Genomic DNA, 106,233 nt, shown 5'->3' on the forward strand with positions numbered 1-106,233 from the left:
AATAATTAGGTACCTATAAGTAATCCAGGAATTTTTTTCGGAGGGATCCATAACATCTTTATAGTAATTTTATTGAATTTAGGTCCATCAATAACAAATAATCTATGGTTAGGCGCTATAATAATATTTTTATATATTATGATACAATAAAATAGTGATAATGTGAAAATAGTCAATAGTTAATTTAATTGGTGTTTAAATTATTAATCACTAAAAATTGAAAATATTTATGTTAGTACTAAAAATAGTTATTTTAAATATTTGTATTATAACGAAGTAATTTCAGGGGAGTAAGTCCGGACCCTTGGACCTAAATATTTAAAGATTAAATAATATTACTGTCCGAGTACTTAATTGTGGTATTATAGCATAATAAACATATTACATAGATACATCAATACCTCCAATACCTAAACGTAAACGTAATACGAAGTACATATTATATTATGTATTTGTGTATAAAATATAAAACTATATCAGTAGACAGTAATACACTACGTTTCTGTTGAAAAACACAAAATTTTACACTTCATTAAAATGATTTAATATACGATATAAGAAATTAAATAGGTAATATAGTATAGAAGTATAAAATATGTGAGTTTTTAAAAGTAATTATTATTGATGAAATTTTGTTTCATTTTGAATTTAAAACATAATGTACATACAAGGGTCTTATTAGAAATAAATGTTTACCGAAATATCCAACAAATACTGATATCACTAAAATTGAACCCATGTTAAATATCAATAATGTATTATAATTTATAAGTTATAACAATTTACAAACAATGAAAAGTATCTAAGTGTGTGTATTGTGTATAATATTATTATGTATGTTTGAAAAATTAATCATTTTGTAAGTAATATATCTAAACACAATCATACGTACATATTATATTAACATACATTTAAATATTTAATATCTAACGCGGGTATGTAGTAACATTTAATTAATTAAAAAATAATATTTATCTTTTTGAAATTATTTTATTTACAAAGTTGTTACCGCAGACATAAAAATAACATATATTTTATTTTTATTTTATTTGAAAATATTATATTTTTATTACTTTTTATTCTTATCATTTTTTCAGTTTTGTTCTTTTTTGAATGATAATATGTATTTATATTATATATATTTGTAATTTATTATTACAAAACAGGAATTTTTCGAAATATTTTTGATTTATAAAACTTGAACTTTTGACAGTACTGTACTACTGTATTAGTTTTAACTGTTATGAGTATTTCAACTTTCAAGTTTTGAAGAACGGAGTAGTATGGATTAACATTTTGCGAATTTTTTTGGTTTTCCTGAGCCACTCAAAAGTTTTAAGTCTTTACAATATTGATATTGTTTAAACTACACCAAAATAATTAAAACCATTATTTTTACATTTTAAATATTTAATTTCATAAAAACTATATGTACCTATACATATACTTCAATTATCTATGAAAAAATTGTGCAGATAAACTATTGATATATTTTAGAATGCTTTAAATCCAACTTATCTTGTATTACGTTTTCAAGTTCTAACTATTAAAAATAAAAATTGCTGAAAATTGTAACTCAAAATAATTTTCAAATTTTAGTGAATTTTAATTACAAAGGCGCAAACAAATGTGATTACTGATTATCTATGTATTTTCAATATTTTTAAATTTTTTTAAGTAAAACTTATAAAAATATTTGTACCCAATTTTCATACTATTTAACCCACAACCAACATTTTATTAAACATAAATTGAAAAAACTAAACTCAATTTTTAAATCTTTAAAAATAGCTCAAAAAGACCAAAATATTTAACATTGTAAAATGGCTGCAGATAATTATATAATGTGTATTAATATTTAGGGAAATGTATTATTTATTGAATTCAACTATTGAAAATTTTTTTGAGATATTAATAATCTTACAATTTTTTTACAGAGAGTTTATAATAATACATCACTGGTTTATTTATAATAAAAAAAATACTAAAATATTAGGTATATAAAATATAGATACATTGAAGAATAGAGATGGTTTTAAGTCATGTGTCTCAATTTTGAAGGTTTATCTTTGTCCAAGTTATGTTGTATAAATAGAATAATGTGATTCATATAGGCATCCTTGACCTTCGTCTAACTTGACCATCATCGTAAAACAAAAAAATATACTTAAAATGTATCGATATATTATGGACTATTGAAATATTGAATATTTTGGTTTTGCTTTTTGTGAGTATCTTATATACAATATTTTTCTTTTTGTGAGTATTGTACTCACTATTTTTCTTTATTATTTCGTTTTAAATTTTTAGAAGATATATATTTTATAAGTAAGGTTCTGGACTTCTTGCATTTGCACTTAATTTTTGTACTATTGTTAATAGATTATTCTATATAGTTAAGAGTTAAGACAAAAATGTTTTACGTGAAATGGTGAAATTAAATACAAAGTTTGATTGCATATTTTTGCAATTATCGTCATATTTTATGCAAAGTGAATATTTGAAATTTTTTTAGCATATTAGTGCATTTTAATGTAATATTTTGAAAACCAATTCCGTGTTTGCGTGTTTGCCTATCTGGAAAAATAATAACTAAAAAAAATATCTTTACTTAAGAAGTTTTTTGTTGACTAATAAACGACATTACTATCAACAAACGTACAATATTTGAAACTTAATGGTTATGTATTGATTCAAGATTCTATATTTTACGAAAAACCCAACATCAGTATGTAGTCGGTGTTTGTGTACTCGTATTACGACGATCGTTAATTTGTATCCTTATTAAATGCTCGGAATCGTGTAACTATAGGAACAACGAATTACCTATTTATCTACCATTTTCTCTGATTTTTTTGTTGATTTTTTCTAATTATAAAAATAAGAACTTGGAATTTTAAAGTCATTTTTAAGGTAAGTCTAACTTGATAGCCAAACCTACCCTTATTTTTAATGAATTTCTGATTTTTATTTTCACGAATACCTCGCCACGTCACCTCTTATACATTCATTAATTATTAATCATTATTCATTAACGTATAACTATTCTGTATTTTATATTGACTTTTTGTATAATAATTAATAATAATAAACTAAATAAGTATCAAGTACGTACTACGTATTCTTAAATAGTTTCTCTGTTTGTTTTTCGTAACTGCACGAAAACTTTATAATTACTTTTACATTATCATACGATTTGTGATTAATTAACAGAAATTAACAATGTATATTTTTAAATATACCTAATATAATTATATAACAACATAATCATCAACAATATTATAATAACTGATTACTAAAAGTATAATAAATGCAATGTTTTCCGAAAAAATTAAATCAACCTAACGTACCTAATACTAAAAGGAAAATAATTGATTTTAATATATTATGTACATCAAAAACAATGTTGTTAAATATTATATTTAGTAATATAGCCAATATAGGCTGATGCCTGATAGACGTCTCCACTCAGAACCTTTTTCGTATAGAATATATTTGTTAATACATCATATAATTCAAATTTTACGCATCCATTATAATGGTTCACCCATTGACACTTATGTACAGCGCAACTTTGTTAATCAATTTATTATTTTTATTCCTGTAACAGAATACAATACTTTTATAACTAGTGAGCTAGTCCAAAACTTGAAGATTTTAAACAAGATTTCACGCAAATCATTTTTATAGATAAACATATAGACCACAATTTATTTTTATAAGCATTTGAAGTTTAAATTTTGATAATATCAGGTTATACATTTGAATTTTGAAAGTGGTTTTTCATTTGAAAATTTATAAAATGTTCAATATTATAGTTAAGACTTGAAAACTGAATACAAATTACTGTATAATGTGGTTATATTAAAATCATTAACCAAAAACATAATATATATATATAATAGCACAATTTTTTTAGTGGATATTTAAATTTTAAATTAGGATGAAATTACATAATATTTAAACTATGAATAAAAGGATGTATTCATTATTTAGTTATAATGCAAAAACATTATTATTCACGAGGACTTAATACTTTTACGTACATAATGAATCTTTCTATTTACAATAAATTTATTTTTTAAAAATGTATAGATTGTTTTATAGATAATTAGGTAATACCTATTTATAGTATTTATATTATAACGGTATGAACTTATTCATACACCTACTGTTTTATTATAACTTGATAAAGTGATATTAATTCTAGAGTTAATAATAATAAAATAATACGATCATTGTTTTCAAATTTAATACATCTATGATCCACTAGATATCTACCAATATTGTACGTCTGTAGTTCTGTATATGCGAGAGCGATATTATACCCTCTTACCCGAGCGACTTTTTTCTTTATTGATTATGAATTTTCTATAAGGTTCGGAGATTATATCATTATTTTGATTATTATTTATTTGCCATATCAACGATGTTTTCATGATATATAAATGTATTTTTCATTCAATGAGATTTTATAATTTTGACTATAAATTATTATTAGGTATACTTACTATACAGGTACCTAATATCTGATTAGGTATCTGAATAATTCTTTAAATTTGTTTTTATAAAAACCTTATTTTATATTAAAATTAACTGATAAATACCTATTGGGTATTTAATAGTATTGATAAAAAAAAATATATATTATCATTAAAAAATCTTATTTGTTGCAATAAAACCCCAAAATCTGTACCCATTTTAATAAAAATATATTTTAAAAATATGCAACAATATAATATACTTTATATTATATTTTTATTTAATATAGGTATTTCAGATATAAACTGTTTTTTTCAGATATATCAACAAATTTTCTTTAATCTATCACTTTGACCGCTAACGGTCATCCGTAAATTGTAATTCTCAAATTTTATACAAATGCACGTGACCGCCGGAGACCATAAATGAATTTGATTTATTTACATTTTTAACTTTTCCATGGTGCTACAATAATGCACTAAAATAAGGACCATGGCGTAATGGGAATCATTACAATTTCTTTGATATAAATACATAATACATATTTTTCAATTTTTTTTTTCAAATACATATAACTTGCAAGTGTCCTTATACGTACTTAGTGGCGTATTTGAGAATTCTACCCGAGTGGGGGAAGGGGTCTTCTTAATCTATCCGAAACATTTTTTTAGACATTTTAAATAACAAATCATACTTTATTTACAAAACCAGTTTGTTTTTTTAATACTTGTGAATCTATTAATTACATCATCACAATTTGTTTAAATTGTTCTGTGAATGTTTAAGCAATGCCAAGCCTATAAGTCGATCCTGGCCTATTTTTGATCTCAGCTAAATTGTTAACGTATTGACAAAATAATAAAAGTAGAAAATATGATTAATGTAAGGATATAGCTGATATAGGTAAATAATAAGAAACAAGGAAAAGCCAAAAAGTGGATATGAAGAGTTGAGAAGAGTAATAAACGAAAAGAATAAAGATTAAAATATTTATAAACACTTATAAGTTCAAGAAACATAAAATATGATTTTCAAACATATCTCGGGAGGGGGGGGGGGTGATCACCCCTATCAACTCAAATGCACCACTGCAGGTACGTAACATAATAATATAATATAATTATTGATTTCTATGTAATATGTATAATATTTTATTAAACGTTATGTGGTTAAATATACTCATAGCTGGGATGTTCAGTAGATATATTATTCTATTCTAATATTACACTATTAGACTATCCTGATAGTAAATGGTAGGTAATTATAAATTATTATGACTCATTGACAATAGAAGTCACAATAGTCGAATATCTAATTTCTCGTTATGTCACACAATCGAGTCATCGGTATGACTCAAGTACAGTCGATAAAACTACGGTTATTCAATGACGTAGGTAGTCGAAGTCGAACATTATATTCCTATTAATATTGGTAGATATAATACTATAGACTATAGAGTATGGGCATAGACTTCAAAGACCGCATACAAGTATAAAGACGACCTATTACGCATATATTTCTACAGGTTTTATTATATTTTATATTACCCACGTATAGACGGAATTTAAAACTACAATATTTTAAAATCAATTGATTTGAGATTTTTCCGAGTCGGAAACCGCGAGTCCAGAATTATGTTGGTAATCTATCGATAAAAATCGTTTCCCAGGTACGGGTTTTCACGGTACAGGACGTATACAGAATTTTAGATTCCAAGCCGTTTAGCGAGCAGATAGTTTACGATAGTTTTTTTAGTTTTTTTACGGTAAGACGGTATTGTTGATTGTGCATAATATATATATATGTATTATATAACATAACATTATTATCGTGTGCACCAGTATCTACAATCAAAAACGTATTTGAACCGGCCGGTTCGTGTGAAAATCTCTATTGTCTTTGGCGTACGCGTAAAATCCCCGGAACCGGTCACACTGGCCCACCGTAAAAATCACGTTTCTCTTTTTTTCTCATAATACTTGTTCGTTGACGAAATATTCTTTCTTTTCGACCCGGTGTCTGCCAGCGTTCTTTTCACGTTTTTTAAAATTAAATTTTTTTTACATTTTCTCGTTTGTTTTTTACAAATAGCCAACCAAATACAGGTATTTATGCTCGTTTATCGTTTTTTCGTCACCTTTGAACGGTACGATGGCTGTGACGGCAACTATTGAGTTCTTTGTAAACGTTTATCTCCTACCGCAAATGGCCGAGATGCAAGAGGCATGTCACAATAGCCGGTGTTGTTCCACATGGATTTCCATTACATTATTATTTTCTATTTTTCCGTCACGGTTGTTAGTCCGTCCGATATTGTGACTCTTTAAACGCTATCCCATATCACATATGTTAAAAATTTTAGTTGGGTTTTTTTTTTTTTGATGTCTCAGTAGTACCTATTCATTAAAAAAAAAACAAGTCATTTAAGTGTTGTTTTTGTTTCATTAGTCATGAGTGCTGGAGTTATGTGCTATCGGTGCAACCGATCTGGTCATTTTGCCAGGGATTGCCGTGACAGTGGTTCTGTTAGCAGTGCTACTTTCAGCAGAGGCGGCAGAGGAGGCGGTGGCGGTGGAATTGGTGGCGGAAGTAGTGATCGTGAAACAAATTGTTACAAGTGCAATCGCAGTGGTCATATTGCCCGTGACTGCAAGGACAAAGACAGATGTTACAGGTAATATAATTTTACATTTTTTATAGTTATGAGTTTATGACAAAGCTCAATCTATATTTTACCCATTTTTTGCCTCTTTCCATAATTTACATGCTGTTGTGTAATGTAATGTCAGCTACTAAATCTCAGTAACTGAATCATCATATTGTGATGCTTCTTTGCCATTGTAGAAAAGTTAATTAATATGGTTTTTTTTTTTTTAGTTTTTATCTTTGTTGAATTTTTACTAGATATGTATTGTTAGTCTATTAAATTTTATCCATTTATCTTTATTGAATTTTGTTTTGCTTACAGATTTCCTTAAATCTATTGAACCCATCTTAAAGTAGCATTTTAATGTATATAGGTACATAACAGAAATACATTTCTAAAAGTTTCTATTTGTTTTCATATTCACTATACCTAATATTATATTTCATAATTGAGGTTATGTGGTCATATTTTATTTAATGGGTGTGTAATCAGTCAGGTGTTTAAGGTTTAACATTATTTCTATTGTTGTAGGTTGGTTATATAACTTCATTTTACATTGTATTGGTTTTTCTCTAATAATTTTAAATTGTACTTTGTGTTTGGTACTTCTTTATACAATTTTATTTGTATAAATTCCTATCTGAGTAATAAGTGGTATAAAAATAAATTATTTACATTCAATCTTAATATTTTAAAAACCTGTCAACAATGTCTTACATTAATATCAATATTACAATTAATGTATATTTAATATTTGTAATTAATGTAACTATTGATCATAAATTTATGTCAGAATAATATTTATTTTAATGTAGCAAACAATTCTATTGTAATTACTTTTATGCTGCAGTATTATCTTTAATAATAAATTATTTTGAACAATTTTTAATTAAACCAAGTATCATGGTGAACTTCAGTGAATTTTAACCTATTACTTTAATAAATTAAGTATTATTTACTTAAAATAGTAATGGTAATGGTGTATCTACTTACTATGATTTGTTTAGGTATTTACAAATTTTTTTTCTTATATTTGACATTTTTGTGAAATAAGTAATCTATATAGTAGGTATGTTCCTACTTGTTTTATAATATTATATTTCTCAAACAAAATGTATTGTTTCAAGAAATTTAAAAATTATATAACGTTTTTGTTGAGTTCATTATTCTTGAACTTGTCATTGTATGGTCACAAGTATTTTCAATCGTTTTTTAAATTATTATCTTTTAATACTTGTAATGATAATTTTTAAGTTATAAACTATCTAGTGATTTACCTCACAAATTTTTGTTCCCTGACAAATTGGCATCTATATTCTATATGCCTCTTTGTAAATTTTTTTGACTAAACACATATTGTTTATTTTCAAACATAGTTCAAAATACACTCAAGTTTCATAATATCTTTTTTTTTTTTTATTATAAATATATTTACAATCTGTATCATGTGTACAATAAGCAAATTTGATAAAATATAATAGATACTAAAAATTACATGACATTACTTTCATGAGGAGGGAGACTACTATCCATTGACAGAACCCTTCAGAGCAAATAACTTATTTATTTAGGAGATCTCTACACCAATGTATTTTGAGACGTTTAAAGCTTCATTCAAATGTATATTTTAATAATATTAAAATATTATTAATATTATATCATACATATATATAAAATATGTATGCATTAATGCATTATAGTAAAAATTATAAATTACTGCTTATCTGCTAAAGTAAACAAACATATCTTAATAAATATGTACTTAGTAATTTAATAAAATTAATATTATCAATATAAGTTATCCTTTGTATTCAGTCATTAAAAATAAACTAACATTTTATTTTTATATTTTTAAATAAAAGTATTAATTTTTGAGTGTTTTAATTAAAACCTGACTTTTAGTTGAACATATTTAGGTATAGGTACCATGTATTTTAATTAAATAAAAATGTTTAAATTTATTTTTACAATTTTAGATGTGATGGTGTTGGTCATATAGCTCGTGACTGTTCTCAATCTGCTAGTGAACCATCATGTTACAATTGTCGTAAAACGGGACATTTAGCTCGCGAATGCCCAGATGAACGTGCAGACCGTGGTATGGGTGGTGGAATGGGTGGTGGCAGTAGCAGTTCTACTTGTTACAACTGTAACAAGATAGGTCATTTTTCCAGAGACTGCATGGAAAGCAGGTAATTATCATATTCTATCACATTAATTAATAATTAAATGTGTGCTATTGAATAAATATTAAATAAAAGTACTACCTGTATAATTATGTAAGAAAAAAAAAATTGAAAAGCAATTGATACTGTTTTTAAGAATGAATAATGTAAAATTTATCCCTGAAGAATATTTGGCAACAATTTATTGCTGAATATTCCTATTAAATATCTTATTTTATAAAACAAGTTAAACATGATAGTTATTTAATTATTATTGTATTAATTATCATATTTAACTCTAATTATGTATTTTATATTCATATGTTTTGTAATTCTCTGTATTAACATTTATTGATTTTAATAATAATTTTGTTCTAGAAATGGTGGTTCAGGAAACTATTCGGCCCTTTGTCGTAACTGCAATGTTTCTGGACATATGGCTCGTGATTGCCCAGAGGGTAACAAACAAAGCTGTTATAACTGTGGTGAACAAGGACATTTGAGTCGTGAATGCCGCAAGCGTAACTAGTTCCAGAGTTTTTACACCTAATCTAATTATCACAATTTTCAAATTCGAAGCCAGGAAAAAAACGAGGATAAATATATATCAAGAAAAATTATGATAAAATCTTGTTTAACATTCTTCTATCAATAGTGGTAGCATTTTTTTAAAACAATCATATTGTTCACAATATATTTGTGGAAATTATAAGTTTCTAAATATGATTTTTAATTGAACAAAAAATGTATATTAATAACAAACATAATATCGGAAAATTGTGAAAAACAGTACATCTCAATGTTTATGTTTGTTCTTTGTCAGTGGGCCTGTTTTCTATATATATAAATCAAACATTTATTGTATGTAAGGGATTTGTTATTGTATTGGTCTTGTTTTTTTATTCAATAAAAACCCTGGCTACACCGAGTTTATATTTTAGTATTATTTCTAAGTTACATTTTTATGTAACCTAACAAACATTACAATTTGTTAAAAGTCTTATGCATATTATAGCATTGGCTTTTACTCTTGATTAACTGTCATATTCTTTACACCAATATGACGGTAGGATATTGATTAAATCATTGGAAAATAAATAAAAAAGAAATTAAATATAAAACTAATTTAATAAAATGATCTAACTTTTTATATAATTTGAAGCAAACTTACAAACTGCATTTAAAGTTAACTTGTTAAATCTTGATAAAATTTAGTATTCAACTAACTTGTAGTTCTGTTTTACTTATTTGAAATTATGTTACTTTTGATATATTTTTGTATGTTTCCCTGCAGCGTCCAGACACACTACGATATTCACCAATCCGCTGCATTAAATGAAAATAGAGAAACGGTTACTTATAAAATGCATGTATCTGACGTTGCATCTGGATGCTGCATGGAAAAATAAACCTTTCCTATAATACTTATGCACAATTATATTTAATGATAGTTTGTAATAACTATTAGTTTAAAATTTTATGTTATATAAATGATAAAAAATTTAAATAATTTATCTAAGGGTAGAAGGTTAGAATTATATTATGATATAAAAAAATTGCTATACAAATTTATTTTTATTTATTGATAATATTAATTTTAAATGAAAACATTGGTGATTGCTATTATTTTAAGTTGCAGATGGTAACAGGTTGTTTGTAAGAAATAACAAATTATTTAAATGCTAATTATTAACTTCACATTTTTAAAATCTAATCTTTGTATTATTTAGTTTTTCATATTCTTCAAATATGTTTAATTTTATACCAAATTGAAAAAAAATCTATTTGAAAAATAATTTTTAGTTTTTATTTTAACTTTAAATTTGTTATCTTGATTAAAAATGTAGATTTGTGATAATGATATTAAAACTCAAAATCAGTGTGTATTCACTATTCAGAAAACCTAGGAATCTAAAATTTTTAATTAAATAGAATCTAGGTTATATTTTTCCATTTTCCTTTATTTCAATATACATTTATTTTTTTAACTCATATATTTATTATTTTTTTAGTTAAAACTAAAAACACCATAATAGTTTTTATAATCTGAATATATTACTATATTATTATTTTAATATTATACGAGTAGTCCTCACCAAAAAGTCTTCAAATTGAATATAAATAGTTACTATAGTACTACCATTACGTAGTTAAAATAATATGTAGATTAATTTTAAGATATTACCTAGTTATACCACAAACCTTTTCATATTGTTTTACGGTAGTGGTAAAATGGTATTGACCCATAAGCAGAGTTCGGGTTTTAAAGCATACCTGTGCTTCTTTTTTATATGTAAGATAGAAATCTAATTTTTATATAACATAAATTCGTTTAAATAAACAAAATAATTTCAAATAAACCGATTTATTTTTGCTTTTTTTTCAATTTTTCATATGTTAAACCTATGCTATTGTAATAAAAAATAGTTATTTATAAGAAATGTAAAAACCCAAAATGCGTATATTGGATTAATATTGTTTTTGTTATCGGCTTGTTAATTAAATGTATTAAAAGTATAGATTATCAATCTATATATTATACCAAGCAGTACCTATACAGTACTGGTGAGTGGTGACTGGTCGGTTAGTATGCCTGTAACATTGATATCAACTATTCAAAAAATTTTAGATTTAGTGATGCAAATTGAAACCTCTTGTATGAAAAGTATGCACCGATCACTTCAGTGGATGTAGAGAGTTCGTTTTCTGTGTATAAAAATATTCTGCCGGACAATAGACAGTTTCACTACTAAAAATCTAAGGAAATACATGGTAGTTAATTATTTTTTTAATTTAAATTAATATTTCAATAATGTTTTATTCATTTTTATAACTACTTCGTGTTAATTTTTGGTCATGCTTTTTGTTTTTGCTTATTTTTAAAAATAAATATGCTTCTTTTTTGCTTTTTTAAAACAATCGTATGCTTTTTTAGCTGCTTATTATGCTTAAAATCTGAGACCTATTTATAAGTTAAATAACTATAGGTAATATAAATGCAATGTTTTCGGCATAAATTAAATCAATTTACAATTTACTAATAGTGTGATAAATTACTTCAATCTAGACTCAGCACTTTTTTGCTCCAATACTATTCAATGACACATCGTTGAATTCAAATTTAACACATCTATTACAGTGACTTACTTTTTATACAGATACTAACCTACTGTAACTACAGCTGAGCGGTACCCTCGTGGTCACCTTTTTATAATTTAAACGTTTATAATAAAACATATTTATAGTAAATAATAGAGCCATAAAGGTAATGTAATCTATCTATAATATATTTTAAAAATGTATAAACAATAGTGGTAGGTGTATTAGTATTAGTAGTTCTTTTAGTCAAATAATAATATGATATAATTTTTGAAAATTTGAAAATTCTAATATCTATTTCAATTTTTTATTGCTTCGTTTTGCAGCGCAATTATTGTAGATCATGTTTTTATATTTGATGTACCTACCTCATATTATTGTACCTACCTACTTTCTAATTTTATTGTACGAATTTCATAGACTTACCTAAGTAATTAAGTCTTGATTACCCAGTAAATCTGTCTTGACTGTTATGTTAGTATTTTTTTTTTATTATATTATTAAATTAAGTTTGCTAAATTTTCGTTTATGCGATTTTATTAATTAGGTTTCTGCCATACTACCATTATAATTTGTAAGGTTCCTATAGGTAGACTATATTTGATAAGAAACTTACATTGGGACAGTGGTGGCATGAATTTTTTGAGTCTAAAGTATATTATTGTACTTATATTTTAAATATTTTTGTACAATATATATAATTATTAATTATATGACATTGTGACGCGGTGACGACGGTAGTGTGCTTGTAGGCGACCGCGGTTCACCGGTCTCGATTGAGTATAGGGGGGGACACCACACACACACACGGAAATAAATAACGCACTGGTTTGCTACACGGATGTGTGGGGGTGTGTTTTTATTGTTTTGCACAACGAAGAACAAAAAAAAACAAAAGAAAATAAAAAATGAAAAAAAACCAGAAGTAAGCCGATAGTGTGGCTATACCGTTAGGTGGGTTGTCGAACTTTTTGGTCTACGCTGTTCGACGGTTAACGCAAGAGAGTTCGACCGCCGGCGGCCGGTACTCGTTCAGCACGACCTGTCTTCCCGTCCTGCCTAGCCTTTGGGGCGTTGGTGGGAGAGTCGACAGAACCGTCTTGTCGTAGTCCGTGATGGCGGTTGATAAAGGTGCAGACCGGTCGCTGCGATGCCTGTACTTTGTACTGGCAGCCGTTGCGTACCGTGTCATACTCCCCCCCCAAACCGCCAAACGGGTGTACTTGTACCGGGGTCGGTGTCGTTTTGGGGGTGTGGTGCGGCTTGCGCTACCTCTCGCCTTAGCTTGAGGTAGGCTCGCCTTACCTGAGCAGCACTTAGGACTGGTTTGGTGACCCAATCGGAGTGCAGAACGGTTTGTCGTCCTCCATCTCCGGCAGCCCGTCCAGCAACAGACCTGACGCAGCTAGCCAATCGTCCTCGGAGGGTGCCTCCGGTCGGGTGACTTGGCTTGGTTGCGCCTGGCTGGTGGTTGCCACCGGCTCCTCGGGCGTCTCGCCCTCGGTCGCCGGTATGTCCACCTCCATTGCTGTCGACGTTGACGGTTCGGGTGGAGGTTGGCTGGGGGCCTCGGGATCAGATTCTGGCCTCGGGTGCTTGGCTAGCCGGTGTTGCTGGCTTGCCACGACTCCCCGGGCCTTCATCTTCTCCTTTAGCTTTCGGAACTTTTTACGGTTCCGCTCCAGTTGTGCCTCCGTCCGCTCCTTCACCGTCGATATGACGGGTGCCCCTGACGGTCCTGGTACCGGTGCTGGTTCCTGGATCGTCACGGGGTTGGGGACCCGTACGGCTGCCACCTCGGCCGCCGTTGGTGCTGCCGGCCTCGGCTGTCTTGGCCTCGGCGCTGACAGTCGTGGCGGCCTTGGTGCTGGCGGCCGTGACGACCATCGTCCTGCCGTTTGTGGCGTCCTCGCTGGTGCGGTCGGCGGCCTCGCTGAAATGGTCGGCGGCCTCGCCGATGTGGTCGGCGGCAACCGTGTGGACCTTGGCTGGTATTGCAGGGTCCGCTGGATGTCTGCCGTCCGATCATCCCAACCCCGGCGATAGATGGCCGCTCGCACTGGGTCCTGCAGCAGCTGCTGCGTGGTCATTCTGTTGACCTGGGCGGCTGTCGTCGGCTGGTCCGCTCCCATCAACCCCAGTTGCGCAATGAGGTCGGCCACCTGCTGCCACTTTTCCACGTTTTGGCCGCTCATGTTGTCCGTAACTCCTGTTAGGCGGGGTAAGAGGGGCGCAGCGAACAGAACAAACAACAACAAAAAAAAAAAAAATCTTTGATTTGCATGACGGTGGTGATATAAATTACATTTAAGAAAGAATATAATTCATTTTAATTTTGTCCCGTGGATGCGCGTTTTAGGCAAGACACATGTATTTTCCGCGGTGGCTGCTGGTCGGTCAGGAACACTCCTTTTCCGACTTGCTTCGCCAGCCCTACCGGTCCCCACCACTTTGGTGCGAAACCGGCATGGAAATTACAATGTGCTTTCGATAGGTGGTGTGCTTTGTAGTATACTACATCGCCCTTGCGGAACTTCGCCGGTGTCCCGGTGTTCGCGCTCGGTTGTACCCCTACCTTTTTACTTAAAACTTGTTGTTCCCGCACTACCCTCTCTTCCTGTGTTCCCCCGATACTGTCAGGTGTTGAATTTGACAGTGCCCAATCTCCGGGTCTCTTGCATTCCCTGCCGAGAACGAGGACCGCGGGTGGGTAGCATGTCTGTTCATTACACCTGTTCCGTATCGCGAATAGAATTGAGGGTAGTTTTGTATCCCAAGATTTGTGGTTGCCGTCGATAAGTTGTGCGCGCAAACCTTTTTTCAAATCCTGATTTCGGCGCTCGACTGGGTTGGCCCTCGGATGGTAAATCGGAGTAGTCCAACCCTGTGTTCCCCAACGTTCTAACGCGTTTAGCATCTCGTTTGACACGAATTGGGGGCCGTTATCACTGAGACACACGCGCGGGTAACCGAAACGTGAAAAGAACTCGCGTTCTAGTGTTTCGATTATTGTTTTAGAGGTTGCTGTTCCTAGGGGGTAAGCCTCGGTCCACCTACTAAAACAGTCGGTTGCTACCAGTATGTATGATTTTCCCATACCGGAACGTGGGTATGGTCCCATCAAATCGACACTGATCACTTCCCACGGTTGTCGGGGGGTTCTAGGTTTTATCGGATCGTTCGGACGCGAGTTTAGTGGTTTCGTGCACGCGCACACGTGACACGCCCCGACATACAACCTCACGTCGTTTTTTTGACCTTTCCAATAGTACCGTTGTTGAACCGCCCTGTACGTCTCTTTCCAACCCGGATGGCTAGATAGGACGTGGTCGTGACACCTCCATATCACATGTTGTGCTTTGGACTTGGGTATCACGACGGGTGTGTTAGGGCCGGTGTTCGCACGTAAGAGGCCTTCCGAAAAGACGTATGAGTCGATTTTCGTTTTGGCGTTCCGTGTGCTACGCGATGGATCGACTAACGTGAGACCGGCAACCATATCGCAGATCGTAGCGTCCTCGGACTGCCACTTTCTGAGCGTGGTTGCGGTGAGTGGTGTGTTGTCGCTAACGTGGTTGTCGTGTACAGAGAAAACGTGGTCCCTTCCGAAGTCAGAATTGGTCGTCGGCGTTACCGGTGGGCCTATCAATTTTTCCTCCAGCAGGTCTTCGTCTATGGGGGTGCTGGGTACCGGATCCCGGGATAGCATGTCCGGTGCTTCGTTTTGTTTTCCCGGGACGTGTACCGTACTAAAATCTAAATTAGCTAGTTGTAGTGACCAACGTGTTAATTTCGAGTTTTTGTCTTTAGCCCTATACAACCACGTTAGTGCTGCGTTATCGGTAAGGAGTTCGAAACGACGGATTTCTAGGTATGGACGAAATTTTTCGGTCGCCCAGATTATAGCTAGGCACTCACGTTCAACCGCGGCGTACCGTTTTTGTGTCTCACTGAACTTTTTGCTCGCGTAGGATACTATGCGTCTTTCCTCCGGTCTGTCACCCCGTTGGAATAGGACTGCACCAGCTCCAATTTCGCTTGCATCAGTTTGTAGACAAAATGGTTTACTATAATCAGGTGGCGATAACTTCGGTGATGTGACTAACGCATTTTTAACTGATGTAAACGCGCGTTGTTCTACATCGGTCCATTTCCACCTTACTCCGTGTTTTAACAAATTTGTTAGGGGTGCTATGGTGTCCGCGTAATTATCTACGAACTGGTTGTACCAGTTGCACACTCCCAAAAATTTTCTTACATCCTTAACCTTTTTTGGAACCGGAAAATTGTCAATGCAGACCAATTTTTCCGGTTGTTTTTGTATCCCTTCCGAGTCTACAATGTGCCCCAAAAATGAAATTTCGCGAAGACCGATTTTACATTTTTTTGTGTTGCACGTTAGCCCGAATCTCTTGAGACGCTCGAGAACTTTGTCTAAGTGGGCCTGGTGTTCGTACTCGTCCCTTGAAAATACTACAATATCGTCTAGGTAGACTTGTACAAAATCATCCTGGTAACCCCTCATGACCTCGTTCATGAGTCTCACGAAAGTCATTGGACTATTTTTCAGACCGAAAGGGAGGACTCTGAACTGGAATAGACCTCTACGTGTTCGGAAAGCCGTGTATTTTCGCGCATTTTCATGTAGTGGTACTTGCCAGTACCCCGACCTTAGGTCGAAAATGCTGAAAATTTTCGCGCCCCGCATTTGCCTAATCATTTTGTTGAGATCTGGCATCGGGTATGCGTCGGATTCTGTCACGTCGTTAAGCCGCCTGTAGTCGACACAGAGACGAAAAGTTCCGTCTTTTTTCTTTGCCAGTACTACCGGTGCGGCCCACGGTGAGGTACTCGGTTCTACGAGCCCCTGGGTCTCCATGTCGCGCACCATTTCGTCGATCGCCACTTGTTTTTGTTGTGGGTACGGATATGGCTTTAGCGCGATGGGTGATGGGTCTTTAAGTACAATTTCGTGTTCAATTAATTTGGTACGTCCTACTTTTTCACTGAATACTACCGCATATTTATTTAATATTTCGGTGAATTTCGCGCGAGTTTCGGTATCGTTACCAAATTCTAATTGTGATAGGTCGGGACTAGTGGTGGGCGGTTGTGCCTTCCCTTTCCAGCATGTCGACGTACGAATGTGCCTACCCAAATGTATTGTACCCGCGGCGTAATCCCAAGAGACTTCATTGTCAATAAGGAAGTCGTGTCCTAGTAACGCGTCGCAATACAAATTATCTAGAATAGTTGCTTCAAATCGTATATCGAGTGCTCCTATTCTAGCTTCGAATGAGGTGGTGCCACTGGTTGTCGCAGTGTGACCGTCCGCCATTCGGACTGAATTTGGTGGTCCGTGGGGGGGTGATTTGCCGTATTTACTGGCTATTATCGGGTTTACATACGATTTTTGCGCCTGCGAGTCTAATAGGGCTGTTACGAAGCCTGACCGAAATTCGAGTTCAACCGCAGGGGTCGGAATTTTGTCCAAGCGTGTTCGTGTACCATTACTAGTCGTGTTACCATAGGCCGAGCGGGACAGTTGGTTCTGAACCGCGACAGAGACTGTTTGATCATCGGCGTTGATCGCCATGATCTCACTGTCCCTATCGACTGCCTCTGTGCCCGCCTGTGGCATTACGTGCGCAGACTGACCTAATGCGGGGGCATGCATGGTGTGCGTGTTCGCGTCCCCGTCACCTGTGAAGGTGAACACCCGTGTCTCTGTTGCCTTTGTCCCTACACCTGTGTTTACCGCATGAGCCGGTTGGTGCTGAACACACGTGTCACCGGTGAGGTGAGTGTGAACGGCGCAATGGTGTAGGTTGGGGGTCTGTGAACGGGTGTCGATAGGTGTTGTGACGGAAAAAATTGTTGTAGTAGGTTGTTCTGTGTGCTGAACTTCCGCACTACGCGCTTTTCGATTACGCCTATTTTTTCCGTGTGTACTACCGATAATGTGTGTCGGTGGGTGGGGGGGAGGTGGTGAGTCGATGGGATGGACTAGTCCCCGTCGACTCCCCCGCCGTTTCCCGGCCTGGTCGGTCGGTGTGGGCACCTACTGTTCCAATGGAGTTCCCCGCAGAACTTACACGGCCCCGGTGGCTGGTCATCAGATGATTTGCCAAAAAATTTTTTTTTTGACCGGGGGGGGTGTTTGCGGGGTGTCCGGCCCCTTTTTGGGCTTTGGCGTCCAGCGTTGTGTGGGCGGGTTGGTGCTGTCCGTTGCCGGATCCAAAACGCCTGCGATGCGTCTCAGCTCGCTGAACGTTTGTGGTCGGTGCAAACGGAGGTGCGTACGAAACGTGTCGTGTGCTAGGCCAGCGATAATACCTACCAATTCCGATTCGGATAGGCCGGTGGTTACGCGGCGTGCTAGCTGATTTTTAGTTAACACGAATTCCGTTAGCGATTGTTTGGGCGTTTGTCGTGTTGACACGATGTCGGCGCGCAATCGAGACTGAATTTCGGCGTTATTGAAATTTTCCAAAAATTCGTCCCGAAATTCTGCCCAGGATAGGTCGAGTGGCCTGATAGAGCTATACCACGTACTCGCCGTTCCTTTTAATTGCGGTTCGACCGCCCTGCACCAACCCGAGTGGTGTATACGAGCTTGCCCCAAAATCGCCTCGGTATTATCTATATATCGTACGGGGTCCTCGGCCCTTGTTCCAGTGAACTCAGGTAACGAGGCTCTTGCTGTGCGCAAGTCCTCGTACGGTATTAACACCGAACGTTCCTGTGTGCGTGCTTCGTATGGCGTGTATGCGGACATATTACCCGTCCGTCCCGTCACGTCGCCGTGCGTATTCTGCGCGGCTACGTGTTGATAGTCTGTCCGGACGGCGTAGCTGGCTCCGGGTAGAGCGTTGCCTGCACCGTCCGCGTTTGACTTACCCGACTGGTCGTACTCACGTGCGTTTGCTACGACCTGTACGGGTGGCGGGGTGACGGGTGACCGCGCAGCTACCTGCTGCGGCGGCTGTTGTGCGAATGCACTGCGCATTTCAGTCATGAAACTTGCCATGCTCGCCTCGAGCGCCGACAAACGCGCCTCGAACGCGTTGATGTTGCGGTTCTGTGGCGGCGTCTGTTGTAGCATCTGTAGCTGTGCCGCTGCGGTCTTAAATACATCGACGCTGGGCACGTTAGTGCCCGAGGTGGGTTGGGCCTTGCCGTGTCCCGAGCCGCCGCCCGAGGTTAACTGCCATGCACTAGGGCATGCAGTGTTCGCCGTAGGCGGTTGTCCGGCGACCCAGCTCGCGTCCGTGCCTACCATTGTCGATGTCGCGTACGGCTGTTCTCCTGTGCCGTCCGTTTGCGTATTCGACGCAGACTGCACTGGATGAAACCGTACTTTGGCGGGGTCCTGTCCACTTTCCCTAATGAACTCCTCTAGCCTAATTATAACGTCTGACTTTGAGCCAGATATGCTTAACCCACGGGACGTACACTCGCCACGTAGCTCCGCTGTCGACAACTGTTGTAACGATTTACCTGACATACTGTTTTTTTTGTTTTTAAATAACAAAAATACAGATGTAGACGTTAAACTATCGCGTTGACGGTAGCCTGTGCTTGTTGTACGGATACCCCGAGATTATTCGGTCGAGGGTGTGAGCGAGAAAGGGAAAGCGAAATAGAAATTATACTAACAACAAAACAAACGGAATACGCGCGATGTTTACAATCAATATTTTGATTACACCCGCGCAGATGATAACCAGCTGTGCAGCTGATTGTGGCGTCGCCAGTACGGTCCAAAAATAACGTAAGTAGGTCAACGTACTAGGCGGCGGCGGTGAAACCTGTTTGTCTCGGCGGCGCGCGGCGGCTGTTCACGTTCGACGGCGGCGCGCGATTTTATTTTCGTGCGACGAAATTACTAACGGCGGCAGCGATACTGGATCGGGGGTTCCTCACCTGTGCGCTGCGCTGCTATCTGTATTATCGTCGCGGTACGAAAGGCAAGTGTTCGGCGGGGTGGTGTTACGTTGCGTAATCACTTCCCAAGCCGTTTCACGGTTATTCTCGGTTGCGCGGAATTCCCTGTACGCGTAAAAAAAATATAAAATATGGAAAAAAATATGTACTAAAATATTTTAGTTGAAAAATATTTAGTTAATTTGACTAAATTATAGTAAGAAATACTAACTTTAGATGGTAAGCCTAACTATAAAATTATAGTTGAATATTTTTAGTTTTTTTACCTATATTTTGGTAATTTCAACTAAAAGATTTTAGTATTTTATTATTGCTTAAATTGTTATAGTAATTATCGCAATATTACACCTGACAACGGGTGCCGGTCACACTGGACAATGGCTCGTGGTTACACTGTTACTTTTATTTTTACCTATTTCGGGTTTTTTACCTCTATGGCAGTAACTGAGTGATCGAAAATCGGCTTTTCCTTTTACTGTTTTTTTTTTCGTGTCCGTCATCGTCATTGCGTCATTTGAAATTTAAATTTTCTTAAGTGTTAAATTTTAATTTGTCAATTGTCACTTATGAATTTGTCAACTGTCATCAATACGTTTTTGCTGTCATTTGTATACATGTAAGTATAAATATACCTACCTATATATAATTTTTGTTTAATTACTATAGTATAAATTTTTAAAGATGGTCGTAAAGTTGACATTTGTTGTCGCAAAATTACATCATTTACCATTGTAAAAAATAAAATTCAAATTAATTTTCTAAGGTTAAAAGCTTGACTACCCACTATGGATTTATTCACAGAAAATATGATGAAATAGCTTTACTTGATCTTACTGAAACTATGGTTGAACAGTTATTCCCAAAAATGGGTCAGCGCTCTAAGTTTTTAAAACATTTGAAAAAATTAAAACAGAAAGAGTAAGAATTTGTATGATTTTGTATTTAAGTAGTTATAATCCATAATTTTTTTTATAATATAGAATTTACCAGAGGAAAATTCATCAGTTATGACTCAACATTCAGTAATTGATTGGGATAACTTAGATGTTGTATTATCAGATGAATTAGAACATAATAAGTATAAAGTATATCATTTGTATTACCTAATTGTAATTAAATAACAATAAAATATATTCTTACATTTATCTCTGACTTTATTTATTTTATTTATTGAAATATAATTGTATACATTTTCAATTATTTAACTAATATAGTACAATCTACTATAAAATGTTTAGTATTTAGTACTAAGGTCTTTAAATAATTAAGTATTCCTAACTAAATTGTATAATAGAAGCTACTATAAAATGTAAGTTTAACTAACTACAATGTTTAGTATTCAGTACTAAAGGTTTTAAAGATTAAGTATTGATAACTAAATTGTATAATAGAAGCTACTAAAAAATTTATGTTAATTAACTAAAACGTTTAGTATTCAGAACTAAGGGTTTTAAAGATTAAGTATTGCTAACTAAATTGTATAGTAGAAGCTACTATACAATTTATGTTGACTAACTACAACATTTAGTATTCAGTACTAAAAAATTACTATAATGTTTTAGTTGACATTACTATATTATAGTTACCATAGCTATAATAGGATAACTATAATAATGTAGTATTATTAACTAATATAATAGCTGTCCTATATATAACTATAAAATATAGTTAAAATTATTACAATTCTAGTAACATCAACTACATATTTTTTTCCGTGCGTACTATAATACTTTTTACGTAATCGTTAACTCGGGATTCCTAGCTAACCGGAAAACACACCTCTGGCTAAAATATCTTAATACTAATATAATATAAGCAATTTACCCGAGGTACGTGTCAGCGTGAAAGAAAACTCTTACCTTTACGTTGACTTCTTTTTGAGGTGATTCCTCAGCGGGGAGCCAATTTGACGCGGTGACGACGGTAGTGTGCTTGTAGGCGACCGCGGTTCACCGGTCTCGATTGAGTATAGGGGGGGACACCACACACACACACGGAAATAAATAACGCACTGGTTTGCTACACGGATGTGTGGGGGTGTGTTTTTATTGTTTTGCACAACGAAGAACAAAAAAAAAACAAAAGAAAATAAAAAATGAAAAAAAACCAGAAGTAAGCCGATAGTGTGGCTATACCGTTAGGTGGGTTGTCGAACTTTTTGGTCTACGCTGTTCGACGGTTAACGCAAGAGAGTTCGACCGCCGGCGGCCGGTACTCGTTCAGCACGACCTGTCTTCCCGTCCTGCCTAGCCTTTGGGGCGTTGGTGGGAGAGTCGACAGAACCGTCTTGTCGTAGTCCGTGATGGCGGTTGATAAAGGTGCAGACCGGTCGCTGCGATGCCTGTACTTTGTACTGGCAGCCGTTGCGTACCGTGTCAATTGGTAAAGCGTATGATCTACCTGGTCCGCCATTATCTACTATTAATAGCTAAGTATAATAAAAAATGCCAATGCCCTATCTTTCAATAATATTATGGTATACATAAGTCCCTTTTTCTTCGTATTGTTGAGTTTATGGACCATTAATTAATTGTCATAGCATTTACGACTGATAAAATCGTTAATATTTTTATTTAACAGAAGTCTCATTTACACCAATAAAAATGGGTACCTAACTCAAAGTGTGTCCAATTTTTAGAACCAACTTTAAAATCTAGTTGGTCAAGAGAGCTTGGAAAGCAAAAAAAAAGGTCGGTACCTAATTTTTATTTACAGCTTGTTTAAACTTCTTTTAATGTGAGATTTGATGATGTGCAACTGCAGATGATAATACAAGAGTATCAAATTATATTTTTGTCCTTAGGTTTAGGTAGTTGAAACAATACATAATATACCTATCTATCAAAACAAAAATAAAAATGTAATTCAATTAAAAAAATAAGTATAATATTTAATACATTAATAGCATATCACGGCGTACTCGGTATAGATCACACGCTTTACCAATGCCAATTATATTTTCATAGGGACATGTGTACCTATTTCATGTGTATATTAAAGTAAAATATCTTTGTGTTGAAGTCTTACGAGATTAGACGCCCTCCCACCCATTCAGACATGAAGCAATTACTTCAAATAATCCTATATCCCGCTAATCGTTTTATGGTAGGCATCACGTATTTTTTATTTTTTTCGATGTGTATGGTAATTATATTATTGGCTTTATTGATATTTTCAGACACTCTTATATCATGAGCGTCATCCATATACCAGTATACCACTGGAACCGGACAAAGCTTCCCACTTTAACCCGCAATATATTTGACACTGAATAACCCAAGTCTTGGTGGTTATAGTACTAATAGGCAATAGCACTTATATCATTTTAAAGCTTTTGTTTTGCCATACAGGGTAAAATACCCTTGCACTAGTTGCACACTTGCACCATAATAGTATATTTTAATTAGAAACTACTAGGATACCTCCATTACCTAGTATAATTTTATAAATAAATATTAATTGTTATATAGGATAGGTAAAAAAACTGAAAAACAGAATGTTGTAAAGTAGTTTTTATTAATATTTTTTTTTAATTGTAGGTAATCAAAGAAAAAAAAATCACAATGATTCAATAATGATCGTTAGTAATGGTAATAATATAACTTATTTAAGTACAGATAAACGCGTCTTACGACAAATCACGTAGTGATATCAAACATATATAAATTGGTCAAAACAAAGTTAAAATAATATAATGCGTTAAAAAAGAAATTGCATCATTTACAGCACTGTTCGGATTTTCCTAACAATCCGTTACATCTACGCCAAGTTTTGATCCTCCAGCCGGGTCCAAGTATGTTGCACCAGTCGCCAGCTGAATGTGCGTGACAGTCAAGCCAGCGGCACTCAGCATCGATCATTGTGGTTGCGACCAGCAAAACTATAAGTTGAAATACATTAAATCAGTAAACACAACTTTTACTCTTATATTGTAAGGAAAGTGTTATTAAATTTTAAGTCTGATAAAATAGTTTCTCTTAATACACTTATAAAGTTATAAATTATAACACATTAGGTAGGCTATACATGGCTATAATATTACCATCGGCGTAACTATGATGAGCTAGAGGACTAGGTACTGAATTACACATTATTTATTAATTGTTAATCAAAATGTATTTACTTAAAAAAGTTAACTCAAGTTAAATGTTGGTAAAGTTTTAGAATATGATTTAAATTTAGGCTGATGTGATGCTATAAGAATTTTTAACCAACTTATTAACAAGTTGTAGTACCTATTGTACACTCACAGGTATATTGTTTTCAAAAGTTGTTTTTTATATTTTTAAATATATAATCTTCAATTTTTTTTTTTAATAATCAATAAGTATATAGTTACTTAAACTTAATAATTTCAAAAATTAAGTTTCTAATCAAAGATGCCCATTCTAAAGTAGTGGCTACTGATTCCACTACCGAAATTTCAAAAAACTGCTTTGCATATCCATCATGGATGTAGTAGGTAAACCATAGCAGATATAAAATTACGTTTAATATACGGAGAATTCAAATATAACTTTTTATTTTGCTAATTTTTGCATATTTTAAAGGTGTTTGTATATTTTTAATTATTTTGCTATATTGACAGATATATTCAGCGATTTTTGAGTTTATATGATATATGAATAATGTTGAACAATTAATTATAATACATGTTTTGAGCATAATAATACTATTTGTGTGGCTATCTGTCATCAAATTGATGTATTTAATGTGATTTATAAATACTTAACAAAATCAATTTGAAACGATCAAAAACAAAATAGCTATATCTGAGTTGGTTTATTTAAAGTATTATAGTATATTATGCTCTCTGGCTCTCATAACATCTATTGACGTGAAAGTTCATTTTCGGTATATTAGTCTATTCTAGCCGAGGATAGGAGTTTACACGTTTGAAAATGTTCGAAAACATCTAAAAGTTCAATGCAATTACAAAGATAGAAATTTGATTAACAACAACAAATTTTTAATAAATAAATATTTCCCGATATAATATATTTTTTTTCAAAACATACAAAAACCAATTTTTAAGAAATTTGATTTATATATTTATAACAATTTGTCATAATATTAAAATGTCCAGTAATAATGACAATTTTTTTCATATCTAATAAATTCTTTTTAGTGCATATTTTTGAGTTTATTGGGCGCATTTTTTAGTATTTTTTAGTGCTATAAATCCTTTGGGAGTGAGTTATCATTTAAATGGATATATATTATATAAGTACTTATAGAGCTAAATAATTAACAAATTAATTTATAAATTTTGTTTGTAGTTTGTACTTACCCAATGCGGCGACCAAAAGAAACATAGACAAGTTGCGATTCATGTTGATAGTTGATATTGGAGTTGAGTTTCAAGTGTTACTTTTGTGTAGTAAGTTTAAAGAGTTCTATCGACAGTTGGAAGGTGGATTGTTTTTTGAAGTGCTAGTCTTGGATCTTTTATAGGACAAGTACCTACCTACTACCTATTGATGATTCATCTTAGATCGTTGGTGGTAGGTAGTACCATACTACTACAATATGTTAATAAACGATAATAATCATAATAATTTATTATTTCTCGCGTGTAGTTAAACGTCCAGGAAAATCCCAATAGATAATAATTAATGATTGCAGGTAATCAAATTAAAAGTAATTATAAATCGACTGAGATACGTATCAAGAAAATACGTAACAAATTCCAAAGATTACAATATTAAAGTAAATATTTAAATTATTATACAGTTTTATGGTTCATCAAACATCACGCATTCACGTGTCTAATGTCTATATCAATAATATTATTATAGGTAAAACCCGTAAATAATGACTGCGAGCTAATGTTATTTGAAAGTTATTATATAGGTATCTTTTTTTTTTTGTTTATAATCTAATATTTTTTTGAGTTATATTTTTTTCTTCATTTTTATATGACTGCTGTTTTTACTTATTTTTTTTAGTTTATTACAATTTTGAATTTTGAACAATTTCGATCCATAATGTTGACCCGGGTGAGTTTACTATTTTAAAAAATCGGGAGAGTTTACCACCGCCCAGACTTGGAACATTTTGCCATTACAAGTACATATTATTTTCTACGCATATTGCAAATTTAAAATATTTCATTTTGATTTATCGTTGCGGATGTTTAGAGGTATGTGATTAATTAGAATACTGAACACCCTAGTTCCATTACTAAGTGTTAAAAATAGTAGGAATATAACATTTTTTTAAAAATCTAAAATAGGTTCAATTAAAATAAGTTTTTTTTGTAAAAACATTAATTTATTTTTTATTTGACAAAAAAAAAAATTATAATAAACTGTATAGTTTGTTATATTTTATAATCTATCGACATAGAAATATTTTACATAATATTTACATTGATATTAATATACTCTATATATTATAATTGACCACCACAAAAATGTACACTTCATATATTTTGACTATTATGTGCGAATTATTATTTATTATTAAAATGACATTCGGCACTTGGCAGTCAGTTCCACATAATGTAACATAAACGCTAGCGAACTCAAATATACAATTATTAACAGCCATGGCCATTTTTATACAGCAAAGTATTATTTTAAATATATTAATAATTATCTTAGGACTTAGATATATAAATTAAATGGGTCGTTTTTATTGATTAAAAACCTCTTGCAAAAGTACTTAGATCTTCATGCAGCTAGGGAAAACTTATCCATAAGGAATAGAAATCCTTTTCTACATAACTAATATCGTAATACAGTTAACCACAACGTTACGGTATCTATAAATAATATAAGTTCTATTTTCTATAATATCTTATTTTTATATAATAAGTATATTGTTCTATTTATTTGGTCAAATAAGTAAAATTATATTAAGATTTAAAGATATCTTTACTGCGATAACCAACATTACGCTGTCATGTGATTAGTAAATAAATATATTTTAAATTTTAAACACAGCGAAAGTGTGTTTATTGACAATATTATTAAACGTCATTAATTCCAAATTTGCATCATGATAATATTTATATGCAGTTTTACTGTAATACATCATAATCGTCAAATGTAGAAGTTGTAAGTTTATAAGGTATAAATATACACCATACATAATTACGTATACAAAAAATTAATACTATTTTACATTTATTCATGTATTAATACTTTAACAGACAGTAGTTAAAATATGAATAACTAATAAGGAAATAGACGGTCAAGGATATATAATACCAATAATATAAGTGTAAAAAACAAAATGTAAATTAAGCAAGCAAGTGCGTAGCATATATTTTTATTATTAAAATATATATATAAAAAAAATAAAGATTTATGTTGTTATTTGCAGTAGTTGGTTTTCCCAAATTGACGTAGGTATCCAATGAACAAGTTACTTCATAGATAAGTAATTAATTATTCACTAGTCATGTAGTCAGTCGGAGCAGTGGACTCCATGTCACTTACGGTAATTACAGTCAGGTAAATTGCAAATTGCTAAGGTGTTTAGAATTCTCATTTTTTAGGTAATCTTTAGGACTAATAATTTAATATTTTAAGGTTTGTAAATTTGTAATATTATAAATTATAATATTAAATGAACAATGTAATTATATTTATGTATTATATTTCTTATAGGATTTTTTTTTTTAACAATAGAGTTACATCAAAAAAACTAATTCAATTTTGTCAAAATTTGGATTTCAAAGATTCGTATTTTACAATTACAGGTCACTTTACAACTGATTGTTGGCATTTTTTTAGAATTTTTTAATATTTGTACTCAAGAAATTATACGTAGTCATATGTCAGAGAATTTATTAGATACAATTAAAAGTGTTATAACCGAATGGAATAGTTTATATTATATACTATTAAAGCTTTTCTAATCATATTAAATTTTTTTATTGGCATAAACAGTCATTTAGCTTGTAATATTCCAGTTATCAATCATTGTAGTTTAAAAATTAGTTTTTAACAAAATTAATTTTGTTTTTTCATTTTAATTAAAACATTAATAGCTGTAGTGTTATGAAATTTTCCCCAAGTATTTATAAAAAGATTTAATAAGTCATTATTCAACTTTTTTGTGCTATAATTGTAAGTATTCGTAATTTTCGACTCTTTCAGTTTATTTTTGATTTATGTGTGATTAATTGTTAGTGATTAAAAAAGCTTAAAAAGTAATATCATAGATATATCATAAGCTGTTTATACAATAATATTATAAGTACAATACTATTTAAGCAACAAAAAATTGCCGTTATCCGTGGATCACTGTTATTACCTAAATCCCATTTTTACATTTATAAATGTATTGTTTGTTTTTTTTTTCAGGACGAATTCCTACTGACTATATAGGTACAATAAGCCATCCAAAAGTAGATTTATAACTTTTACATTTTAAATGTTTAAGTACAGTAAACTTGTTGGATGCAGTTGCCGTTGAATGAAATTATTGATGATGGAACATAATATTATTGTATTCTTAATAATAATATAGGTAATAGCGAGTATAATAAGCAAAGTAACAATAGAAATAATAGAATATAAATAATAAATATAAAATAGTATATATCTAAGTAGATAACGTATTTTACAGATTAATGACCGTTGAATGCCAACCCGTGTTAACGGTATATGCTTATAGTGAATAAAATAATTAATAATTATATATCTCAGTAGGTAATGAATTTCGGCGAAATATAAAATAATCATATTCGTTCTGTATCAACTGAAATTAGTTACGGAACAAATTTTAAAACAAAATAACTAAAAATCGAATTTAACAATGCGTGTGATTTGTGAACATGACCGTTAAATTACAATTTGCTCCGTTATCACACAATATATAGGTACGAATATCATATGATTATAGATATAGCCCCAATGCCCTATATAGAGGATTACAATTTACAAATTAATTAGATAGTAAGTATACATTATTAAATTTAAATTTACTAAATCATAATGTAGGTTTCACTTATTTGCTGAACGAAATATTGCATTAAAGTATATGAACTTTAAAATAACAGATATTATTGAAAAAATTATTAATATATGTACAATTACTACCAGGTATATAGGTGTATCATATAAACGTGTAGCATTAATAGTTCGATATTTTACAAGATTTTATATATATTTTTAAGATCTTAATTAATTGTAATAATTTATCTTAAGAAATATTTGTATTTATATTCATCCAATAAGCACTCAATAAGGACCATTATGAGTTATTACTTATTTATCATACATAAAACCAAACAATATTATAATATTAAAATTTATTATGTACCTAATTGTTTTTCTATTATAATTGGCCTAAATTATAATTACTTATATACATAAATATATAATATATACATATATACCCGTTACGTAACTTATTAAATTTAAATGTAACTATTCTGATTTATATGCTGTTTATTTTTTATTAAATTAACTTTTTGTATTTTATTTGAAAATTGACAATAAATTCATACAATCATAATAATTAGGCAGATGATGTATAACTATTGTCGTAGGTATTGACTACTGGCCATTGGGAATCATTATAAAATAACTTTAAACGTTTTTCTTATTAAAAAATACTAAAATATAAAAAATTTTTAATTATAAATGACGACTTTGGTGTGTTTGACAAAGTATAAAAATATAAAATATATATCCGGCGATCCGGTGATCTTTTAAACTCATCATTTAAGTATAGTCATTAAAAAATAAAAAAATTAAAATATACATTTTTTTTATAAAAATTTTATTTTTAAGTTTTTAACGACTTAAAATTTGGTAAAATTAATATGTTAAACTTAAATAGTTTTTGAAAAATGAGTATCTCACGAGTTACATAGAATGGATTACCCTATGCAAATTAGTATACATAATACGTATAAAAATATAATACCTGAAATCCCATATACCTATTAACAAAATCTTATTTATTGATAATGCACTGTATCTAGTAAATTATTGTTCAATAATAATTCAAACCAATTATTTTCGAATTGATCAGAATTTACAGTGAGATCAAAATAATAATGGTGAGGAGAATTTATCTATTAGTTAATTACCCTTTCTCCAAGTACAATTCGATTCACACTGACCTACCGGCTACCGGAATAATGTTTCGTACACAACCGTTTTTAGATTGTAAGTAACAAGACCGTACAACCATAGGTACGGTACACCAGTTAAATAATGATAGTTTATATATAATGCGTTATGATGTCAAAGTACAAACTACGGACGACTTGCAACATCGCGTTGTAGACGGCTTTTGTGTTGGTACCCATCACATGTGGTTCTGTCGGATATGTTATCTTATTATTATTTATTATTACAATAATTTAATGTGGACCGTGTGCGTCTGTACACGATTATTATTATTATTATTAATTGAGTTTAATCGAAATGGATATAATATTATTATTGTGCAACTATTCCGTTACCAGACGTGTGATGCGCTCGTCACGAGATGATGGACTTAATATAATGACTAATATTATGTATACGTGATTATAGTCTACTTTTAAAGTGAAATCAACGAGGGTAAAAAGCTATCATTTACAAAATTTTGTGTAAATCAAAAGTTCAATTTTGTTCAGGATGTCGTTTACGGCATGCTTATCATACTTAGCAATAGCTTTGGCAGCTTTGCACTTGGCTAATGGAGGATACGTGTATAAAACTGAATACTTTACAGTTCCGGTAAGTGTATATTACACAATTATTATTTTATAATTACTAATTAATGATTGATACAAGAAGTTAAAATTGTTTTCGGTCAATACTTTGTCAAATATATTGAATCGAAAACACAATAATACGATTAGGTTAGGCTGGAGTACCTATAATTGCGTTTCGTTTAGATATAACATTAAAATATATATAGCTGTGTATCTGGTATTGTAAAGTAATAATATAATATTCCTGAAAAAGGATGAAGAAGTTTGCTTGCTAGTCCTGTTTTAGTTTTTGCATTTAATTTATACAGAAGTTACTATTTGTGGAAAGTAATTTCTAAACATTCACTAAAAAAATTATAAAATAGGTACTATAATTGTTATAATTTTTTCAAAACTATTTTAATGATAACTATTAATCTGTCATATACATTATATGTTTGTTACTTTTATTTCCAATTTTAGAACATGGAGACAATTAAAAAATATAAGAGTATAAATACAGGTATATCTACATTTATAATGTATATTATGCGAACAGCCCGGAACAGGGACAAGTGGACACGATCATTTTATATGGACAAAATTGTATAAATTCAATTCTTTACGTTCACATATATTTATAACAATAATATAACAAAATATATGTTTATTTATATATATTACTATATAACATAATAACTTTATCACGATAATAGGGATTATCCAACGTTATCGAAATCGTTTGGGCACGAAGTCGTTTAGACGCACGAGGACAAAATTATATCAATTTAATTCTTTTACTTTTACATATACCAATATGACAATAATACAACAATATAAATACATTATTGTTAGGAAATAGTTTTCTCAAAAAATTTAAAAAAACATGTATTATTGATGTTGATAAGAGGATTTTAAAAATAATTAAAAATTATGAACAAGTGGAATTTTAATATTTTCGAAAAGAATACCTCAGAATATTTGTGTACAGTAACTATTGAATTTTTATTTATGATATTTTGAGAGATGTTTTGAATTAATTCATATTTAAATAAAACGTAATATGCTTATAAACTATAGTGTTATATAGTTATTCTAATATATATATTGTTAGATTATTGTCATAGGTATATATTGAGAAAGTAAAAGAATTGACTTTGTATAATTATGTCCTCGTGTCCAAACGGCCGCGTCTAAATGACTTCATGTCCAAATAGCTGTGTCTTAACACTCTAAACAACTGCGTCAATTTGTCCTAGGTCGTATATTATTGTGTTAGTGAAAAACAAAGTAGTAATAGGAACATGTGTAATGTGTATAAATTAAAATGTACCTATATAGGTATATAATACAACCTAAAACTTGTGGTATGATTTGTAAAATATTAAAATTTATACCAAATAAAAATATCTGTCAAAATACATAACAAGAAAAGTATTTGAAAAATTATTTAATATTTTTAACACTGAATATACGGTTTATAAGTATAACGGTCATTTTATTTTAGGTAGGTATATAAATTACCTTATAGTTTTTCCACAATAAGTCGATAACATCTCACCATATCTTGGCGAAGAGTTATTCAATTTTAACCATATAATTCTTTGTTCATCTAAATTTTAATGTCTTTCAATTATGATCTAATATTCAAAATATATAGCTTTTTTTTCCTTTTAACTGATAAATATTTTATAAACCTAACCTGAGGCTAAAATTCATAAAAAAAAAAAAACTAGAAAAGTAATTGGGGAAAATGGATAGCATCTTTTTTTTAAAAGGAAGTCCGAAGTAGTATTGTGCGTACATGAAACTTAAGAATAAGTACCTAATAAATTAAATAAAACCATTACAAAAATATATTATGTGTTATTTGTAAAATAAATCATTTCCAAAACTAATCGATTCTACTTGTTTCCATTTATCATAAACATTAAACAGCACAACTCCGCTAGGTATTTTAAAGTCAAAGACGATGATCTGACATCAGAGTTCCAGTTTTTGAGAATAAGATAGTCTTAAAAAAATTATTGTAATAAATAGTGTTTATGTAATATAGTGTCATTGTGTATTTCAGGGTTAAATTATTGTCATAAATTAATATTTAAATATTTCATATTTGATGAATAACTTTTTAAATATTTAGATTTCTCATCATTATCTTGAATAAAGAATTGTCAAAACATTCTATTCTTTCTATTTTATCAACAGTCCTAAAATGTAATTAATATTTTTCTTTTGCGTAAACAAATACCTACTGTAGGTCGTACAATAACATTTATACCGTTTGAACAGTTTTTATGATAGTTATATTCATTTATAAGTTTTAAATTTGCTTTGGATTGTCAAACATTTATTTCAGCGTGGACTTTGAATTTATAATTAATGATGTATTTAATTATTGGAATGAATTTTATTTACTGTACTAGGTACTGTAAGATATTGATGTCATGTATAAATAAACAGTTAGATGTGATATACATTAGATTTTGGAATAAATATTTCATACAAACATATAATAATATGAATTTTCGCTGTGAATTAATATTACAATTTTAATAGATTTGACATATTTTTCTTTTTTTTAACAGGTCGATCATTTTAGTTTTACAAATAATGAAACTTTCCGTATGAAATACCTCATCAACGACACGTACTGGGAACGAGAAAACGGTCCAATATTTTTTTATGCTGGCAACGAAGGAGCTATTGAAATGTTTTGTGAAAATACGGTAAACCACGACAGGCTTGATAATATGTGTTTCGATAAAAAACAAAATAATATACAAGTCAACAGGTCATTATAGTTATTGAAATTTCCAAACCCAAATAGCCCAAATAGTTTCAAACTTTAATCAAATCCAAAACGTTATTTTTTTCGTTTTAAAGAACGTACAGCTGGTGTATTACGTTTGCATTTTAGTATGATATAATTATACGCTCATCAGTCGTCGATATACGGTTTCACAGGGTTTCATGTGGGAGATAGCCGAAGAGTTCCAGGCCCTGATCGTTTTCGCCGAGCACCGTTACTACGGCGCTTCGATGCCGTACGGCAATAAATCGTACGACGACAACAGCCGGCTTGGATATCTGACCTCGCAACAGGCGCTCGCCGACTACGTGGACCTGATCACTTACTTGCGGCACAACGGGTCGTTTTCGAGTCGGAGCCTGAACGAAACTGTCGATATTTATGACCTCGGTGTCAATGACACGATTGGCCCGTCACCGTCCAGCACCAACCCCGTGATCGCTTTCGGCGGATCGTACGGCGGCATGTTGGCCGCCTGGTTCCGTATGAAGTATCCTGCCATCATCGAAGGGTTAGTGGTTATATATATAATGGTTATGTTTACTGCCAGTGGTCGTGTTACGTTCAGATCTTCGAGTAGGAATGACCGGAACTTGTCTAAAATATAAGAACTTACCTTTATGTATTTAGGCTCTGAAACTTCACTTTGTTGTTAAACTTTTTAGAACTCATATATTTTTGAGATGAATATTTTCCTTGAGTTAGGAAAGGTTTGGTGCTTAGCTCTCACCGGCCTATTGTAGGTTTTAATAATTTCTATTTTCTATATAGAAAATACAATTTGATGTTGTTTCTCGTCATTGGTGTGATTTTAGAAAAAATATTTATTTTTTTTCGATAATATCATTATTGATAGAAATTTTTCATAAAGTCTTGTAATCTCTTGTAATTATTTTTACTTACTTTACTACCTACTTAATAAATAATATCATAGTGAAATTAGAATTTAATTTTAAATGCCTTTTAATTTAATTTAAAGTTTTGATAAGTGATAGTGTAGGAAATGAATAATAATCAAAATACGATTAGATTATGTATTATAATACATTAAGCTTGAAATTTCGTAGTCGTTTCTTGTAACTTAGTTTTATTGTGTGCTTTTATACAGTGCTATAGCGTCGTCTGCTCCGATATGGCAATTCACTGGTATGACACCATGCAATGCATTCTACAGGGTCACGTCATCGGTATATACAGATACAAGTACCGAATGCGGTTTGACGATATTAGCGTCTTGGAAAGCTATTAATAATGTTACAAAAACGGGTAAAACATATTTTAATGTTATAATAGGTATTAAAGATAGAATTCATCATAAATTATTTAAATATTTTATGTTTTTTTTTTTTATTATTATTAAGCGTAACACGTTAATGTATAAAACTCCTGTAATACATTTTAATTTCGTTGAACGCATTTCTACTTCCAGTTGAAGGAAAGACGTGGTTGTCTCAGAAATGGAAACTATGTTCACCTTTGACAAACGACAATGACGTCTTGACTTTGAAACAGTGGGCGTCTGAACTTTATGTGAACTTGGCCATGATAAATTACCCTTATTCTGCAAATTTTTTAACACCATTACCCGGATATCCAGTTAAGGTAAGCGCTATATTTTTTAAATTAATAATTTATTTTGAATTACTACAATACTATTAAACCACTGTGGCTACGGGTGTGAGAAATAAAAACTTTTGTGGATTAAAATAGTACATGAAGTACACTGTTAATGTATGTTATTAGGAATTATTTATGTATTCTAATGTATGTCATAGGAAGTTTGTAAGCCAATGAAAAACCATACAGAAGACGACTTAACACTTTTGGAATCAGTCTTCAAAGGGTTGAATGTATACTTTAACTATACCGGTACATCTAAGTGTTTGGATATTTTTTCCTCTTCTGCTCCTACACTTGGTGAAAATGGATGGAACTATCAAGTAATATTTTAATACCTATTATATGAAAATACAATTAACTTAAATAATCTATGATTTAGAGCTGCACCGAAATGGTTATGCCAATGTGCTCTAATGGAGTTAATGATATATTCGAAAGACAACCCTGGGATCTTAAAGCATATGCTAAATACTGTTTTGAAACTTTTAAGGTCCAGCCTAGTGCTTATACAATCGAGAAAACATATGGTGGTAAAAATTTGAACGCTGCTTCTAATATAATTTTCAGGTGATTATAAGTTATAACATTTAATAGAATTTTATTGTACAAGGTATAATGGATGTAAAATTGAAACAGAAAGTTTTATTTTAGATCAAAATATTATTGAAAGCTTTAAACAGTTTTATGATAATAATTATGTTGGTTAAAGAAAATTGAAAAGATCAATGAAATTAAATATCAGTGCTTATAAGTCATAATTAGTCATGAGTAGACACTGATCTTAAAATCTTGCTCTCCCTCAAATTTAAGTCTTTAAATATTTTATGAGCTTCGAGTACAAAAGCATATCATCATAGAAATAATTTATAATTATAATATAATTACAGCAACGGTTTATTGGATCCGTGGTCGAGCGGTGGAGTGTTGCAAGACATATCAAAAACAGTGCTAGCTGTGGTAATACCAGAATCTGCACATCACTTGGACCTGAGGGCATCCAACCCCAAAGACCCAGAAAGTGTGATTAAAGCCAGAAAATTCTATAAAAATTGGATTAAAAAATGGATATTTCACTATCAAAAACGTCTAACACGAAATTCAAACAACTCATTCGTCAAACAACAAATAGTTCTTACTATTTAATGACGTTATAATTAAAATGACAATATTGATGATTCACAATTATGTTGTGTTATTTTTATTAATGATCAACAAATTAAATACCTTACATCGAAGTTTATACCTAAATGTTTGTCTCGCGTAATTAATAAAGTATCAATTGTTTTAAGGTAATATTTTACACAATTTTTTGGGGAGTTTAATGTGTATGATTGTGTACTAAGTATTATTATACATGCACTGTATAGTATAGTGCAGTTAAGTTATTATATATTCAATTTATTATGTCGAATTTGTTTTTATTTTGGTTCAAAGACCGATATTGTTTCATTAAGTCAAGAATGAATGTCTGATTTGATCACTGCACAATTATGTAAAAGATTTATTTTAATGTTCTATTATTAGTATCTATGTATTATAGTTGTTAGAATGGGCCATCGAGTTAGAATTAACATATTGACACAAAAAGTATTTTTAATATACATATATATCTGTAGGCACCCAACAGTGTAGGCCAATTGAAGGACCACTCGCTGACGTCCGATAGCGAGTTGAATAATAATAATAGTTTGTACGGGCGTGGGTAGGTAACTAAAATTGCTGACGCCTTGTAATAATTAAGGTACGCAATTCGATATTCACCTGTGACAACGACGACGAGGAAAGGAAATGGAGAACACGGGAATGAGGGTGCAACAGTTTAGTTATGGAGAGGGATTCTCTGTGGTCGAATCGATCTGATGCAATGACCACAGAGCTCACATAAATTGGCCACCCTTAATACCTAAACTTGAGTCTACTGAAGTCTGTAGCAGTAACTTGAAGTGGACAATGTCGATGATCTGGACGACCTGAGCGGTCTCCCACGCACCACAGCGAGTGCTGGCGGTCTTACGCGAGCGTGAGTTGGTCCACGAAGATTCGACGACGAGTCCTGAGGTAATGTGAGTGATGACAAGAACACCCAAAAAAACTCACTTAATGTCCGGGATGCCGTGTGGAATAATTAAAGTTCGGATGACTTGGCGTGGCTATAGTCGCACACGACTAACCGGAGGATTAATAAAATAGTAAAAAACACCAATGACTGTATGTCTTAATGGCTAAAAAGTATAATAAATGCGTGCCGCATTGGCAACGAAGAAAAATACAATATAATAATATTATAATAATGCAATGTTTTCTGTTCTATATATATATATATATATTATATTCCGCTCAATGCGACTTACAATAACAAATATAAAAAAGTGACAGAAACAAACGAAAACAACGCTACATTAGAGGAAGAAGAACACAGATGAATATTTGCGTACGTACGGCATAGAAGTAATATCAATAATATAAGAAAAGGGCGTTGACCGCAAAATAATAACAACAACAATAATAAAATGATATAAGATAATTGATAATGAACATAATGTGGCAAAAGGCCGACCAATAGTTGTTCAATACAAAATAATATAAAACAAAGAGAATATATAACAATAAGATTATAATAATTTCACAATTAACAGAATGGACTGAGTGGTGTGCGGGGGAGACGGGAGAGATTAGGACGGTCGCCGTTGTGCAGGATAGCATTCCTATAACGATATTCGTTCGGCGCGAACAAAATCATACCAAATTTTCAAGTGTTTCTATCTTGTTATATACATAACTTCAAGTGCTAATACTAATCTTATCAGTTCTGTTATTTTTAACTAATTTAAAATATTAAACATTTCATCTAAATTTATATTGTAACTATTTCACGCATCACGAGTGAGAACAAGCAGCTAGGTCGCTAGGACATAGTTATATTATATACTCTTATAGTCATATCTATACATCGTTGGGCCAACACTACTATATTATATTATTATGTGTATTAGTTAATAATTTGCATTAATATTTTATTTCCATTTGGTCTAAATTTGGTTTTATATTTGTTAATTATTATTATTATTGTTGTTGTTGTAAATTAATTTCTAACAACTTCAACATGTTTATTTTTGCTTACTCACAACTGTTGATGATAATTCTCCACGTCACCTGTGGTTATGATTACACGACTAATTATATAACTGTACCGGTAAGTAAAAACACGACAAATTAATAATAGCAATAAGAAAAAAAAATGAAAAAAGACTATGTCAGATTTTAAAAACTATTAAAATTAAAATTATTAATACTTTTGCATTATTATTATTCTGTGTTTGAAACGTTCCAGATAATAAAAAGTAATACATTTTTTCAAGATTTAAATCACATTTAATCTAAAAGTTGTTGTACTTACATAAAATATTTTTTAAAGTACTTTTAATTTTTAATCGCTCATACGCATTATAAATGTTGTGTTATTATACAATTTTATCACATTTGATTATTGATTATTAATGTTTTTTTTTTTTTTTTTGAAGTGTTTCTAAGAAAATGGTATTTGAATAAACTCTTCAAGTTCAAAACTTATTGAATTATACGTGTTTGAATTATGATTTAATACGTCGTAAATTTTGTAGTTGAAATAGTACATAATTTTCACTCATATTTTTAAATAGAAATCAACACCACAAATAAAATATGCATTGACTTAGAAACAAAAATACACTTTCTTAAATTTTCATGATAAAATGTTATTTGTCTTAAAATAACAGACAAGTGATAAATATAATAAAAACACAAGCGATTTTAGTATGGAACTTCGATATCAAGTAACTAATTCGAATGAAATCTCCCGAGTTCAGTTACTTTTTAAACCTTGAATAGTTGAATGTGTATTAAAATTATTCATTATTTTTAAAACTAAAATAAACTAATTTTGTAATTTTATCAATACTCAATAGTTAAATAAAATAATGTAAAATTATACCTAACCTAAGCCTTAACCATTGATTATAGAATATAATAATAATCTATTCTATAATCAATACGTTAACTGATAATAATAAATAGTAGTGTAAGAAAATTAAACACTAAGTATATTTAAATAGTTGAACTCGACACATCATATGAAATATTATGTATTTTTTTTTACCACAGGTTGACCATTTTAGTTACACCAATAGTGATACATTTAAAATGAAGTATCTTATGAACGACACATATTGGGATGTTGATAAAGGTCCAATATTTTTTTATGCTGGCAATGAAGCACCAATTGAAGATTTTTCTGATAATACTGTAAGTTTTTATTTAACTCTTATAAAAAATGACGATGAACATGTTAATTTTAAACTTAAAGTGCAAATATTACTATACCTACCTACCAGTGACATTTTCTCTATGTGTGAAAGTTGTGTGTTAGCACCATATAACATGACGTATGCATTTAAAACTAATGTACCTATTACATTATTCCATCATTTTATGTACAAAATATCTAAATAATGATATTGTAGATACTCTTATCTTCGGGAATATTATTTTCCAGTTAATTTCTTATATGACGATTTTCCAAATTAATCATACCTCTTGTTATTTGAATCATTATTGTGATGTAACGTATGATATATGAACCTTGAATTAGTGCATTTTTATAATAAAATAATTGTAACACGGCGTCCTGAATAGGCAATTTAGTTTCAACATGGTCATGGATTTATTTTCCCGATAGTTGGCATAACGTTATTATTATATTTTTCAATGCGTACAATAAAATAACCCAATACCTGAATATTTTTATAATATTATTTACTGCCAAGCCATTTATTATCATTGGTGTTATTATATTATTAACTACGTACATACTTTATTATCTACATAGACACATAGTTCCGGGTTAATGTAAATAATTTGACTATTTTATACTCACTTGTCATCTGACCACCGCCGCAATACGTGAACATTGACACAACCATCGTTCTTTCGTTGTTATTAAAAATATAAGTGAATGTCACACTCTTACGTTGCCCAATAATATTCATTTATTATTATTATTATTACAATAGTTAAGTCTAAATGTTTTTTTTTTTTGGTTATTTTTTTTTTTTTTTTGACTTTTATAGATAAATCAAAAATTGTTTACCACTCATGTAAATTTCTATCCTTAAAGAACTCAAACATAGAAATACGATGAAGTTAAAGTTTAATTGATGGTATCATAGAATTTCGAAAACATTTATGATGTTTCATCCACTCTCGGCTGTTAGCATCCCGTGACTAGTTGCCAAAAGCTAAGTGTCTTCACTAAAGTCCAAGTAGCCGAACACTATATAGATTTTAAAATTTTTTTTTTTATATATATTCAATGGGACATAACTTTAATATAGATTTAAGAAGGGATACTATACAATATATGGCTACTAAATAATAAATTCACAAATATATCTACCTTTCTTATCTAATATTCAACGATTTTGACATATAGATAAATAATTTAAATAATTAAGCACTGCAAAATTACGATAAAAGGTACATAATAACTGAAAACATCGTTATCATTTGTTGCATTACATACTTATATTTTTGTATAAATATGAAAAGTTTATAATTTATCTACATGAAAAATGAAATAGGGCTTTATGTGGGAAATATCAAGAGAATTTAACGCACTGGTCGTGTTCGCCGAGCACCGTTACTATGGCGAGTCCATGCCCTATGGAAAGAGTTCGTTCGATGACAAAGTGAAATTGGGCTATTTGACCTCACAGCAAGCGATGGCAGACTTCGTAGACTTGATAAAGTATTTGCGTAACGACACGCTGTGTATCGGAAAACGACCCAATCCGGTAATCGCTTTTGGCGGTTCGTACGGAGGAATGTTGGCAGCGTGGTTCCGCATCAAGTATCCCGCTACTGTCGAAGGGTCAGTATATATATTATTTGTAGATACATTATAAATAGTAGTTAGTTTTATAAATTATGACAAGAACCACTTATTTTGATTTTAATTAAAAAAAAAACTTAATTTCACAACTGACTTTTGAATTTTGGAAAACTATTCAGTGTTATTATAGCAATAGTTAATGGATTATGATATGTATTATAATTATTAAAATATTTTTATAATTATTATCAACATTACATTTAAATACTAGTTTGAGAACTTATGATGTTATAGTAGTTATACTCTTGTAAATATTTTCATGATTATTTATTTTTGTTATCAAAAATGTAGAGCTATAGCTTCTTCAGCTCCAATATGGCAATTTACTGGAATGACACCGTGCAATGATTTCTATAAAGTGACATCGTCGGTTTACAGAAATACTAATATCGAATGCGGATCAACTATTTCAGCATCCTGGAAAGCTATAAATAATGTCACAGAAACTGGTAAATTATTTCCTTCCATGTCGAATCACATTAATTAAAAACTATTTAGTAGTTTTTAAGCAAATAATATATCTCATTAAACAACTAAATATACATCGTCAATTTTTCACTCTAATTTCTATCAATCTTCTAATCTGTATACATATATTGTTTATGTACAACCGGCTCATTCTATTTTTGCCTCATTGTTTTTTGAATCTATAATTATGAATTATGATTAAAATGAAAATCATTTAATATTGAGAAATTTGTAAAAATAACTGATGTAATTGTTTCATCATTTAGAAAATTGTAAAAAAACACAATATATTAATTTTGTGCTTAAACTATCGTGACAGAGCTGATTTGCGTGAACATATTTTATATGACAAAGTTGATTTACGTGATGTATGAAACGACATAATATGTAATATTCAGTAAAAATTAACTATAGTTTATACATTATAATAATCGAACTGTGTCTACTGATTTTTGTAGATTCTGGGAAAGCATGGTTAACGGACAACTGGAAACTATGTACACCGTTAGAGACCACTGACGACGTAGCACGGTTAAAATATTGGGCTGCTGACGTGTATGTGGCACTGGCCATGGTTAACTATCCTTACGAGGCAAATTTTTTGGCTCCTTTGCCGGCGAATCCGATCAAGGTAATAGATATTTGATTATTTTGTGGTGTAAATAATATATGGTAAAGATAAAACTGTATTATGTCAAGGCTTTAATCGAAAGGCAAAATAAAGTTGAAAATGTATATTAATTTTATTTGAATAGCTAGAGATACTACATAGGTAAGTATTAACTTATAATATAGTTATATTATGATGAGTTACATATTTGTGCTATATTATATGTTATAAAATGGGAGGATACATTTTTTTACATTTTTAAATTGTACCTATTGATTTTACAAAAATGATTTTTAATTTAATTTTTCATTATTTTTGTAACTATCTTCAATATCTTTTAGAGTAAGAAAGTAAATCTAAATTCCAAATGGTACTATGTGTGGTGTAATTTTCTTAATAATTAGAGAAAACAATAAAAAGTAAAGAAAATAAAGAATACTAATTAAAACTAATTTTCGATGTAAAATAATATTTTTATTTCAAAAATTGCATTTGTTTTTGGGTTATAAAAAAAAATATTTAATTTTATACATTGTTGAACCATTATTGGACTTGGTCGTATTTGATATTCTAACTATTTCTTTATGATTAGAAACCCAAATGAGTAATGTGTAGTTATAATAATTGATAGTTTATAATATAGAATAAAAATAACTATAAATATAAGATAAAACAATAATTCACTAAAAATACAGCATAAATTACAGCTTAATTTATTAATATTCATTATTAATTTTCGTCATATTATATTGTTTTACGTACCAACTTTTGAATCGATTTTGGATACTTGGCTAGGGTGATGTGAATATGGAGTAGCTACTAATAAAAAAATATGATGAACTTTTGTCATCAGGAAGTCTGCAAATCGATGACAAACCACACGGAAGACGATGCGACGCTCCTGATGTCGGTATTTCACGGGCTGAGCGTCTATTTCAATTACACCGGGTCGGCCAGTTGTTTAAATCTGTCGTCGGCGTTTTCCGATGATATGACGAAAGGTTGGAATTATCAGGTAAGTGCAACCCTGCACTTTTGTTATTTTGTTAAATAAGTATTATTGTATACTCATGAGTAGTATAGGTATTAGTTAATTGTAGATAGATATTATCCACATAATATGTTGTTCCATATAGTATGTATTCTGAGGTTTAGCTGATATTTCTTTTAGTAACGAGTCGATACCGTAAATCACAACAGATAATGTAAGTACTAATAATAGTAAGAAATAGTAAGAGATTCGAGTTTTTGTTTTTTAGATACATAATTTAATTTTCCGAAATGAAATATAAACATTGTATACCCCATCCGATGGGTTTTTTTTCAGGCTTGTACAGAAATGATAATGCCGTTTTGTACTAAAGGTGGCGAGGACGACATATTTGAACCGTACCCGTGGGATTTTGAAAGCTACGCAAAGTACTGTGAAAATCGATATGGCGTCAAACCGACCACGGACGATGTCGAAAAACAGTACGGTGGTAAAAATCTTAAAGCTGCGTCCAACATTATATTCAGGTAATAATAATGTCGTATTTATAAAGATATAATATATAGTATATAAATGAATGTTGGTATATCCGAGATTAATAGAATCAAAAGCTATTGGAACGACTTTTACGCTATTTTTTAAAAAAAAAAAAAAAAAAAATGTCCACGTTGTCCCAGAAGGTTTATAGCCATTGATTTCAAAAACCGATACTTCGGTATAAAAATAAAAATAACATTTTCTTGTTGATTTGTGGTTTAATTTAGCGTAACACGGATGATAAAAAAATAGTTATTAAGTACCTATTATTTAAGTAATTATAATAATATGTAAATGTCAATATGATATATAATATATATATATAAATATATAGTGTTAATCGTTGACCGCATTTGTATAAATAACTAAGTATCTTAGACCTCTTCTCCTAATAAGTCGTAAGTGTAAAATGGGAAGGAAACTGCTTGTTAGTCAATAACGTTTAAACTTTGTACTAGAAAAAGTTCATTTAAAAAAATATTTATATTCTAAAATTGAAAGTTTATTGGAACCAATAAATCCGTAAGTTATACTTTACTTATATGTAGACGACTACGCAACAGTTGCGTAAGCAGGATTTTTCAAGGGGGTGGGAATGCTTGAAAATAAAAATTACTCAATAATTAATCGCAGCGTCCATGTGTACTTGATTATTTGTTTTCTTATGTACTATAGCAATGGCTTATTAGACCCGTGGTCTAGTGGCGGCGTATTGAAGAGTATATCGTCGACCGTCAGGGCGTTATTGATACCAGACGGTGCTCATCATTTGGACTTGAGGGCATCGCATCCCAACGACACGACATCCGTGATCCATGCAAGGAAAACCATTAAACATTGGATCATAAAATGGATTTTCGATTACAGACATCGAAAGTAAACGGATGACTGTTGCTTCACACTTCACATAGTTAATCATTCCATATCAAATACGGGTATTTTGAACGTGCATAAATTAAATTATCAACCGGTACGAATGTACCTATACGATGATTTAGTTCAAATATTTAACAGTTTTGTAAGCTTCTGTAATACAGAATAATATTTTTTAAATATATTTTAAATAAACTCGTGTTTGAATTATAAAAAAGATCAAGGTACAAGCACTACAAGCCATCTAGTATTCGGTATTCGATTGAGATGCAATAATGAACTCAAGTATATAGCAAAACCGTATTACAGTAGGTTATTAAATGCTGTATTAGTAATTAATTGGTTATTACTTATTACTTATTAGTATTATTATTACTAGAGCTTGGATTTTTAAGCGTATGTGCTTCTTTTTTATTTATGAAATAGAAGTCTAATTTTTATAGCGTGCTCCACCTCCCGTGGATAGTTTTTTGCAAATTCTGAGGCTATTTTTTTGTCTTATAATTATTTCGATCATAAAATGTTATAAAGTGTGTTATTATTTTGAGTAAGTATGTACTTATTACCTACTTACTCAAAATAATAATAATTTAAGGTGTTTATAAATTCTCATAAATATACTTATAGATAATAAAAACAATTTTTTTTTGACATTATTATCATTATTCTTATACACGGGAAATATATTATATAATAATATTTTGACATCGTTAAATGAATAACAATAATAATGATTATTAAACAACAACAACAGTGGGCATGGCATTCTGTGGGTCTTCGCATCATACAGCCAATCAGCGCGCTGAAGACTTACAATACTACTTTCCTATTGGTTATCATTATTAAATGCATTTTCCTATCTTAACTACCCTAGTCTTAAGAAAAAGTTCGTCAGTCATAGTTCGAACGCAGTGATCTATACTACAAACTCCACAGGACTGTTCAAAGCACCGAGCCGTTGTCACATCTCATTACGTCGACAACAATAATTGATTCATCGTCGATTCTATACACACATTCTGCGAGTTGGGTTGTGGGCGATTGCACTATAGGTACGCTTTAAACAATTATTATCTTAATATAATATTATAATATATAATACATATACTTCAAAATTAAAATTTTACAAGAGAGACACAAAATAAGTTCTGTGTGACTTATTATGTTCCCTTTTTGAAATAAATGAAATAAAGATAGGTACACATACTGTTACTAAATAGGACCACGTAGATATGTTTCGTTTTCACACCAAATATAATATCTAGTGTGTTTTTGAAAAATTAATCAAAATTTACTGACCCATTTAAAAATCTTCTCCTATTCAACTTATCTAATACAATTCACCTTATATTTTACTCGCTTATTATCTAAATAAGAACAGTTAACATCTTACACTCCTATAATTTTATAATTTATACTTAAATAATTTCCCAATCAAATTCCACTAGTAGATGGTTTCTTATTCCTATTTTCATTGTATTTTTGTTCTATCGCACCACATAGATACACTTATTGTGCTAAATAGTACAGATTGTGCATCTTAATAAAAAATAATTATGTGGTGTATGTTATATTATGTTTTAAAAGTAATCATAACTTAACATGGGGATTAATTTTCTTATATAATTGTACAAAAGTAATTTCAGCATAAATATCTTATAAAAATTAAAAATTGTTTAAATAATATTTAATTTATGAGGGGGCAAAATGATAAGTTTGCCCTTTCAATATTTTTCCTGGGGGTCGGGGCAACTGCCCCTTCGTGCCCCCTCTAAATGCCGCCTATGCAGACCATTAACACATAAACCACCTTTTTCACTAATCATTGGAAATTATAATATCCTATAGGCTGACAAATCATCTTCGTTCAGAATCGTTTTTCGTATACAATGATACCTCTCATTGGATTCAAATTTTAGATTCTGAACGGAGTGATGAATGTATTGATTTTACAATGATGTTTTTTTTTTTTGTGTCTGTCGACAACATTCTTGACAACAAAAAAATCTTGTAACTTGATTCTAAACGAGACGATGGATGTTTTAATTCTTCGTATTATTATATATTTTTAGTATAATGCGCACTATTGCGTAAGTATTTCATCTTTAAAGACTTAAGATATTTTATTTTATGTTAATTGATGCTGTAATATTTATGAGACGTCTGCGATATACAAATGCATCAATTAATATCATACGATTTTCTAATAATTTATTGAAAAATATTTTTTTTTTTTTTTTGTAAAATTTATCGATTCAATTTTTTTTTAAGTTTTCTAAACACCGTTATGGTGTGGTTAGTGATGTTAGTATGAAATTTTCATTTTAAAAATTTTAAAAATGATAATTTCAAGCTGCTACTATTTCTAGAGGAAATTCTATGACAAAAATTTCTGAATGATTATTTATGTTTACTTGTATATTGTTTATTCATGAATAATTGAAGAATATAGTTTATGCAAAATTATTAAAATCAATATATTAAGAATATCATTGAGGTGAAATGTATCATAATTCTTTATGATTAATAACAATAAGCCAATGAAATATATATGTTATATTTATATAAATATATATTTTCTAAATTGTATCAAACGACACTTAAAAGTTTTATAATATTTTTAATAAACTAATACAATATAGTTATATTTAAAAAATATTAATTAAATTACATAAATTTTAGATTCTGAACGGAGTGATGAATGTATTGATTTGATATGATGTGTGTTTTTTTTTTTTTTGTGTCTGTCGATAACATTTGGAGCAGTAAAAATGCTTCGATTTTTGACTTTAGCCCCTCTTTGAAAAGGAAATTGAATCTAGTTGGTACTTTGGGGGGTCAAAAGTTAAAAATTTCCATAGTCCATATTTTTGAAATGAATCAAGAAAAACCCCCAAAAAATGAGGGAAAAACGGGATTTTTTACACAAAACCAGTTTACGTCAAAATCGAATTTTTTATTTTACTATAACTCAAAAACTAATCGATGTAAATACTTGAAATTTTCATCAAATGTTTATATTAGCGCTCTCCGTACACAGTTAAATTTTCAAAGAATTTTGAGTTTTTTTTGAAATATTTATAGACAATTGAAATTTTCAATTTTTCTAGGTATTTTTTTTTTAAATAACGATAAAAATTTTTTGACTGACCAGAAAATCTTGAAAATTTAATACAAGGTTTCTTGAAAATTTGCAAGTAATTTTGTGGTTGAAAAATCGTAAGAATTTTTTCTTTTGTAACTAACTTTTGAAAATTTGGTACAAGGTTCTCCATAAATTTTTCTTTAAATATTTGTAAAAAAAAACTCTACCGGATTCAGACAAAATATTTTTATGAGTGTTTGAAATTTAAATTTTTACAAAACCGCGTTAAATAACGGTTTAGCCTCAAACGAATTTTTGATATTTGTTGTTATTCAAATAGTATAAGTCGTAAATACTTAAAAATTTTACCAGTTATTTAGATTGGCATTTTCCTTACATGATTTAATTTTCAAAATATTTTGAGTTTTTTTGAGCTATTTATAGACAACTGAAATTTTCAATTTTTCTGAAAATTTTTTTTGAAGTGTCGATAAAATTTTTTTGGCCCTATCAAAATACTTGAAAATTTTATACAAAGTTCCTCATATGTTATTTTTATAGTGATTAAAAAATTATAAGAATACATAGGCACAATTTTTTTTTATTAGTATTTGAAGTTCAAATTTTAACGAAAATTCGTCAAAATTATGAATATTTGAAAATTATTTTGTAGGTATAATTCATAAAAATGTTTGTATAGGTAGCTAAGAGTTGAAAATATAATACAAGATTTTTCATAAGTTTAGCTTATAATAATTATAAAAGAACTTAAATTTTGGTGTATTCAGGCCATTAAAACATAAACCACCTTTTTCACCAACCACTGAAAATTATATCCTAGGCTGACAAATCATCTTCGTTCAGAATCGTTTTTCGTATACAATGATACCTATCATTGCATTCAAATTTAACCTACCCTAGTCCGAGGTCAACCCCACCCCCTAATGTACAGCAGAACGGTACCCACTTGCCCGCTTTTTTTTTTTTTTTGCTTTTTTAGTTGCTTATTGTGCTTTAAAATCCGAGCGCTAGTTATTACTAAATATATTTAAATAATTTATTAAATAGCAATTAAAATAGGACGTAGGTATAGGCGGTATAGCCGTATAGGTATTGAATAAAATGTAGTTCCAAGTTCCAATGATCATAATATAAAATATATGTATTTAAAATACAATAAATAAATTTTATAAATGTATTTTAACCGTTAAATATTCAATTCTTAAAGTAGGTAATTGGAAATAACATAGTTGCATAATATGAATGGTATTTTAAATAATATCGAAAAATATTTTACGCATCCCTTTGCTCTTTAATCTTTACAGATTGTGGATTCTAAAATAACATTTACCTATTCATTCTATTGATGTTTTGCTTTTTACCGGGTAAATTATTATTAAAAATACAAAAGCAAACAAATAACTAAGTTACCACACCAACACTGCATTTAAGTCGTTAATCGTTATAGTCTATGTCTTAAAACAAAGTTTAAGGAAATTTGGATCGTTACAATTTTTTATTCGTGTAAAAATACACGGGTGATTTTTTTATCTGCTGTATATCGAACTCACATGTTACATTTGTTCATGAACTACACTGTCGGTGTTACATATTTTTTGTTATCGTTAGTCGTTACTATTATTCCTGCTACGATCTACCATATAACGTCTTATAGGTACGTGAAACCTATTTTATTACGATACAAAATGTATCTACATACCTATAAACTATACGACTCATTATCTGCTATACAGATTAGATTACGAATTATCGAACTTAGCGAAATCCAATTTTTATTATTTCGTATGTATACACGACGTAAAAACAATTTTTCATTTCAAAATAACATCATCCATTGCAACCGGATTATCGTTGTAATAGACTGCATCGTTATATACGACCAAATTTGGTAAAGTTTTAAGTTACTACGCATATTTAAAACCAACCAAATGTCCTAATACGGATCGTACCCGGGATATCGTCTTTTTATATATTACGACACTGTAATTATTATAATAAGCGAGTGATTTTACTGTATAAATTAGAGATTTTAGCCAAGTTAAATCATCGTTAGAGAATTAATATTTTTTTTTGAGTTACTTGCCTGCAATAAACATTACTATAATTTAGTTGGTATACCTATGTAGTAGGTAGGTATATAAAAATTTTATGATGCGTGTATTAGTTTGAAGGACGTTTTTAATAGTATTTGACTTGGTAGGTACCTAATTGAATACTAATGTAGGTATCTTCTAAATACTTCAATATTTTAAAAACGTTTATTTTATTGAAATTTATAGACAATTTTGAAAAAATTTTATAATTGGCCAGATTTAAAATATAATCCGAGATAGATAGTGTAACTTAAAATGTAATAATTAGGCATTTAAATACTTTTTAATATTTTATTTACTTATTCAAATAATTTATGAAACATTTTTCCAGAATAAATGATTTAACATATTGAATTTAAGTTTAAAATTACCATATTACATACACTACACACATTAAACTATTACTGTCACTTAGGAGAGAATCCATTGTAGATTCCAAATTTCAGCAATTTAACACATTTTTGATTTACGAGCACATTCAGTGCTCAGTATCGCTAACACAACATAATATGGTCATATGGATGACCTTAATGATTTATCACTAAATTCAAATCAAACATAATTATTCATTACAGTGATTTACTCAATAATGTGGTAGCTTCAACTCGAATAGTATAAAAGCAAAATGGTTATTTTTCTCTCTTTCTTATATATTTTTTTACTATTTCAATGCATACTATACATTACAGTTTATTTAAAAATAAATAAAAATAATACTATATTTAACAAATGAAATATTTTTGAGCATCTTTATAACTATTAGGTATATGTTTAGTGTTTACACAATAAATAATACATAAATATTAAATAAAATTTGAATTATCAATGACCAGGTGTATAATATAATTCAAAAAACATCAATCAATACTTTAATAAAGATTGATGAATAAACATTAAAAATATTCCTACTTTAAAAAATAAGAACAGCTTTACCAACTAAAATTCAGCATATATGTTATTTATTTAAAAAAGGAAATAATTATAATAGTATCACTTTAATTTTTAATTGTAATATCAAATAGGAAGAGTCTAATTATTTTGGCTTGATTTACATACTATAAATTAATACAAATAAATAGTTGATCAATGTCTAAATACATTGCCTTAAAATTTCTTAATGCTAGATTACTAAACAAAATAAAATAATTATGCTTTAAAAATAATAATAATAATAATAATGATAATAATTCAAATATTGAAACAGTTACACAAGTCTAATTTCATTTTATTATTATCAAAATGGAACAATAATAATTTTAATTAGCCAGTTACATACAATGGCAACATTAAAAAAAAAAAACAAATGCTTGGAAGTATTCATCACAGTTCAAATTCATCACACCATGGATGATCGAGAACATCTTCAGCAGAAAATCTCAAACTGGGATTGGACTGTAACATTGAGCAAACCAAATCTTTGGCTTCTTCAGACACATTATCCCAATAAGGTTCTGGAAAACCATATGTCCCACTGAGTATGTCATTAAACAAATCTTCTTGAATGTTGTTTTCACTGACAAATGGTGGAAAGCCACACAAAAGTATATATAGAATCACTCCAGCAGCCCAAATATCGATTTTTACGCCATAACCATCTTGAGTAAGTATCTCTGGGGATACATAAGTGGGAGTACCACACACCATGTAAAGAGGTTCTTTAACTTTTTGAGATAAACCAAAATCTGCCAGTTTTAAGTGCAACACATGACCATTAATATCATATTCAACTAGAAGATTTTCTGGTTTCACGTCCCTATGTACAATGTCTAGTCCATGGAGATATGCCAATGCTGAAGCTAAATTTCTTGTCATTAATCGAATATCGCGCTCAGAAAAGTCTGTACACCTAGCAATGGCTTCAAACAGGTCACCACCACTAACTAATTCTGTGATGAGGTAAACATCAGTAGGTGTAACTAGATCGGATATTAAATTGATGATATTTGGATGGCTTATACTTTTCAATATAGTGAGCTCATTTTCAATCATTTGACTCATTTGAGGGACATCTAATATTTTAATTACTTTCAATGCATATTCAGCATTATTGCGTTTGTCAAAACACCGGTAAACTACAGCAAAATTACCATCACCAAGTCGATCACCAATAGTGTACCTATTTAAAAAAAATAAAAACAGATAATATTAAAGACCATATAAAATAAATTCATATTTATAAGCTAGTCAATGAATTGTTAGATTTACATACAATTCATAATATTTGAAAATGTATTTTTTAGTAAAAAACTGTAATATATATATGTAAATACAATTATTTGTAAATAAAAATAAAAATGTATGAATATTTTTTTATGAAAAAATTGTGTTTTCATTTTTCTAGTGTTTATAAATAACAACATTTATTTGATAAAATTATATACCTGCTTAGAACTTTGCTGGGTATTGAACTGGTTATACTCCGATTAGCTTTAGTTGTTTTTGGTAACTGAGGTACTCTTTTACCACTTTCGTCCATACAATGTGTACCATTTTTCAGTTCATTGGCTGGCCTTCTTAGTCCACGTTTGTGAGATTGTACAGTTTTCATTTCTTCAAAGTCTAATTTCAAATCATCTTGAGATATTCGTTCAGAACCGTACACAAAAAACAAGTCATCTGATTCAAAAAATTGTTCTAGTTGTGTTATTTGACATCCGGATGATACATATACTTTACGGACGGCACCAGTATCTAATTTTATGGATTCTGTTATTAGTGTAAGAATATGTTCAAATGAAGGAGAATTGCGTTTGTTCAATAACATTCTGATAATTTTTCTAGGTCGGGTACCACTTCTTACAACAAATATTATTTTAGGCCTTATATTCAGATAAGGTTGTTTACTTGGGCTGCTTAAAACTGTATGGGTAGATTGAAGTTTGGTCAGAGATCGAGATGGTTTGACATTGTTCAGGGCGGCATAGTCTATTTTTTTTATGGCATTATTACCACCAGAACAAATATAAAATTTTCCATCTTCGAGATCATCTAGTTGAGATATTTTATGACCATCTGTTGAAAATAATGCTCGTACACCACTAGGAAGGTGTTTGTTTTCAGATAGCATATTTGATAATTCTGCTAATAGACTGTCAAATGAACGATATCGTTCATGAGTTACTGCTACTACAACACCTAAAACCAACATAAATGATTATATTACTAAATAATAGGTCATTAATTCAAATAGTTATAAAATATAATAATTTTAAATACCAAATAATTAAAATTATAAATGAAATCTTGTATTATAATACCATTAAACATGACAGTTCCTAAGTAATGTTTAATTAATCACTATATTTATTTTATAAATTACCTTTGCAAAATCGATCACCATTAACTAGGAAACGTATACGTTTAGCTTTGCGCGCAGCTCTTCCGACATCAGATTTTTGTCTTGGTGTACATTCCTCATTTGAAATTGATCTCGATGTTCTGAGGGCTACAGCTTGCATTTTTATTGATTTCTTACTTTTTAAACATTCTTCTTCTACCATTATGATATTATTTTCATAATCATATCGTCATCCTCATCTAAAATATAAATATTGAAGTCAATATAAAATAATTTTTGAATTTAGCTCTTAATATATAAAATATATATTTAGTAGATGTACCTAACCTATCTAAAACACATATTTTTTTTTATGTAAACTATATTGTACCTATACAACCTAAACATTTTAATATTCATGAAAATTCAGAAAAAAAATGTCATGATACAGTCATAAACTATAATGTAATTATGCAAATATGCAATATAGTTTATGTTATATTTACAATAGCCTATAATTTTTAGTAATAAATAAATACTTGTTTAAAATGATCACATGTTTAGTTTAAATATATGGAAAATTGCTGTCAATGCACAATATAGATAACCTATCTTATGTTTTCAATATGATTAGGGGCATTTATATGTGTATATGATAAAAGAAGTATGTATATAAACAAATTATCAAAAAAAAAATTGTTTTGATTAACTAACATAAAAACTTTAGTTTCAAATAAAGGATAGTTAGTTAATGTAGAACATAAATCATAAACAATAGAGTTAAAACCAGATTAATAGTACATAGTTATATCAAGGCAGAATATAAATATATAAATTGATATTACTTTAAAATTTCAAACAAAAGAATTGTATTCACAGGATCTATGTTAAATAAAAATTAAAAATAAAAAACTATAATTATTTTAGCATATCATTATTATTGATTTTAAAGAATTCAATTTTGTACCAAATATGTAATAAAAACATTGATATAAAACAGTAAAAGTTAAAAATTAAATTATAATTAAAATTATACTGTATCTATGTATAGTATAGCAATATTTAGTAGATAAAATATAACACTCAATTATGGATGAAACATAATATTTAACTTATCAGTACCTAAAAAGAAATAAAAATAAAATATTAATTATATAGCATTAAGATAATAAAAATTACATAAAAAAGTTGGGCTTGATTTGAAGCTGTGTAAAAAAAATGTACATATATATCAATCTATATTAAAAGTCATGATAGTGCCAATTTCAATTTAAAATGTATTATTAAACATGAATAATATTTATTTAAAGGTACTTGTAATCTAATAATGGTTAGTATTTAAAAACCAAAAAGATTTATTAATTAAATGTATTAATTGTGGCAGAGGATAACCATTAACAATTAGAGTAATTAACTGTTAATATAACCTAGAAGATACAGTATATGATTTTGAAACAATCTAAAAATTATACAAATTAAAATAAAATGTATAAAAAGAAATTCTGAATAGGTAGGTATACAAAATTATGGCCTCATTTCTTGGTTTTGAATGTATGTGTACAGTTGGGTGATTTACACCTAACTGTAACTGTTAATAATTATATGATAAAGATAAAAAATACATGCATATAATATACATATACTTATAGATATTAGGTAAATACCTATAATATAAATAAATTATTAAAAAAATTGTTGTTATTTATAGTTGGATAAAATGATAATTGATCAATTTTAAACACAAGCCTAAATAAAATATATTTATAATATAATAATTCTAGAATTTTAGATCTTCATAACATGTTTTCTGTTACAGTAGGTTATATTATATTTATATTTGCTATTTTAACAAGAGATAATAGGTAAATTCACCTTTGAACTAAAGAAAATATCGATTAATGTTATAATAAATAATAATAATAGATAAGCATTTGACTACTTAACTTACATTTTACATAATGTAGGTTAATTTTGTTAAAATTATCAAGGTTGTTGAAAATAACAGTTTATTTAATATACAGATGTTGACATTTCAAGCATTACCAAAATAGAAGAGAAGTCTCAGTATTATTTAACTCTAAATAGTATAATGTTAAAAGGCTTTAGTAAAGTTAATTGTTATGGTCGTGATGATGGGTTCATACTACTTCATAAGCACAACTTTTAACTTCAATTTCAAATATTTTTGTAGAACTTATATATTTATTAGAAATTATGGTTTAATTCATTAAAATTTTATAGACTATTCACACTTAAGCCAACAAAATGGATTACCAGGGGGGGGGGTATAATTTTTATAATAGTACCAATTAGAATGCTTAAAGGTTGGAATACGAAATAAATAGTTTCCTATTAAAGAAAATTAAATATAGTTCAATAGGTTTCTTGAAATTAATTTTTAAACTTGAAACATATCTAATTGAATAACAATGTAAATGTAACATCTCAATATAGTTGTTAATATTAATATATATTTTTAGTAAAATCTTATCAATACTATTTAACACAAGTCAACGCTCAACTGCCTCAACATATTGTATCAATAGATATTTTTCAAAAAAGTTTGCAAAAACCTTTTCCTACTCTATGATAAATCAATACAATTGTTTATGTTCAAATATTTGTAAATATTATGAATCATGTAAAAACAAATTAACTTTTAAATCCATCTTATAAATACCTAATGTAGTTTTATAATAGGTGTGGGCAAAGCGGTCAAACTTTTAATTTGAAGAATAGTCTAATAATAGATATGTTTTGCATGACTAACTTATAATAATCAAGTCAGAAAAAAATGTATACAATTTTTTGTCCTTTATATTTTTATCACTTTTGTAAGGAAATAAAATGTGGTTGTTGGCAGACCAAAAACAAGATAACTACACACTTTGCCAGAGAAGCTTTGGTACAATGATAGAGTGCCAAAAACTTGCAGAAAAAAAAATGTAAGTAGACATTGAGTTCCCATGAACATATTAAGTATGTACTGTGTACAGTTGTACAAATAGTAATTAGATTACAAGTAAGCAGCGAGGTAAATGAGAATTAAATAAAATCTTATTCTGAAGTATTACAGGAGACGTCCTTTGACAGTAGTACGAAATAATAATAAAAATAATAATCACACTAGTCGCAATGAGCTCAGTGACAACGTGACCTATCGTATCATATTATTATTGTATTCCAATCGAATGGAATATGGTTTAGCGGTTAGTCATGACATTTACGTGTATTAGCCGAACAAAATAAATGTGTCCACTTACATGAGATTATTCAGTGTGTGATGGCATCATATCCGAAGTCTTATATCGAACAGAGAAGTCTATCGTTCGGAGACCTAAGTGCTAAATATAGAGCGACCGGTAAACGACTTTGGAATCGAAACTTTGGACCTCCGAAGACTTTCCGCGTGAACACAGCGGTAAAAGAAACACGAATGAGAAATGAGAGTAAAAATAATAATAATAATAATAATTAAGAAAAGTGAAAAAAAAACGATAAGGTAGATATAGGATAGCGGTAAGATAAGGTCCGGTGCTGCCAACAATGACACTTCGGTTGTGCCAACTCATGGATAAGTGGTAAAAAATAAAAATCGTTATCACAAAAAGATAAAAATGATAATAATTTTTTATCAGGTGTATGGTAGATACTAGATAGTAAATATAGATAACCGTGGCGGTAAGACATGTGCGTCGTACTACAGAATAATAATTAATAATTATACAAACGTTGAAACGTATAATTATACATTACAGATATTTCGTCGATCGCAAACATGAAGGATAAAATATTCTTCGCCAAAAACAAAGCTCCGAAAAATGCAAACAATCGCCGAGGAAGACTCATTATTCGAAATCTTCCATTTACTGTGAGTATTTGAAGTCTATAAAATTATTTTTAACATTGTCATTTGGAGTTATAAAATTGTATTTATATATTAAAATATTGAAGTATAATAATTTAACAGCATTGTATAAATGTTAACAGACAGATGAAGAACAATTAAAAGAACATTTTTCTAAATTTGGTGAAATAAATGATGTCAAACTTTTACGAAAACCTGATGGAAAACTTATTGGTTGTGGTTTTGTACAATTTATCGTTAAACAAAATGCTGCTAAAGCAATTGCTCACACCAGTGGAAAAGATTTTGGTGGTAAGTATGTTATTATATATATATTTAAAAGGTATATATTATTGTAAGTTATAACCATAAAATGAAAAGTTAACATTTCTTTAGATATTTTTTAAGCTTCTAAAAGTATTTCACGGGTTTAATTCACTAATTATATTTTATTTTATTTCAAAACATATTAGAATGATAACATCAGAATGATGACATATTTTTGTGTTTTTTTTTAAATTTTTTATTATTTTTAGTTACATTAGAAAATTGTTTAAATACCTATTATTATTAACCATCTTATTTTTTTTTTAAATATATTAGGTCGATCTATTGTTGTTGATTGGGCTATACCGAAAAATAAGTATGAAACTATTCATACTAATAAAGAAAAAGAAGAAAATATCTCGGTTAAAGAAGAAAATGTTGAAGCTGTTATCGAAGAAGATAAAACAGAAATTAAAGAAGATTCATCTGATGATCAAAACAATTTAGAAAAACCTAAAACTGTTGAAGATTATCTTACTCTTGAAACAATAAAAGATGAATGTGAAAACTTTGTTGATTTTGAGACCAAAGATAATGAGTGAGTTATTCATATTAGATTATTAATCAACTCACGAATAATTATTTTGAAATATTTAATTTTAGAAATGATATTAAACGAAAAAGAGAAAACAATGATGACGATGAATCTGTAATTTCTGCAACAAATAAAAAACGTTTTAAATCACACGACGTTAAAGAAGGTTTGACAGTTTTTTTTAAAAATGTTTCATTTAGTGTTAACAATGATGAATTAAAGCGGTTCGTAAAAGAAAGATTTGGACCAGTTTACTATGCACTAGTTTGTGTGGATCGTTTAACGGAACATTCCAAAGGAACAGCATTTGTGAAATTCAGAGTAAATATAAACATTAATTATAACTAGTCTGTCTTACAAAAGAACTGGAGCATTTCTCGACCAAAACCGGTCATTCTTGTGCATTCCCATTCTGCATCGCTCTATTCCACCTCCACAAATTGGGATAGCGCTGCAGCAAACCTGCTCGAAATGGTCTCGTTCTATTGCAAGACAGATTATAGTTATAAGTATAATTTGGTCCTAATATATGTGTAATGTGTATATATATCAGGGGCGGCCAAACAGTCGATCGCGGACAATTTCAAAGTCGATCATGTTAGAGTTTATTTTTAGGGCTGCGTGGCCTATATGTTTCTTAGTAATTCTTGTTATACAATAATAAAAAGATTGTTTAAGGAAGTCGATCCTCAAAGGTGAAGTATAATTTTATTAGATTGTAAAAAGTTTGGCCACCCCTGATATATATAATAATAATAATTTCTTTATTTGCGGAAGTTGATTCCAATTACATAAAATACATTATAAATAAATGTACTAAAACATAAATTATGCAAGTACTTAAATTTGTAGAAAAAAATTGTTATTTCAAAATAGAGCTGATAAAACATTAGCTTTGATCACCTAAATTTTAATACAGATAGTAGTGATATTTATTTAAATATGTAAATTAGGATTCTAGCAGTGTGGAAGCTTGTATGTCTAGTTCTCCCGAAGACCTAACACTTAATGGATCTACAATGGAACCACAAATGGCAATCGATAAAGAAGTTTTAGATAAAAATAAAGATGATAAAGTTATTCATAAGGATAACAGAAATTTGTATTTAATCAAAGAAGGAGGTATGGAATTTTATTTTTATTTATCTTAGTAAAGGTAGCTGGTGTAAATACACATCATATTCTATTATATAACACATGACATTTAATATTTGGAATCGTGTTCTAGTTATAATTGCCGGAACAGCAGCTGCAAATGGGGTATCTGTCCATGATATGAACAAAAGACTTGAGTTGGAACAATGGAAATCTCAAGTTCTAAAAAATTTAAATATGTTTGTGGCTCGTAATCGACTTATTATCCACAACTTGCCAGCAAACATGGATAATAAAACCTTAAAAGAATTATTCACAAAACATACTCGTCCTAATGCAGTATTGAAAGTGAGTTCGATAACTAAACACTTATGCACCATAAGTATTTTAATTTTGACTACATTATAATAAACTGTTTTGCAAATCAGAAATTTTTAAAAAGTTGCTTTCTCACCAATTTTAATTAAAAGCTTAAATCAAAAATTGTCATTTTAGTTTTTTTAAGGTTGGACAACATTTTTATACCTAAATGTATTCCCAAGAAAAAAAGATCCTAACCGTTGCTTTAGGAGAAATGGGATACCAAGATACCCTGGTTTTCTTTAGAATTTTTAATGACCTTAATTTTTCACCATACATTTATAATATTATGACTATTCACAACATTGATACAAAATTTGACCACCTAAAATATCTTGGGTGGTGCTAATTCTCTGTCTGTCTCTCTTAAAACAACACACCTGGTGTTAATATTAGTTTTATAAAAGATTTTTGTTGTTTTCTTTAAATGTTGTCTAATCTTAGAATACCTTACTAATAATGGATAATAACTAATGTTTTAAAGCACTTTTATAACATAGTTTTCTTAATTCTAAAAATACTATTGCTTTATTATATTGTTTTATATTATTCAATTTCAGGTAGTTGTTATGAGAAATTTAAAAAAAGTTGATCCCAATGGAGTACCAATTTCAAAAGAATATGCTTTTGTTACGTTTAAACAACATGAAGATGCATTAAAGGCACTCAGATCCATCAATAACAATCCAAACATTTTTAATTCAAATAAAGTAAGATTTTCAGACATTATTTTATCCTTCTGTAGAAAGTTGATTAATTAATATTTTAATTATAGAGACCAATAGTAGCATTTTCTATTGAAAATAGGCTTGTTTTACAAGCTAGACAACGAAGAATAGAAAAGAGTAAAACCAGTAATCCGTTATTTAATAAACAACAACCTAGTACTTCTTCAACTGAAAACAAAAATAAAAAATTTAATACAGAAAATAATAATAAAAACAATAGATCTACTGCATTATCAAGAAAAAAAACAGCAGAACTCCCTGAATATACTGGTATAACAGCTAAAGAGGTAAAATAAAAAATATTATTATTTGTAGAAAGCTCAATATAATGTATTTAAATATAATAAATTGAACGTTTTGGTTTAAATAGTTTAATAGTTTAAATATATTATTAATTACTGACATATTAAAAATTTAATCAGGGGCACACGGCAATTCGATCAAAGTTTAAACTTAAGATTCAATCAGAAGCACATCAGAAGAATGTCAAAACTAAGAAGAAATTAACAATGAAAAAGAAACGTGATTTAGCCATCAGAAACGAGAAGAAAAGAGAACCAAAAGTATACTTCATAAATAATTTAATTCTATACAAACAAGTAATATTATTATATTTATTTTTCGTAATACAGGTGAAAAGTAAGAAGAAGATAGCCAAGAATGATGTATCATTTTCAAACTTGGTTAACAAATACAAGAATAAAATTTCCGCTCCAGAAACAATGAAAAAATGGTATGAAGCATAATGAGAATTTAGTGTATTTCCTGTTGAATATTTGTATATTAATAAAGTTCTCTTTAAATGGAGCTTTGTCTCTAATTTATTTATTTTTGAAATTCCTTATTTAAAAACTATAAATATTTAATGTTTGATTAAGGAACATCTACTTTAAGAAATGATTGACTGAATATATAAAATATTAAAAACTGAAAATATAACTTACCAGATATGCTTTTACCTTTAAGTCTGATTGTAGTTGTTGTTTATTCTTACGATATAGGCAGCACTGTGGGAAGACATTCTCTTAAACACTTGTATTCTTATTATAATATGACTATTTAGAGAGTTATTATTAGTAGAGTATTAAAGCATATAAAAATAGTCAAATATTTAAGAAAAATTTTTGTTGGGATCCTTATAGTTTGACTATTATTTATAGGTAATTAGGTTAAAAAAATATTATGTATTAAGTAAATACACCTATATTTTGTTTGGAATAAAATGCACAATTATTTATAACACAATAATATTTCCTTAATTTTAAGTTATAAAATATAAAAAAAATAAACATTTCTTCAACAGTAAATATTGCTAAATAATAAAATAAATATTTATTTTAAAATCACATAAAAATAGTTTGGACGGATCATATTTAAAAATTAAATTATATATTATGTGGAGCATACCGTACATATAATCATGCTTAACTGTTGATATCAGATAAAAGTTGCTGAAAAGCTTGCTTCGCATAGTACCTATTAAAGAACAGAAAATGATATTAATATATTTTACTTAACAACAAAGATAATATAAGTAACAGAAATTCAGGTATAGAAACTATGTATCAGTTTAATTATGAGACAATTAATCACCAACTGGTAATTGGTCATTATAATTTAGAAAATTTAACTATCTAAGTTACAAATAGATTAATGAATAAATTCAAATAATTTGAAAACAGTATAATCACTATAATCATTGATAATTAATAATTTAAAATATATTTACTTGATTGTAACCATATTATGTTTACTTGGATATGCTAAACATAATGTGATACCATTTGAACTTATAGCATAATAATTATGATTTTTTCCCATACATGAGACTTCACTTCCCATTACATTATCTAAACATAATGAATATAATATTTAAACATCAAATTTAAATAAAAAAGAATTCATTTAAAACCACAAAATAGAATAATACATATTTAAGAAACATAAAACTAATACCATTCATAAGACGTGATGCAATTTTATTGTAAAACTGTACAATTCCTCTTTGCACATCAGTACTCGAATAATAATTTTGCATATATTTGAACAAGTTTGTGTTCACTATGATATATCTAAAAAATAATAAACATACATTAACTTAAATTCATAAATTTTTTTCATTTGTAAATGATGGTAATCAATAATTGTCTACCAACTAACTTTATATGATATGATATGAAATAGGAAATAAAAAGAGATTAATTTCCAAATGTATGCAAACCTAAAAACTACAATAGCCTTATACGCACGTACCATTAAATAATATAAAAATAATTAATTCAGTTTAAAATAAATTAAATAGGTATTATAATACATTTTAAATATAAATGTATTCTATACTTAAATGGAAATCAAATTGCAATTATATAAAATAACTAGATATTCTACAAAATAATTAATTAATGTATCATAAATAATTTTTTTCTCACCATATTATTTTATATTATAACTGACATTAGTAGGTAACTCATAGAACTACCTACCTTGTTATTATATAAAATAATGAAATTCAATACTTTAACTGTAACATATATAGTTTATGTATTATATTAATTTACCCAGATGTTAATTCAAATTTTGTATAATTAGGTCGAAAATAATTGATAACAGTTCTAAAACTTTTAGCAGCATTTATTTCAATATCATCTAAATTTGGCATAGGTCCACAAATAGCTGCAGTCCAAACACCCTGTACAACCATGCAACATACTAGCCGTAAAAGAACCTAGAAACATAGAATTTATTAAATTAAAAAAGAAATAATAATTACTTACATTAGGTACTTAATATGAAAAACTATAGTATACAAATTTATTTTTTATACATGTACATAAAAAAAAAAATCAACAATGTATAAAAATGTTACAATGTATTGTTATAGCTATAATACACAAGATTATTGGAAAATAAAATTGTATTTTACCCTTGAGATATAAAATATTTACTTATTTGGACGTAGATAGTCTATTCGACTTCAGTTACAAAGAAGCCAATTTTCAAATGACTCCAAAAAATATTCATTTATAAATGTCCAAGAAGACATAAAATATATTTAATATACACACATTATGTATGTTTTTCTAAATCATAATGAATCAATTTTCAATTTTTAAATTAGTGTAAAATAATATGGCTCAATATAAAAAAAAGCGGCCAAGTGGGTACCGTTCTGCTGTACATTAGGGGGTGGGGTGGACCTCGGACTAGGGTAGGTTAAATTTGAATGCAATGATAGGTATCATTGTATACGAAAAACGATTCTGAACGAAGATGATTTGTCAGCCTAGGATATAATTTCCAGTGGTTGGTGAAAAAGGTGGTTAATGTTTTAATGGCCTGAATACACCAAAATTTAAGTTCTTTTATAATTATTGTAAGCTAAACTTATGAAAAATCTTGTATTAAATTTTCAACTCTTAGCTACCAATACAAATATTTTTATGAATTATACCTACAAAATAATTTGCAAATATTCATAATTTTGACGAATTTTCGTCAAAATTTGAACTTCAAATGCTAATAAAAAAAAAATTGTGCCTATGTATACTTATAATTTTTTAATCACTATAAGAATAACTTATGAGGAACTTTGTATTAAATTTTCAAGTATTTTGATAGGGCCAAAAAAATTTTATCGACACTTCAAAAATATTTTTTCAGAAATATTGAAAATTTCAGTGGTATATAAATAGCTCAAAAAAAATCAAAATATTTTGAAATTTAAATCACGTAAAGAAAACGCGAATCTTAATAACTGGTAAAATTTTCAAGTATCTACGACTTATACTTTTTGAATAATAACAAATATTTAAAATCGTTTGAGGATAAATCGTTATCGTTACGCAATTTCATAAAAATTTAAAATTCAAACACTCATAAAAAATTTTTGTCTGAATCCGGTAGAGTTTTTTTTACAGATATTTGAAGAAAAATTTATGGAAAACCTTGTACCAAATTTTCAAAACTTAGTTATAAAAGAAAAAAATTTTATGATTTTTCAACTTCAAAATTACTTGCAAATTTTCGCGTTTTCGACAGATTTCGTAAAAATTTGAACTATAAACGCTTATAAAAAAAAATTGTGACTAACGATTTTTAATTTTTTTTAGCTACATTAAAAACAACTCATAAGGAACCTTGTATTAAATTTTCAAAACTTTTTGGTCATCCAAAAATTTTTTTTCGACACTTTAAAAAAAATTTCTCAAAAAAATCGAAAATTTCAGTGGTCTATAAATAACTCAAAAAAATTCAAAATTTTTTGAAAATTTAACTATATACGGATACCACTGACATTAACATTTGGTGAAAATTTCAAGTATTTTCAGTGATTAGTTTTTGAATTACAACCATAAAAAAAAATCGATTTGGTCGAAAACTGGTTTTGCGTAAAAATTCCCGTTTTTCCGTCATTTTTTTTTGGTTTTTCCCGGCGTTTTTGAAAACTATTGGAAATTTTTTACTTTTTACCTCTATATGCACCAACGATATTCACTTTTACATCGGAAACCACTTCCATTGTTTGAAATTGGAGCATTATTTCGACTAGTTATGTTGTACACAGACACAAAAACAAAAAAAAAAAAAAAAAAACACACATCATTGTAAAATCAATACATTCTTCACTCCGTTCAGAATCTAAAAGCGTGATCAAGTGAATACCAGTATATTGTACATTAGGTATACCGAGTGGATCACTATTAGGTATAGGAGTTTTAAATTTGAATCCAATGGTAAGTATCATGGGTGTGCGCAGGGGGTATGCAGCTGCATACCCTGAACGAACACAGAGCCTCACATATATCAAAGATCATTTTTAAAATTAAAAGTGTTATATTTAATTTATGTTCATAATAATCTATTATACGAAATATGTTCGTAATTTTTATTTATTTTTACAAGTTGTATGATATTAGGTATACCTGATTCTAACTATTTTGAGTTTTGTTATTTTTATTTTCTATTTATATTTGACTATTTGAGTTTTAAGTAAAAATTTTTTAATTAACTGCACCATTGCCCCCCCCCCCACACCCCTGTATCCGCCATGGCTCCAGTGGGAGCCTTCTGCATACCCTGGAAAAGAGGCCTGCGCATGCCTATGGTAAGTATCATTGTATCCGAAAAACGATTCTTAATAGAGATGATTTGTCAGCTTAGGATATAATACAAAAAATATATTATATTTTAAATTGAGTAGGTAATGAAAAATATGGTTTATGTTTTAATGACCTGAATACCCAAAAATTAACTCATGTACAGAAAATGCCGACTTAAATAACTAGTGTATGTTTCAATTTTCTACGACTACATAGTAATTTTTAACTATAACAAAAATCCAAAATTATTTGATAGTACCTAGTGATAGTATAAATTGTTATTTTACGAGTGAATTTCGCATATCGTAAAAATTTAAACTAAGGACAAATTTTTTTTAATTGGCCAACGTTTAAGTTCTTTTATAATTATTGTAAGCCAAATTTATGAAAAATCTTGTGTTCCATTTTCAACTCTTAGCTACTAACATGAAATTTTTTATAAATTTTAACTATAAAATAATTTGCAAATATTCATAGTTTTGACGAATTTATTAAAAATAATTTAAAATTCAAAGGCTAATAAAAAAATTGTGCCTATGAATTCTTATAATTATTGTTGAATCACTATAAGATTAATATATAAAGAGCTTTGTATTAAATTTTCAAGTATTTTGACTTAGCCAAAAAAATGTTATCGATAGTTATAAAAAAAACTAAATAAACACGATTATTTAAATTCCTATAAATAACTTTAAAAGTTTAAAACAAGCGAAATATTTTGAAAATTAAATTATGTAAGGAAAATGCCAATCTAAATAACTGATGAAATTTCCAGTTATCTACGACTTACACTTTTTGAATAATAATAAATGGTCGATAAATCATTATCATCGTTACGGAACTTCGTAAAAATTTAAAATTCCAACACTCATAAAATTTTTACTATATTATGTCGAGTTTACTCTATACTTATAGTTATTTGAAGAAAAACTTAGTATTGAATATTTTAACCTTAGATATACTTATACAAAAAATTGTATGAATTTTCAACAACAAAATTAATTGCAAATTTTCGCAATTTTAACATATGTCGTAAAAATTTGAACTTTGAACGCTTATAAAAAAAATGTCTTTATTAACGATTTTTGATTTTTTTTATAACTAGGAACAATAAGAACAACTTATAAGAAACCTTGTATTAAATTTTCAAGTTTTTTTGGTCCCCCAAAATTTTTTTATCGACACTTCAAAAAAAAAAAAATAGAAAAATAAAAAAATTGAGTTGTCTATAAATAGCTCAAAAAAAAATTCAAAATATTTTGAAAATTTAACTGCATGTAGATATACTAATATAAACATTTACTGAAAATATCAAGTATTTACAGTGATTAGTTTTTGAGTTACAACCATATAAAAAAATCAATTTTGTCGAAAACTGGTTTTGCGTAAAAATTCCCGTTTATCGGTCACTTTTTTTTTGTTTTTCTCGATTTTTTTTGAAAACTGTTGAAAAATATTAACTTTTGATCTCTATAATGCAACAAGGATATTAATTTTTCTTTAGGTAACCACTCTCGAAGTTTGGAAAAAATGAAGCATTATTTCGAAAAATTATATGCTGTACACAGACACACATCATTGTGAAATCAATACATTTATCACTTCGTTCAAAATCTAAAAAGAAGCATATGCTTTAAAATCCTAGCCTTAGTCATAACCTAACTAACCTATCATCTATACTATAAAAGAAAGTCCCAATTTTTTGTCAAGCATACAAATCCATCATACCGTTTTACATAACGTCACCAAATTTTTTAGTTATACCTGACAGTTTGCTTGAGATTTTAGAACCAACCACTTTTGTTAGGGAATATGTCTAATATTTTAACATTTTTACAGAAATAGGTATTTTATTTTATTTCATTATTTGTTTCTAAACACACAATTTGGTGTGAAAACGAAACATATCTACGTGTTCCTACAGTATGTGTATCTTTATTTAATTTGTTTCGAAAAGGCAACATAATAAATTACACAAAACTTATTTTGTCTCGTTTAAAATTTAAACTTTGACGTATAATATGTATAATGTATTATATATTATAATATATTAAAATAATTGTTTAAAGCCTATAATTAAAGTTTTTAGTTAGATTAGCAATCGCTCACCTCAGAATGTGTAGGTATATAGAATTAACGATGAATCAATTATTATTGTCGATGTATATGAGTTGTGACAACTAGGTGTTTTGAACGGTACCGCGAGGTATGAAGTATAGATCACTGCGTTCGAACTACGACTGACGAAGTCAGCTTTTTCTTAAGACTGGGGTAGTTAAGATAGGAAAATGCATTTAATAATAATAACCAATAGGAAAGTAGTATTGTAAGTCTTCAGCGCGCCGATTGGTTGTATGATGCGAAGACCCACAGAATGCCATGACCAATGTTATTGTTTAATAATCATTATTGTTATTCATTTAACGACATTATATAATAATATATTTCCCGAATGTAAGAATAATGATATTAATGCGAGAAAAAATTGTTTTTATTATCTATAACTGATATATTCATGAGAACTTATAAACATCTTAAAATATTATTATTTTGCGTAAGTATAACTAATAAGGTATATACATTGTACACTTAATAACATTTTATGATCGAAATAACTATAAGACAAAGAAACAGCCCCAAAATTTGCGAACAACTTTCAATGGGAATGGAGCACACGGGAGACAGATAGTTATAATAACAAATTATGAGGAACCTTGAATTAAATTTATAATTCAAATTTTTATTTATTTTTAAAACATTAAAAATTTTAAATATCTATAAATATTTTAAAAGATAGTCAAAATATTTATAAATTTATACCTCGTGGCTCGTGGAAAATTGATAATATTGAAAAATTTGTTGAAAATAATCAAGTATCTATCACGTATTTACGGTAATTCATTTTTTAATTATAACAAAAAAGAAAATTGCAGTTTGACGAGAAATCGTTAAATCGTGTGAATATCTATTTCATCAAAATTTAAACTTAAGACGCTCATAAAAAAAATTATTTTTTATATTTTTAGATTGTGATCAGAGCAATGAAAGTATTGATTTATAATGGTGTGCTTTTTTTTCTGACACATCACTATTTGTAATAATACCTAACAATTTTTGTTTTTAACTTTATGTGGGAAGGGATCAAAAGCTAATTACATTTAAAAATATTTGGAGAAAACAAATAATATAATCAATACGTGTTATTTCACTCAATGATGTTTCTAATGAACTCTTATTTTTTTAAGATGTACGTGTATCAATATAAATTTAATTTTTTACCTATTTTATATGGGGGCTGTTTAGGAATAAGCAAACAATGGATGGGAGCCGTTTGAGATGAGCCAATATTTTATTTAAGGTCTTTTTTCAAAGAGAAGGTAACATATTATTAATAAAAGTTTTACAAAACAAGTAAATTGATTTACCTTTGTACTAGAATGAGGCAGGAAAATTGGAATATCAGCTGAAGTAATTTGGTCATAACAATTGGCTAAAATAATTGTTATTAATAATTTTCTATCGCTAATATGTAAATCCCACCAATCCTTTGTTGCAGCACTCAATTTCTTATCCACAATAACCCAACAAAGATCACTACATATTGTTTCTGACCAATTAAATAAACAATTCTGTAAATAATAAAAAAAAATTAAATAGAGTTTTAATTTTCTTCAAGAATGTGCAGTATGCCACATTTTTAAAATCATAAAAAGTTAGTAATTACATTTATTGCTTTATTATCCTTTATTGACTGTGTTTCAATAATATTTATTAAATGTTTTTCTATGGTTACTGATGTTAAACTCCTCAATATATAATCAATAATAGGTAAACATGGCTAAACAATAAATAAACATTATGTTGAAAACTATACAATTTGATTAATTGCCTATTAGAGTAAATTCATAAGTTGATAGCTTCGTACATACTTTTATTTCACGTTTTATTCTATCTGCATTTTTATTGTATATGTTTTCATCTCCAATAATCATCTTTATTAAAGTTGATATAAGTTCTAGGCCAGTTTTTATTGTAGAATCGTTCAAATCACCAATGCCTGCCAAAATTAAGCTAAAAATATTCAATAAAGATAATCAAAAATATTGACAAAACTTATTATTTACACACAACATGATATTTGTATTTAAATTTGTAAAGATAATTCAACAAAATTTCTACAAATCCAAAGTATTATAAAACTTATAATATAATTATTACACACCTATCTCCAATGGCATGCCAAATAAAAGAATGTTTATCTGTATGAATACTTTTAAATTGAACACTTTGCACATCTGCAAATGTTATAACAGCATTTAATGTTGAAAATGTAGTAAATGGTACCTGAAAGAATATACATTATTATGAACTGAGTGAATACAAACAAATAACTCAAAACAAAATTTATTCAGTTGTAAGTTTTAAAACAAAAAGTACCCAATAAAAGGAAGATTAGTTTTTAATTTTATTATATTTTTAGTGAGCAAATAATACTTTGAAAAGTGTAAATGTATAATACAAATATCAATTTATTTTGTATATTTGCACAATTCAATAAATTAACAAAGCAATATAACAGAAAAGTTAACTATAGATGACGATGATCGTCATGTTTAATAACTTACTGAATCCATTTTACTATTTTTTCGATAAAATATCGGGATTCCTCCATTTGCTGAAGTGCAGACTACGTCAAACATTGTAAGAATGATATTTTTATTTTTTATTTCCGTGTAGTTTTATTGTGAAAGAAATAAAATCATTAACGATTTCCCTATGGCCCTAATGCTCTATATTGGTAAAGAATTGTTGAAGAATTGAATAATTTAGAAATTCATAATAAATAATAATCATAATCCTTAATGGGCTTAACAACTATTTACTATTTAATATTATAAATAAATAATATTAATAATATTAATAATTATTAATAATAATAATATATAATATATTTATTATTTATTATTATTTGTATTTTTTATTTAAAAATTATTATCAGTTATTAGTTATCATTATCAGTTTATCCATTTGGGAGAACACTTTTCAGTATGACCATGGTTACAGTAAACCATGGTCATGACATACACCTTACCAGGTTACCACTACAGCGCTGTGATTTGGTAGATGGCAAAATTAAAAAGTTAGATGTACGGATGCACCATAACCTAAAAATTCTTTTCGGAAGTGTATCGCGTTCATTTTCTCACTCGTGTCTTTTGGGTAAGTATATCTGACATATTTTTTCTAATGTGGTTTTTTGGTATCCACGTTTTAAATATTTGTCATTGAATTTTTTCACAGTGAACGTCAGTACACAAACACAATATGTCGTCGAAAGTATCTAAGGATACCTTGTACGAGGCCGTCAACGAAGTGTTGAGCCAGGCCAAGACACACAAGAAAAACTTTTTGCAAACTGTTGAATTGCAAATTGGTCTCAAGAACTACGATCCACAAAAGGACAAGCGTTTCTCCGGAACCATTAAATTGAAGCACATCCCCAGGCCCAAGATGAAGGTGTGCATTCTTGGTGACCAACAGCATTGTGACGAAGCCGAGGTAAACACTTTATTTTAAACTATTACTAACTGGCTAAGGTCTATTTAATTGTATAATGTTTTAGCTACCGGCGCGTGTCAATTTGTAATACAGTTGTGTTTTTAAATTAAACTAAAAGTGTCCATTTATATTTTAGGTCAACAAGGTGCCGTTCATGGATGTTGAAGCCTTGAAGAAGCTCAACAAGAACAAGAAGTTAGTAAAGAAATTGGCCAAACGATATGATGCATTCTTAGCCAGTGAAGCTCTTATCAAACAGATCCCACGTTTGTTAGGACCCGGTTTAAACAAAGCAGGCAAGTTTCCTGGTCTTTTGTCCCATCAAGAATCGATGAACATGAAAATCGATGAAGTTAAAGCCACCATTAAGTTCCAAATGAAAAAGGTAAACTATTTCTTTTCACCATTTGTATACTGGTCAATTTCATTGATTAATTATATTATAATTGATTTTTAGGTATTGTGTCTGTGTGTTGCTGTTGGTCACGTTGACATGAAATCTGATGAATTGGCTCACAACATTCATCTTTCAATCAATTTCTTAGTTTCATTGTTGAAGAAACATTGGCAAAACGTTAGGTCGCTGCACATCAAGTCAACAATGGGACCCCCACAACGTTTGTACTAATGTGTGATTCTATTTTTAATTTTTTAAATAAAGACCACATTAATTTCAAAGTTGAAATAATCATTTTGTTATTTTATTTTCACTCACTTAGTTTTCTTTTTATGAATAGAGGTACTTGTTCTAGAGAATTTAGGTAGGTACGACAAAAATTAAATTGTAATTTTCTTAATTATTTATTTTCTATTTAAATCTGAAACAGTAGTACCGTTACTTGGGTAACTATTATTGTTTCCAAGACTGAAATTAAATAGATATATATATCACAACTATAATATAATTAAATTGATATTTTCAGCTGTAGTTATTCCTCTCAGTTACTTTGAAATATAATATAAATAGCAATTTGATTATTACTTAATTTATTATCTGTTGTTAGGTATAAAAAACATCCGTTTAAAACTTATTGTACAAAAATTAAAATCAAAAAACCCAATTTTTAAACATATTCTTATGGTAAAGATTTTATGAAATGCGTTACAAGTGTATTGATCTTCATAAAAATCTATAATATAATGGTTAAAATCTCATGTTTTTAAATTAGTGTTTACATATGTGAGTTAATGATGACGTAAATTGTTAAATTTATTCAAATTTATAATACAGATTTTTGATGTACCTACTGTAAAAGTAACTCCTAAAATGTAATCAATACATTTGAATTGGGGCTATAAGTGACTAATACGATTAAAAATAAAATATTATACCCATGTGAATAATCTTTGTTTTTATATAATATGTATAAAATAGCAAATTTATATGCCAATAGCAGAACAAATTTTATGTTATTAAATTAAATATTAGATGGGACTGACCTAAACGGAAGATGAGAGTATTTTATAATGCTCCTCATAAGTTTTGATATTTTAGATGTATAGTGAGTTATACGTATGTTGTATGTAAACTATTTCAGATTTAAAAAAAATAAGTAACAACAAAAGCCTGTGATTCGCTCTAGATAGTATTCTTGCTTTTAAGTAGGAGGTTGATTTTTTTAGTTTGAATATAAGTATTGATAAAAAGTTCTACTGAATACAAATTTATTATGTTACATGTTTAAAATGCTGAGTCTATGCACAGTAAATTGGTAGACAAAAAATATATTGTTTTATTTTAATTTTCTTTGTGAGCTCAGCTTAAAACTGATAAATGTCTAGGTTGGTTATCCTATTTAAATTCTTATAAATTGTATTAAATTAAAAGGACGATATACTTGCATGTGTTATCTCCATCTTTTAAAAGTATTGTATAACAAATTTTAAGTTAAATAATCCATTTTAGTGATTTTAATATGTTAATTTTAAAATTAAAATGAATTAATTTTTTATAAAATATAAAAGTATTATCTAGGGTATATTGGAGGCTCTTACTAATGTTTTAATACTTGCTTACTCAAAATAATGAACAACAGTAGCCTCTGAAATGCCCTTAATAATAATTTTATAATAAGTCAATATACTGAATTTTAAAAATATCAGAGTTAATTAATAGATTATTGATAATATAAAATGTTTGTAAGACGGATAAATCATATGCAACTATGGTGTCTTCATAAGTAACTCGTTGTATTAGATTCTTATCATAATTATTTATTTTTCATGGTCAGACTAATCAAAAATCATTTTCTGTTTCTTAACTATTATTCTAAAAAATAGTTAGTAAATTCTGAATAGATACTCTATACACTGTATGTAACACCTAGCACCAATAAAAATTATTAAATTAAAAATAAAATACTTCTAAACAAATGTTAAAATTGTAATAATATTGAGTAATGCAGTAGGCTATATTAAAAATTATTCCTTTCGATTTTAATAATTAAGAAATACAAAATGACTTCACTATTCTAGTCATTCATATTTCATCCTCGTAAATCGTAATAATGTATTAAGAAATCTACATCAACTCCAAATTTTAATTTAAGTTTAGGAGTGAAAACATTGAACGGGTTTTTAGTATATAGTAAAAACAAAATTTGCCTAGTAGAAAAATTTAAATCTCAAATAAAAGTATGACACATATTACGTAGATGATTTTATTTATCATTGATAGTGGATCTGTCCATCAGTAACAATTTATTATCATACAATATCTTAATGATATTTTTGATGTGTAACTTAAGTGCCTTACATTCTTCAAAATGTATTGATTCTCATTTATTTAACCTTATATTATTCTTGTAATTTGTCTAAAATAAGTATAAGAAAATATAAAAGAATATTATCATATATTAATATATTATGTTAGTAGGTACTTTAGATTAGGGGTAGAAATCCTTTTTTGTACCAAGTATCAAAATGCTGTAATCAGTTTGAAAAAAAATTCACATGCCAATAACACATGTTCATAAGTACCTACTACCTATAAACAATTTTTCTCATGATGATGGTGGGGGAGGTCATAATAATTCCAGAGAAATTATTTTAAAATCAGTTGTGTATTTTATAATTATTAAATGTTTAAAAGTAAGAATAAGTAGTATCATTAGACTCATTCAATAATAATACAAAATAAAAAATATTGTATCTGAAAACAGTGAGTTCCAAAATGTTACAATTGATGATATATTTCAAAAATAATAAATAATTTTGTTCAACTAAATGCAAGATTAAACAAAAAATAACAAAATACTTTCCTGGCCATAGAAAACATGGCCTATCTGCCACCTTGGCATACACACCATAACTTCGCTATCCCTGCTCTAGATCTTCTCTAAAATGCAGAAATGTTAGTATTGATTATTAATGATTGTTAAATAATAATTTTTAAAATATTTGATATTTTTCTTTACTTTTTAAATAATAAAGGAATTTAGATAAAAAATTGTTTAAAAAATAAAATTATACCATCCATTATGTTTTATTATTTTATGTAAACATTTGGCTTTTAAATTTATTGAAACATTATAATTTATAAGCATACAAATGTAACACTTTCAAATTATCAACTTTCCTAACTTGTAATAACTCAATTATTATACTTAATATTTCCATCACATAAATACTCATTTTATCAGCAAATTTAACCATTAACATTTTAACACAAATTTCGCATTAACATTGCTGGCTATGAACTGAATATCTCAACAAGGTATCTAGTTGTATAAGATCAAATATACAATAAATAACAAATATCTTGTTTTTTCATCTATGTTTAATTCTAAGTATTTTTTTTAAAGAAATAAAAAAGGACTATAAAGATTACTAAGATCAATTTCAAAAATGAATAAATTAAAACATGATTTGGTCACATGAAAACGCAAATTTATAATGTGTGTATAATACAACAATAATTTGCAAGAAGTATGTATAGTTTAAAAAAATTATTTTTTTCATTGCATAATTTTTAGAGAAAGTCAAACACTTAATTAATGTAATAGTATATACAGAGTTATTTATTCGTCCCATTTCTTCCATTCCATCCCTTCTGGTGGCTTAATGTCTACTTTATCTTTGCCAACATCCTTCCAGTTGGTACTTAAAACAGTGCCCCCTGATTCCATGAAAGATTTGTTCATGGCTTTGCGCACTTCGTCCGAACCGTCTGAATAAATTTTCTTGAATAAAGTATTTACATCACTATCTTCTTCATCTTTTGTCATATCATCAACAACCTTATCCCAATTGCGAAGATTAATAGTGGATGGCTTAGGTTTAACAACAGTTTTCTCTAGTACATCCCACATTCCTCCTTCTGTCTTTGCGAGGCGTATTTCCAACTTTGACGGGAGAACTTTAAAGCTACTAAATTCAGGTGCAATACTTCTGCTAAGTTTTAAATTAAGAGTGTAGGGTTGACCAGTGGCTAATATAGCTTGAACATTTACTTCATCTTTTTTAAATTGTACAATACAGTCTTCTTTAGATGTATGTTTACCCAAAATGCCAATGATCACTTGAGACTCTGATTGGTACCAATCTTTTTTTATGACAATTTTATTTTCTTCATTCGCACAAGAAGCCATTATAAGAACTAAAATAAAAATAAAAAATTAGCTATTAAAAAGTATATAAGCTTTGATTAAAATGGTTTAAAATCTATTCCAATAAAATTAATTTCAAATATTTATGTAGGTACTATAATATTAGTTGGAAACATTAAAATTATTTATAAAAATCAATTAATAATAGCATACTATTTTTTGTTTAGAAAATAAAATATAAATATATCGAATTATAGCTTAGATTTTGATAGCAGTGATCATCAGTAAAAAAATAAGAATTAGAAAAAGTAAAAATTTCTTTCCATACTTTACTCATTTATAGTCGTAAGTCGTAACATAGTTAAAATTAAGCCATGATTATAATATTTGTCAAGAATATTATTGGTCTTGTGTTTAATAAGGTGTTTAGTATGAAGTGTTGTATAAATATATTGATTTTTATAAAAGTTATTTTAATAGGTATGTACCTATATAATTTATATTTTTATTTTTTTTTTGCATTTACAAATCTCACTTTTTTCTAAGTTAAAATTAAAAAAGTTTTTGATGGAGATAATGTATTGCTATATTATAATTGTTATAACAGATAATGTTAGGGAGTTTTAATTATATTATGTATAGAAGATAGATAATAATATACTATACAATTAGGCCCTGCTCAAGGGGTGGCGGCATAGGCATATGCTTAGAGCAGAATTTAATATTTATGTATTATAGATAAAAAAAAATACATGATGTAATACCTATTTACACGAAAGGGGCGGCAAAACTCAAGTTTGCCTAGTGTGTTTAAACACTTAAGGCCTTTATACAATATACTGGTATGCCTCTTAAGGTGTTTTTTTTTAATACAATTATTATTTATTTCTGTGTTATAAGGAAATAATAATAGTACATTTTTTTTTTTTAGAAAATGTCTTAGTGCAGTATTTATGGTTAATGCATCACACTGAATATAAATTGTTTATGTACTAACTACTAGTGGTAAATTAGACTTTTTTCATGGTTAATAAATGATAGGCGTGTTAAAACTAATAATAGCTATAAAATGGGATTTTTAAATTGGTTTTCATATGTATATAAAAACATATCTAGGTATAGGTAATAAATGAATTCTTACAATTAAGTACGTAGATGAATCAAATACTACAATGGAAGTTTTTTCTTCGGCCGCGATTGTTTAATGTATATATTAGAAAAGGATAAAACTAAAATCACAGCCTTAATTGTAAGAGAATATTTACATTTATTTACTTAAAGTAACAAATAAAAACTATTAGACTACAACAATTATTGAACATGGATTATTGGAATCTTCTAGAACACAACGAATGTAAACAATTATGTGAGATAATAGCTAGAGTTTCCGTGATAACAAGTTAGAACTTATGTTACTAAAGCCTCCGTAACCATAAGTTTTGTGGTCTTGTTGACTATGGTAGTGTAGTCGACGATCGTATTGTTCTGTGGTCGTACTGTCGTAGTGACTATAATAAATTATATATAAGTTTATATTAGTGAAACATTGCATTACTGCAACAAGAGCATTGTTTAAAAGTTTTTTTTTTTTTAATTAGCTTTTTTATTTTAAATCTAACTTAACAATTACAATACATTAAGTATTAACAATCAATATATGTAGAAAAAGAAAAAAAAAGGCATAAAATAATAAGTAATATTAAGAATATATAGCTAAAAATATAATAAGTATTTAGTATACAAACAAAAGTCTCAGATAATAAAGCCAGCTTAAAAGTTTAAATGCTCATGTTCTAAATGGAGGAAATCGTAATAATGTATAATTGTTTAATGTTTATTAATTATTATTATATTTGTATATTTTGCATTAACTCTACTATAAAATATTGATAGTCTATATTTCATGTAGTATGTACTATTTGAAGTTAAATAGGTATTCAGTAAATAATATATGATATACTTATATGCAAGTAGCAAGTATATAAATATAATCTATAAACCGCGTATATACTTGACACTTGTATAAGTACCGTGAAAAAATAACCCTATATGAGATTTTGTAAATTAAACTAAATATTAGTATCGTTTGTAAGTTATACAAATAATGTTAAATTTGGATTCAATGATAAATTAAATTGTATACCTATTTACAATAAAAACGATTCAAAGTACGGTGCACAGTCTGTATGTCATATCGTTCAGATAGGTGTATAACATACCTATATATTAAATTTTATTATAGCGTTATTTTTTCACGGAGCTTTTTTTCGGGGGCTAAGTTTCCGGGGTTATTTATTAGGCAAATCACTTGTATGATACCAATCTTGTAAAATATTCTTTTAATTGTACCTATTTAAGTACAAGTAAAAATACTTACATCCATTTAAAAAAGAATTTAAAATTATTTCTTTATTTGACTTATTTTAATTTATCAACTTTGTAACTGTCGCTAAAAAAATTATTTTTGTGATTAATCACAATATGTCTTATTTAAAATTGTGATACCACATTTAAGTATCATTAAAAATTTGAACTAGATACCTACTTAATTTTATATTGAAAAATAAATATCTGTGTTATTTGAATCATGAAATAAAAAACAAATAAATATTTAAACAAATGTTTAATTATTTCAATTAATTAATATAGGCAATAATTGTTCAAAAACAGTTCAAAATGTGTCGAATATCTCTTGAATTTTTTAAAGTATTTAATTTTAAAATGCAAATGACACATCCAAGACAGTAGTTAAAATACTTTCCAAGTACTAAAAGCATTGTATTGTTACTTATTACTTATTAACGACTATTATTTAATATTTTACCTACTTAATACTATATATAATATAGCCGGTATAAATACATTTAATAATGCACTTTTATTTAAATACTCAACTTAGATTGTAGATATATAGATGTCTTAAATTTTTAATAGGCACCTGCACAGTTAAATAATACAATTATACTAATTATAATGTACAACTTTTATTGTTGGCAAATTGTAATGAGTAATGACCACCGAAGAAAAATTTAAAATACTAATTACTAATTATTATTTGACCATCGCGTACCTAGGTACCTAACGTTGTTCTACAATATCGTTCGTTGGAGGTAGTTCAATAATACCTACTTGAAAATAAAAACAATTCTTTGTACCCATTACCATAGGGTGTAGGTACTACATATACGCCGTAAATTTCATGATTTTTTTTTCAATATTATGGGTATACTGAGTATGCTCTCAAATCTCAATCGATTTGCGATTTTAACTCCCAAGATATTTTTGCAAAATTATAAGCATAGTGCATAGTGCATATAGGTACTTAAATACTCAATACTCAAATCATATACCTACTAAGTAAAAAACACAATTAATTTAATTAGGTAAGTAATTTTCTTATGTTGAACATCAATTATTTATGACTGAAAGAGTCATACACTTTACGACTTTACCTACTTTTTAATATTTGTAAAGATTGACGAGGTATAAAGAGGATAATATATAAAAAATCTGATTTAAAATATTTTCCATACTACTGACAAGCTCTTTACCGCCTTTACTCCTACAATCCAATGGGTTAGGATTTGGCTCTAAAAAAAAAAAAATTAATTATTGTTTTTTAAATTTGTCATTATATTTTGGTGGTGAATGATAATGTTAGGGGTGTATTGAATAGTCAACTTACTTTAGTACTCCTTCAGCACCTCTCTTCTCATTCTTTTTCAGCAGTATAGTAGACTAGTATAGACAAGGCGTCTAGGCTTTAGGCATGGTTAAATATTTAATATAATACATATCATTTAACATTCACCCAGGCTTTTAAGTTTTCGGTTTATTATTTTGTATTTCTGTGCACTTAGTACTTGCAACTTGTATTATAAACCGTCTAAACTAGACAGATGTAGTAGTTGTACTATTCTCAAAATTATCTATACAGAATAGTACGAGTAAGTAGTAGGTACTTGAATTTTTACTAGTTACTAGTTGTTACAGTATACTACTAAGTACTAATGTTAAGTATACATAATTCTGTATTGAATGTATTCATTAATAAGTATATTAGTATATTATATATTTTTAAACTAAAGTACCTAGGTAAATGCTCCAACAACACGGGTTTTTATAGTCTATAATTAAACACAAAAACATAGTTTATTTATATGATATAATTAATACTGTTTATAGGTAGTAGACATAGACCTAATAGTTATTAGGTCTATGGTAGTAGGTCGTAAGTCAGATTAAGTTTACGACTATACATAATTAAATTGAAATTAAAAGTTTAAAAATAATTTTTGTAGAAATCAAGAATTTATACTACCATGACGTAGAATTCGTGGTAGGAATAGTTGGAACTTATGTCGTCGTAACGATAAACCGTCACATTAATAATAATAACAATAATTGATTAGATAAAAACATAATATTTTACTGATAAGTCAGTGATAACTGCTGATAAAGTTCATAAATAATATTATCTTCAATTCTCGGCGTCTTTTCCTAATGTTTATCCTCACTCCCGAGCTCACTCCTCTGTAATGTCGTTTAGTTTCGTCAGTTTGGTGTCCGTTGCCCGTAAAAAGATATTTATATTTCTTAGTTTGTGTCCGTAACCAGAAATCCGAAGCATTACCTATATTAACATTACTTATTCAAACATAATCTCATAGGATCGATTCTGTGGCTGCTCTTGTTGACAATGAGAACGTATTAGATTTATTTTTCCAAAATCAAAATTTAAGGTGACTACTTATATTATAATATTAGTTTTTTTTTATCTGATTATTATTCAGTACAAATCAATTATACAAAAATACTACTGCATCAAGCAGTAAAAAGTATTTATTGTTTATAGAAAAATTTATCAATGATGATTAAGAAGGCACTTACATGAAAAGTGATCTTGAAATTCAGAATATTTTTTGTCTTAGCTTTGTTTCATTTTATATTTTAACTTTTCTGTAAAGTAACACTGGTACTGAATTTACTAGTTGTATATCTACATGTTTAAAATTAACTTTATTTTCTTAAATAGTTTAATAATCACATTTTAAAATAAAAATATGTACTATTTAAAGTTTAACGCTAATAAAATTATGTTAATTAATTGTAATTATTTTTTAATGTATTGAATAGTTGTAGCTTAATATTGAATTTGAGTTCACTGTGTTCTATTAAACGAAATTTAATTAAAATAACTTACATTTTTATGATGTTTCAGAATATTTTGAACCATGGCTGACCACGACGAAAATGTATTAAAAAATGAAAAGTCTAAAGAAAACGGTAAAATGAATGACAGTGTTCCAGAGTTAGATGATACTGAACCACCTAAGGTTATAATAACTGCTCCTCCAACATTGTCTATAAAAATAACTAGTAATAAATTACAAAAGCCAAGTGATGAACTTGATGCTAAAGACTCAGATGATTGTCAGATTATTTTGCCTAAAACTGAAATAATTGATATTACTGATGATATTTGTGATAAAGATGAAACTTTAGATGAAACTAGTGAAATTGATAAAGTTGTAGTTAACAATGATATTAAAGATACACAAACAATTATGACACTTAAAGAAGAACCTAAAGAACCTGAAACTGAGGTGATATCAGAAGATGAAATGCCAGTTGACAATATGCCTGTTGACACTGAAGCTGTGTCTGAAGATGAATTACCACCAGCCACTTTAGCTGATCAAACTGAAATAGTATCTGATGAAGAGCTGCCTAGTGAAAATGGTACATCCAAAATAAAAAGGTGTCAAATACCTGAGGAAAAAGAAAATGATAGTGAATCTCAGCCTGCCAAAAAAGTTAAAACCGATGAAGTAAAACCAATCACTGAACTAGATAAGTTTTGGCAAGCTGTTAAAGACGACCCATCAGACTTTGCTGGATGGACTTATTTGCTACAATTTGTTGATCAAGAGAATAATGCTGAAAACGCAAGAGAAGCATATGATAAATTCTTGGAACTGTACCCGTACTGTTACGGCTATTGGAGAAAATTTGCTGATTTTGAGAAAAGAAATAATAACAAAGATGAGTGTGAAGCAGTTTTTCAACGTGGCTTGAATGCCATACCACTTAGTGTTGACTTATGGATTCATTACATGACATACTTAAAAACACAGCATGCTGATGACGTGGATCTTATACGTAGCAAGTTTGAAAAAGGCTTAGAAATGTGCGGACTTGAATACCGCTCAGATCGTTTATGGGATCATTATATTAAGTGGGAAATTGAACAGAATAAATTAATCAATGCTTTCAACATATACAATCGTCTTCTTGCTACACAAACACTGGGCTATTTGCAACATTTTGAAAATTTTAAAGAGTTTGTGAACAAGAATGCACCTGATAAGATTTTAAATGCTAAGGAATATCTTGAATTAAGACAGCAAGTAGCTGAAAGAATAAGGCTGAGTGGAAACGGTGAATTGTTGACTGACGATTCTGCACCACCAGGAGAAGAAGAAAACACTTTTTTATCTGATGTGTCAGAAAAAGAATTGGCATTATTAAAAGAAACTATTATTGAATTAAAAGAAAAAATTAATAAGGAAACAGCTAGAGAAATAGCTAAGCGTCAAGCATTTGAAGAAGGTATCAAAAGACCCTATTTCCATGTGAAACCTTTAGAAAAATGTCAGATAGAAAATTGGAAAAATTATATCGCATTGGAGAAGGAAGCCGGGGACCACCAACGTATTGTTGTTTTGTATGAAAGATGTCTAATACCATGTGCATTGTATGAAGATTTTTGGTTGAGTTATTTAGACTATTTAGAATCTTTAGATTTTGATGTTAGCGATTTATTAACAAGCTTTTATTTACGTGCTTGCTTAGTTCACCATCGCAAGTCTCCAGAATTACATTTAAAATGGTCAGCTTTTGAAGAAAGCAAAGGTAACTTAGACAAAGCTGCTGAAATTCTGAAAAACCTTGATGACGCCGTTCCACATATGTTGCAAATTATTTACAGACGTATTAATTTAGAGAAACGAAGAGACCAATTTGATAAAGTATGTGAATTGTATGAACATTATATAAATACTTCTCATACAAAGTTTCTTACTTCTAATATTGCCATAAAATATGCTCGTTTCCTTTGGAAGTGTGCAAATAAAATCGACAAGGCCATTGAATTAATCACAGAAATTGTAAATAAAGACAAAGACAATATGCAAGACAATGCTAGGCTATTATTGCAACTCATTGAGCTTAAAATGAGTGTAAAGCCGTTAAACGAAAAATCAGTTATTCAAATATTTGATGAAATATTATCAATGAGCAGTGTAAATTTAGAGCAAAAAATATTGTTTTCACAACGTAAATTGGAATTTATTGAGGATTATACTTGTGATTATACAGCATTGCGTAAAGCCACCAATGAGTTCAAGAGTTACACAGAGTTGCTCGCTAAAGAGAAGAAAAAAGCATTGGCTGCGGTTGAGGAAGAAAAATCTAGGATTGAAAAAGAAATGAAAGCGAAACAGGCACAAGATATTGCAGCATCTTCAAATTCTCAGACAGCAACCACCAACTACCAGTCATACAATACAACCGGATATTACCCACAACAATACGCCACTGGTTACAACCAGACAGCTTATCAACAGTATGCTCCTAGTGGACAAGATTATTCATATCAGTATCAAAATTGGAGCTACCCGCAAGCGACCAACTACAATCAGACGTGGGGATCTTACAATTACAGTGGCACAGGAAGTGGTGGAAGTGGAGGATATTAGTGTACATAGTAAATATTAGTTAAGTAAGAATTACGCATTTAAAATTATTTTATGTATAAATATAATATATACAAAAAAAAAATAATACATCAACAATATAAACAATTTAGTCACAATAACAAAAAATAGATTTAAAAAAAAAAACCATGTATAATATGTTTTTAATGTTTAGTATAACATTTTTGTAAGATAATTGTAAGTACGTTTATCTTTAATTACATGTTTATGAGTATGAAAAATCACAGTTTTTGTTTCAATCGCATTATTTCAAATATGTTTTCCCAAAATTGTACACTGGGAGTATTTATTACACCATCAACCATGCACGTTTCATCGCCATCGATTGATAAATATTTGGGATCGTCCACATTTGAATTATTCCACACAACATTCAAATTTGATGAATTTGGATTTCTAAAATAAAACTTGTTAATAAATCATTTTCACCTGAATATTTATAAATCTAAATCTAAACAGAATTTAATCACTAATGTGATGACAAAGTTCATTTATTTTACATACCCAGTTTTTGCAAAATTGCACCATAGCTTACTCATTGTTTTGCACATTCTATATTCTGGTGTATTAACTTTAGGCAAGAATCCAAACAATTGCCCGTAAAACAAATAATTTAATTCGTCCGCATGGCATGCACCTACAGAATTATCATTACATCAACCTTAGTTAAATAAAGATTAATAAATTCGTACAGTTAAAAATCAAAAATAATAGAAATAATTGGTACCTTTCAATGAATGAAATATTGGCCGTGTAGCAAATAAAAGTTTTTTACAAGCATTGAGTTCTCCATCAAATTTGAACTCATAGTTGTAAATTGGCGCTTTATCTTTTCTAAGTAGATCATTAAAGCCACGATAAAAGTCTTTGGTAAAAAATACATCACTAAACAACTGGAAAAAATGTTTAAGTAATTTCATTAGTTTATAATATATACAAATATCACATGGAATCTATTCCAAAAACCAAATTTTATAAATAATATGGTATTCCAATGGAAAATATTAAGAAGTAAAGCTTACTTACACGACATGTATTTTCCAATTTAATTATATCACTAGATTGCTCGTGTTCATTGAAATAAAAGTTCTTTACTCTTTGAATGACTTCTTCACTATAATGACTTTCAAATAATTTACTTATCTCTTCAACTTTATAATAATCAAATAACTTTCCTAATCTGTGTTCTGAAAACAAAAATATAATTATTATTAATTATGTTCAATAAAGGTTTACATTTTTGTTTTAATGGCCATAAAAAAAAAAACCTGTATATTTAAGATCAATACAAAATCAAAGATGTATTATATTAAATTAATTAATTACAAAACAAAAAAATAATAGTAATAGTAATAATTTTATATGATGTTTTAAGTTTCTATCTTCCTCGTATGAGTTATTACAATTTAAATAAAATTTATGGTATGTAATATTTATTAATATTTATTGTTTATTAAATATTTAATATATATATAATTTAGTATATTTATACATATATTTTTATTAATAAGTAAGATTTTATTCAATTGAGAAAAAGAGAATAGTTCATATTTTCCTGGAATAATAACTTTAATACCAAGTTGTACAATAATTATCTCTAAATTGATTAATTAATTGTCTTGCAACTGTTAATGAAATAAAATGTAAAAATATTTAGTGACTTAATTATAGGTAATTGTATATAAAATGTAACCAAAATTATGTGTATTCATCAATTTTGTAGGTTAAAAATATGGCCATTGATTTGATAATATAATTAAAAAATAATTTACCTCCAAACACTATCATTCCTTCCATATTGTTGAGTCCGCTAATCAAAGGTACTGGTGATGCTGATTTGATTAAAATGTCTGGATGAGCAGGTAAGAGTCTGTCACTTACAGCTTCACTTTCTATTGTTGGAACAAACTGAAAATTTAGCAAATCTCTTTGGCCCTTTTAAAATTAAATAAAACAAAATAATTATTAAAACTCTTTATAAAAATTAATTTTATAAATCAAAATTACTTAAATAAATTTATATTTTTATAAATAACATTCAACAGCTTGTAAAAATATAAAATGTACGATGAAAATAAAGAAGCATAAAATTGAAAAAAAGATTGTCTTCTGGTTAGAAATTTTAATTTAGTGGTCTTCAGCAGTTTTTTCAGTTTTCATTATCAAAGTATTGAATTAAGAAATATTAAAACCCAATAAAGTCAACTAAACAATGTATATCCTGCTTTTATAATTTTATTTACATATGTTTATAGTTTAAGTATTATAGATTATTAAAAAATATTTTTGCATCATACTTACTTCAATTTTGAACTTCAATGTTGTGCATTTAACTAAATCGATTGCTGGAATATTTAGTAAATATTTTACTATTTCTTTAGGATCATCTTTTTGACACCCCAATTTTTCAGCCAACTTAAAGGCTACTTCTGTGTGTTTTTCATTAAAAGCCCATGGATTAAAAATACACCCACTTTGCATTATAGCTTTGTCAAATGATCCTAAAATATTAACAATAAAAAAAAAAGATAGTTATTTAATATATCATTATCATTATTAAATACTGGATTTTGCATAAAATGCATGTTGTTATTTTTAACATCATATACACGCAGTCAATGAGTGTCCACAAATCATTATTTGATTGCATGTTTGCATGCAGATTTTAAAATTTTAAATGCATATAAATCTGGTCTTTAATCATTATTATCATAATGATTTTAATAGATGGAAAATTACCATGAAAAAAAATCCACAGAAATATAAGTCCATGTGAGTGCCACATATTTTTTATAGACTTCTTTGTGTTCAACATCTCTAAGTATTATATAAGTAATTAATTTTTTTTTTTTTGGCTTTTATTCTGTGGATTTTTTTCTGGGAGGATTCAATACCATTAAATGTACTTGCATAGAATCTTAAAATGATTGTAAGATATCAAATAAAAATATTTGATTTATTATTGGCTTTAAACCCTTAACATATGGATATGAAGTATAATCATTATTAAACTGAATGAAACAAAAATTGATGTCTTTAGAAAATAAAACACTGTGAATCATCTGTGGCCCAGTATATGACAACAGATTATACCCCCCATAATAACTTTTAAACTTTTCACAAACTACATTTAAAATATTTAAATAAAAAATAAGAATAATGTAGTAATATATAATTTTACTTTATGTAATAAGACGCTAAAAAAAGAATTATTATTTTACTTATTTGTTTAATAAAAAAATTGTAATACAAAAATTTAGTGAGATCCTTGACCTTGTTTAGAATTGCATAGTTTTTTAAAATCAAGATCAAATGATGCAAGATAATATAATCTTAAATCAGGTGCTGCGTTTAGTTTATTTCTATACTTATTTTTAATAAAGATGTACGAAGAAAACGCTTTCTTGACCAACTCTGTACAGCAGGTACAGAGTATATTATTGGCAGATTTATTATAAACGGTAATAGGAACTCAATCAGACTGATAGTCACTCATATTCGTTATGTTCGTACATATAGATATATGTATGGATATAATGATGTGTATATACATCCAAAAATTAATAAGTTGTTTTCTAACTCACTTTTTAAAGTTATGTCTCATGAAAGTTCTATCAACTTTTATTTTTCTACGATTGATAAAGTTGTAACTTTTTGAAAGAATTTTTCATCGAAAGGATTTAAAATCCAATTATTTACTTCTTTGGGTTTGAAAAAGTATTTTCCGAATGATAATTTATCAAATCTACATTTTATACTCCATATCTATAACTTATCTTATAAAATAAGTTAATATTAAGTTTTAATTTGTGACACAAATTTTCATTTTTAAGAATATATGAGTATATTGAATATTTTCGAAACGTATGATTTTAAATAAACAAATTTAACATTTTTCCGTCATTACTATTAAATCTAACCCATTACCCTCTATCACGTACCCATTGAGGTCATCTCCCAGGTATGGAACCGCTGGAATAAAGTATTAAAGTAAGACTTAGAGAAATTAGGAATACCAAATTGGAAAGAAAAAGTACAAAACCAAGAAGCGTGGAAGAACGTGTCAGTGGTGGAAATAACTCTTGCAGAGTAATGATACAATACATGAAAAATTAGTTTTAAAAAGAAAAAAATCAGATTAAATAAAATATGAATAAAAAATAATTTAAGTTTGTTCTATTATACACTTCAAATTCAAACAAATGATTACTGAACTATAAAATGGTTAAATAATTATTTAAAACTAATGAGCTTATGTCATGATTAGTGCATAATCTCATGTGTAATTTGATGTCTAACAAGTCATAGTTTCTTGTATAAAAGATATTTTTAAGGTTCTCATGATACATATTTTGATTTGTTAAAAGTAAAAGGGTGTTTTTTTTAACTTAAATTATTTGGGTTAATTATAGAATAAAGACAGGATTTAAATACAGATTTTAATAATAATTAATAATAATTTCTTTAAATTATATCTATTAAATTCTTGTAATAAATATAACACCTGTAAACCAAAAAATGCATTTGAATTCTATTCCTGGTTAATAGACTACTGTTTACTGAAGTATGGTACACAACACTACAGTAAATACATTTAAAACTAACCTGTGGATAGAGGTGAAAGTAAATGACAGTGTACAGAAGCAGACCCTGCACTTTCTCCAAAAATGGTAATATTATTGGTATCACCTCCAAATGCTGCTATGTTGGCTTTTATCCATTTAAATGCGAACAATTGATCTTTTAGCCCCATATTACCAGGACATTCGTCAATTCCAAAGTTTAAGAATCCTAAAAGCAAAACCCGTGTTCAATCTTATTCAAAATTTGTCAAATAGCTATAAAAATTAAAATGTTTATCCTAAGTAATGAACTAAACTAATACTATTAATTAAGTTCATACATATTATTATTTATTTATACCTAGGACATTTAAACGATAGTTGATTGTAACAACAATTACATTTTCATCGAGTAAATAATCAGGAGAGTAAAAATCCAATGATCCAGATCCATAATTAAATGCACCTCCATGTATGAATACCATAACAGCTTTTTTTTCAACCATTTCCTCCTGGTAAATTATAATGAAGCAATTATTAACCAATACCTAATCTATACAATATAACAAAATCCTTTTACAACCTGTGGTACAAATATGTTTAGATACAAACAATCTTCACTTCCGACAAGTTTTTTGGTCATGAAAACATCATACTGCATACATACTTTACCACATGAAAACGCTTTATAAACTCCAGTCCATCCTGGATGTTTGACAGGAGGCTAAAACAAAATTAAAAATGTATAATTGGTAAATTATTTAAATTGTTACATTTATGCAATTAAATTTAAAACATTGTAATGTGTTAGTTTTTATGAACTGACAACGCAATTGCTATCTTATAATTTTTGAATGAGTTATACATAGTTACATAAGTAATTCTTAATATTTTTGAAACCATAATCATTTTAGTTAAAAGTAGGTAATTTATAAATTTGATATACTGTTGAAATTATATGTTATTAAAAATACTCACCTTGAATCGTAAGTCATTAATTGGCGGTAAAGCATAGGGTATGCCTAGAAAACTGACATATGATTTATTTGATAATCGTGTTTTGTAGTGAAGTCCTTGTAATGTACCTTGTTCAAGTACAACTGTCATTTTCTTTCGGGGCTAAAATAAATTGAATAATTGTAAGTATTAGATAGGTCTGATATGGACTATAATAGTTATTATATATACATAAATATATAAGACAAAAAAAAATTTAATTATCTTAAGAAGAATGAATTTGGAGAAACTATTACAATAAGTACTCTAATAGTTCTTACAATTTTAAATATAATAATAATATGCCTAACTTTTAAATTTATAATCAAGCAATAATAAATTATAAAAATAATTGTTTTCTTTCATATGTTATTGTAGGTTTGTTTGGTACACGGCTGTTAACATAGGTAAATCATTTCATTAATCATGTATGTTCTTTCTTTATTTATGTTTAAGTTCATTGACACAATTATTTGTATGAATTAACACTATTATTCATGATGTCTAGTTTGATATTTGTTAATATGACATGTGTTATACCACTTGCAACTGTAGTTATTTGTATCTATACAAAGAATACTGCTGTAACTACTAATGGAAATGGAACATGAGTATCATCAATTAATAATTCAACTCTCAAGATTAATGATCCACTTCAATGTCCAATGCTTTGAAAAGACTCGGATTAAGTACAATGCCTATACCTAAGTCAATACAAATTAAATACACAGGTATTTCAAATATTATGTACTTACAGAAAATTATTATTTACTTAAAATTAAGTCAAACTTCGTTTATTTAGAATTGAATTTGTATTGAAGTCATTAAAATAAAAAAAAAACATTGAGTTGAGTTTAAGTTTTTAAAATAGACATCAAAAAAGTTTTGTTTAACTGCTTAAGAAAATAGGTAATAATAAGTAGGTCGTAGGTAATTCTAAATTTCTAACAAATTACATTATGGTAGAAATGGGCTTGAGCAGTTATTTTATAAATTAACTAGAAATAAACCATAATTAAATTAAAATAAGTATTATAAAAAAATATTTAATAGTATGATAATATTTAAATTATAGAAATCTAGGTATTTAATTTTGTTTTTTAAATTAGTAATTCATTATGTTCTTTAAGTTCAACAGGTGTCACTGTAAAATTGGTCCATCATACTGTTATCACAATTTAGTTTTTATCTGAAATTATTTATCAATTCCGTAGATAGTATTATTAATGATAATAATATTATACATTATTTTATAATTTTAACGTCAACTAATAAATTACGATTGATCATCATTATGGTCTATACTCTATAGCTCAAGACTCAAGTCATTCAACAATATTAAGTTAATTATGTAATAATATAATATTAAGTGAAAAGTTTTGTAATGAAAAAAAAATGAAAAATATTTTTTTGGGTGGTTCTTTAGAATTGTATTCTATAATTTGATTAAAATTTCAGATGTAGCACAGGTTGCACCCGTAGAACCGCCTATTAATAGGTACAATATGATATTCATTGTAAAAAATAGCACCATTGATGAATAATTATTAATTTCAATTTTTTTCAATAGAATTATAAACGTCATACACACGCGTGACGCGTAACATAGGTATAACCTACTTGCACATACTTATAATAATTTTCTATAATCATAATAATAATTTTCTTTATAAGTATTTTTTTTGTTTTTAGGGTGAAATAAATTAATTGTAATCATTAGGTTTATTTGGGTTTAGTAACCCACCGTAAAGTAGACCACATGAATAGATATAGGTATTGAGATCATTTATTTATATTAAAATATTAAATTATGAATAATAATAAATCCAATCATAATATCATACCAAAATACCAAATAAAAAAATGTAACTAATTATCAAAATAATCCTAATAGTATCGCAAACGTAGATAAAGTAACGAAAATAATAATAATCGTACCTGCGTAATTATAGGTAGGTACAATCAATAAAAAAAAATATCATAAGTTCACCACAACTGCTCTATGCCGACTACAGATTATCGAATACCAATTACTAGAGGTTGCGATAAGTAGGTAAGATGATAGGTAAAGGTAACCTAGAACTCTCGGAATCACTTCAATAATTATTTTTGCCCGTTGTTATTTTTCGACAAAGTTTCGATCATAATTGTTTTGTATACATAATATTATAATAGTAGTAGAATGTAGTCTGCACTATATTTACAAGACATATTATCATTATTAATTATTATTTATTAGGAACTTGGTACATAGGTACTTTCAGTGGTGTCTTTAACTAAGGGAGAAGATGATGTGGGTAGTGGGTGATATTAATCACTAATCAAAACCATTAACTTTTGTTTTTTATTAAAACTTATTAAGTTGGTATGTAGGTACCTATATTTTTCTTGTTATTACTGACAAATACTCAAATCACCCCACCTCCTAAATAAGTTCCTATAGGTTCCTCACTGGGTATATATATAATATCAGCGGCGGATTAAAATTTTTATTTGGAAAGAATAAGGCACAGTAAGTTTTTAATTTGCACGGTTATACTTACGCAGATCCGTGAATGGTGGTAAGCGCTTTTTTGCTGACTGATTTGGTTCAATTCTGCAATCGAATTTGCTATTATAGTAGTATGTATATCATGTGCCACGTGAGTACATATATATTATTATTATGATCACATGAGTACAATAATTAATAATTATAATATTATCCGTCAAAATTGACCGACTTGATGATGTTACATGGCCTGAAGGACATTTTTTGATATTGGTAATGGTAAATGACGTAGGTATAGCGCAATATACTAAACTATGTATTAGGTATCTATAATCAACCTATTTGGTATTTAACAACAATATATTACAACATATTTCTTCCAGAAACAAATTTAAACTATAATAGGAAATTAAGTAAATCTGTGGTCTGCAGTATATTTGTGAAAATAAGAGATAAGTGACACAAAACTATGCCAAGTCCTTTTCTAAATTAATTGTTTTCATTTGATAAGTACTAAATAAATATCATTTTTTCTAAAATTTCAAAATAAACCAATAAAAATTACGAAAAAAAAAATTATTTAAGATTTTGTTTTTGTGGTAGTTTTCCTAGAAGGTGATATATAATATTACTTATATTCATTATTTGAAGAATTGTAGTTTTTTTCGTAAAAATATGGTAAGAGATACAAACAATTACATGGTTAACTCATATTATTAATATTATACCTTAGAAGAAAAATTATATCTGTGTGTGTATGTCAACTAGCTAGGTAATCATTTCCTAATCTTTTTATTGGAGGATCAATAGGTACTTTTGTAGTTTAAATTTATCATATAAAGTGGATAATATATACACTATGAGTTAATAAATATATTAAAAACGTACTTCATAATATTATTATGTGTTAGGGTTTTGGTTTTCTATTTTTTTTTCGGAAAATTTGTATTTACCTATTTAATTTACTTGTAACAAGTAATTTTCTGATAAACTGCCTACATAAAAATTTAAAATGGAATATCTTTTCAAATAGTTATGGACTATGATCTATTACTTTAAATATGCAAAGAGCATATTATACAAAACTTTTAGAGCATTCGTAGACAATAATAATTTATTCGAAAAATTATTTTTATGTAGAAAAGTAATAGAAGGTTATACATAAAAATAAAAATGTTGATTGCTAATTTACACAAAAACAGTAATTACAGATATTATAATTCATGTATAACTCATATATTATCTGATTATGAAGATATGGTATTTGTAAACATCATAATATGTTTATGATTTAAAATGAATGATTCGTTCGGACATAATATTATCTCTTCGTCGAGTTTTTCCTTTCTCATTCCTCCGGATCACCTTGGACATTTCCCACTATACCGAAAACAAAATGTACAGTAATATACATTTATAAACATATAAACACGTACTCGTACATGTATTTGAGCATAAAATGAAAACGAAGGTAAATTTATAATAATATCGTCCCAGTTATAATATTAATATAACCGATTACTGATAATAATATGTGCACATGTAGGACGTAGGTCGTAGGTAATACGAATATAAAATAAAGTATATAATATAGAGCCATAATTTATACTTGTACAATATACACATAATATGTCGTTGTCGTTTACACGGACATGCCATATCATAACTGTGTATCTACCAATACGATAAATTATTTTATCAGTAGGTGAATCTATTATCTATACCTACTATAAATTACTATAAATAACCATAATATTTATATCAATATTCTACATTTATATTGGTTCTTTACTTGTTAAGAATTGAAATACATTTATTATTTTTGTAATTTAAATAGTTAGGTACGTTTTAAGCATACTAGTATAGTATATGAGAAATAATCATTTAATGTTTTTGAAAATGGCTCAAAATTATACGATTAATATTTTTTAAATTACAACAAAATTTGTCCACAAAGAACCCGTTTTTTACGTGTAAATAGTAATCCATTTTATCATATTTTGAACTTTTAATGTATGAAAAATTAGTGTGATTTTACGCTAATATATATGTATTTTTAAATTCCAGTAGGAATAACTTATGAGGAACCTGTTTGTATTACATTTTCAAAATGTTTGACCTAGTAATTACTAATTAGTACCTAAATAATCTTTTTATCGACATTTATAGAAAAAAGTAGGGAATTTCAAATACAATGAAACTTCCATGTAACGAACTTCCATTTAAAGAATTATTTTTGAGAACTATGACCTTCTTTTTTAATGATGAGTTAATTCTATTTAACGAATTCCTCTATAATACGAATTATTTTTATTCCCCATGAGACTTCGTTAATAGAAGTTTCACCGTATACTCGTCTATTGGTAGTCTAGTTAAAGTAGGTACAATTACAAAGTCTACTGGAGTAACTACAGAAAAAACTTGGGGAGTGAAATAATTTATTCACCAAAATCGAAACTATAACCGAATTGTTTGTTTTTATACAAATCTTAAAATTCACTCTATGGCTTTGAAACAAATTATAGGTACCGATATCGTTAATTACCTAGGTATAGTATGCTGTAAAAAAGGTGCTACAACTTGTTTGAAAAAAAATGTGATGATACTTCTTTAATTATATAATAGTAATCGTGAAATAATATTATAGGGTTATTCATGTACCTAATCCAGATAATGTGAAACATTAACAATACGTTATCAAATTAGGCACTCAACAGAAAAGATGTGAAATAAATGTATTATTACCTACATATATGCAATAATGAATAATTTGATGAAAATAATTTTTATCATGTACAGTTTACACGTTGTGTGCTAAATTTATAGCATTCTTTCTTTACTTTAGAGAGTTTAAAGATTTATATTGTTAGCATATTTATGGGGGTAAAATGATTTTTTTGTCCTCCCTCCAAATATCAGGAGGGACAAGTGTCTCCTTTTACTCAATAACTCTATAATTACACTATTAGCAATATCAATTAACAATACTGACTCACGAAACACACTGTAGTTGTAATATTAATGAACTTCGTTTTATAACAGCCAATAATTTATTAAATATTAATTGAAATCATAATATCCTATAATTAATGTGTCACGTTAAATGTTGATAAATTATTTAATAGTAATAATATTATTTACATATTGGTAAATGGTAATACAATATAATAATCGTCACTTAAAATTCAAAATATGAATTTTCAACATTTTAAAGTAATTAATTATAAATCTATATAAGAATATAAGATTGTATGTACATATTATTATTAATTTTTATGTACAGATGACCCGTGTGAATTGGTAAATGACACCAATCACAATTTATTATTTTAAAAACAACTTTTATATTTAAAGATTTTTCAATTTATGGGATAATGAGTTGTTTTATTAGTAAAATAAAACTATTATGTTTATGTCCAGTTATTTTTAACGTCGGATAAGATTTTTTTCTTAGATCATATACTATATTATATTATATACTACTATATTATTATCATATATTATATGATCTAAGGTTTTTAATAAGAATTGTTAGATATGATAAGAGTTTAAATATCATGTATAAATTATATAATTTATTCACGATTTATGAATATTTCGAAATTTCCAGTTTTGTGTCATCAGATACTTTTTCTTGGGTACACACAATTACACTCTAGTGTTTTTTTGTGTCACCACAAAATTTATAAACTAAAATAGCATTATACATAATTTAATAATTGTTTTATTTAAAAATTTTAAAGTGTTTATATCGTAGGTATTTGTATGAAGTAATAAACTATTACTTCTAAAATTCGCATAAAAGAAAAACACTCGATAAAACTATAATATATAAACGTTAGGACAATAAACTGTTTGAAAATGTTGAAGAATATAATCACCGCGTACAGAATAATATTAAAATAAAATAATTAAAAATTGTCTCTATTAATCTTTTTTTTCTCAACTTTCTATATAGTGCTATCTGTTAAAAGTAGAACAATAAACTTAAGGTGATAAATAAGGTAAAATAGTGACAGAAAAGGTAAAAAAGAAGAGGTCTCCCAGTATGTGTATTGTATATATAAAGCGATACTAAACTAATAATAATAATAATCATAATTGTAAGTGATAAAATTCATCTAGTCAATTGATATAAATCAACCATAGTGGCACCTATACTGGTCATTGAACAATGTTAAACGGTTCTTAAAAATAAAAAAATAATTTGGTTCTAATTGAATGTACTTGTATATATTGTTCAAAAAATAGAGTCTAGTTCATACATCGTATTTTATCAGTTATCCGAAGAAGAACCTAACTATACGTTAAACGTAGTAATGTAGTATGAATACCTAAATACCTAATGTACATAAATCTTATATATTACCTATTACTTATATGTGATGTACACATGTAACATAACATATTTTAGGCAGATAAGCATAATTATTATAAAATAATAATTCGATACTGCTATATTATGCGGTTTAGGCAATACAGCCAATAACACAGAAAGTATATAGGTGTTAAAGTTGTATAGGCATGCCTAATGGCTAATAAGTAGTAATAACGAGTTCGTGCTATATACTAATATTTTGTAGATAAGTTATAAGACTGGAGGATACAGAAAAAGACAGAGAAAAAGACTTACTTTCTATTTTACCAAGAAAGATAGAAATAGGCACAATTGATGAGTTTTCACAATCGCGTACATAACGAATATCATATGACATTATTGAGTATATATTATATATATAATATGAATACTGTGATGTCCTCACAATAACCAGTTAAAGCAAATAAAAGGGAGATTGAGCACCCCCACCCATGTCCCTTGGATACTAGTTCAAAGATACCATTCGCGTTTATTAGTTAAAAATAATTTTTAAAAAGGTGTATTACGAGTACAGTAATATTCACAATATTAAACGTATTTATGTATGTGCATATTTTGTGTCTAATAATCTTTTTTCATTCCTTGTATTACATTATTACCTAATATATAGGGTAATGCTATTATAATAAAGTTCGAATAGAAATAATTAAGAATATGTAAATCCATTTTGTATATAATGTATTTTTTCGTTTATATCTGCAATAGGGTCGACTATCGACCGATTCGATTGCGTATGGCGTGTCGTCAAATGTTAAAAACGAAGGGTTCTTATGGACGGGGGAGGAGACCGAAGTGGCAAATAGCAATCATTATTTTGTGTCGCATTTATGATTACTAACGATTAATGACTAATGAGCCAGTTTTGAATTATGCAGATACACGAATCGTACATTATTATTTCAAATCTATAGCCGTGTCTCAAAGTATCGCACAACCATAGAAATCGTTATCACCACGACCGAGTATCACGGATGGTGGAGATAATAAATCATATGTTTTGATATCTTCAAGCGCATTATTCATATTCTACGCGAGAGCCGTGTATAATTACAGTAAGATTATACGACAAATCGATAATAATAACAATAACAATACGAGAGATGTCTCTTTGAACGTGTCCGCGTCCGTAACGAAACGATTTGATTTATATTATTATTATTGCTGTCAAGACCCGACTTAACACAATAACGGGAGTACGACAACTACATAAATATTGATAAGGCCGTATTTACGATCGTCTCTGTTATTTCAGCATCCCGAGAGTAGTTGGTGACGATAAAATAAAATGAAAACGATCGTAGCTCAAGGCAGTCGGACAGCGGTTTGGCCGGAGACACGAGATCGACGGGACTATAATAATAAATCGGTACCTACGATACGAAATTTAGTAATTTGTGATATTATGCTTACAATGATGCTGGTCAAAAACATAATCAGCTTGTTGAACACGACCATTGCTCCGATACGGAACATGATGAACGACGACGACAATTTGCCCATGATGGTTATTTTCGCAAATGTTCAGGTATTTTGATAATTCGAAACGGTATGATTAAGCGGGCGCACAACATGGACCGACGACGACGGCGCAGGACCGCACCTCAGCAGGCAGATGCACTCACTGTCACATGATCCGTGTCGAATGTCGACCATGCGCGGCATTTCTCCCCTTCCACCGAGCTGCCACGCTACAATTACGAAATTTTTATTATTATTATACACTTATACGTCTGCTCTGAGCTACCTACACACAACGGTATATTATTTTAATGATAACACATTTTTGAAAGGCCCGGGTTCCCGTACACGGTAAAATAGTATAATTATTAATTTTCGCCTGCACCTTCGTCTCGCTTCGCGTGTTCGTTTTTTCCTTGAAAAGTTTCATCTTGTATGGAAGAATGCAAATCAAAAACAAATTCATATTTTTACTACACGATCAAAAATAATAACATGGCCATGGCGTTAAATATAGTGGCAAGTTTAACGACATCGGGAAAATAAGATGAATTTAAAATCATACCGAAGTGCTATTAGTGATAGTGAACGGTTCTTCACTTGGTTTTAAATTCTTTATTTTATTCTCTGATTTACTTATTATGCACTTAATAAGAAAAAAGTTGGTTATCCTAGGGTCTTAAATGATAAGGCGATGCTAGAAGCTAGTAAAATATTTATATTATTGTAATCATATGATAGTTTGACAATTATTTATAAATTTATTTTAAAAAAAATGTATATAAGAAAAAATATAAATACTTAAAAATGAACTTTTCAAGCGTTCGTTTTAGTAACACAACAAATGTACTGTGTACGACTACTGTGTTTTTGTATTATCTTTGTACAATATTACTACGATCACGGGTATACGAAAACGGCTCACTCTGTATCATAATGGCATTGTAATGTTTAATGCATTCATTAAATTATTCTAAGTAGTCATTGTACATGCCTTAGACTAAGATCGTATTCGAAATTCGCTTAATTAATTCAAAACGGTTGTATGCATGCCTGCAAGACTGCTACGTATTGTATATAGGCATGTATAATATCACGAAAGTAGACAATGATCTAAAAATATTAATTATATTTTGATTTTGATTTTTCTATCCGTCTACGTAGAACACTTTATATTTATATTATGTACGATGTACTTACTTGCTTAGGTATTAATATATGGTAGTGACGATTAAATGCATTCATAAGGCACGTTGACAATTTTATATGGATTTATATATATATATATATATATCATCAGATACCTACAGGAACGTAATAAAGTAATTGTTAATTACTAAATAATACTAAATATTAATATAAATAATGACTTCAAAGAATTTATTAGTTTTTCTCTGGAAAACAATAGAGCTAAGGTAATAATATACTTACTATACATAAGTTGTATACAGGTAATATATTCTATAATATTATAATACGAATAATAATTAAATATAAACTTTTAGTACTTAATATTCAGATGCATTTTCTAAGAGCACATATTTCAATGCTTCATAGTATTATACACCATGGGTGGTCTAACATGAACGTGTTCGCGAGCCACATGAACAAAAACAATTATGCGAAGAGCCAAAATGTTTGTTAATACATTTTATATAATTGAATAAATTTTTATAAACGCTTACCAAAAAATTTTATTTATAGCAAAGAAAATTTAAATTTTATAAATAAGACACAAGTCACATCTGACTATGTCGAGAGTCACCTGCGGTTCGCAAGCCACTATCTGGCTACCCCCGATATATATCTACATTGTATGGATAAATATTAGCGTTATTTCAAAAATTCAAAAATGTGAATTATTTTAAAATTAGCGGAGTGATAAGTACATAGGTACCCCCTCTGAAATATTAAGTAGGTACCTACACTATTGAGTGTCTTCTCTCATCTAAACTTTAAATTATGTTTTATAAGTACTACTGCTATTAGGTACTCGTTCGAAATTCGATTTTTATATATTTAAACTTACAGCATTAAACGTTCTGTTTAGGAATGCGAAATTAAAAAGGGGAAAAGTAAATTATCGTTCTGTTATTCTGTAGGCATCGAGTATTCGAGTGTACCTATAATATTGTCATTGGGTAGACTGTAATGGATGTGTTAAATTTAAATTGAATGATAAATCGTTGTATACGAAAAACGATTTTGAGTGGTTGTTGTCAGCCTATGTTACTAAGTACTTACATTAATATTTGTTACTTTGTTAATTTATTTTAAAATTAGTAATTTGGTATATTGAATTAATTTTTGTAGATGACATTGCATTTGAAAACGTCATTGTATGCTTAAAATAAAATAATATATATTAAAAGATCTAAGTGCTCATAAAGTCAGGAACAATATATTTTAAATTACAAGTTAAGAAAAAAATTGAAATTGTTATTCTTTGTTTAAAAAATTAAACCTATTCAAATTTAAACTATAAATGTCTATAAAAAGCTTATATTTTTTGATATTATAAATTATTTATTAGAAAAATTGTATATTAAATTTTTAATCTTCAGCAATAAAAATTTAACATTTTATAATTTTTTAACTACAAAATTATAGCTAATTTTTGGATTTTAAAGCATAATAAGCCACTAAAAAAGCAAAAAACCATGACTAAAAATTAATACGAACTAGCTACAGTAGAAACTGTTTATAATTACATTCAAGGAATCAAGAACAATAGGTCATAATAACCGTTTGTCATTATAACCAATAATAGGACTCTGTATAACTCCATATAGGAGCTTTGCAGGGACTTTCAATCTAAGGTTATTACACCCAATATGTCATTACAACCGGTGTCATTATAAACATTTTCTACTCTATAAAAATGAATAAAAAAATTTGAAAAATTAATTTCAATAAAAATGGTTAATTATCACGTATTCCTCAAGATTTGCAGAAGTAAAACTGACTACCTAAATAGTCCGATGGAATCTTTTTATACTTAGAAAACGACTGAATTGATTGGTGCATACTTTGTACAAAAGGTTTCAAATTATACCCCTAAATCTTAAATTTTGAAATGATCGATATTGATGTTTTGGGCATACTGACCGTATAGGTACCTACTGCTTGCTATAATGTATAGATCGATAATCTATACGTACATTTAATAAACAAGTTGATAACGAAAACAATAATAATCCAATATCTACATTCTGGGTTTTTACGTTTCTTATTAATTATTATTTTTTTGTTACAATAGCATAATAAAATTATAAAAAATTAACAAATGGAATAATTGAAAAAAAGCAAAAATAAATTGTTTTATTTGGAATCAGAATGACGTGATACGAATTTATGTATAAAAATAAGATTTCGATCTCTTATATAAAAAAAAGCGTATGCTTTAAACTCCGAGCTTTAGTCATAACCGATCTAACCTATATATTTTAATCAATTTAATCTATACAATAAAAGTAAGTCCCGTTTTTTTGTCACGCATACAAATCCACACCGTTCAACGTATTATCACCATTTTTTCACGGTTATACCTGATAGTTCGCTTGAGGTTTTAGTACCACTCTTGTTAGGGAACATATCTAATGTTTTGATATTTTTCGATTTTTACAGAAATATGTTATTTGGTATCTAAACACACTATTTGGTGTGAAAACAAAACATATCTATACTTGTTCCTATTTTAACAGTAAGTATGTGTATCTTTATTTTATTTATTTCGAAAAGACAACATAATAAATCACACAGAACTTATTTTGTGTCTCTCCTGTAAAATTTGAATTTCAAAGTAGGTATGTGTATTGTATATTATAATATGTTAAGATAATTGTTTAAAGCATACCTATAGTGCAATCGCCCACAACCCACCTCAGAATGTGTATATAGAATCGACGATGAATCAATTATTATTGTTGATGTATATGAGATGTGACAACGGCTCGGTGCATTGAACAGTCCTGTGGGGGTTTGACGTTTGAAGTATAAGATCACTGCGTTCTGACTACGACTGATGTACTTAACCTCGAGACTCGAGTAGTTAAGATAGATTAAACGCATTTAATAATAATAATAACCAATAGGAAAGAAGTATTGTAAGTCTTCAGCGCGCTGATTGGCTGTACGATGCGAAGACCCACAGAATGTCATGCCCATCTGTTGTTGTTTAATAATCATTAGGTATTATTGTTATTCATTTAACGACGTTATAATATTATTATATAATATATTTCCCGTGTGTAAGAATAATGATAATAATGTCAGAAAAAAATTGTTTTTATTATCTATAAGTAGGTATATTTATGAAAATTTATAAACACCTTAAATTATTATTATTTTGAGTAAATAGGTATGTACACTTTATAGCATTTTATGATCAAAATAACTACTATAAGACAAAGAAACAGTCTTACAATTTGCAAACAATTATCCACGGGGGTGGAGTACGCAGGTGACAGATAGTTAGCTATAATAACAAATTACGAGGGATCTTGTATTAAGTTTACAATTCAAATTTGTATTGATTAAAAAAAAAAAAAGATTAAAAAATTTCAAATATCCATAAATATTTTAAAGAGAGCCAAAATATTTATAAACTTATACCACGTAGAAAAATGATAATATTGAAGAATTTGGTGAAAACAATCAAGTATCAAGTATCTACAGTAATTCATTTTTTAGTTATAACAAAAAAAGAAATTTGTTTGATGAGATATCATTATTTTATGTATGAATATCTAATTTCATCAAAATTTAAACTTAAGACGCTCATAAAAAATATTTATTTTTTATATTTTTAGATTCTGATCGGAGCAATAAATGTATTGATTTATAATGGTATGCTTTTGTTCTGACATATCACTATTTGAAATAGTAAAGATGTTTTAATTTTAAACTTTGCGTGGGGAGGATTAAGTTAAAGGATCAAAAGTTAATTACTTTTTAAAATAATCGGAGAAAACAAATAAATAAATAAGAAAAACTTACTAAGAATTTTTACGAAAAATCAGAACAAAATTCTACAAAATCGATTTTGATTTGTATTGTAATTTAAAAACAAATAATTGTAGATAGGTACTTGAAATTGTTATCAAATTTTTATATTATTATTAATTTTATACATCATAAAAACATTCTAAATATTTTTAAATTAAAATTTTTTTTTAGTTTTTTTCTTTATATTCTAATCGTCAAAAAAAATGTTAAAATGTTAAACTTAATAAAAATGTTTGAAAATTTAACAAGAAGGTTCTTATATGTTCATTTAAAAATTAAAAAAAAAAAAATAGTATTAATATTTATAATAGTTTTTAAAAGAATTTATAAATTTTTAGTTTTGACAGATTCGTAAAATCTCAAAAATGTACTAATTCTGTTCTACATTTTTCTTTGAATATCTAAGATTTGAAAATTTAATATAAGAATCTTCATTAGTTTCTTTATTCATATTAAAAATATAAAATTTATCGGAATGTCAAATTAATTTGTGACGTGTAAAAAATTGTGACCATCGTGTGTTTTTAGTTTTTTAGTTTTAATATAATATTTTGTATTTTAACTGTCAAGCTTTTCAACCATCATGGAACAAACAACATACATCAAACATCAACTAATAAAACAGAGAACTCGTTCTGCTATATAGTTGGTGTCAAATGTACTTTGCCAATGAGTAGGTAACGGTGGATTAAATTTGATTTCAATGATAAATCATTGCTTATGAAAAACGAATATCTACGCGGGAATATCCGATTTCGTAAAAAATTAAACTTCATACGTTTATAAAAGATATAATATATCAAATTATGCTCAATTTATACTTTAATACCAACAATAAAAATTCACGTGGAATCTTGAATTAAATTTTCAAAGTATTTTACTAAGCAAAAAAATGTATAGTTAAAAAAATAAGTTAAAATATGTTGATTGTAATTTTTGTATGTATAGAAAACAATGATATAAAATTTTTATGAATATTTCAAGTACCAAATAGGGTTATTTGTTTTTGAGTTACACTAAAAAAGGAAAGGGATTTGTCAAAAACTATAGTTTACTTTGAAAATGGATGAACAGATTAGGTTATATAGTAATAGTAATACTTTGAATAAGGTTTTTGTACAAAGAAAAATTAAAAAAGTTGTCAGATTGAAAAATTCGAGGAAAACTGAAATTGCATTTTCCGATGGGATTTTACAATGAACTTACGACCACATATATGTATAATGTTTGTTGAGTCAGCAAGTATATTGTATTATTAAATACAAGAAACAAAATCGTTTTTGAATTGGCAACAAGTAGATTTACTTACACTTTTAAGTTTTAAGTAAATATTTGTGTCGTATACGGTGGTTCTTGATTCTAATACATTTCTGCAGTATTATTTCACTTTCACCTTAATTCCACGTATACGGTAATTAAACGATTGTCAATGCATATTCAATATTGCTAAACTTTCTTTGACTACCACAATTTATATAGTCAGTAGTTAAGTCACCATTGCAAATGTATGTTGGTGGTGGAAAATGTATGTCTATATACGTCTTACACATGGCACGTCAATATTATTAGGTACGTCTAGTCAGTTTAAATCATGTCTTTTTATCAATCACATTGGTATTTATTAATTATTTCCATGGGTTTTATTTTCTTTGAAGTATATATATATTTATCATATACTATGTAAGGTATTCCTGTATTGGCAGATTTTACTTCCAGTCGTTTTTCTTCTTTAAGTTATTTAACTTTACTTTTTTTATACTGATGTTTTTTACGTGTATATAATTTGTTCACGTGTTTGAACATCACTAGGTTTTTAATTTGTTCTTTTTTAATAAATAATCCAAATATTTGATTGCGTTTTTGTAATCCACAATGTTGTTACTCCCTGTTATTGGTTTAATATGATGCTATAGAAATGTTTGAGCACGAAGTCTAAGATATTTCAAATTGCAATACCTACTCTTACAGATGCCACCTATCACAAAACAAAAAATCTTAGTATATTCAATAAAGTTCTAGGCTGAACTAACAATTTTTTTTTTGGAAGGTAGAATGATCTTATTTACGAAATTTTGTTAATTCTACAAACTAAAACTGTAAGACAATACAATCGATAAGCAGCAGTAGTGATGAAATAGTTAATGCAACAAAATTAAGTAGACATTTTAAGCCGTTGACGGACATCACACTACAGGGTTGATATTTATGTCACTCATTTATCCTATATAAAAGTTACTTCTTATCCCACCTAACCAGTTGGCAACGAATACATGCAAAAAATCAGCTATTTAAACCATTTCCCTACCTTGATGATTTGTTGAGTATTATATAAAGTAGATAATTTCAAGAAAAAATATAATATTTTTAATTTAACAAACATTTTTCAAATCATGAATCTTACTGAATCAAAGTCAGAAATTTTCGAATAAAATTAGCAACATTCATATGTTAAACTTACAAATAGTTATGGCTTAATAACAGTTGATTAATTAGTTTATTTTAATATGACAAACAATAAACAAAAATTGTTCGTTCTATAAATAACTGATAAGTTACTGCGGTGACAATATACTTTAAAATTTTCTACCATTTTTTCCAATTTTCAATTAATTTGTTAAAATATGCTAAGCAATATTCAAAATTCACATTTTATGGTTTTTGGACTTACCGATTCTAACTTAAAAATAACATTCTGCCGTTGAAAAAATTAAGTTTTTGGGAAAATAAAAGTTTTAAGGCTTAGAAAATTTTTTTAGCAAATTTTTAGAAAATTATTTGTATCATTTTTAAGTTATTAAGAAAAATTGGTGGAGAAGGGGCAACTTCATAGATGGGATGAAGTTTTTTCTTTTATTTCATGTTAGAATAATTTTATAATTGTAATTATTAATTTAAATAAAAATCATTATTGAGGTAGGGATTTTGTTGAATTATAATAGTATAGGTAGGTAATTACTAGGTATTATTTAAAAACTATAACTTACAATTTATAATGATTTCTTATGTGTATGCAGAACTTTAAGCTGTTCTGGAATTTCAGTTTAGAGTCTTTATTAGAGTATGTTCACTAAACGACTTCCTTAAAAGAACTATAAGTTTCTGCAGTTAGTTTATTTTGGTAATTTTATTAACTCATAGAAAACTAGGTAGTATGGACTATGAGTTATTAATGAGCTCCTGGACGCCTATATAAACATAAAACTTTCATCGCATGGGAAATATGTGAAGGTATTATACTGACATACTGTATATGCAAACAAATTTACATTAATTAAAACGAGACAAAATGTACATGCAAAATATGTAAATTTGTTTTATTTGTAAAAATAAATTTACATAAATGGATATCTATCAATAGTTTGAAGAATGAATAATTTTAATTTTATTTTATTACGAACCATGTACCTAGTTTTTGATATACATACAACAATTATTAATTTATTTTATATTTAAATTACTTACCTGTCTCTTAAAATGCTTTCGCGTACCACCATTAAGAACAGCAGGCTTAAAATGATATTATATTGCATCCATTTTATAGAATTGTTTTTTTTTAAAAAAATTGTTTGGACGACGAAAATAAATCTATTTGTACCAAAAATACAAAAGTAAATGATTTATAATAATCGGAAGGAGACACGACGATACGCGTATAGCGTATAAACTGTGTTACTAAACCGCGATTTGACGACGGATTTGACTTTAGAGAAAAAAACATTTGCGTGAAGATAAAACGAGTGACGTATCGTTCTAAACAATTTATAACGTAGATAATAATTATTTATTACATTTTTGAAAAAATTTTTCGTAGTTCACTGTCATAAGTATTTATGCATTCTATTTTTAAACCATTATAATATAATTATTATAAGAATGAAAATCAATAAATATATAAGAATTAAAGTAAAATGTATAAAATTATAATATTATAATATTATGCGTTATGTAGAAATTTAGAACAATACCTATCAGACAATTTTTTTTTTTTTTAGTAAAAACAACAGTTCACTAAAAAATTCAAACTAGGCGCTGTAGAAATGGAGGTTGAATGTCGATTAAAAATATTTATGTGAACACCTATGTCCGAATGAATATTAACATCGGAAATTTAAAATGACGTAATCATTGTTATTTATATGCATGAGTAATAAGTACATATAAGGTTAAA

General features: G+C 28.4%; 11 protein-coding genes and 2 long non-coding RNA genes across 19 annotated transcripts; 8 read left to right on the plus strand and 5 right to left on the minus strand.

Annotated features, from left to right (window-relative positions):
• The first annotated feature begins 6,425 nt into the window (after positions 1 to 6,425).
• Positions 6,426 to 10,227, plus strand: LOC114125690 (CCHC-type zinc finger nucleic acid binding protein). The gene is made up of 4 exons (XM_027989456.2): positions 6,426 to 6,587; positions 6,931 to 7,156; positions 9,106 to 9,321; positions 9,673 to 10,227. Exons 2-4 carry the CDS (start codon positions 6,933 to 6,935, stop codon positions 9,821 to 9,823), a joined length of 591 nt encoding a protein of 196 aa, XP_027845257.1. The 5' UTR covers positions 6,426 to 6,587; positions 6,931 to 6,932; the 3' UTR covers positions 9,824 to 10,227.
• Positions 10,228 to 13,709: 3,482 nt separating this feature from the next.
• Positions 13,710 to 14,588, minus strand: LOC126549534 (proteoglycan 4-like). The gene has a single exon (XM_050198955.1). The coding sequence runs from the start codon at positions 14,586 to 14,588 to the stop codon at positions 13,710 to 13,712; it is 879 nt and encodes a 292-aa protein (XP_050054912.1).
• A 6,229-nt stretch (positions 14,589 to 20,817) lies between these two features.
• On the plus strand, positions 20,818 to 21,485 carry LOC126550263 (uncharacterized). Its single transcript, XR_007604308.1, has 3 exons — positions 20,818 to 20,956; positions 21,104 to 21,258; positions 21,321 to 21,485. It is a non-coding gene; the product is annotated as an uncharacterized LOC126550263 (long non-coding RNA).
• Positions 21,486 to 25,719: 4,234 nt separating this feature from the next.
• Positions 25,720 to 27,597, plus strand: LOC126550406 (uncharacterized). The gene is made up of 3 exons (XR_007604486.1): positions 25,720 to 26,193; positions 26,289 to 26,409; positions 27,497 to 27,597. It is a non-coding gene; the product is annotated as an uncharacterized LOC126550406 (long non-coding RNA).
• A 2,860-nt stretch (positions 27,598 to 30,457) lies between these two features.
• LOC114125694 (lysosomal Pro-X carboxypeptidase-like) lies at positions 30,458 to 36,665 on the plus strand. Its single transcript, XM_027989461.2, has 8 exons — positions 30,458 to 31,028; positions 33,574 to 33,714; positions 33,953 to 34,308; positions 34,906 to 35,063; positions 35,227 to 35,399; positions 35,573 to 35,737; positions 35,797 to 35,984; positions 36,305 to 36,665. The coding sequence occupies exons 1-8, from the start codon at positions 30,927 to 30,929 to the stop codon at positions 36,558 to 36,560; spliced, it is 1,539 nt and encodes a 512-aa protein (XP_027845262.2). The 5' UTR covers positions 30,458 to 30,926; the 3' UTR covers positions 36,561 to 36,665.
• A 1,607-nt stretch (positions 36,666 to 38,272) lies between these two features.
• On the plus strand, positions 38,273 to 45,017 carry LOC114125696 (lysosomal Pro-X carboxypeptidase-like). The gene is made up of 8 exons (XM_027989462.2): positions 38,273 to 38,610; positions 39,558 to 39,698; positions 41,033 to 41,322; positions 41,635 to 41,792; positions 42,270 to 42,442; positions 43,275 to 43,436; positions 43,749 to 43,939; positions 44,625 to 45,017. Exons 1-8 carry the CDS (start codon positions 38,521 to 38,523, stop codon positions 44,827 to 44,829), a joined length of 1,410 nt encoding a protein of 469 aa, XP_027845263.2. The 5' UTR covers positions 38,273 to 38,520; the 3' UTR covers positions 44,830 to 45,017.
• Positions 45,018 to 50,963: 5,946 nt separating this feature from the next.
• LOC114125687 (serine/threonine-protein kinase GE16371) lies at positions 50,964 to 61,293 on the minus strand. 2 transcript variants are annotated; one of them, XM_050201852.1, is made up of 4 exons: positions 61,150 to 61,293; positions 53,341 to 53,558; positions 52,403 to 53,156; positions 50,964 to 52,137 (listed from the first exon to the last, which is right to left on the minus strand). In XM_050201852.1, the coding sequence occupies exons 2-4, from the start codon at positions 53,519 to 53,521 to the stop codon at positions 51,342 to 51,344; spliced, it is 1,731 nt and encodes a 576-aa protein (XP_050057809.1). In that variant the 5' UTR covers positions 53,522 to 53,558; positions 61,150 to 61,293; the 3' UTR covers positions 50,964 to 51,341. The 2 variants fall into 2 exon arrangements, with proteins under 2 accessions (XP_050057809.1, XP_027845253.2); XM_027989452.2 differs by lacking the exon at positions 61,150 to 61,293 and adding an exon at positions 56,562 to 56,768.
• LOC114125685 (RNA-binding protein 28) lies at positions 56,967 to 60,997 on the plus strand. Its single transcript, XM_050201850.1, has 10 exons — positions 56,967 to 57,169; positions 57,289 to 57,457; positions 57,749 to 58,010; positions 58,076 to 58,328; positions 58,961 to 59,129; positions 59,236 to 59,450; positions 60,023 to 60,172; positions 60,238 to 60,477; positions 60,613 to 60,753; positions 60,823 to 60,997. Exons 1-10 carry the CDS (start codon positions 57,077 to 57,079, stop codon positions 60,934 to 60,936), a joined length of 1,806 nt encoding a protein of 601 aa, XP_050057807.1. The 5' UTR covers positions 56,967 to 57,076; the 3' UTR covers positions 60,937 to 60,997.
• A 204-nt stretch (positions 61,294 to 61,497) lies between the features above and the next one.
• LOC114131142 (protein fuzzy homolog) lies at positions 61,498 to 71,579 on the minus strand. Of its 3 annotated transcripts, none has more exons than XM_050201855.1 (9): positions 71,564 to 71,579; positions 69,512 to 69,633; positions 69,219 to 69,346; positions 69,014 to 69,127; positions 68,715 to 68,918; positions 62,749 to 62,915; positions 62,147 to 62,262; positions 61,920 to 62,040; positions 61,498 to 61,666 (listed from the first exon to the last, which is right to left on the minus strand). In XM_050201855.1, exons 2-9 carry the CDS (start codon positions 69,582 to 69,584, stop codon positions 61,615 to 61,617), a joined length of 975 nt encoding a protein of 324 aa, XP_050057812.1. In that variant the 5' UTR covers positions 69,585 to 69,633; positions 71,564 to 71,579; the 3' UTR covers positions 61,498 to 61,614. The 3 variants fall into 3 exon arrangements, with proteins under 3 accessions (XP_050057812.1, XP_050057811.1, XP_050057810.1); XM_050201854.1 differs by lacking the exon at positions 71,564 to 71,579 and adding an exon at positions 69,915 to 70,247; XM_050201853.1 differs by lacking the exon at positions 71,564 to 71,579 and adding an exon at positions 69,915 to 70,247 and having other exon boundaries at positions 69,219 to 69,360.
• LOC114131143 (60S ribosomal protein L10a) lies at positions 70,364 to 71,536 on the plus strand. The gene is made up of 4 exons (XM_027996288.2): positions 70,364 to 70,509; positions 70,591 to 70,848; positions 70,985 to 71,233; positions 71,306 to 71,536. The coding sequence occupies exons 2-4, from the start codon at positions 70,615 to 70,617 to the stop codon at positions 71,474 to 71,476; spliced, it is 654 nt and encodes a 217-aa protein (XP_027852089.1). The 5' UTR covers positions 70,364 to 70,509; positions 70,591 to 70,614; the 3' UTR covers positions 71,477 to 71,536.
• A 3,029-nt stretch (positions 71,580 to 74,608) lies between the features above and the next one.
• LOC114131144 (protein SGT1 homolog) lies at positions 74,609 to 76,744 on the minus strand. The gene is made up of 2 exons (XM_027996289.2): positions 76,537 to 76,744; positions 74,609 to 75,445 (listed from the first exon to the last, which is right to left on the minus strand). Exon 2 carries the CDS (start codon positions 75,435 to 75,437, stop codon positions 74,868 to 74,870), a length of 570 nt encoding a protein of 189 aa, XP_027852090.1. The 5' UTR covers positions 75,438 to 75,445; positions 76,537 to 76,744; the 3' UTR covers positions 74,609 to 74,867.
• Positions 76,745 to 79,871: 3,127 nt separating this feature from the next.
• On the plus strand, positions 79,872 to 83,395 carry LOC114131147 (pre-mRNA-processing factor 39-like). Its single transcript, XM_027996295.2, has 2 exons — positions 79,872 to 80,137; positions 80,617 to 83,395. The coding sequence occupies exon 2, from the start codon at positions 80,630 to 80,632 to the stop codon at positions 83,153 to 83,155; it is 2,526 nt and encodes an 841-aa protein (XP_027852096.2). The 5' UTR covers positions 79,872 to 80,137; positions 80,617 to 80,629; the 3' UTR covers positions 83,156 to 83,395.
• On the minus strand, positions 83,200 to 105,682 carry LOC114131146 (esterase FE4-like). Of its 4 annotated transcripts, none has more exons than XM_050199764.1 (12): positions 105,528 to 105,682; positions 97,011 to 97,288; positions 88,714 to 88,854; positions 88,319 to 88,459; positions 88,097 to 88,247; positions 87,779 to 87,964; positions 85,475 to 85,674; positions 84,946 to 85,108; positions 84,200 to 84,360; positions 83,901 to 84,066; positions 83,678 to 83,810; positions 83,200 to 83,569 (listed from the first exon to the last, which is right to left on the minus strand). In XM_050199764.1, exons 2-12 carry the CDS (start codon positions 97,098 to 97,100, stop codon positions 83,395 to 83,397), a joined length of 1,707 nt encoding a protein of 568 aa, XP_050055721.1. In that variant the 5' UTR covers positions 97,101 to 97,288; positions 105,528 to 105,682; the 3' UTR covers positions 83,200 to 83,394. The 4 variants fall into 4 exon arrangements, with proteins under 4 accessions (XP_050055721.1, XP_027852092.1, XP_027852093.1 ...); XM_027996291.2 differs by lacking the exon at positions 105,528 to 105,682 and adding an exon at positions 97,349 to 97,574; XM_027996292.2 differs by lacking the exon at positions 105,528 to 105,682 and having other exon boundaries at positions 97,011 to 97,330.
• Between the last annotated feature and the right edge of the window lie 551 nt (positions 105,683 to 106,233).

This window comes from Aphis gossypii, chromosome 2 (assembly GCF_020184175.1).
Source record: "Aphis gossypii isolate Hap1 chromosome 2, ASM2018417v2, whole genome shotgun sequence".
Lineage (NCBI taxonomy): Eukaryota > Metazoa > Arthropoda > Insecta > Hemiptera > Aphididae > Aphis > Aphis gossypii.

Bases quoted from the DNA above. Each gene is read 5' to 3' on its own strand.
- LOC114131143 (XM_027996288.2), top strand. From the start codon at position 70,615: ATGTCGTCGAAAGTATCTAAGGATACCTTGTACGAGGCCGTCAACGAA. The intron at 70,849-70,984 runs GTAAACACTTTA...TTTATATTTTAG, and splicing joins AGCATTGTGACGAAGCCGAG to GTCAACAAGGTGCCGTTCAT. The intron at 71,234-71,305 runs GTAAACTATTTC...ATTGATTTTTAG, and splicing joins TTAAGTTCCAAATGAAAAAG to GTATTGTGTCTGTGTGTTGC.
- LOC114131144 (XM_027996289.2), bottom strand. From the start codon at position 75,437: ATGGCTTCTTGTGCGAATGAAGAAAATAAAATTGTCATAAAAAAAGAT.
- LOC126549534 (XM_050198955.1), bottom strand. From the start codon at position 14,588: ATGAGCGGCCAAAACGTGGAAAAGTGGCAGCAGGTGGCCGACCTCATT.
- LOC114125694 (XM_027989461.2), top strand. From the start codon at position 30,927: ATGTCGTTTACGGCATGCTTATCATACTTAGCAATAGCTTTGGCAGCT. The intron at 31,029-33,573 runs GTAAGTGTATAT...TTTTTTTAACAG, and splicing joins CTGAATACTTTACAGTTCCG to GTCGATCATTTTAGTTTTAC. The intron at 35,064-35,226 runs GTAAAACATATT...TTCTACTTCCAG, and splicing joins TAATAATGTTACAAAAACGG to TTGAAGGAAAGACGTGGTTG.
- LOC114125696 (XM_027989462.2), top strand. From the start codon at position 38,521: ATGTTTATTTTTGCTTACTCACAACTGTTGATGATAATTCTCCACGTC. The intron at 41,793-42,269 runs GTAAATTATTTC...TGATTTTTGTAG, and splicing joins AAATAATGTCACAGAAACTG to ATTCTGGGAAAGCATGGTTA. The intron at 42,443-43,274 runs GTAATAGATATT...TTTTGTCATCAG, and splicing joins TGCCGGCGAATCCGATCAAG to GAAGTCTGCAAATCGATGAC.
- LOC114131147 (XM_027996295.2), top strand. From the start codon at position 80,630: ATGGCTGACCACGACGAAAATGTATTAAAAAATGAAAAGTCTAAAGAA.
- LOC114131146 (XM_050199764.1), bottom strand. From the start codon at position 97,100: ATGGGCAAATTGTCGTCGTCGTTCATCATGTTCCGTATCGGAGCAATG. The intron at 88,460-88,713 runs GTGAGTATTTTT...ATTTTGTTTTAG, and splicing joins TTAATGACTTACGATTCAAG to CCTCCTGTCAAACATCCAGG. The intron at 87,965-88,096 runs GTATAAATAAAT...TTTTGCTTTTAG, and splicing joins CTATCGTTTAAATGTCCTAG to GATTCTTAAACTTTGGAATT.
- LOC114125685 (XM_050201850.1), top strand. From the start codon at position 57,077: ATGAAGGATAAAATATTCTTCGCCAAAAACAAAGCTCCGAAAAATGCA. The intron at 58,011-58,075 runs GTGAGTTATTCA...ATTTAATTTTAG, and splicing joins TTTGAGACCAAAGATAATGA to AAATGATATTAAACGAAAAA. The intron at 59,451-60,022 runs GTGAGTTCGATA...ATTCAATTTCAG, and splicing joins GTCCTAATGCAGTATTGAAA to GTAGTTGTTATGAGAAATTT.
- LOC114125690 (XM_027989456.2), top strand. From the start codon at position 6,933: ATGAGTGCTGGAGTTATGTGCTATCGGTGCAACCGATCTGGTCATTTT. The intron at 7,157-9,105 runs GTAATATAATTT...TTACAATTTTAG, and splicing joins GACAAAGACAGATGTTACAG to ATGTGATGGTGTTGGTCATA. The intron at 9,322-9,672 runs GTAATTATCATA...ATTTTGTTCTAG, and splicing joins AGAGACTGCATGGAAAGCAG to AAATGGTGGTTCAGGAAACT.
- LOC114131142 (XM_050201853.1), bottom strand. From the start codon at position 69,989: ATGTTTGACGTAGTCTGCACTTCAGCAAATGGAGGAATCCCGATATTT. The intron at 69,634-69,914 runs GTAAGTTATTAA...ATATTCTTTCAG, and splicing joins AAAATAGTAAAATGGATTCA to GTACCATTTACTACATTTTC. The intron at 61,667-61,919 runs GTAAATATATTT...GTTCTTTAATAG, and splicing joins CATAATATGGTTACAATCAA to GTACTATGCGAAGCAAGCTT.
- LOC114125687 (XM_050201852.1), bottom strand. From the start codon at position 53,521: ATGGTAGAAGAAGAATGTTTAAAAAGTAAGAAATCAATAAAAATGCAA. The intron at 53,157-53,340 runs GTAATTTATAAA...TGTTGGTTTTAG, and splicing joins TGGTGATCGATTTTGCAAAG to GTGTTGTAGTAGCAGTAACT. The intron at 52,138-52,402 runs GTATATAATTTT...TTTTTTAAATAG, and splicing joins CCCAGCAAAGTTCTAAGCAG to GTACACTATTGGTGATCGAC.